Genomic DNA, 130,564 nt, shown 5'->3' with positions numbered 1-130,564 from the left:
CCCAAATGAAAACAAAGGTGACTTGAACCCACTCTGTCTGCAAGACGAAGCAAACTAGGCTCACTAAGAGGTCATCATAGAATGAATAATGGCGCACTCTGAGAAGTAAAGTATTCGAGGCCAGAGGAAACCAAAGATCAAACCCCACTCAAATTTCCTGGATTTGTATATTGATGCTTTGTTTTCTCTCGTTTGTAACCTGACAAGTCTTTATGGTGCTCTGCAAGGCACTTTATGACCACCCCAAGTCGATTCCTCCATTAATAACATTTCCTTTATTACTTGCTTGACAGACTGACAGACTGACTGATGAACCAGCCAGCCAGCCATTCACCCCAGCAGGTAACCAGCCAGCTGGTCACGCAACCAGCTAGTCAAAGAGGAGAACTGGAGTGTGTCCAAGGTGACTTGAGGAAATAAACTGTTCTTTGAGCACCCCCCCACACCCCCCACACCCCCACACCCCCCCAACCCCCACCCCACCCCAGAACAGAGCCAGATCTGGCTGAAATACTCGTGGGAGGAAACACAGCCAACCAGTCAGCCAGCCAGCGCTCATTAACAACAAGCATATTTCACTAATTATCTGTGGTCAAACACCCCGGTACTTCTTTTCATCCGCGGTCCAGTCCGCATTAAAGAATGCATGGTTTCCAGTTTGCCTTACGGAGACAAAGACGGATAATAAATAGAGAATTGCTGTCCTTGCAAGTTATCTTCAGCCCAGTAATTGGAAAGCAGTCATCCCATAGTGTGTGTGTGTGTGTGTGTGTGTGTGTGTGTGTGTGTGTGTGTGTGTGTGTGTGTGTGTGTGTGTGTGTGTGTGTGTGTGTGTGTGTGTGTAAGACAGACAGAGACAGACAGAAGGTAGTTATGGACTCCAGCTGTGTCAGCAGTGGTAGCATGTTTGTATGTGAGGATGTCACACACATCCCATTAAATGTGCCCCCCTCCCCCCATCTTCTGATGCATGTGCTGCACCGTACTTTCGCTTTATTTTGGTTTACGCGTTCCTTTCTTTGCTCACCATATTTTCTGCTGGTGCATAACTTTTTCTGCTCTTTCATATTTTGTCTGAGTAGAAAATCAGGGATTCAAGTTTGGGGTATTTGAACAGTTAGTCTGGGTAAACTGTCATCTCTGTGCACCCCCCCCCCCGCGCCATAAATTCTGTTTCAGGATTATCATGTGTACAAGGCAGTCTTGTACTTGGCCAAAAAAAAAAAATCATTCAAGGTTGATAAGCATGGAAAATATTAGATCAGGATGCAGGTATTACGTTTGGTTATTGGCCCTTTCTTATTCTTTAATGATAATTGGCAACGTTAAGGGGGAATTTTGCTGCTAATGATCTTGTATGTGCCGGTGGTCTGTCAGGTCTCATAAAACCCTACCTGCTTCACTGCAGTTCATTTTGACAGAGATATTACTGTTGTCCTGCCAAGAGAGCTGTTCGGCATTACCTACATGTACCAGTATGCATTGCACGGGAGTTTCTCAGTGGTGCAGATTAGAAAACGAATATCTCAGTAGTTTGTCAGCCATCCGCTGACGTCAATGGATGGTGAAAGTGAGCCAGGTTGCTCTAGCCGCCTATGGCAACACAGATAACCCTGGCATTGGTTGTGTGTGTTATAGACAGGCCACTGCTGGGCGTCTGGCTAGCGTAGCGGTTTATTCCGTTGCCTACCAACACAGGGGTTGCCGGTTTGAGTCCCCGTGTTATCTCCGGTTTGGTCGGACGTCCCTACAGACACAATTGGCGGTGTATGTGGGTGGGAAGCCGGATGTGGTATGTGTCCTGGCCACTGCACTAGCGCCCCCTCTGGTCGGTCGGGGCACCTGTTCGGGGGGGACTAGGGAGAATAGCGTGATCCTCCCACGCACTACGTCCCCCCGGCGAAACTCCACACTGTCAGGTGAAAAGAAGCGGCTGGTGACTCCACATGTATCAGAGGAGGCATGTGGTAGTCTGCAGCCCTCCCCGGATTGGCAGAGAGCAGGATAAGCGGATTGGATAATGAATGGACATAAATAAAGCTGAAAATCTGTAAAATTTCTCTTTAAATAAGCTGTTTGCAATCAGTGCAATACATTAAACTAATTCCAAAATTAGAAATGCACCTTTTTCCTGCATTTTTAGATTAGATGCAAGTAAGAATAAGAAAATTAATAAAATCAAACGAAAGTATAAGTATGAAAATGTTCTTTTTCTCACTTCGTCTTTGATGCTTTTTGCTTTAAGGTTTCGTCTCTATAATTTTTCTCAACCGCTCTGGACAGGGCTGGTTTTTGTCTAATCCTGAACTAGATGTTGTGTAACAGTTTTGACAGCCTCAACGTGAGGTTGTTCTCTGTCTATTGATCTGTTGAGAAAAACTGCCTTGCAATTAAAGTCAGTCACCGGCGGCCTGCTTTCACTCAGCTCCGCCTCCCAGTGCAGGGCTGAAATGGCCTGAATATGAGTAATGATATCAACACACAGCTCCTGCAGATATGGCCGCATCCCAGTGGCTTTCACAGCGCTCTGTGTGTGTGTGTGTGTGTGTGTGTGTGTGTGTGTGTGTGTGTGTGTGTGTGTGTGTGTGTGTGTGTGTGTGTGTGTGAAGACAGGGAGGGTCTCTATGGTCTCTAATCACAAGACTCAGTCTGCTGACAAATGTCAGTGGCAATCTTATTTGATTAATTGTCAGGTTTAACAAACTGTGAATGTCTTCTTTCGCGTAATGACTGCTTAATGGTTTATTGTAATAGAAACGGTTTGGTGTCCTGTTTTAGCTAACAAGCCTGGTGGCCTGTCCAGGGTGTCTCCCCACCTGCCGCCCAATGACTGCTGAGATAGGCTCCAGCTTCCCCGCGACCCTGAGAGCAGGATAAGCGGTTTGGATAATGGATGGATGGACACCAAACCTGGGAGAACCGTAGGTTCATGGGCTTGCTGTTTGGGGAAGGAAATGAATGTTGTCCTCATTCTGTTGAGTTCGTATTACACACATTGTTGTTGGTCTTGCTATGGGAACCCTACCTGGTACCCATCCTGGTCTCTGCAGGACAAAGGGAAACAGCATAGGCCACAGGAAAGTTGTCTTATTCAGCAATAAACATCGTTTGTATTTCACACACACCGTTTATTATGTGACCTCTTTGTTATTATATCTAACTAAGCTAATTCATATTCAAAGCCAAATTTCAAAGCTTCCAACAAAGCGGATTAAAGCCGTATTAACATCGGCGTTGTTTGTCTTACTTTATGATGGGGCAACTTGATGCGTCTGGGCCGGGATACAACCCAGAGAATCTGATAAGCTTCTAAGTAAACTTCCAGTATTGGATGCGCTTAAGGATGTAAATGAACGCTTTGGATATTACATTTTATTTTAATGCTTAACCTTTGTTTACCCAGGATAGTATGCTGAGCACGCGTGCTCTTTTTCAGCAACGCCCTGCTGCACATTCACGCCTGGGAGCTGCCCAGTGCAACCACAGTCCTCACTGGCGACCGCTGAGCAGCTCCACTGGAGCAGTTGGTGTGGAGGTTAAGTGCCTTGCTCAAGGGCACATCAGTCATGGGTATGGAGGGCGGGGACTGTGCTGTTCATTCACTCCCCCCCGTTGACATTTTTCTACTGGTCCGGGGATCAAACCGGCGACCTTCCTGTCACAAGCCCACTCTTCTAACCTTTCGGCCACGGCTGCCCAGGATAAAAAAAAAAACTAGAGCGAACTAGATCATGTACTTGATGTTCTCCCTTTGTTGTCATAATCTGTAAAGTTGATCAGAGTCTCCCTCCCCCCCTTTTTTTCTCTTTCCCCCAATTGTATCCGGCCAATTGCCCTATTTTCAGAGCCCTCCCAGTCGTTACTCCACCCCCTCAGCTGATCCGGGGAGGGCCACAGACTACCACATGCCTCCTCCGATACATGTGGAGTAGCCAGCCGCTTCTTTTCACCTGACAGTGAAGAGTTTCACCAGGGGGACGTAGCGCATGGGAGGATCCCGCTAATCCCCCCAGTTCCCTCTCCCCCCTAAACAGGCACCCCGACCGACCAGAGGAGGTTCTAGTGCAGCGACACATACCTGGCTTCCCACCCACAGACATGGCCAACTGTGTCTGTAGGGACGCCCGACAAAGCTGGAAGAAATATGAGGGCTCGAACCAGCGATCCCCTGTGTTGGTAGGCAACGGAATAGACCGCCACGCCACCCGGACGCCCTAAAGCAGAGTTATTTTTGACATCTGTCATTCGCGCTGCATCCAGGTCATCCCCTGCCCTGATGTGAGAGCAGCAGTAAACGGGGCAGGGCCCATCAACCAGTGGGACTTTGTGGAGCTGCTGAAACAGATGCTACAACTGGATGTGACCCGACGTGTTACACCTCGTCAGGTCCTGGTGCAACCATTTATTAGTTCGTATGCGGCACCATGAAGATCTCCTCCACCGCAGCGCTTGGTATGTGTGTGTTAAGGTGCTGAGTGTCTCCGTGGTACTGAGCCGGGTAAATTAACTTGAATGACTGTATTATTTGATCTCCCTCAGTGGCGAAACCAGCTCTCAGATGAAGGCCAGCATCATGAGGCGTAGCCCGGCTTCTCAGAGGATGGAGTGACATTTCTCCATCCACCCATCAGCTGTCCCATCGCTAAAGAGTCTCTTGCCAGCCTGGCCCAGCAGGGATTTGCTTTAGCAGGAAACCAGGAGCTGGAAACAAACGCACACCCTTTCCAGGTATTATGGACGGCTTTTAGCTAACAGCCATTACAGGTTAAGACAATACCAAGCTAACGTCTGTGAGGCTGCAATTTGTTTTTTTCATTTTCTTTGTGCTTAAAATATGTTGGTATTTCACCAGCATGATAACAATGATTTCCCTGGTGATACATAAAAAAACAATAATAACAAGGCCACATATTATGTGGCTGGTTTGAGGGATTAAATCCATGATATCTTTCTTCTGGGGTAAATAGGGCATTGCCCTTATGTGCTTATGCAATAGTGGGGCATCAAAAGCGTTGTGCTTTGTGTCTATGACACTCTGTATCCCTGTTTCTTTCCATTTCTGATGTGAGCAGTTATCTGCAGCAGCTGGGATTGCTGCGGAGCATGCCACAAACACTGGATGACCTGACGGACTCCAGTTGGGCTGACACGTCCATCTGTGACATGGCCAACAGAGAAGCAGCAGAGCTACAAGACTGTCAGGCTCCATCCTAACCCCCCGCCTTTAAACATTTGTTCAGGGAAAACAAATCTGGGGAAGCAGACCTAAAAACAGAGACGCTTCACCGTCATCCGGTAGTCAAACAAAAACGAGATCAAAAACTGTGAGATGAGTAATGCTGTTGAAACTGGAGAGAATAACATTGTCAAAGGTAATAACGTGAGTCCATTTGTTCAGATAAAACGTGGGTTTTGAGTTTGACAGTTCTCTAATTTTGATTGTAGATCAATTTTTTCACTTGTAATGTTGCAATACTTATAAAACCCTGCAACGCCCTCAATTTTTTTTTGCCACCATAATTTCTTTGCGTTTCAAAAAACCTACAAAATTTATTCTATAGTAAATCCTGAAGCGTCTTATGCAAGAAAAAACTTTGTGACCACTGTGAGGCTGACATAGTTATGCAGTCCTTTTGCCCCATCTAGCGAGGAATAGTGGAAACTACAACAAAAGGTCACCGCAAGGTCATCGTCACAAGGTGTGGCGCATGGCTACGGAGGACCCCAGCTATGAGAACAGCGCTGTCTGTTGGTGTATTTGTTTTGGACAGAAGCTCTCTCATATGCAAAGAGCACCACGAGCTACAGGCCATAATAACTCAGTGTTGAGAAGCAATCAGGCCAGATAATTATTCCACAGTCTGATGTTAATGCCAAAAAAAGTCAAATCTTTGACAGGATACTTCTGGCACTTGTGGATGCTATGCATGCATTTGGCGGTAATGGGCAAAAATATGTAATGTCTATCGGCTGAGATGCTTTATTCCGTTCAATGCACTTCATTGGCAGACCTGCAGAGAACAACATATCCAGCATATCGTTTTTGTGCCGTACTGCCCCCCCATCCCCCTTTCTATCAGTTTGTTCTTTTCACCCTCTTCATCTCTCTTTTCATTGCGCTCTCTTTCCCACCGTCTCTATTTTCTCTGTCTCTGTCTGTCACGGTCTCGCCTATCTATCTCTCTTTTAACTCTTTTTACCTCTATATCTCATCATTGTCTCTTTCACTGTCTGCCATTCTTTTTTTCAGAGATATACTCCCCCCCCCCCACTCTCTCTCTCAGTCTCTATCCCTGGCTCTCCCTCGGTAGACAATGGTAGTAATTATACACTCTGAGCTTGGTGAGTTGTTTGCCAATGGTACAGTACCACCATTAATACATTCTTGGCGTGTGTGTGTGTGTGTGGGGGGGGGGGTGCGGGTGTGTGTATGTTCACATTGTGTTCCTATATGTACATAAGCATGATTCAATTCAATTTATTGTTATTAAAAACACGAGTGTAAGCATCTTTATATGCACGTATCAGCGCAAACGTAAATGGGTGTGCAAGTGTGTGTGTGTGTGTGAGAGAGAGAGAGAGAGAGAGAGAGAGAGAGAGAGAGAGAGAGAGAGAGAGAGAGAGAGAGAGAGAGAGAGAGAGAGAGAGAGAGGGAGGGGATCAGTGGGACTCAGTGTACTCTACAGAGCCTGAATAGGACCCATTCTCATTCTCCACTGGTCTTTCTTCTTTTCCTCTGCCACCCCCTCTTTTCCCCTCCTCTCTGTTCTCGTTTCCTCTCATCACGCCATCCTGGCTGTTATGTAAGCTGGAAAGAGAGCTGCTTGTCTATCTCGTTGCTCCAACCTCTCAACTAAGCAACTGCAAATAAACTTTTAAGATCATACAGTCTTTTATCTTCTCTTTCTCTCTCTCTCTCTCTCTCTCTCTCTCTCTCTCTCTCTCTCTCTCTCTCTCTCTCTCTCTCTCTCTCTCTCTCTCTCTCTCTCTCTCTCTTGCTCTCTCTCTTGCTCTCTGTCACTCACGCTCATCTTTCTATAAACCCCTCTCTTTTGTTTTGTCTGCTCTATGTCTCTCTCTCTTTGCCCGTGTTAAGTCAAACACACACACACACACACACACACACACACACACACACACACACACACACACACACACACACACACAATGCTTTTGAACTGAGAGCCTAATTGTGACAAGGTCTCAGGAGACCATGTGTCTACTTTGTCTGCATCTCATGTCATGCCCTGCGCTCCTCTCCGTGAAGGCAGGCAGCTGTATCAACTGTGCCAATGACTGACAGGCTGTATTATTGATGACAGGGACAGATGCAGTCCAGCCAAGCTTATCTTTAATGAACAGGGTTTGAAATTGACTCTAGCTATCTAGTAAAAGGAATGGTAAATATTGGCTCCACTGTGAGAGCTTTGTTCCGAAATGAGCTATCAGCCATTTGAAGAAGTAATACCCACTCTTTCAAGATGACTAATAGTGCCACTTTTAAGCAATTCAGGCTTCTTTTTTCATGGTGAAACAGGAACTTTTATCATTGGAGAGTCTTATATGGGTGATACAGGAACTGTCTATAACATGGGGAGATCAGTCAAAAAGCTCCAGTCCTGAAGATTGTTGTTTTTGCTTTATTTCCTGACACCTATGGTGGTACAGGTAATTGTGCTAGTGTCTGACCCATTCAAATTCTAGAGATCCATTTCCAAATACTTAGTAAATACTTTGAAATAATACATTTAGGCTACTTTCATTCTTCTTCTGCATTTATCTGCTATAGTGAAAACCCACAACACTGTGTGACATTGCACAGCATTTTACTTGGGGAAATCCAACCTGACAGCAACCATTTACATTCATGATTTTTATATTTGTGGATCAGGCATTGCCTTATATAGGCTAGTGATAGAAAGTATCAAACAGGACATTTATTTGCATGTAAATCCTCAGGATTGTAGCTTTGCGTCAAGTTATACTTTCATAATCAATTTGTAGCAACTGATTTTTTTTTAAATTTACTGCTTGAATTTCCCAGATAGTAAGCAAAACAGCAGCAGTAGAGCAGCACTGCATGGGGCAGTTAGGGTAAAGTGCCTTGTACAAAGGACACAGTGGCAAACTGGATCCAGATACAAGCAACCCTTCAGTTGTCAACCCTGGAGAAACCAGGATTACCCAGCCAGTCAAAAGATTCAAACGACCCTGTTGCTGGCTTGCATTTCTTACTGCTTAGTCATTTGCTGCTCCTAAGGCTTAAGAAGTGATGTTTATTTTTTCAATACAGGCGTATGCATATAAACAAAAGACACCATGTGTTCTGTGGCCAATCTTCTCTCTTTCTCTTCTTTTTCTCTCTTTCTCCCTTCCTCTTGCTTCTCTCTCATTCCCATATTTTACAGTCATCATTATATACATTGACATCCTTTATGACCCCTTCTCATCATCATCAATCATCATCACCATCAATCATCACCATCATCATCATCTTCATCACTGATATGAAGCCCATTGAAATAATCTATTAACATAAAAAAGCAAGACTGATGTTGTTGGTGTTGTTAGAACATGGATTCTAGATATTTACTCACAATTATGAGTTGAACTACTTAAAGAGATAACAACTGGAATGCATGGAATTTAAAATAATCAGTTTTTGGTGGTTGATGGAGATTTGCTTCAGGTATTCACTCAGTTGGATATTGGCCTTAAAATTGTTCAAATTCATCTGGAGGTTACAACTCCGAACGAATTCATCATGGATATCATGACTCAAATTTTGACTGGCCTTTAATTAAAAAAATTGGGCTCTATATATAATATAAATTTGATAAGAAAAAAATTACAGTGTGATTTGGAAACAAGGGGGCTCTGCTTTTTAAAAACTTTACAGGGGATCCATTTTGCATTAGAAAAAAATGTATTGAAATCTACTCTTCTGGAATCATTATTCAATCACTGAAAAAAGCTGAACTTAATATGATAAGTTCAAAATGTGATGATTCAAAGTATGTAATTCACAGCATGCTTGTTTAACTGCTTGGGTTACAATTAGGTGTGAGATTTTACCTGTAGAAACACGCTTCTCCACGCCCTACCTGTCTACGTCTATTTGGATTGGTCGGTAAGCCTTCTCAACGAGATGCCATTGGCTTTCTTTCATGTCATTTATCCCGCCCCCTGCCAGCGACTTCCGCTTCTGTGTCAATCCATGGCTACACATCAACATTTGATCTTCTGTCTGGACTTGGCTAAACGTTCGTTTTACGCCGCTAAGGTAGGAATGTGATTTTCTAGAAAATATAGCATTTATTCCTGGCTACTGGTACTCCCCCCCCCAAATTTGTAAAATGGTTTTACATTTTGTATAGTAGGGAGCGCGCTAACTAGCTTTTCAGTTAGCCGTTTTTTTTGTTTTTTTGTTTTTTTAGCCTGCCCGCTAATGTTAGCTGTCAAAAGGCTCTGGGTATTAGTCAGATTTGAGACAATCGGCTTGTGTATTTATATTGTCAAACTATGGTTGAGGCAACCTTTATCTCATTAAAACTCCCGTTTCTAACATCAGGCATTGTAGTGGCTCTAGCTTACTTGCAAGACTTCTCTGTTATTAGTGTAACCATAGCTTCTCCGTCTGCGCTTCTAGGGGATGGGTGTTTGTCGTCGCCGGTACAGTATGTTAAAAATTAAGACGTGATTTTTAGCACACGACAAACTCTTAATCCATTTGTAACGAAGCGTACATTTCCCAGCGGTGTTAGTAACCAGACTCGTGGATATACACGTACTGGAGGTCTAGTTCATATGTATTTGAGCGTCTCGTTTTCATATTGATTCCAAATACAATCCGTGTTGACATGGTCTGCTTTCAAAGTAGAGAGGATGACACAAGCAAGGCGTTGCTGAAACGTACCGGCTGCGATTATCTAACTTTTCTCAGGTCAAATCGAAGGAGCCCCGGGCTACCATCAGTGTTGTTCCTCCGCCAAGGTTTAGGCTAATGTCATGTCCTGTAGTCCTCACCAATTGGATAATTGCGGAGAATGCACCCTTGTCTATCTTCTTCGTGCGTCCATTTACCCACGTCGGAAGATTTTTAAGAGTCTGAACAAGCCCGTCTTTAAAGGTTAGTGTAGGTCATTGACACAGAGCTTTGCAATTATTTTTTTTTGTTTTTTACAGCAACACTAGTCTATTCATCTTGTCTGGTTACGAGAGAGGACCACTAACGGGCATTTGATTGCTGCTGTAACAACTGACCTCATTGATGACGCCTGTCTGACATTTGTTGTTGCACCAGAAAAGACATAACAAGATTGTTGAGAACAAATCAGAATAAGTTTTATCATTCAAGGTTGCAGACAATTGGCAGAGGATTTGATTTGGTGGGTTGCTTGCATTGATTAGCTTAAACGTAACACCATATCATGAAATGGTGTACATTGGGTATTATTTGTTGTTTATATATCACATTACTGGCTCCAAAGTAACAGCTTGGCCTTGTCTTCCCTAGCATAGAACTGTCTCCCTGCAGTGAGTCTGATTAGATTCATACCAATATCCTGTTATTATGGATATGGAAAATATTTTTCACTCGAGTATGTAAACATCATATACTGGCTACTGTTCTACTGGATCAGCGCTTTGTCCAAATATGATCACTATGATAGCAAGACACCCAGACACTTTGTTATGAAAGAAAAATTAGCAAACAAAAACTCTAGCTATTCATCAGAAAAGCTGACATTTTTCCGACTAAAAAATATTCACGTGTTTTCCAGTATCTTTTTAAGGATTGCTTTGGTTCCTTGGGTTAAGACCATTTTTTCCAGACATAAGATAAAAAGTGCGCAGCTGACTAAAGAAGAAATAATATCCAGTTTAAACTTATGTGATTTTTCCCAGCACAGTGACGCAAAATGCCTGTTAGGTGTTGTATGTCTTCATGACAGAGAAGACCATTTTCTTTGGAAGAGTACTCCTGTAAATGTGACTTCCTCGCATGGTGACTTAATTACCCCCTCATAGTTAGTTGCCATGGCATCAGGCTCCAATGAAAGAGAAGTATCATGCTAAATTACCAAGAGATTTGTGTCATAACATCCCTCTGGAGAAGCAGGTGCTATTTAACCTTTAACAGGGCCCATTTAAGTGTCTTCATCTGTCCACTTTAAATAAGGGAAATATCAATTATTGACTTTATCTCCTTGGGTTAGATTAAGGAGTAGAATAAACAGTTCTCAGTGGGTCAAGAAAAGTGTTGTGTCTATTAGTCCATGGGCCAGACGATATTTCGGTACACTCAAGGGGGCAAAACTTACTTATAATTTTTGAAAGGATCCATGTCTGTAGATGATATTTTGGTATGATAACCATTCCTGAGTGGCAGCTGTATCACAGTTATCAGCTCATGAAGTTAACCACCCGCTAAACTAAATTGCATTTTAGACGCTGGTGCATATCCTGGTTTAGCCTCATGGTCAGGACATTTTTCAATGTTCTATAATATTGTCTTTGGTATCATTTTAAAGGGGACCTTCTTAGCTTTCATTCAAGCCCTGTTGTGGATATTTCTCACAAATATAGAGGTCACTTGAGCTCTTCAACCCGTCAATAACACACATCTTTCTGCAATGTTCGCCTAAACTATATACTTTCTTTTAGCCCTGTGGCATCTAGGAATATCAGGGACACAAAACACAAAAACTGGAATACTCACAGGACTGTAAAGATTCAGAAAATGTATAATATACCCATACTATTTCATTGTGTGAGGTGATTGTGAGCCTTAAATGAGAACTAGACCAAAGCCAGTTAGGTCACAAACTGGTCTCTATACATTTGTTTAAATACACAATCAAAATACATGATAAAAAGGAATACCATAGTGAGGTAATGAACTATTTTAATATTTTAAACAACATTGACATTTACATATACTTAGTCAATGATACATGTAATCCCATATCATTAGTGGGTATATGTAATGGTAATGGGTAGGGTAATGGGTATATGTGAATATGGTTACATTATTGTTATCAAGCTCTGGGTAACCAAGTCCAGAATCAACATCCTGTGCATCAATAGACTACTACCACAGTAATACCATCAGAATCATCACACTGTCATTCATCAAACTGCTCGTTTCTCTCATCATCTGACTCCCCAAGTTCAAAGTCCAGTTCTGGACCATCCTGCTGTTTTTGGTTACTGCAGGTCTGTAACCTGCACATGTCTGTGCATGGAAGTCCATTTGATAGGCACATGCAGCTTGGCATTTTGCATTAATGCACACACTTGCATGTTAGCATTTCCAAGACCACATCTGGTGCAGGTGGGGAGCGCATCCAGTAAATGGCCAGCTTGCCTTCATCGTCTGTCCATCCATACTCAGTAGGGCTTGGCACCACAGGGTTAGCCTGCAGACAGCACTTCCATATTGCTGCCTGATAGTTGGCTCGTTGAACATGCATAAAGAGACAGTCTCTACATGGTGGCAGCTGGCTGGACTCAACCTCTCCCCTTTTGGTGCAGAAGAGCTGGTAACGCAGTTTGTTCACCTCAGCAGTGCTGCTATTAGCAACATACATCCGACAGGTGAACTGCTCAATTTTCTGGAACAGCTCATCACTCACATTCCATGTCTGTCCCAGTTGACTAAAAGTCTCTTGGCAGGAAGTGTGCTTTCTCACTATCTTCAGGGCATTCAGCTTCCCTCGACCAGCGAATGCACTGACAGTGTCGCAGCCTGTGAAGGCATGTAAGCCAATTAGGCTGTCACAGATGCTGTCTCCAAGTGAACTTGCCAGTTTGGTGATGACGACAAACCGTGTGCGGTTCTGAGTCCCACACTTCTGGTAGATGGCACAGGTGATGTCCTTCTGGAAGCCAAGACAAAGCACCATGACATCAGTGTCCTCAGCTGTGATGATAACTGACTTTGAGCCCGCATTTGCTGCATGCAATGCATGCAGGAGCAGACGGGTGTCAGCTTCTTCATGTGTGGAGTGCAGTTCTGCTGCTTCCTCACACCCATCTTCTGTCAACTTGTAGCAGGTTTCCTCACAGGTCATGTACAACACCTTGCCATGCAGCATAGCTCTGTATCGTGGGAGTTTCCACTCTTCCACCAGAAACTTGATGAGACTGGTCTTGTTGGAGGAACTGCACAGAAATTTTCTCCACTGCTGGACGTGGTGTCCCCCTGCAAGATTCTTGTACTGGAGAGTGATGTCTCCACCCCGGTTCAGTCGTTCAGCATCTTTGATCGAAGTCTGGTGATAGACATCAAAAACAACATCAATCCTCCCACTCTGTGCTCCCTCATGGAGGACCTGGGTCAAGGCTGACTCTGCCACCTGTGCAAAGGTTTTGTTGTTGCCATTCATTTTTTGGACCAGGCTCATCCCATCAATGATGGAAGTAGATGGGATTGGGATGTCTTCTGCAGGAGATACATTCTTTTCAAGCTCTCTGGCAAGTGCAGCCTTGTTTGTTTTTCGTACGGACCCATCAGCATTTGCCAGTGCCATGGTAGTGGGGCCAATGGGTAGGCAAGGACATCCTTCAGATTCACCTTCCTGCTTTCAGCCACCAGGATCATGTGACTGAAAAGGTTTCTATCTGCCTTCAGAACCACATCCTGTACTTTCTTTCCATGAGCTTGTTTTGTGCTGACATTGGAGAATGTTTTCAGACTTTGCTTGGTCATCTTGTCGTGGAATTTCACAGGTGGTGGGTCTGCATCTAACCTTGTTTGCTGGAATGTTTGGTAGGCCTCTTCTCCTTTCTCAAGAGCTCTCAAGAGATCTATGGTCACATCAGGTGGAGCCATGTTGCCAGTGGAGAGGCTAACCAAATCAATCTCATCAGGGGACATAGGATTGAGCCAGTTATTCTCCATAAGGTCCATGAGAGACTGGACATCTGCTTCATCTCTCTTGATCCTTGGACTCTGTAGATCTGGATGAGACCATTTGCACCTGCCTTGACCTGTCAGGTCTCTCAGCTGTCTGAGGTACATGCTTCTATACTCAGTTGTGAGATAATATTTGGTCACAGCTCCTGGCTTCAAGCTGAATCCCTTTGTCCCTCCAGCTGTTTGGGTGTCTTTGTTCACCGTTTCTTCTATAGCTTGGTCAACAGGGATTCGGCCAAAGGGATTGGTGGAGCCCAGTTGGACTGAGAAGCCTCCTTCCATGAATTCTGTGTACACATCTGGGTGTGTGATGGGCAGCTCAGACATCTGGGCGTAGTAGTAGGGGAGGTAGCGTGCATAGTTCATCCTGTCATAAGCAAAGCACCATGGGATCATTGCTCGAATGCTAGCCAAGTGTAGCATCCAGTCTCCCTCTCTGGATGCTCGGATGAGCCCCAACAAGATTTCAACCATGTCCAAATAGGACATCCAGAAGTTCGAGAGGCTGCCGTTTCCACCTCTAAGGAACTCACGGTAGACTTCAAATAGATCCATGATGCGTGTACAAGAGCTGTTCTCGAGGACCTCCTTCAAAGCATGGTGTGAGACTTCTTTCCCAAGGCTGTCAATGGTCTTCAGTGTCTCATTCAGGTGAACCACGTCATTCCTGTGAGTTTCTTCCAACCAGGACAGGAAACCATTCAAGGTCAGTCGCATGAGAGCCTCATACAGGAGCTTGTGTAGTCGCACTGCCCTGTTGTACTTGCGGCCATCCATAACACCAGCAATTGAGCCTTCTGCAATCATGCCAGACTCAATGCAGAGGTCTTTGAGTCCAGCATCTTGGAAACGCTTTCCTATTATTGCCAGCAGTGTGCAGATGGTGTGGAATACCCCAAGCCTAACGATGATATCATGGAACTTGTCATGGTGTTTCCATGTGATCTCGACAGCCTTCGCATACAGGGCTTGGTCAAAGACACAGACACTCTTCCTCAGGCCTAAGCACTGCATGATGCTCAGTGACTGGTTAAGCACCTCTTTGACAGTAGACATTTGTGTCGCTGGAGCATTGATGGTAGGCAGATAGCCTATATTGACCGTCATCTCTCCTCGAGTCAGGATGTTGAAGCCTGTCCAGCTGCTGACTGACTGTTCTTCTTGTTGTGACATGCGTGCTAGGACCCAAAGAAGGTTTTTCTCTCTGGCAAGCTTAGTATTGGCTGCAGTATCGGCATCTGACTTTTTGCTTTGTGGTGGCCCTACCCGTTGTCCAGCATTGTAAGTTGGTAACATTGGTGGGGGTCCATCAATGCTTCTCTTCTTTGTTTTGGGAACAGTGGGCATGGGTTGGACAGGAAGTGGGTTGACTGGCTTTGCTTGCACAGCAATCCCATTGACTCTGTGAGATGTTCCCTCACCACTGACAGTTTCTTCAAGACGGTCGATATTGTCCCAGGCTAAAGTTGTGAATATGCCAGGATGGATGTTAGCTGGAAGGGCAATGCCACTCCCTGATGATGAGAGTTTCTGGAGACACAGGGCAGTGTTGATCTCTTCCATCTGTGAATAGGACACACTGTGACCAAGTCGGTTGAGGATGTTTATCAACTCTACATTTCCTGTCAACGATTTGACACTGAATGGCAGAACAATGTGCTTGGAAGGCTTGGTATTTCCACATGTCACTGCATATACTATGTCATGGCCAAATGACTGCAGAAGGCACTGCACTCTCTGGGATGCATGATCAGGATCATTTGAGCCTGTGAGTAGAGAGTACAGGAAGATAATGAGCGACTCTGGAATGGTAGGACATTCTGTTTCTGGTTTGACTTCAGGCGGCCAGGTTTGAGGAACATCTTGACTTTTAATGTCTGCTCTCAATTTGATGGCTGCTTTGGCTATAACATCTTGTGCACTGACACTTTTCAGGGTCTGCAGCTCCCTTTTGAGAGACTGATTTTCTTTGGCAAGTTCCCTCATGGACAAGTTATCGGGATAGAGGAGGAATTTTCCTTTCTCATCAGGGAATATCTGCAAGGCTCCAGCAAACTCACTCTCCAGGTTTCGCCTTATGTGCTTCTTGGTTGATTCCTTGACTTGGGCAATGCCTTGGGAGTTCATTGAAGCTACCAGTCTAGAAGAGAGATCAGTCATTGTCATCACTTGAGGATTGCCAAAAAGCTCCATCCTGATGAAGAGGAACAGCTCATTGTATGCCTTATTCACAGCAGCTTCATACTGGGCTGCAGCATCATCATCTTCATTGCTGGCAACCTCTCCTTTGGAAACCTCTTCTTTGGTGTAAAGTCTATAGCATGACCTGTGGTAGTGCCCTTCAGCTGCTACAAGGTCTCTACTCACAATGGCAAGGATTCTGCTGTCCCTTTTCTTTGTGGCTGCACTCCTGATCTTTGCATCAGCTCGCAGTTCTCGACACTGCACCAGTACTTCTCTCGTATTCTGTCTCTTGGAATATTTGCTGTTTTTCTGACAAAATATGCACTCTGCATCATAAGTCCTAGATGTACTTGGAGCATGTCGAGCTACTCTCTTAGATTGTTTCTCTTCAGCAGAGACACAACTTTTCTTTTCTTTTGCAAGGAGGCCATCAAGAATTTGCTTCATAGTGAAGATACTGCGACACTTTCTGTGGTAGTAGATTGCTGGAATCTGTCCCTCAGGAATGTCTTTTGCCAGTTTCAAAACTGGTGCATGAGTTCGTATCTGAGCTGCCCTGAGCAGAGTTCTCCATGAGTCGACACTTTGTAGTGAAACCAGCTTATCTGTATCATCAGAACAGTGGATAATGCACTCCACCCGTGGGCGCTTTGGTATTGGGTAAAAACTTGCTTGTTCACCAGTGGCCATATTCAGTCAGTTTTCCCCTGCCACATACAAACAAATACATGTAACTTAGGTGTATGAACACTACTAAAACAAAGTTTACTTTGCTTCACCAGCGTCATATTACCATTATTTATCTTACATAGCCACAAATAGATACATTACCTAGTTGCTATGCAACAGCTGTATTTTGTCCACATGAGGCCGCTAAAATCAACACAAGATGAAAGTTCCTCGTAGCCACTTTAACTAATCATATTAACATATACATTAAAAGAACATGCTAACATTATGGGAAATTAGCTTACAATCTTCTCCAGAGTGAGACAAGAAGATAGATACCAGTTTCCTCTATATGTGTTTAGTAGAAAGCTATCTGGCTGCACGTTAGCCTAGCTTAGCACAATGAATGGAAGTACACAGTACTGGTTATCCTTGGTTGTTGGCCAACTAAGAACTGTCCCAGAGTTTAAGCTAGGCTAATCAGTACCAGGGGTGTTGAAATGCTATATTTGTAAAAATCTGGGCAAATACACAATCGTGAGAGGCACAGAAACAGGTTTCCTGAAAGAAAAATGAAATAGCTGCTCATTTGGAAAGGTTATCATGTATTATTTTACTTCTGTTAGTGTACCAAATAAAATGGCACCAGTGAAGTTGTGTCACCTTGGGTGATATCGATATCTGGTCTGACCCATGGACTAACTGGCTTTGGTCTAGTTAGTTTCTTAGTAATAATGCCCTTCTAATTTAAGGTTCACAATCACCTCACACAATGAAATAGTATGGGTATATTATACATTTCCTGAATCTTTACAGTCCTGTGAGTATTCCAGTTTTTGTGTTTTGTGTCCCTGATATTCCTAGATGCCACAGGGCTAAAAGAAAGTATATAGTTCAGGCGAACATTGCAGAAAGATGTGTGTTATTGACGGGTTGAAGAGCTCAAGTGACCTCTATATTTGTGAGAAATATCCACAACAGGGCTTGAATGAAAGCTAAGAAGGTCCCCTTTAAAATGATACCAAAGACAATATTATAGAACATTGAAAAATGTCCTGACCATGAGGCTAAACCAGGATATGCACCAGCGTCTAAAATGCAATTTAGTTTAGGGGGTGGTTAACTTCATGAGCTGATAACTGTGATACAGCTGCCACTCAGGAATGGTTATCATTCCAAAATATCATCTACAGACATGGATCCTTTCAAAAATTATAAGTAAGTTTTGCCACCTTGAGTGTACCGAAATAGGAAATTTTGGGCTCTGGCCCATGGACTATATAAGACCGCATGTCCATGGAGCATGCAGTTGCTGCTGATATATTAAAACTCAACACATAGTAAAGCAAATTCAATGCTGGAGGTAAGGCTAAACTGAGTGGATGATCTTTGTAATTTATCATCTTTTGTTCTTTCACAAACTAAAGCGACAATCCACGGCTTTTCCCCATTAGTAGGTCATTATTTTGTTCAAGTTCAACTTCATTGTCAAGTGTATTAGAATACAATGAAATTCTTGTGCTCTTGCTCTCTCTGCCTTAGCATAAGGAACACAAGCACAAAGGACATAAGCACACGCCATCTCCCTCTCAAAAAAAAATAGACCACCACAGACCCACATAGACGATGTACAAAATTAATTCATAAATTATATACACAATATACAGTACATGATAACACAACAATGTAAGGTGCATCTGAGTGCATCAGTTGTTCAACAACCTGACTGCCTGTGAAAAGAAACTATTAGTGAGATGGGTGGTGTGTGATTTGATGCTCCGGTAATGTTTTTTAGATGGAAGGAGTGAGAACAGAACATGAGCGGGGTGGCTGGTGTTCTTAATGATGTTTTGGGCTTTCCTTTTGCAGCGAGTGGTGTAAATATTATGAAGTTGCGGTAGTTCCATACCAGTGATTTTTGTTGCCGTCTTTACAGTCCTGTGAAGCAGTCTGCAGTCTTGAGCAGTCAGGTTGCCAAACCACTCTCTGATGCAGCCTGTCAAGATACTCTTGATGGTTCTGCAATAAAAGTTCATAAGAGTTTTGTTACTCTTGAGACGCCTCAGAAAATACAGTGTCTGCTGTGCCTTCTTGAGGATGCCATTATTGTTGAGAGACCCTGTGAGGGTGTCTGAGATATCATGGCACCATAAGGTAAATCTTCCACTTCCCTCCTATAGGCCCTCTCATTACTGTCGCTTATTAATCCAATCACTGTGGTGTCATCTGCAAATTTAATGATGCTGTTGTTGTCATATTTTGTATTACAGACCTGTGTAAACAGACTGTACAATAGGGGACTGAGACAGCAGCCCTGAGGCACACCAGTCCTAAGAACTAATGTAGAGGAGTATGTTTTACCTACTCTCACAGTCTTGGGCCTGCCTGTCGGGAAATCAAATAGCCAATTACAGACAGAGTTACCAAGACCTCTGAGTTTCAACACCAGTTTGAATGGTACAATTGTACTAAAAGCAGAACTGTAATCAATAAACAATATTCTGACTCAGGTATTTTTCTTTTCAAGGTGTACTAGAGCAGTATGCAGAGCAAGTGAAATAGCGTCATCTGCAGATCTGTTGGAACAGTAGGCAAACTGTAATGGGTCAAGGGTAACTAACAGGAACGTTACATTTTATATATAACCAATCCTTCCAAGCTCATCATAATAACAGGTCAAAGCAACAGGTCAGTAATCATTAAGGTTAGAGACAGGTGTTTTCTTAAAACATGGTGAAACCACACACACACAGGGACAGGTTAAAAATGTCAATAAAAACGTTAGATAGCTGAGTGTAACATGCCTTGAGTACACGGGGAGGGATGCCGTCTGGGCCAGCAGCTTTACGAGCCTTAACCTTAAGTTTTACCCTGTCACCTGTAGATTGACTTCATCAGGTGAGTACTGTGCTGCTGTCACTGGGTCTAAGTTGTGAGCATGTTTCCATTTGAAACATGAAAACTATGTGGCTTTTCTGTTGGATGGGTAATCAGTATTAGTGAGAAATAGACTTGTTGCAACTGACTAGATGCAGGGGTGGGCAAGCTTATCCAGAAAGGGCCAGTGTGGGTGAAAGTTTTTGTTCCAACCAAGCAGTTACACACCTGATCCCACTAATCAACCAGTAGAGTTTTTGCTGAGGAACTTGATTAGGAAACACGGGTGTGTAATTGATTGGTTGGAACAAAAACCTTCACCCACACGGGCCCTTTCTGGATAAGATTGCCCACCCCTGTAAAAGACTACAAACAAGGTGCAGCGGTCATTGTTACTTGTGTTCCTTTGGTAGTAAACAGCTCCCACCTTTGTAAAAATGGAATCCATGGCAAAAAGCCAACGCAGTCAGTCTATTGTATCACAAACTTCCAACTATATCGCAACATTGTTCTACAGTAATATTTTCTGTCCACTGAAACATTGTCACATCCGCATCACGTTTTAATCTTTTTTTCCTGAGGTTGTTTCCATCACATACACGTTTGGCACTGCACCAGTGTTTGAGACCCGAGCAAAAGATTTCAGCGGCGGTATACAGAGACTGGAGAGTTGTACCATGGTAAAGATGCCAGCTAGTATCATATAACCTGACTCCATGGTGCAGAATGATTTACTGATTGGAGAAAAGTTGCAGATTTCAACTTTAATTAAATTATCTAAAGGTTCAAGTTGCCTGTAATTGAGAGCAATTCACCATTTCAGGGACATTTGCCTATAAAAATGGCAGCAATATAGACCATAGGCTTGTGATATTCAGGTCTAGACAAAGGTTTACTTGTGTAAAAAAAAGTTAAACTTGTGCAACATGTTTACACAATCAACAGTTCTTTTTGCTGAGCACATTGTGTTTTTTCAGCACCCACATGCTGCTGCCCAGCACCACCAGAGCCCTCTGCTTTTAGCCACTGGGAAATGCTCAGTACTGGCCATTAAACGTCACCATTTTAAAAATTAGGGGTTAACTCATGTGCTCAGGAGCACCATGTCTCTAGTCACTGTGGGAGGGGAGAAGGTACTACTAATTTATTGTCTCTGCCCACATTTTCTGGGCTCCAATAACGACCCTGCACCCCTACCAATGTGTGTGTGTGTGTGTGTGTGTGTGTGTGTGTGTGTGTGTGTGTGTGTGTCATGCGTGTCAAATGAGGATGAATAGTGGAAGTTTGAAGGCAGGATACCTGGCAGGTTTTCTGTTTATCAGTGTGTGTGTGTGTGTGTGTGTGTGTGTGTGTGTGTGTGTGTGTGTGTAAGAGAGATACAATCCTCCAAGTGCAGGTTTCATGTGTGGCGGGAATGTGCTGACTCATGCTGAATAGGTGTGTGATTCCATAGCTGTGTGTTGATTGTGTGTGCTTATTTATTCAACCTTTTTGTAAAGCATACAGTTACACCCAGTCACACCTGGGAGTTGCTTCAGTAGAATCTCGGTCTTCTACTGTTGGTTTCTGAGCCACCCCACTGAAACAGTATGGGGTTAGGTGCCTTGCTCCAAGGCCCCACAGCAGAAGGGGTAAAAAAGGAAATACTCCAGGTCGGCCCATTCCTTCTCCCTGACCATGTAGAAGTTAGTCTAGGGTTCAAACCAGAAAACTTCTTGAGTTCTAGGAGGAACAGAAAGGAGAAGGTAGAATCATCACATCATGGCCAATCAAACTGGTGCAAAATTGGTCTTTGCAAACTCAGTGGACTAATTCCCCAGTTATGTAGAAAACAGCAAGAAGAGTACTAGAGATTATTTTCCAAAGACAATGTTTATGTTTTGATGAAAAAATAATCAATAGCCTGAGTACTATAATCTAATTTCTACAAAACATGTTAATTCATTCTGTAAGCGTTGTCATGCTGTCAACCGAACCAAGAATTTATGTAGCACATAAATGGTGAAGATTTCATTTTGTAACAGCTTTTCACACTCATTTTGCTTTAAATCTAGGTTAGATTAGGGCTGGGACCTTTCTGTTGTTGCATGTTTGATTTTGAAAGTCACCAATTGAAAATTTTACACCTCTAAGTGGTTAACCTTAAATGGCGGTTAAGCTGTTGCTGCCATGTATTTGCATCTACAGTAATGGCATATTGGGTCTGAATGTGGACAGTCCAAAACCTGGGAGGATATCTTGACCACATTCCACGTGTCGAGAAGCAGCCAAAAGGGTTCATGCCCTCCTCTTGAAGTAAAGTCAAAAAGAAAAAAAAGTATAAAACATACTCGACATTTAAATTTCAAACTTTTAGAAACGGCCAAATTTGTGCATTTCCCTTACTGAGAGATCCACATCTACAGTGGATCATGCAAGCCTGGAGCCATAAAGCTGAAGCTTGTATTCATCTCTCGTTCTCTCTCATTTTCTTTAACTTTCTTCCTCTGCAATTTTCTCTCTCTCCGCTCTTTCCTTCCTCACAACTAGCAAACTCTGTACTTTAATTTAGCACTCATCCAAAAGCACTTTTTCAAAAACGGTAATACAATAGACAGCTTGTTGTTTGCTATAGAGGTATTGACGGCTCATCTGCCATTTTACATTATGGTTACTGAATACAGAATGATGTACAACAGATGTCCTTGGCTTTTCTTGACAACCATTCATCCGATCGACTTGACGCTTGGCGGCTGTATTGCTGTGAGGACCCAAGGAAGTGCAGTGTCGAGTGTGAAGTTGTTTGGATGAGCGGTTCTCGAAAGCGACAAAATTAATCATTAGTCATAAATTTGGAATTGCTGCTTCTGCCTCTTGACTTTCCGTGAAGTCGACGAGTGGAAACACGTACAGCACCATTCTGCCATTGCAATCCAGATTGTGGTCAGAGGTGGGCTTATACCTGTAGTCCGTCGATTTTTTTCGACAACCGTTGATCCGATCAAGTAAGTGGAATGTCCAGTGTGAAGTTTTGGATGCACGGTTCTCAAGAAAGCAGCACGCGGCAATACTGGTGGCCAAGCAGGTCGGCCCGTTCCGAACAGGCACGTTTTGATCAGGCACTGCACTAGTAGTACTAATGCATTGTTTCAATTTTTATGTGGTCCAGAGCCATTTTAGCACAAGAATTCCCTGCAGACTGGCAGGATTAGATTGTGTTGCCATCAGTACAAACTTTTCCTTCCACCCAGTCACCAAGTTTAGAAAGACAGCGTAAGGCCTTGTGATTGAGTTGATGGGATTTGCTTTCATGCTTTACTCACTCACACACACACACACACACACACACACACACACACACACACACACACACACACACACACACACACACACACACAAACTAATAACTCAGCCTCGGGCCTGCTCGCTGGCCAGATTTCCCGCATTAAGAATCTTGTGATATCTGCTTTCTTTAGCCCTCATGCCAAGCCAATTGGTTTTTCTACAGACACAGATTAGAGGAACACTTTATGACACGAAAGTGTGTGGTGCAGTACTGTAAAAAAGTATTTGCAACCAGAATAAGTATTTCTTTATGACCAAAACCATTTGGATTTGTACAGGTGAGGTTTGTGGTCGTCGGTTGTCTGTCATTTCATTGACCTCATCACTTTGAATTATTGGCTTGCCTTTAATGTTTTGTTCCTTCACTCATGTAGATGGGAATATAGCACCAGGATAACCATGCATGTGTGCATGCACGTACACACAGACACACACTATCTCTCTTCCTCTCTCATTGACACCCTCACTTTTATACATATCCAGGTCTTAACCTTTTTTAATTGCTATAGACCTCTGTGTATGTGGGAGAGTGATGGAGTAAGTGTCTGTGAGAAGCCACTATTCTAGCCTGACCAGATTCTATTCAAATGAGGCAGGAGCCCTAAGCTGTCAGAGACAAGCTACTCTTTAAGTGCAGCGTCAGTTTCAGTATTCATGTAATGACGTGTATATACATGTGGATGTGCGGGCATATTTTTTGATGCATGTTTTATGTTTCATTGGTCAGCCGAGGTGTGTCACTCAACTAGGCGTATACCTGTATCTGTGTTTGTCTCGGACACGGATAAAGAGAGGGGTGTGTGTGTGTGTGTGCTGTACTTTTGTTCAGTGCTTAACTCTTCCTCTCAAGGTAACAGCTTGATCGCTTTGTCTCTTCTCTCTCTTGCTGTCTGTTTTTACCTCCCCTATCTCTCGCTTTCTGTCTCATTCTTTGGCTGTTGTCAGCCCTCAGAGGACTGTACAGAGTGAGGTAACTGGACTAGAAACAACACGCTGGTCCACTGATTGGAACAATTTAATAGGTAGGTCTGGCTGGTGGTGATTTTGCAGTCCTAGTTTTCCTTACCATCTATTGTAGTTAGCAGAAAGGTTAAGGCTTGCTAACAAGCAATGATAACTCTGTTGCGAGAATGCTAACAAAGTCTTTTTGATGGTTTAGCATTTGCTAATACCGTAACATGGTCAGTAGATAAGGGTAGGCAAGCTAGAGGTCCACAGTGGTCATAATGGAAGAGTGTGTCTGTTAAGGTAAATGGGAATGAGCAGAACAGCAAAATATGCTTGAATGTTGTTTTGGCTTGGCACTATTAGCATGCTAAGAAGGTCCCATAGAAATGGTAGACTTGGCTAACATAAGATTCCTTGAAATGTTTAAACACGCAGTTGCTCTTGAGCTTTGAGTAGTGTCTGAAGGAATGAGATTGAGTTGAGGATAGTGGCAGGACTGACACTGTGATAGGAGTTCGGTGATATAGGAGGACCATGGAGTGGAGCTGCTGCTCCTCCACTTTGAGAGACGTCAACTGAGGTTGTTCGGCCAGCTGGTAAGGATTTCCATCGGGTACCTCCATTTGGCATCATACTGGACACGTCCAACTGGGAGGAGACCTCGTGGCCAACCCAGGGTATTCTGGAGGGCCAGCACAACTTCCAGCTGTCCTCAGAAGGCTGGGAAGTTGTTGGGGAAAGAGGTGTCTTATGCGCCGCTGCTTGTCTTGTTGCCACCACAGCTCTAATTGGGCAAGAAGGGAAAAAATGAATGAATGGATGAATGGACAGCCACTATCCTTGACACACTTTTGTAAATCATGGTAATCTTGTGTTATCTTGGTGGTTATAATGGTTAAAATACTAAGGACTGACATGGTTTCTTATTGTGGGTCCTCGCAGCGACCGATTTCAGATAATGTTCTGCTTTGTTGATAGTGTTTAGTCATGCTGCTAGCATGGTAGAGTAGGAAGTTGTGTTAGCAACAAGTGCCCCTCCCCCTTTTCAAAACAGTTGTCAATGGCTGCTTGACTCTAATGAAATAGAAATTAAAAATACAATTTAAGATGAAAAAAATAAAAAAAAAATAATGAAAAGTTTTGCTGTTGGGATTATTTTTCTTTTTTTTTCTTTGTATTGTTTTAAAAGGACAATCTGGCATAAAACTGAGATAAGGGGGTGTCTGGGTGGCGTGGCGGTCTATTCCATTGCCCACCAACATGGGGATCGGTGGTTTGAATCCCCATGTTACCTCCAGCTTGGTCGTGCGTCCGTACAGACACAATTGGCCGTGTCTATGTCCCCCCTGGCGAAACTCCTCACTGTCAGGTGAAAAGAAGGGGCTAGCGACTCCACATGTATCGGAGGAGGCATGTGGTAGTCTTCAGCCCTCCTCAGATTGGCAGAGGGGATGGAACAGAGATCAGGATGACTCGGAAGAGTGAGGTAATTGGCCGGATACAATTGGGGAGAAAAAGGGGCGGGGTCTGAGATAAGTGGCAGCAAAGTAATTTTAAAGGCCAGTGGCTTTTCCCCTTTGAGGTCCTGGGTGAAATAGGTCTCAAGAGCCTGTGATTTATGCTGATAGGTGATGATTTTGCCTGATGAAGGTCTAGCACCGAAACATCGCAAATAAATGTATGATTGTAAGTTAACAGTGTGCGGGAGTTTTGTTTGCAACTTTTGATTTGCTCGTCCTTCTCCTGCGCAACTGTCTCATGAAATACGTAGCTGTGTGAAGTGTTCAGTGATGAGTGATAATTTTTCCGTTAGAGCTTTACATTTTGTTTGGTTTAGAATAATTTGAAAATGAACATGATGGGCTTTGTGAAAAAGGACAAGCCTTAGTCAGCATATCTGAGTGTCTGGCATGTGAACGCTGTCATAAGCAAATAATTGGTATCATACTTCACCTTGAGGTGTAGCCCTACCTATGATCCTTTTTACACACACACACAGACATGGCCTTATTAATTAATTGGGATGGTATGGTGTTCCATCCTAGAATTTTACCCCAGAATAGTGCAACTCAGTTTGTGTGTGCTCGTGTGTGTACATGGCACATACCTATTTCTGTAGCATTACAGTCATGTTTATACACCTATAGAGAGTGTGTACCTGTGACTTTGCGACCTTCCAATTGAGAGAGATGAACTGCACTTTGTCCATGGAGATTTGTGTGTTGTGTGTTGCATCTATGGTACCATGTCTGTCGTATTGCATAATGGCGCGTGGGTACCTAGGCAAGTGCGAGCAATATGATCTGTGAGTCTACTGTAGCCAGTCGGGTGTGTGTGTGTGTAAGTATGTAAGTGTCTGTGTGTGTGTGCGCATGTAAAGGGTTTGGGAGCTAAGATTACACCTCAAGGTCAGGTACCAAATTGGGTATGATACCAAAAAAACTAGTTTTTTATTTATTTTTGGCACAGTGCTTGAAACAGAACTGAAGTTATTTAAAAATATCGTAATGAAACCAAAAATAGATGTTTGAAATGTCAACAGACAATACAAGTAAATTCAGTAGAGAAAATTAAATTATAACAGAAGTGTGTGTGTGTGTGTGTGTGTGTGTGTGTGTGTGTGTGTGTGTGTGTGTGTGTGTGTGTGTGTGTGTGTGAATCCTGCAAGGTCCATATCTGGATATGTTTACTGGGACAGACTTAATAAGATTGTTTTTTTAAGGCAAAAAATAACTTTGACGGGCATCTTTATACCAAGGGTACATTTCCCATTTTGTCAGCTCATAGACAGACTGAATAAAAAGTAAATGTAAAAAAATGTAGGGAAGGTTTCTTATGTGAGATTTTTCTCCATTTATATTCCAAAGTTCAAGGTGCAGGGAGGTAAATGTCAGGTCACCATTTTTCTTCCTTGACTAAAAACTTGTTTTCTGCAGATTAACTGATCTTCTGTGTGGAACCTTGTTTGAAACGCTTTACATGTAAATACCAGGGCGATGAGGTAACCGACATCATGGTGACCTACTGGTTAGAGACACCTTTCTTCCGTATGACCGTTGTTTAAGCCCCCGCCAGTCAGCAAGCATCTGCCCTACTGAAGTGTCCTTTAGCAAGATACTGCCAATTTCAGGGACACGAAAGTAGGACTAACAATACAGCTAAAATGATTAGCTTACCCTGCTCCCAGACTTTGCTGTGGATTGGAGATGGCAAAGCAGAAGTATTTTCTTCAGGCGTCCAGGTAGCGTATCAGTCTCTTCCGTTGCCTACCAACACGGGGATCGCCGGTTCGAATCCCCGTGTTACCTCCGGCTTGGTTGGGCGTCCCTACAGACACAGCTGGCTGTGTCTGCGGGTGGGAAGCCGGATGTGGGTATGTGTCCTGATTGCTACACTAGCGCCTCCTCTGGTTGTTCAGGCGCCTGTTCGGGGGGGAGGGGGAACTGGGGGGAATAGTGTGATCCTCCCACGTACTAAGTCTCCCTGGTGAAACTCCTCACTGTCAGGTGAAAAGAAGAGGCTGGCGACTCCACATGTATCAGAGGAGGCATGTGGTAGTCTGCAGCCCTCCCCGGATCAGCAGAGGGGGTGGAGCAGTGACCGGGACGGCTCGGAGAGTGGGGTAATTGGCCAAGTGCAATTGGGGAGAAAAGGGGGGGTATTTTCTTCAAATGAATGAATGCCACTGTTCTGCTGACCCAGAGCAAACATGCTGATTTGTCATGTTGTAACAAAGAATGGCAGGAATAATTGAAGCCATGCAAATCTTGTTTTTGATATAGTCAGGCTTGTTCTGTAGAGCCTCTTGTTGTACAATACTGCTATGATAAAGGCTGTATTAAGTTTTCCCAGCTCCTCACCTGTTGATGTTGTGGAGAATTTTTTCATTAGTAGCGTTCAAGAACAGGCAGTGCACTCTGGCATTCCTGGGCAGAAATATTAATTATAAGTCCCATGGCATGTAGGCTAGGCCAGGTATTGTTGCATAACCAGGCCAAATGCACCTTTTAGGAAAGTAGACAGGGGTTTGTTGAGCTCTTAAGTTGTATCCTGAAGCTGAAGATTCAGTAATAGAAGCTTTAGTTTAAAGTTGGTGGTTGGTATCTGTTTTCTCCTATCCCACTCACCAACTAATATTGGCTTAAAATTCAGATTTAAACCTTATGGAATGTGAAAAAGCTTGGGATGGGCCCGGTTCAGCACAAAGGATTTATCTATAAAGTTTGTCTTTATAGATTTCTATGCTAGGCTGATGAAAAGTGAACTGTGAGCATACCCAGAATACCAGCAAAGGTTGTTTGCGTCAAGGTCCTATTATAATTATTATAATAGGACCTTGATACAACACCATGTTAATGATCATTGTGTTGTGGTCATCAGGGGGTAAATCCACATTAATCAAGGATGAAACTCCTCACTCTTCTTTACTTCTGTTAAAAATATTTTGTTCAGAGACTGAATGTATAAAAGTCATGTTTTTCTTTTTAACTGAGCAGTGATATGATCAATATGGCAAAGTAGGCCTAAAACATGATAATTGTAGGAAAAAAATGAACAGCTAGTCATGGATCATGAAACCCTGGCAGGACACTAACACAGCTCCAACAATTTTTTTTGTCTATTTTAATTGACATTCACACAATTGACATTCACACAATGTGAGAATTGGCCTCTAGATTCAGTGATGTGAGGTGAGCTGCAGGATATGATCACTATAAAATCTTTTTAGGGTTGTGTTACATGTACTCGGATTTTTTTTTTTTTTTTACAAAATAGCACATTGTTGCCAAACTAGTAACCCAAGATACCTAATGTAACTTTTCTCAATAGAGGATTAACTAAGTTGGCTGATCTGTATAAAATAGAGCACTAAGATGATATTCATATAAACTACTAATTAATTAAAGAGGAAAGATTAATTGAAGAGGAAAGAAAATATAGTTGCACAAAAGCAACTTTGAAGGTGGGAACTTTCCAAAGTGACTTAGCAGAACAACATGTCTGCCTCTATTCAGCCTCCCCTTTATTGATTGTGGATGTTGAAGCCAAAGTCCAGTGGTGTATTTGGGGAGTTACTTCTCACTGAGAATGGTAAAGCTCCAGACACTCTGTCCAAAAAAGGAGAGCGAGAAGAAGGAAGGACAGGGATAGTTGGGCTTACTGATAGGACCTGTGTAGTTTGTGCAGTTTGCTGTGTTCTAAGAATTGGTGGGCAGCAAACGAATCGTCTTCCCTTGGGGGTCTTTGCCACAAGGAGCTGTGGTAAGGAAACATTGGATGAATTTGACTACCTCATGAAGCGTGTTATAATATGTTGTGTTCCTGATAAATAAAGCAAGGGTTCAATTTGAATTTTAGCCAGTATAAAATCAGAATAGATAAGGAGCATTTAATTGTCATGTCTACCTTGGGAAACATGGACAACTACTTTATTCCCTGGGATATTACTCTAGCATGAAGGTTGTACTCAGTGAACATGAAGCACTACCCCTGTATGGATTAAAGCCAAAAACACGCAAAGAGTACTGTAGGTTTAGGAAGTACTTTATGATTGTGACTTCATTAAAAATGATGACCCTGTGATTAAGCCACTTTTCCAGTAACTACCCTGCTGTAGCTACGTTTTAGGAAATCGGGTAGATAAGTGAACCTAATGAATCATTGTCCTTTTGGGATTCAAGCCAATATAAAAGAGAGTGCAAAGCTGAGCAAGTTGAATTGATTGGATTACCCTAGGAGTATACACCGTGGACTTTCTTTCATTATCGTTTTGTGGTTGCCCTTCTACATTGCCTGAGGCCTCTTGTTTGAACAATGAATAAAGTGTACCTGATAAACAACCAACCAATATAAAGCAAGAACTTCGCTTCATTTCGAACATAAAATACCCTCTGTTTGTCTTTTTGAACCTTCTTTCCTTATTTTGATCATCCTAGGATCACAGTAATACTGTGTTGTGATTACTGTTGTGCTGAGATTTTAACTGTCTCTCGATTGACAAGTAGCTACCTAATACTGGTAGTGTAGGAACTAAGGCTCGCTTGTTTTAGGCTGTTCAAGTTGGTTACAGCTCAGTGGATAAAAATGCAGACAAAGCCATTTGAATCACCTCGGAAGTTGTGAAGAGAGAGGGAACAATTGTAGCCTGTTTGCGGACTCATGCCAAGGACGACATGTAAACAGTGTTGTACGAGTTAGTGAAAATTAGTAATTGGTTAAATTTCAGTAATTGTAATTGCATTATTTAATTTGAAAAAGTAATTAGTTACATTACTTTTTCAGTAACGTGCACAAACTGTATGTCATCCTTGGCATGAGTCCGCCAATCAGCCCACCATTGTTTCCCTCTCTCTTCACAGCTTCTGAGGCGATTCAAATGGTCAAATTAGTAACATAGGACGGCACGGTGGTGCGGCTGTTAGTGCGGTCGCCTCACCCCTCAAGAGGGTCCTGGGTTCGAGCTCTGGGGTAGTCCAACTTTGGGAGTCATCCCGCATTGTCCTCTGTGTGGAGTTTGCATGTTCTCCCCGTGTCTGCGTGGGTTTCCTCTGGGTGCTCCAGTTTCCTCCCACAGTCCAAAGACATGTAGGTCTGGTGAATCAGCTGTACTAAAATTGTCCCTAGGTGTGTGTGTGTGTGTGTGTGTGTGTGTGTGTGTGTGTGTGTGTGTGTGTGTGTGTGAGCCCTGTGATGGTCCGGCGGCCTGTCCAGGGTGTCTCCCCACCTGCCGCCCAATGACTGCTGGGATAGGTGCCAACATCTCATGACCCCGAGTAAAGATAAGCGGTTTGGATAATGAATGAATGAATTGGTTACATTTCTAGTTACCACCAAAAGTAGTGGAATTACAGTAACACATTACTTCCAACACGGCATATAAAATATTTTGCATTGAGGTTGACAATTTGATTACAGTTTTGATAATTTGCATTCCCATTAGTGTTGACAGAAAAATGTACGTCCTTTAAAGTGTAAATAGACTAGGAAAAACTGTCTGCCCTAGGGGTTATTAAGCCCTGCTGGAGAAAACGCGAATCAAAATTCTGATAATGTTTGGCAAAGTTCCCCATTGTCCATTAAGAAGTGAAACACTAAACAGTGAACTTCCTGCTGTTATTTTGATTAAGTTATCAAAGAATATTGGTTTTAGCAGTACCTGGGATCAAAACAGGTACAGGCCTACATGATGACAAGTGTGGAAGCAACACAACTGTCCTTAATTGTCACAGCGCCACACATAACAGATGGCTGTAGTGGACTGTGGTATTGCAAAGAATGTCAACTAAGTTTCCTCATAGTGTTGCCTAGTATTTCTATGTGGATGATGGTAACAAATGACTTTGTAGATATGATGGGTGTTTGTGTGGGGTCAGCAGCTGATAATAAATATGATCTCTTTTGAGTATAACATAGTCTGTTGCAGTTAATTTTTCCTCGTGTTACCTTCGCTAGCTATATCTGGCTAAATGCTAAGTAGTCTAGTCACTGCCCCTTTAGTATGATAGTATTATTGTATGCACCAGGTCATGTCATCAGGGATGGAACGGGAATTCTGAAGCACTAGTTTGATGGTTTGAGTTGGCTACTATCTCTGTGGGGTGTCTGTTAGCATTAGGTTACATTACTCCATAAGCATTACAGTAATGGCTCACTCGTGGTGACAGTTTTGTCCCAGCCCAGATCCAGTGATGCTAGTCACATGAGCCACTTTTATCTTTTATAGCTTTCATCTTTAAGATTTGCCGATGGTGTGTTCACAGATGATGTGAAAGTCCCTTCTGTCTCATTACACCCTGCTTGTATAGAATGTTTAATTTTATTGTAGATTCTGGCATCTTTAACTGTACCGCAAAGTTGCCTATTGATTTCATTCCCTTCACGGACTGAAAGAAGCTTGCTTATTTTTTAGGTTGGTCCAATTTCTAGACTTTTTCATTTCAAATATCCTCATACTTTTGCTGTTTTACAAATCTCCCACTTTAGATGAATACCCTGCCATAAGCAAGTCACAGATACATTCCTTGTGATTGACTCACTTGCGCCTGTAAAAGCGTACATAATATTTATACATCAACTTTATAGCATTTATTTGAACTGTCATTGCTCAGAAATATTTCCATAAATTTTACTGAGTTTGAGTCGGGAATATCGATTCCGACTCGTGTTCATGCAAACTCAACATGTAAAATTGCTGTGTGATTTACATATTATATTAGGCTCATGTGTAAATGGGGTTATGGGCTATCCATAGACTTCACATTGGGCTAATATTATACCTTGAGTTTATTCTTCTGATACAGATTTTTAGGCACCCTAATGCTAAAACAAATTTAGGGATTAAGTTGCGAGCCGGGTTCTCACCAGACCTTGCGGTTCGAAGTGAGTGAATCAACCACAATGGATTGGTGTACTTTTTTCTGTTTTACATGGTAGCATATTTAAATGAGAATTTATAATGTATTAGTCTGGGATATGATAATCATAATTTGCAGTTTGAGGCTTTTAGGATTTTAGCACTGTGAATCCTCATTCTAGACAGACTCCCACATCGAACTAGGATGTCTATTAGAAGATTGTCCTACTTATGCAAGAGCTCGCCTAGATGGCTCTGTGTTTGGACTCAGTGGGCCATGATAAACAAGATTGTCACTCTGCCAGAGTTTCAGCCCAGCCCAGATCAAATGAGAATAACTGACTGTGGCATTTTTAATGTTTAATCGGTCCATGAGCTGTTAAACTGCATGTTTTAAGTTTTGTCCTCCGTAGCACAAATTTGTAAGGCTAAACTGCATGGAGTTGCACTTGTTGCCTGGTAATTTTAGTTTATTGACATTTCCTTAAGGAGTGCTGAGGATTATTGGGTCTTGAGTGTTCTCATTTGAACTTGATATTTCAATTCAAAACTTGTGATAAAACGTATGATAAAAATGTCAGCCAGACCCAGTCTTAAATTAAATGAACACACAAAGTGTGTGTTGCAGTTAAAATAGCCTGACTCTTAAATTATATTATTAATTTCTGGGCTTGTCTGTATTTTAGCACCAGTGAGCCATGATTTTGCAATTTAGATTTTAAAGTTAACTTAATTAAATTTTTAAGGATAAACTTTTACTGCCCCTTTGGTCAGGGCCCACTTGTGACTGTCATTGAGATGTCATACCAATTTAAATATAGTCACATATGCCTCTAACCATGTGAATAAAATAATTTCAATAGATTAGACCTGATGATCTTTGTTTTTCAACTGATTGGAAGTTGAATTTAGAGGTCTTTAACATACAAAGGCAGCATTCAGAGAAAAGCCTTACTGTCTAAAGTAGTTGACTTGGTATGATGTCGTTTATTGTTCTTTGTTTCCACTGGTCATGTGAATATTCTGCTTTTAACACTTGATTACAAAAACTCTTAATATCGTCTGTACATACAGTTTAGTAAACTATTTTTCTTTGTATGTAAGCCAAGGCGACAGGCCATTTCCAAAATGGACCTGTCATACCCACAAACTGAAAAGTCTTGTTGGTGTTTAAAAAAAGGGGACACAACTTCCCTATAATAGCTAGTTATGTGATATAGTTACAGGTAGAGCATACAAATTTGATAACCTAAGTCAAAAAATTGACCAGGATATGGGGCTTCCAGCTTCCTGCCTTGTATGGGGACGAAAAAAAAGATGATCTCTCTGACAAAGACATTAGAGAAGTTGTCTTGTGGCTAAGAATGTAACCAGACTAGCTTGGAATATCTTAATGGGGAAAGAGAGTGATCAGTACCCTCTCCTACTTCAAGTACTGCTGCCAATGTACCATTGTGCAAGGATATCAACCCCCCCCCCCCACTGCTTCAGTGTAATTGTATGTTAGAATATATATCAAAATTGAGCATCTTTCAGGTGTGTATGTGTGCAAATGTGAGAGTGAAACATTACTTTGTAGAAAGGTGGGTGTGCTTGCTCCATCAATTTTTTTCTGGATGAATAAAGGTTAATGAAAGATATATGTCCCACATAAGTTTTTAACATGTTCGGTCATTAAGGCCTGGTCTAAGCCTCACTGTCATGTTTTGTCAGCACCCAGAGATGTACATGTCATCATTTTAGTAAGCGTGTTTTTCTGAAACACTTAACTGGAGTTAAAGAAAGTTGAATCAGTTCATCTGGATACAGTTGAATCAGTTCTTTTGTATCCAGATGAACTGATTCAACTTTCTTTGATTTTCCTAGCTGGATTATTGTACAGAGACACTGGAGTGATTTTTGTTTTCTGCATAAATTCCCTTGACAACCCTGTCATGTTATTTATTTATTTTCAGGTCACCTCTTTGCATTGCTGAAGGAAACAAAAGAAACACAAATTACCAGCTGGCACTACAACAACTTTCCAGTGACTGTCCAGTAGCCCAATGGTGGATTTACCCTGACCAACATCCCATTGTGACGTTAGAGTGACGCTTGGTCAAATCTATTTATTTATATCCGTGGAACGCAGGGCTCAGGATTTTGGCGTTATAGGGACATCTCCATCGTTATTGAGGAAACTTTCCACTGCTGTTGTGGGGACGCACTAAAGGGACTTTAATTGAAGAGTCTCCCTCCAGGGGGACGGCGAGGGACTACCCACAAAAGGGAAGATGTTCTAGAGATTGGAGTTTTGTCCTAAACGAGCGCTCGGCCTTCACTGTTGAAGATGAGCAATGAGGATGAGTTCTACGATGCCGTCACAGGTGGGTCCCGGGAAGGTGGAGGTTAACATTTAACTTTTGGCTCCTTAGCCAATAGAAAAAGACAAATAATGTTCTGAAAACTACTTAGTGCACTGGTGCCCAATTATGTATCATGGAGGGCTGTGTATGTGAAGGTTTTCATTCCAATTCAGCACTACACCAGTTGATTTCACTGCTTAGTCCTCCCATGTCTGGTTGAGAGAGTGTTATTTAGTGAAATGTGAGTGAGTCAGAATGAAAACCTGCATACACATGGCTAGGGCTGTGCGATATGACCAAAATCTCATCTCACAATATAGGTCATTCATATCACGATAACGATACATATCACGATATAGCACATTTTCAATGAATAAATAGTTAATATAAAATGACCACATGGAAAGGCCTACTTCTTATTACATTTTGAATTATATACTCAACAAATAAAAGGTACTTACTCATATTTGATTATTTTTCTCCCTTTATTTAGAACCCTTGTGCAAATTTTCAATCAAGCATTAAGCTCTCATCTGTAGACTCTCTCCATACTGTTTGACATGATTCTTGCGTAGGTGGTGAAAGAGGCTAGTGGTGTTTGAGTCTGTTGTGGGGACCAGCGTCCAGCATATTTTGCAAAGTACGGTTTTCTGGTCCGTGTCAGACTTTTCATACTCAAACCACATCCATACAATAGAAGTAGCCCCTCTTTTAGGTACAAGCTCCTCATTTTGTCCTGGCTGGTCGGAGTCCTTCTGTTCGGAATGACCCCGTTCTGTGTTACTGTCCTCCATGTTTGTTTGTATTGCCTTCATACAATAGAAGTAGCCCCTCTTTTAGGTACAAGCTCCTCATTTTGTCCTGGCTGGTCGGAGTCCTTCTGTTCGGAATGACCCCGTTCTGTGTTACTGTCCTCCATGTTTGTTTGTATTGCCTTCATGCAAATTTTCTGCCTGTGTCTGTGCTGTGCAAAGAGTGGAAAGGTTTGTCCAAATGACAAAAAATATTGCCGTAAGTGATTTGCGACACAACAAAATAAACGATAGAGCTTAATATTGAAACGATGGACATTTTCTATTGTCATACGATATGTATCGTCATATCGCATAGCCCTACACACAGCCCTCCCTGGTTTAAGATTGCACACCTTTGACTATTGAGTAGTACTGTTATCTCAAAGCGACAGAGTCCTGGGTTTGTTTGTCTTTTCTGTGTGGAGTTTGCATGTTCTCCAAGAGTTCATGTGGGTTTCCTGTGGGAACTCTGGTGTCCTCCCACATTCTAACAAGCATGTTAGGTGAGTAGAGCTGATTTCATTAATTAGTCTGTTGTCTGGTTGTGTGCTAATTTCTGAAATCAGCTGGTGTAGTGTTGGTGCGAAATGAAAGTTGTGAGCCATAGTGGGCCATGTGTATGTAGTTGTGAGCCATAGTGGGCCATGTGTATGCAGTTGTGAGCCATGGTGGGCCATGTGTATGCAAGTTCGGTATCACTGGTATAAGTGGAGTGTGATTGGCAGGCAGATCTGCTGTGCCGCCGACACCATGCTTCTCCCAGTTTGGGCGGCAAAATGGCAGTATACAGGCAGCAAAATGACAAATTTCCACTCTAGCAAATGGGTCAATTAATATACATGGAGATAGATAGTGGTTTCAGTCAAGAAGCTGATGTTTCAATGGGACACACGTTGGTTAACTTTTAATCACACAAACTAACACCCCCAACGACCGTCGCTGCTAAACAGATGCAAATCAATAGCTCCAATGGCGACGGGCATCAGAGCACAGGAGAGCCACGCATATCAATAGTTCCGATAATGACGGGCGCGGCCATAACATCGGTACACAAAAGAGCCACTCATATCTATGGCTCTGTTAGCGAAGGGCGTTGGTAAACATCGGGACACAAAGAGCCATGGACATCTATAGCTCTGACAACGACTCCAAAGAGGATAAATTCTGAGTCTCATCACCAGCCAGTCAGACTAGCTTGGTCTAGTCAGAAAGGCACGAACTGAGGAAGCCTTTTGGATGAGAGGCGAAACGTCTTCACAGATATATACCAAGTCCAGTTGCACTTGATTCAACTACTTTGGATAATCACACATTATAATTTTGATTTTAAGTTAGGTTATTTCAAAGTGGTTCTGAATTTGGCAGTGAGATGGCATGCCATACTTGGTGTCAAAGTGTGTGTGCGCAACTGACAAACTTGAATTCTTGGTATATTCTTAAAATAAAGATTGTGATAGAGTGTAGAGAGAGACTGACCTTGAAGGGTAGGCCTGGGTTCAACATTCAAGTCCATCTGACAGTAAGTGTCTCGACTACAGAAGTGTCTCTAACAAGGACAGTGAATACCTACCAGCTACTCTACAACAGACCCTGATCTCCGAGCCTCCTGTGGAGGTTGGCACAAAAGAAAAACCTTAAGTCCCCGTTTTTGACACACTCATACAGACACAAAACATCAGCTGTTATAAGATTTTAAATATTAACACGTGGATTTAAAGGCAGTATTTTTGGTTATCGTTTGTCTAAAGTACTTAATGGTAATTTCTCAACTGAAACTGATAATTTTTTTCCGTCAATTTTAAATTTTTCCTCATTGTGTCATCAAAGGTCGTGACCTTAAGGTTGAGAAACCCTGTACCACAGATAATGGCTGTCAGTTCTGCCATCATGGAGGTATAATACCTTCATGTGGAACCCAACCTTCTTTGGTCAGATTATTATCTCAATAATTCAATGGCCAATTATTCTATCCCCATCATGATCTGTTATGCGCGTGTGTGTGTGTGTGTGAGTGTGAGAGAGAGAGAGAGAGTATTTAGGAACAAAATAATGGCCACCTGCTGAACTCTATATGTGTGTCTACATGTGTGACATGGGCCGTGACGTGCCCCAGTCTTGTCTCTATCATTATCATGATTGTTTTGGTAACCTGATACAGTTGGGGATAATATGTTTTAGGTTGAGAGAGAAGACTGCTTTATTATTAATCGTCAGACGCTAGCAGGTTGCAGGGCTCATCTACCATCAGGTGTGAGTCAGGCTTCATTCTGCATCCAATAGGGTAGTCCATCATCTCTGTGTACACTCTATGGCCTAGTCTGTCTAACCTACTGGCTCTTTGTAGAATTAATCTCATTTTACATTTTTCCTCTTTCTCTCCCAATTTGGCATGTCCAGTTCCACGTTCTTTAAAGATCCATTGCATGACCAAAGTGGTTGGGGAGTGCTGAGAATACCATGTCTTCCCTCTGATAAATGCTGGGCTAGCCGGCCACCTCTTTTCACTTGCCAGCTGCAGGTTTCTCAGGGGAAACAATGGCGTGTAAAGGCCCATGCTATTTCCCCAGATCTCTCCTCAGATGTACAGGCATCCCACCACCGGCAGGGATTGTTCTAGCAATAGTGGGACACATTAACCCTCCTCGCCCCCATCCCCACTGCCAAGAGGGCTGCCAGTTATTTTTCCTATTACTCTCTGTATGTATTAGTGTCTGTTAGTCCACTGTGGCACCTGAGCACCAGATTTACAGTTAATCAAAGACAAACTTTTCTCTCCTCTCCTTAAACATCACTTTAAGAGAAGCCTAGCTTCTAGACTAAATGCAGGGTTACCTTCACCTACAGAAGGAGTGGGTACTTGCTGAGTGTGTACTTTCTGATATTAAACAGTTTGTCTATTTTAAGCTGTTGCCACATCTGCACCTTCCAGCTCAACTCAACTCCAACAGGCAGTAGTAAGAGTTCACAGTGTGTAAGCTATTGATCCACCTACTCTCTACAATACAGCACAATACCGACATGTGCCCTGATAGGTCTGCTTCCATTAGAATAAAGTATGTTCAGACTGCACCCTTAATCTGACCCAATTCAGAATTTTTGCTGACAAATTTTACAGATTGGATTTTTTTAGACCAATGTGAACACGAAAAACCATGGATAATTTCATTTCCGATTTGGACCACTTATGTGGTCCTAGATTAGGTAAGCATTCATGTGACTAAAGCCTGTATAGTGAAGTTGATATTCATGTGCCTTTTATGTCACTCTCCATGGCACAGATTGGCTTGCTTGTCTTTTGCTGACCAATAATTTTCTTGCCTTGCCAAAACCAAGATCCATTGGGATCAGAGAAACTATCTGTTAAACACATGGTAGTGGTAATGACAGAAGCTGGAAGCCAGTGGAACGATGTTAAGGTTACAGAGTTTAGATTTATTTTGAGAAATGCATATTTTAATCAAATCTGAAGGAACAAATTGTAATCAACCGGTGTTTAAAGAAAAAAAAGCAGACATGGCCAATTATGTCTGTAGGGACACCTGACCAAGCCGGAGGTAAGACGGGGATTCAAACCGGCGATCCCTGTGTTGGTAGGCAATAGAATAGACTGCCGTGCCACCCAGATGCCCCCTGACCCTGAATTTATTGAAATTCAGAAAGCATAAACTAGAGTCCTGCATTTTAACAAAAGTTGATACAAACTCTACCCATGGCTTCACTACAGTCTCCCCTACAGAAGGGTAGATTAGAGCCTATGTAATAACGCCATTCAAAATATAACATATTTAGTAACATTTAGAATAGAACCAAGACTCTGTGATGTATTGCTTTAATTGTTGTCCCCATCAGATCTCTACTGTAGTTTATTTATAAAATTAACCATATTATAACCTCTGGTTTACCTCCCTCCTACACATTCCAACCCACCCATGTTTCCCTACCAACTTTCAAGTCAAACTTACGCCCTTGGCCTGTACGCTGGGATGTGTTCTGGCAACTGGGTCAGGAGGCATGTCCTTCTAGTGTCATTCACCTGAGGGGGCCAACTTTGAATGTTGTGTTTACAAACCTCAGCCGACAAATTCTACTCGTTCTACCTTTAAGACCTACTTTCTTTACTTATTTATCCATCCATCCATTATCCAAACTGCATATCCTACTCAGGGTCACAGGGATGCTGGAGCCCATCCCAGCAGTCATTGGATGGCAGGCAGGGAGACACCCTGGACAAGCCGCCAGTCCATCACAGGACTGACGCATTCACACCTAAGGACTATTTAGTATGGCCGATTCACCTGACCCACATATCTTTGCACTGTGGGAGGAAACTGGAGCACCCGGAGGAAACCCACGCAGACACGCAAACTCCACACAAGAGGACAGCCTGGGATGACCACCAAGGTTGGCCAACCCTGGGGCGCGAACCCAGGACCTTCTTGCTGTGAGGCGACTGTGCCAACCACTGCGCCACCTTGCAGCTATTTATTTGTTTATTTATTTACATTTTGAACATTCAGTCTTGCACTTGTTGCAATTTCTATGATAGCTTTCTTTTCTATTGTTGTGTCTCTTGTCAATAAAGAGCACTGATCCTGTCCACTGTGTCTTGCAATGTATGGATCAGTCAGTCAGATTTTATTCAGATAGTAGATAGGGAATGAAAAGAAACGTGCCATTTAAAATCAAAAAGTGCAGCGAAAAAGGACATCAAATATGCTGTGTTGTTTTTAACATGTGACTAAAATGATGATGATGTTGATTTTTATGGTTTTGGATTGGAATAGAGTTGTATTACAATTCTTTACCCAAAACAAACTCCATTAGCCTTGACTGTGTTGGCATTAAAACGTTTGAATTTCTTGTTTGAACCAGAACCAGTTATGTGCCTATGTTCACAGCATATATAACCTGTAGCTAAAATAACCAAACTAAATCCCTCATTATCTCAGTATCTGAAAGGTTTTCAGCTTTATTTATTGCGTCACTGTAGGCGTGTCTTCCTATTGTGAATGAGGGCTTGAATGGAATGAAATCTTGTCAATCTTGAAAGGTGACAACATGACCACGCTCCTAAGTCATCCCTGCATTCTTCTTGTCAGCCCCATGCCATGTCTACCGACTCTACACTAGCACAAACAAATTTGAAAATGTATCTTTTTTTCTGAGTTTCAGCACTCCATTCACACTAGACTGGCATTTTTGACTACTGAAACTGTATGTTTTCGAAAACACTCCGAATTGAATAAATTTGAAAATGTTGGTCTCATGTTGTAATGGGGATGATGAAAATGGAACTTTTTGAAAACACTGACATATGATTGTAATGCGATCAGTTTAAAATCTCAAGTGGCCTGTGCATGCCCAATAAAAAAGTCAAAGCACTGGGCGTCCGGGTAGCGTAGTGGTCTATTCCGTTGCCTACCAACATGAGGATCGTGAGTTCGAATCCCCGTGTTACCTCTGGCTTGGTCGGGCGTCCCTACAGACACGATTGGCCGTGTCTGTGGGTGGGAAGCCGGATGTGGGTATGTGTCCTGGTCACTGCACTGGCGCCTCCTCTGGTCGGTCAGGGCGCCTGTTCAGGGGTGGAGGGCGAACTGGGGGTAATAGCGTGATCCTCCCACGCGCTACGTCCCCCCGGCGAAAATGCTGACTCTCACTCTCAGTTGAAAAGAAGCGGCTGGCGACTCCACATGTATCGGCGGAGGCATGTGGTAGTCTGCAGCCCTCCCCGGATCGGCAGATGGGGTGGACCAGATACTGGGATGGCTTGGAAGAGTGGGGTAATTGGCCGGATACAATTGTGGAGAAAAAGGGGGGAAATCCCCCCCCCAAAAAAAAATCGACGCAGTTTTCTATTATTTTGGTGTGTAGGTGTGGACAAGCTTTTCAAAAGCGATCTTGAAACATGAGCTTGGATAGAAAACTTGTGGCCCATCTTCGATATGAAAATGTTGTTTTCAGATGTCTCTGCATTAGTGTAGACCAGCGGTTCCCCAAACCTTTTAGACAATGCACCCACTTCTACATCCCGACCAGGTTGATACATCCCCAATCCCCCACACCTTCCAAAAAAACCCACAACATAGCCTCTTTATAGCTGTATTAAAGGCATCAAGTTTAATCATACACAAATCAGAACACAGACACAACATATTCAAGAGAAGGGTGACTGTCCAGGTAGCGGGTAGTCTGTTCCGTTGCCTACCGACATGGGGATTGCTGTTCGAATCCCCGTGTTACCTCCGGCTTGGTCGGGCAGACACAATTGGCTTGTGTCTGCGGGTGGGAAGCCGGATGTGGGTATGTGTCCTTGTTGCTGTACTAGCGCCTCCTCTGGTCGGTCGGGGCACCTGTTCAGGGAGGAGGAGGAACTGCGGGGAATAGTGTGATCCTCCCACAACTGTGGCCCCCTGGAGAAACTCCTGACTGTCAGGTGAAAAGAAGCAGCTGGCGACTCCACATTTATCAAAGGGGGCATGTGGTTGTGGTAGTCTGCAGCCCTCCCCGGATCAGCAGAGGGGGTAGAGCAGTGACATGGACGGCTCAGAGGTGTGGGGTAATTGGCCAGGTACAATTGGGGATAAAAAAGGAGGGAAAAAATTTAAAAAAAATATTTAAGAGATAGCAACAATGCTCTCACATTCTAATGACGCTGAAACTATACTGCAACAAAGTTTCAATAAATTGCAACAAACTTACGCACGAGCCGTCACATTTAAAGAGCAAAGAGGATGGGGGAGGGTAAGGACACATGCATAGGCTCAGAGGCAGGTAGGCCCATCAGGAGAGAAATGGTGAAAAATGCTTTCATATTTTCAGCTGCAGTAAAGAAAATATGAAATTTAAATTACAATTAAGCACACATAACATACCGGTTGAATCAAATTGCAATAAAGTTAACACACAATTTGTCTGTGAATGTTCTCATTCATCCAGGTCCTGGTTATCCAAAGGAGTTGAATCAAGTGCAACTGGACTTGGTATATATCCGTGAAGACGTTTCGCCTCTCGTCCAAGAGGCTTCCTCAGTTCGTGCCTTTCTGACTAGACCAAGCTAGTCTGACTGGCTGGTGATGAAACTCAGATGATACTCACCAGCCAGTCAGTCTAGCTTGGTCTAGTCAGAAAGGCACGAACTGAGGAAGCCTCTTGGAGGAGAGGTGAAACGTCTTCATGGATATATACCAAGTCCAGTTGCACTTGATTCAACTCCTTTGGTTAACACACAATCCACCGTTTATCACACCATTAGACCACCATTACATTTTTCCTCTTGTGCACCCCCTAGAGGCAGCTAAGAGCACCCCAAGGGGTGCACGCATCACACTTTGGGAATCCCTTGTGTAGACATATAGTCTCAGCGCTTGTGTCAGTGATGTTTGCCTTCTTTGCACTTGCGATAATCTATATGTGTGTATAGTCTTTCATTGATAACCTTTATTTAAATCCTCAAGACGCAGAATGAAGTTCAGTGTGTTTTCCACCACAAAGTAAAATACCTCACTAACCAACTAAAATCAAACTTAAAAAAAAAAAACAGCCAGAAAAGAAATTACAATTAAACCCATTAAGATTTATAATCAGGTCTTCAAATTGCATCAGCTGTAACAATGAGTTCATCTTCAGGGTGCTTTGTATGCGTTCCAGATATTTCCACCACAAAAGTGAAATGCAACCTTTCCTAATTCAGAATTAACAATGTGAACCTGACGTGTGAGCCAGGTCTGTGAATAGGTGGGGTGAGTGCTAACGTTCCAGTTCAAGATTATAAGATGGTAGTTTTTTATAAACCGAGGTACCTGTGTTGATCCTGCCTCTAAGAGGGAAGGCCAGCCAACCCTTTCATATAGGAGATGGTGATAAATCTTGGTGCAGAAATGTAGATGTATGTCATGTTTTAAGGGTGGTACTAGCTGTTCGTCCAGAAAATATATCACTATAATCCAAAAAAGAAGACAGATTTTAACAATTCATCTGTAGAACATAGGAAAGCATGAAATTTAGAATGAGCTTCAATGAAGGCTGCTATAATAGTTTCCTTTCTCTTGAGGTCAGCATCCATTTTATCTTCACAGAATGACGTAAAACTAACTTGGACTAATTTAACTAAGGTTATTTTTTTATGGAGAGCATTAAATAAAAGTTGCAGATTCTCAATGGCAGATTGTTTCAGTATTCAGTGAAGAAACGACGTTAATAATATAATTTTTTTTTGTCCACGATAAAAACTGCGGCCAAAACTGTCCCTAGGACTGAGCGTTGGGGGACAACTTTAGTACCACACAAGAGCTCAGAATGTATACCACCTACTTTAACATACTGGTACTGAAGGATAATTTTGAAACCTGATGATATTGAATGGTGCGGTTGTCGTCTGCACCTATGATAAAAATATAAAAAGTTTACTGTAGCACAAAAACAAACAAGGTCTTTATCTTACAGTATTACACTACGCAGTATTCACACTGAAGCATATAGCACTAAAGTGTGTGTTTTGTATATTTTGACATTTGTATATTCTGCACTAACACCTGTTGATATGCCTATTTATTTTCTGTATTTGTACTTTTATGATTGAGTTCCAATTGTATTGTCATTTTATGTAAAGCACATTGTGTTGCCCTGTGTATGAGATGTGCTATATAAATAAAGTTTGACTTGACTTAACTAAAGGAAAGAAATATTAACAAGAACATATGACAGATTAATGCCTACGGGCAATGTTTCCATAAATTCAAATTAGACTAGAATAAGAGGTAAAAATGATGAAAACACAGGTTTGTTAAGCCCGTAGCTGATGCTCCTGTCTAGAATAATGACTGAACCAGTGTCTTACTGAAGGACACCTTGCTAGCAAGAGAGAGGGTATGGAACCTCCAGCCTTTTTTTTTTCTCCAAATGTTTTCATGCATGTATTTCAGGCCTGGACTCAGACGAGTCGTATGAGGGCGTGTCAGAGGCCAGTTTTAAAGATGCCGTGCTGTATGATGGTGGCTCTCAGGGGAACAGCGCCTCAGTGCCACAGGAGAATGGAATCAAGAAACACAGGTACTGTGACTCCACTTACTCCGCCACATTCCCTCTATGCATGTGGCATGGTGTGTGCATGTGTTGTGATGTGCGTGATTGAATAATGTATTTGGGGTGTATATAGGATGTTTGTGTGTTTATATATGTGTTGTGCATATGCATATTGGACGTCAGGATGCATGTGTAGGTCTGTTTGTGTTTGTAAGTTAATTGTTTTCAGAGTCATGAATGAAAGTTTAGCTGTGGTCTGTAAGTTTGTTCATTATGAACATGTAGCCAACCATAGCTTCATACTGTACTGCCCCTGTGAGTGCACATATACAGCAGATATAAACAGTCTATACACTACTACTACTACTTTTGGCTGCTCCCGTTAGGGGTTGCCACAGCAGATCATCCGTTCATAAAAAGTCTACACACTCCTGTTAAAATGACAAGTTTTTGATGTGAAAAAATGAAACCAAGATACAGAACTTTTTCCACTTTTTTTAAAATTGCAATGTATAAAAAATAAAGTGAACAACAATCAGAAACATTTTACGGAACAAAGAAAAAAAATCTTATAATAAACCCGTTGCATAAGCGTGCACACCCAAAAACTAATACTTTGTTCAATTTTATTACAGCACTCAGTCTTTCTAGGTAAGAATATCAGTCTGGCACATCTTGACTTGGCAATATTTTTCCACTCTTCCTTGCAAAAACGTTCTATATTCATCCAATTGTGAGGGTGTCTCCTGTGCACAGCCCTCTTCAGGTCACCCCAGAGATTTTCAATTGGATTCAGGTCTGGCCTCTGGCTGGGCCATTCCAAAGCATTGATCTTCTTTAGGTGAAATAATTCCTCCGTTGATTTGGATGTAAACTTTGAGTCATTGTCATGCTGAAAGGTGAAATTCCTCTTCATACTCAGCTTTTTAGCAGACGCCTGAAGGTTTTGCACCAAAATCTACAGGTATTGGGAGCTATTCATGATTCCCTCCACCTTGACTAAAGCCCCAGCTCTGGCTGAAGAAAAGCATGATGCTGCCACCACCATGCTTCACCATGGCTATGGTGTTCTTTTGGTGATATTCTGTGTTGTTTTTGTGCCAAATATACCTTTTGGAATTATGGCCAAAGAGTTCAACCTTGGTCGTATCAGTCCATAGCACTTTTTTCCACATGGTTTTGGGAGACTGGATGTATCTTTTAGCAAAATGTACCCGGGCTTGGATGTTTTTTTTGTGTTTTTTTTTTTTTCATGTGAAAAGGCTTCCATCTTGCCACCCTACCCCATAGCCCAGAGATATGACAAATACGGGAGATTGTCACATGTAGGGAACAACCAGTACTGGGCAGAAATTCCTGCAGCTCCTTTAATGTTGCCGTAGGTCTCTTGGCAGCCTCCCTGACCAGTTTTCTCTTTGTCTTCTCATCAATTTTGGAGGGACGTCCTGTTCTTGTTAATGTCACTGTTGTGCCATATTTTCTCCGTTGATGATGGTCTTCACTGTGTTCCATGGAATATATCTAGAGCCTGGAAGCGGGTGGGCAGAATCAGCACAGACCCCCCCACACCCAGGACGCAGTCTGTTTGAACTGCTACCCTCTGGCAAGCGCTACAGAGCAACGTGCACAAAAACCACCAGACACAGGAACAGTTTTTCCCACAGGCCGTCTCTCTCATGAGCACTTAACAGCATGGTGCAATAATGGACACTTATTATGTAAATATGACACTTTGTAAATAGCCCCCTGTGGTCAAGATATCTCATTGATATCTACAATGCCCACTACTTCTTTAAACCAGATGTGCAATACAAATGTACAATTGTAAATACACGTACAACTGCTCTATAGTGATTACAAATTTTCACTGTTATTGTTGTGGTTGTAAAATAGGCATATACTATATAGTATGTAGTGGTGTGTTGGATGGACGGTGACTAGATGTATACTTTTGGTATTAGGGATGGGTACCAAAACCCGGTATTAAATGGGCACTGGTGCTAAATTATTAAAGACCATAGTATTGATAAGCTCCTTGATAAGGCAGTGGCTTGATGATAAGGCAGAGCTGGAGGTGGCAGAGTTGAAGATGCTAAGATTCTCATTGGGAGTGATGAAAAAGGACAGGATTAGGAATGAGTATATTAGAGGGACAGCTCAGGTTTGACGGTTTGGAGACAAAGCAAGAGAGGCAAGATTGAGATGGTTTGGACATGCCTGGAGGAGAGATTTTGGGTATATTGGGAGAAGGATGCTGAATATGGAGCTGCCAGGGAAGAGGAAAAGAGGAAGGCCCAAGAGAAGGTTTATGGATGTGGTGAGAGATGACATGCAGGTAGGTGGCTGGTGTGACAGAGGAAAATGCAGAGAACAGGAAGAAATGGAAATGGATGATCCACTGTGACGGGAGCAGCCGAAAGTAGTCGTAGTAGTAGTAGTATTGATAAGCTCCTACATTAAAGGTATTGCTGTCAGTATTGGAGAAATTAAGAAAATTTCTTATATAGTTAGGCTACACGAATGTTATCTTGCACCTTTTATCTCACCAACTCCATTTGTAATTTGCAATAAGGTTAAAATTCATGAGCACTTAACAGTTCTGTCCTTTGGATAGAATTTGCTTGTAAAAGGTAACACTTGGGGGCGGCACGGTGGCGCAGTGGTTAGCACGGTCGCCTCACAGCAAAGAGGTCCTGGGTTTGAGCCCCTTGGTAGTCCAACCTTGGGGGTCATCCCAGGTCATCCTCTGTGTGGAGTTTGCGTCATGTTTTCCCTGTGTCTGCGTGGGTTTCCTCCGGGTGCTCCGGTTTCCTCCCACAGTCCAAAAATATGTAGGTCAGGTGAATCGGCCATGCCAAATTGTCCCGAGGTGTGAATGTGTTTGTGTGTGTGTGTGTCGGCCCTGTGATGGACTGGTGGCCTGTTCAGGGTGTCTCCCCACCTGTCACCCAATGACTGCTGGAATAGGCTCCCAGCATCCCCACGACCCTGAGCAGGATAAGCAGTTTGGATAATGGATGGATCCAGAAGAGAGATCTCTCTTGGAGCCTATCGTATGTGCCGAGGGGTGGGGCCAGCTTTCTTCCTCTCTCTCTCTCTCTCTCTCTCTCTCTCTCTCTCAGACGCGTGCACACACACACACACGCGCGCACACAGACACACACACATACACACACACACTGCTCTTAGTGACAAGTCTGGTTATACTTCACTATAGTCGATGCTGACAATGGTCTTTGCCACGAGTGCAACAAGGTTTGCACGTAGGGTGGAAACAAGCAATCTTTCAAAACATTTCGCTAAAGTGCATCAAATGAAGACGGCGAAATAGTTTTTGACTGCCTAGCTCATAGTTAATCTCTTCTTGGCCCATCCACCTCAGGTATTTTTATGTATGCTAGCAGCCTCGAGTCTACACGGAGTTAACTAAATTATACACACATGGGTAAGTGATTAAAAGTAACGCTCTGTCCAGACATGAGAAAACAAAGCAACGTCAATTCTGTTCTGAATTTGTTTTGTTTCTTTCTCTTGAGAAAATAACAAGTCAAGTATATTTTATTTGTCCCCACAGGGGCAATTGTTGTGTAGCAGCGGCAACATTTAAACACACAAACACTTCACATAACACATAAGGCAAATAAATATAAATAAATACAACATGCAGTGAGGAGAACAAAGCCAACGAGAAGCAATGCAACAGTAAACAGTGTTAATGGTGTTTATCAAGGTGGAGCTGGTATTACCTCTTACTGTTGGAGTTTAGCAGTGAAATGGTTGAGGGAATGAAGGAGTTTTTGGATCTATTGGTTTTGACTACTGGGTATTTGAGGCAGGAACCAGAAGGCAGTGTGAAACACTAGGTGCAAGGGGTGGGTGTTGTCAGACAGGATGGATTCTGCTTTCCTTAACATCCACCTGTTATATAAATCAGACAGACTTTGCTTTGGGTACCTGTGCAGACCTACTGCAGACCTTGATCACCTTTGTTAGTGCATTTTTCTGTTTAAGATTGAGAGAGGCATACCAACCCATAAAAGAAAAAGTAATAACCGACTCAACTCAAGATCTGTAGAACAAAGTCATCAGGGACCTGTTGACACTGAACTTAGTCAGCCTCCTCAGACAAAAAAGGTGCTGCTGGCTTTTTTTTTGCATAGCAAATTGGCATTACTATCAAAGTTCAGCTTGTTATCAATTATAGTGCCCAAGTACTTGTATGACTCAACAGTTTCAACCTCCTGACTATTAATCTTAGCGTTGACCAGGTTGGAGGTATTATGTCCAAAGCCAATACACATGTCTTTGGTCTTAGTCACATTTAATTCCAAAAACACTCCCTGACAAAAAGAACCGATAAGAGTACGGTTAAAGTACTGGATCGATAAGTACCATCAGTAAGAGTTGTGGTTCCATTCCTGCATAGGCACACTTGGCCAGTAAAGTTGATTCTGATATCGAATGGTTTAGAAATTATTTTGTTCCTCTTTCCTGATTGATACCTTTCAGGAAAGAGATCCCGATCATGCTTTGTAAGGTCTTTGTGGACCATGGCTTTTGCAGTTGGATGCAACCAAGAAGATGTCAGGAAAATCCTACAGAACCAGCTGAACTTTATTGGGGGTTAATCACAGTCACTTTAATTGATGGCGGGTGTATACTAACTACTATTAAACATGAGTTTGAATGTGATTGGTTAATTCTGAACACAGCCACATCCCCAGTTATAAAAGGGTGTGTACACTTATGCAACCAGACTATTGTACGCTTTTCTTTTTTTCCCCCCTTAAATGTTTCTGATTGTGTTTCACTTTATTTTTATAGGTTGCAATTTCACATTAAGGGTGGAAAAAGTTTTGACATGATTTATCTTGGTTTCATTTTTCACATCACAAAAACCTGACATTTTTACAGGGATGTGTAGACTTATATCCACTCACAGTAAGCAGTTAACCTTTTGACGAGGCGAGAAAGGCTTTCCCGACACAGTAGTTAGACCGTGTGGCACTAGAACTTTCCTCTGAAACCAACCCTGAATACCAACCCATACTAAATTCCTCTGGTATTTAGTATGGGTTGGTATTTAGGGTGGCAACTCCTTTAAGGTGGGTCTTTCAGCAGTGCAGTGTCCTCGAATTGTTTTTGCTTGACTTGATTACTTGTTTCACCCTGAAGACAGCAACATGCCATTTGATGGAGGAGACTTTTTTGAGATATATAGAGCCATCCATGATAATATTTTGAGTATTTACACTAGAGCAGGCTCTACCCATTGTGCTATGCAAGGACTGCTTTCATGTTCTAGTACTTTGCAATCTTTTTTTTTTTCAAGTAAACAGACTAGGCAGTCCACATGCCCATCTTATCTGCTGCTTTGTACCCGTCTCTTTATCTCTCATTTTCTCTGTCTCCGTCTTTTCTCACTCTCCCAGCTTGGTTCTCGTTCTGTGTGATGACCCAGCCCGTCTTATCAAACACTGTTTGAAATATGTATTAGTGATAATCAAGACTGGAAAGGCAGCAGAAAAGGTTTCATTTGTGTGTTTGTGTGTGTTTGTGCGCTTTCCACCATTTGTTGATATTCTCAGTTGGATGAACAAGGCCTCTGAAATGACATTTAGGTCTTTTTGCTCCAAAACTATCATGTAGACCCTGATACCAAACTCATTACTCATTGAAAATGTCTGCGTACAATTCTTTGAAGCAGATGTCTGGGTAGTGTAGCGGTTGATTCCGTTGCCTACCAACACAAGGATCGCCGGTTCGAATCCTCGTGTACCGTCGGATTGGTTGGACGTCCCTACAGACACAATTGGCCATGTCTGCGGGTGGGAAGCTGGATGTTAGTGTCCTGGTCACTTCACTAGCTCCTCCTCTGGTCGGTCGGGGTGCCTGTTTAGGGGCGAGGAGGAACTGGGGGGAATAGCGTGAGCCTCCCACGCGCTACGTCCCCCTGGCAAAACTCCTCACTGTCAGGTGAAAAGAAGCGGCTGGCGACTCCGCATGTATCGAAGGAGGCATTTGGTAGTCTGCAGCCCTCCCTGGATCAGCAGAGGGGGGTGGAGCAGCGACCGGGACGACTCAGAAGAGTGGGGTAATTGAACGGGTAAAATTGGGGAGAAAAAAAAGGGGGGGGGTTCTTTAAGGCAGAGTGGCAAATCAGTGCATTTTTGATTTTTTTTTTTTCTCTTTTCAGGACGTCGTTACCTGCCCCCATGTTCTCCAGAAACACTATCAGTGTCTGGAGCATCCTGAAGAAGTGCATCGGGCTGGTAAGGACACAAGAATTTCCGGAGACATTATACACATGACTCTCTTACATAATGACTCATCCAGAAAAGAAGTTAAATATTCAGGATATTTCACATGCTGTACGGCAGGGCGACAAAGAAAACTAACAGAACGTACCAGTGTATGAAAGTTATTTGGTCCAGAACTAATGTTTACACTGTATCTCAATCAACCTATTAGCCTAGTAGCATGATTTTGAGTGCTCATCATAAGTCAGTAAGTGCTTGTAGATTCTAGCAAAAGTTGACCTTGCTTCAAATGGTTTGATTGTCTTATACTAATGGTGGGAGCTGAGATCCCTGGCCAACCACCACCAGTTCAGAAATAAATAAATGATGAACAAAGTGATTGATGAAATGAGCAGGGATGCACTCTATGGTCAGAAGGTTTTTGAACAGATACTCCAGATAAGCCTTGAACTGAAGATCGCTAACCCAGTAGTGTTCACCTTCTTAGGAACTGTCCAAGATCACGATGCCCATTGTCTTCAACGAGCCTCTGAGTTTCCTGCAGAGGATCACAGAATACATGGAACACACATACCTCATCAACAAGGCCTGCTCACTGTCTGACTCCATAGAGCGCATGCAGGTCAGAGGAGCACACACACACACACACACACACACACACACACACACACACACACACACACACACACACACATACATTAATAAAGCCTGTTGACTCTAGTATGTTGTAGTTATTGACTGTGTTTGTGCATTGTGTGTGTTGTTTCAGGCAGTTGCTGCCTTTGCTGTGTCAGCAGTGGCATCCCAGTGGGACAGAACTGGAAAGCCCTTCAACCCTCTGCTGGGAGAGACTTACGAACTTATGGGGTACACACACACACACACACACACACACACACACACACACACACACACACACACACACACACACACACACACACACACACCAAGGGGCGTCCATTAACCAGCTTCTACTAGGGTTTTTCCATTGGTGTGATTTACCCGTGGCATGCCGTGTCATGAGCAGCCGTGATCAGCATGTGAGCACGGCTCCAGCCATTTTCCATAGGACAGAAACAGCAAGGGAGAGGGCATTGCTTACCTTGATCACATTGGAGGTTTGAGGTGTCGATGTAAAACGTAAGCGGTACATTGCTGTGTTTGATTATCAGCATGGTGCCTGTGATGCTTTGTGGGTTTTTTTTTTTCTGTATATAAACGAGACATGGAGCTGAACAACGAAATGGTGTCAGATGAGCAGTTCACAAAACTATGGCATGCCGGGTGTCCGGGTAGCGTAGCAGTCTATTCCAATGCCTACCATCATGGGGATCGGCGGTTTGAATCCCCGTGTTACCTCCGGCTTGGTCGGCGTCCTTACAGACACAATTGGCCGTGTCTGCGGGTGGTAAGCTGGATGTGGGTATGTGTCCTGGTCGCTGCACTAGCACCTCTTTGGTCGGTTGGGGCACCTGTTTGGGGGGGAGGGAAAACTGGAGGGAATAGCGTGATCCTCCCATGCACTACGTCCCCCTGGCAAAACTCCTCACTGTCAGGTGAAAAGAAGCGGCTGGCGACTCTGCATGTATCGGAGGAGGCGTGTGGTAGTCTGCGGCCCTCCCCGGCTCGGCAGAGGGGATGGAGCAGTGACTGGGATGGCTCAGAAGCATGGGGTAATTGGCCGGGTACAACTTGGGGGGAAAAGGGGGGGAAATCCAGGACAAAAAAACTATGGCATGCTGAATGCAGCAGTGTCCTTTTTGCTTCCTTTCACTTGAGTGACAACACATCATGAAGTTGTCACAGCTCATTTGAGGGCAGGCATTATCACATTTTGGCCCTGCTCACAAGCAGGACATAAACAGCATGAGTTGACGCAGGTGGGCGTGGAGAGTACTAATGGATAAACCCTAGTAGGTGCCCCAGGATTCAGTTTCCTTCCCACTTTTCGCTCCCTCCCCCCTCATCATCTCTATCTTCCCTGTTATTTCCTCTTGTCTCTTCTCACCTCATCTTTTGTCCTTTTCTTTCCTGCCCCTCCATTTCCCCCTCTCTCTTCTTTCCCAATCTCCTTGACCTCTATTTTGTTCTCCTCTTGCTCATCTCATTACATAGGGTGGTACCAACAAATTACTAAGGTGTAATGGTTACAAGTAGGTGTCGGTTAAAAGTACAAAACAAAATATGTACAAGGGCAGGGTGGTCACAAGTCTTCCCGTAGAACATTGTGGTGTAATCTTCTCTTCTCTTCTCTTCTCTTCTCTTCTCTTCTCTTCTCTTCTCTTCTCTTCTCTTCTCTTCTCTTCTCCTCTCCTCTCCACAGAGAGGAGCAGGGTTTCAGGCTAGTATCAGAACAGGTGTCCCATCACCCACCGGTCAGTGCCTTCCATGCTGAGAGCCTGGGCGGGGACTTTGTCTTCCATGGATCCATCTATCCCAAACTCAAGTTCTGGGGAAAGAGTGTGGAGGCGGAGCCCAAAGGGACCATCACACTAGAACTACTCAAGTGAGCACAGAAAAAGATGTATACGTGTGTGTGTGTGTGTGTGTTAGTGTGTAGTTGGGATGAGTGTTTTTGTGTGTTGATTTGTGCACAGTAATAAATCATGCATAATAGCAATGCTAGATTGATGGAGATGATGCTTGCAGGCTTTCTGAATTGATTGAAGAACCAACAATTGAGAAACACTCAATCTTACTGTGGCAGGTCTGTTGCCACGAGCGGGTTCCAAAATGGAGGACAGGCACAGGTTTGGGGGAAACACAGGCTTCTTTTATTCACACAGTTTAATTTACAGAGTTCAATGTCCTCACGCTGCATGGGCTTGTGCTCAGCTGTGCTGTAGACTTTATTTCTTCTCTCCGTCTTTCTTTGTCTCCGCTCTCCTGTTCTTGCTCTCTGCTGGTGTTCTCTTGCCGTGCCTGTCAGTGTCAGTCCAGGACCCATCTTTACTGCAGAATTTAAAGAGCAGGTTGTTGGTCTCGCACACCTGAGGCTGATCATCAATCAGGCTCGCTATCACATCTGCTCCCCTGCGACCCAAGGCCCCTCTCTCTCTCCCCCCGCTTGCAGCCCAGGCTAAACCACACCCCACTACCACACTCATCATTCTGCTTCTCTTCTTTTCTCCTATTTTCCATCCACCTGTGTCTTCTCTTCTGCCTTTCTCCCCTCCTTTCTCCTCTCCTATCCTTCAGGCACAATGAGGCGTACACGTGGAGTAACCCTTACTGCTGTGTTCACAATGTGATCCTGGGCAAACTGTGGATAGAACAGTACGGGACAGTGGAAATAGTCAATCACAGGTATGCTCACATGGGAATTGTACTCTTCAATGTGATTTGCTATCCGTCCAGCACGATTTGCTCCTTGAAAACTGTGGACTAAATGGACCCGTAGACTGTAACCATAACTAGTGCATAGACAATGGAAATATTTGAACTCATTGAAAAATGCAGGATAGTTTTAATCTTCAGTGCTTTTTATTGTTTAAGTCAGAGAGGTACAACTATATGACATGCCGAGCCATAGAAATTAAAGAAAACAATAAGCTTGATGATTTATCAAGTTTGGTCACTTGAATTTTATCAGGGTTGATGCATTATTATTCTACGTCCATTAGTGTAGACCTGCTTTGTAGTTCTTTATCAAAAACTCCAGACGAGCAAGCTGGAAGGCTTTCGGTGCTTGGCTCCAGGACACCTTGGCATAGTACGGATTGGTCGTGCAGCCTTTCAATTCAGAGATGGGCACTTAAAACATAAGCCTACCCTGCCTCTCCTACCTGTCCCAACTGTCTCCTGTGCTCACTTTTCAAATCAAAACATAGGGACAGTCAGCCAAACATAAATCACAAACATTCACAGCAGTGGTTCCTGTTTTGATTTCCTCTGGTCACAGACCCGTTGGGTGCTCCCGGATGATGTCTGCATGCTTTTATACGCTCTCTTTCTCTGTAGGCATGTGTCATTATGGCCACCTTGTTTATTCACTTAATGGCTCTCACTTCACAAACAGAATCACGGGATTGCTTGATCTAATCTTTATTGATCTTGAGAAGGTTGACATAGCTAAGCCTTTCCAAGGAGATTATGGGTTTGCCCTTGTCTGTTGGTCTGTTTGCCTGCCAGCAAGGTATCTCAGAAATGGATGGATGGATTCTTATAATGTTTTGTGAGCGGATGATCCTAGGTCAGAGGAACAATCAGTTAGATTTTGGTGGTGAAATTTTATATGAATTGAGATTTTTAAAAAATTGCAACACGTCCCCATAGAATGAGTCACGGGATGTTTGGAATCTCCTAGAATGGAGAGGACCGAAGGCATCACAGTTCAAGTCAGCACCAATCTAATCCACTGTGAACACCTTGCCAACACCTTCAGCTAGCCCACACATTTTCTCCAAGAAATTAACTTTCTTGTTATTATAAGAAGGGCGTTAGAGGTGTCAAGGCCTTGGCAGAAGTTTGCTGTCCAGGTGCTTCAATTTGCTTCACTAGTAAATATTGTGGTAGCGGAGGATACTCTTGATGTTTTCCAGGTGGACTGCATTTATTTAACCTGTCAACCCTATCTTCATTAGCTTGCGTCTTGGGATTCGGTTGCTTTGCTCTGTTGTTCTGGTCTTAGAGACGTTTAATCTTTGACTGTTAAGTACCTGACTTCTCTGTCTGAATAATATGCAAAGTATGTATGTACTTTTCAAAACGGTGTAATAAAGTTTCCTGCAGACTGTACAGGTAATGCATTGTATTTTTTCCTCTCTACCCTGTCGTCTTTTCTCCTCCTGCAGTACTGGGGATAAGTGTGTGTTGAGCTTCAAGCCCTGTGGAATGTTTGGGAAGGAACTTCACAAAGTTGAGGGTTACATTCAGGATAAGAGGTATGACGACCGACTCCTCTGTCTGGTTCCATCACTAGTTAATCATTGGTTGACCCCTGGCGTTACTCATGGCTTGTTTTTTGATAAAGGATAAGGAGGATGAAATGTGTCTTTGTCATATACAATTTAATGAATATGTGAAAATGCTTGTTTTTTTCCTTTCACATTAGAGCACCTAGTCTCCGTTAAAGTAGTGGTACGCAAATATAGTTATTCCTCCTAATCACCCTCCCTCTGTTTCTAGAGCTCTGTTTACTGTCATCTTTCTTATGATTATTTTCTCCTTATTTCTACTTTCCAACTCTTCGTCTCTTTTTCTTCTCTAACTCCACTTCTCACTCCTCCTTTCTTCCTATCTATCTTCCTCTACCTCTCCCTTTTCTCTGCTTCCTTCATCTCGCTTCTCTTAATCTTCTTCACTCTCCTTCTCTCCCTCCTCTACATCAATGTCACCACCACCTTCATCGTCATCCAACTGTCTCTCTGTGTTCTCTCTGTGTGCGCCCAGTAAAAAGAAGCGCTGTGTGATCTATGGGAAGTGGACAGAGTGTGTTTGGAGTGTGGACCCTCAGGTCTATGAAGCCAACAAGAAGGCCGACAAAAGAGGAGATAACAAAAAGCACAAACAGGTGAGACCTCTCTCTTTCACTCACTCACTCACTCATTCACTCACTCACACACACAGATCTCAGGGCCTTACACTGATGTAGTTATTGTTTCAAGAAGTAAAAGCAACAAACCTGAAGCCCATTGTTTTCATTTAGTGATACTTTTGGTGATCTTTCTGACTGCATTGGTGTTTGACTGTTCCAAATCCTGGGGGGGAGGTTCAACCCGAGTTGTTGTAATTTGTTGATAAAGGTCTTCTATGAACTTATTTGGTAATACCAACTTGTTAGCCACAACAACTTAGTTGCTTGTCAAATTTGACATTGCCTGCTCTTTTTCTGCATTTTGCTGCAAGGGTGAAGGCATGAAAAACTGTGTACTGTTTCAGATTATTTCAGCAAATTCAGGAGGCATGGTGGTGCAGTGGTTTGCACTGTTTTCTTGCAAGAAAGAGGTTACGGGTTTGAGTCCCAGTCCAAGTGTTGCCTGCGTGGAGGTTGTTCTCTCCATGTTCGTGTGGGTTTCCTCAGGGTACTGTGGTTTCCTCCCCCATCCAAAGACATGCATTGTGTTAAGTGTTAGGTATCAGGTACTGCAGTTAGGGTACTGGCCTCCGAACTTGGGAGTTGATCCTCGAGTACCGCATGGTAGCTGCCCACTGCTCATCATAGTAGGATGGATCAAATGCAGGGAATAAATCTCCCCACGTGGGTTAATAAAGATTTCCTTTCTTCCTTTAAAGTACCCAACAGTAATGATGAAGACGAGCGACTACAAAAGCATTTATGAATTGGACTAATGTTGGAAATTGTTTGTATTTCATCAATATGATTCTGATTCAGTTTCTGATTCCATGTAGTAATCTTTTTTTTTTTTTCAAATCTTGGTTCAGATTTTTTTTTTTTTTGTGGAAGAAACCAAAATGTTTCAAAAGCAAAACTCAAATAGATAGTATTATGGGTTAGGACGTTGGTCATCTCTGTGCGAAATTACACTCGAATTACTTCAACTACATACTGTAATTCTTTAGAATTCTAATTCTGGGGCACCCTGGTGGCTCACCTGGTAGAGTGCATACCACATAATGGCTGAGTCCTTATCACAGCAGCCTGGGTTCAAATCCGGCCCGGGCCCTTTGCTGCATGTCATCCCCTGCCTTTCCTGTCTCTCTCTACTGTGGCTATCAAATAAAAGCAGAAAATGTCGAAAAAAAAAAAGATCTTTAAAAAAAAACATTTCTAATTCTAATTTCACTATCATAAAATAAAGGCCATCTGTACGTGCAGTCAATTTTACAGGCATTTTGGCTACCTAAATGAAGGAGACGCAACAGTTGAGATGAAATGTTACCCCTTCACAACAAATGGTTTGTGACCATGTGTCTACTGCACAGCTAGTCAGCACATCCCATGTTCTATTGTTATTGTAGTATTTACTAAAGTTTTTCTGTTAGGATTTTCATATTGTGCTTGTCGAATGAATTCTCCGCGGCTGTCTTTCCCCCTTTGAATTATGTTTTGCTGTTTTCAAGCGTTGTGAGGTATTGTCAAGGTAAACCACCAGGCTTGCATAGGTTGCTTTTGCCTCAGTCTCTAGATGTTGTCTTATCCAGAGAAGGCCGGTGTGGGTGCAGGCTCTTGTTCTAACTAAGCGGTTACACACCTGATTCTGCTAATCAACCAGCAGAGTCTTTGCTAAGAACCTTGATTAGTAGAATCAGGAGTTTAACTGCTTGGTTGGAACAACAGCCTGCACCCACACCGGCCCACTATAGATAAGATCCCCCACCCCTGTACTAGAGCCCACCTGCTTGGTTCCATGTAGTAAAGCAGAATCGCTGGAAATCATATTGTATTTAGTGATATGTTTAGACTACGTGTACGTGTGTAGGTGTATTAAGGTTGTATTTCCTGTGTTTAGATCATTGTTCATACATGTAAATAATATATCTCTGATGAGGCTTTAATTCAAACCACATACTGTATTGACAAAGCACACATTCACCTGACTGCTAAGATATGTAAAATAAGGCAGAGGGGCCAGAGATGATGGTCTAAATAACATAATTAGATGCCTGTATGTGTGTGGCTTAGTACCTTCAAGTCATGGAAGACATAAAACTTGTCAAATTATCAAAGCCTCACATCAAGAAGGTCCTAAGTTCGAGCCCCAGGGTAGTCCAACCTTGGGGCTTGTCCCGGGTTGTCCTCTGTGTGAAGTTTGCATGTTCTCCCCGTGTCTGCGTGGGTTTCCTCCGGGTGCTCCGTTGTCCTCCCACAGTCCAAAGACATGTAGGTCAGGTGAATCGGCCGTACTAAATTAATTGTCCCTAGGTGTGAATGTGTGTGTGTGTGGGGGGGCTGGGTGTCTCCCCTCCTGCCGCCCAATGACTGCTGGGATAGGCTCCAGCATCCCCGTGACCCTGAGAGCAGGATAAGCGGTTTGGATAATGGATGTATGGATGGATTATCAAAGCTCTTGTCGAAGGTCTTTTTTACTGATGAATATTAAAACCTTTACAGGTTTACAGATGTTGAGGTTTCTTGATGGGGTGTTTCTTAACGGTTAGAAGTCAGCAGAGTGTCAAGTTTCTGTGTAAGCAGTCATCCATCCAGTTAAAGCGTCCTTTAGCAAGACACTAATCCCCAACCGCTGGGAGTGCTGTACTGTAGCTGACTCTCGCCTCCCTGTGGAGGAAAGTGTCAGAGAGCTTTTTACCAACAGTATATTTCATGAGGTCATAATTTGATTTCATTTAAGTAACAATCATTTAATAATCAATGAAAAGGTTATTGTTTTTACAAATATTGTAGGTCATAAGAAAAAAAAATAGAAAGGAGTTCGTCAGTGTCCCTGGGAGCTATGATAACATTGGTCCTGAGGAGTAATTAACAGCCGTGGGTGTTAATTCTACTATAATCTTGGCTGTGACAGACAGTGTAACTGTACTGATATGATACTGTGTGTGGCTATTCTCAGGAAGAGCCTGAGAGAACAGAGAATGACGATGCAGATGACATGCCAGTGGTCCAGGAGACAGTGTCGGTCATACCAGGAAGTACCCTGCTGTGGAGGATAGCATCTAGACCTGTGCATTCCTCCACGGTACATATCACACATATACAGATCTAGATTTGCACATTCTTTCTAACTGTTCATATGCACACAAATACACATACTACATTTAAACCTGCACATTCCTCTATGTTAAATGTCACACAAGAAAGTCACAATTTCACTCTTCTTTCCCCAGAAATAGAACCACATTTTCTGTACTTAATCACTTAATGTACATACATACCAGGGATGGACTGGTGCTAAAAAAGTGGCCCTGGACTTTTTTACCCAGACCAGCCCAGCACAACCAGCCCACAGATACTCCACCACCCCCACCCCATCGACGCATATACAAACACACCAGTCCTTAATACCACCACTTATAGGTATAATGGATGGATGCTCTAGGGTACTGTAACAATAATACAGAACTATTTAAGAATAAGCCAAGTCAAGTCAGTTTTATTTGTATAGCCCAATATCACAAATTTGCCTCGAGAGGCTTTACAGCAACACAACATTCTGTCCTTAGACCCACACATTGGATAAGGAACAACTCCCTAAAAAAAACCCTTTAACAGGGAGAAAAAATAGGAAAGAAAGAAACCTAGGAAGAAATAAGGGAAAGGTTTGTCACCAGCAGGCCACACACACACACACACACACACACACACACACACACACACACACACACACACACGTAGCATAGGCAGAAATCACAGTGTGGGTGGGCACAGAGAAAATCAGGCGGGCCTAGCCTGTCCAAGACCAATCATACTTAATCGGTTCTGAAGCACATATGTTAATCAAAATTGGCCATTACAACGATACTTGCTACAGTTTTATCACGCAAGCCTTATTCATCATCAGAGGTGACGTTACAGGCACCAAGACGAACGTTAACAGCGTTGCATAGCCTGGCACGGCAGCAACATATTCACCCACACACAGCTGACAGATGCAACAGCATCATTAATCATCATTTATCAAGTGTATGGATAGAGGTATACCAGTGCCAACATGCTCAGTAATGTTAAAGATGAAACATGCGCACACACACACACACGTAGTGTAGGCAGAAATCACAGTGTGGGTGGGCACAGAGAAAATCAGGTGGGCCTAGCCTGTCTAAGACCAATCATACTTAATAGGTTCTGAAGTGCTTATGTTAATCAAAATTGTCCATTACAACTATACTTGCCTGAATGCACCACAGTTTACTCATACAAGGCTTATACATCATCAGAGGTGATTTTATAGGCACCAAGATGAACATTAACAGCATCACATAGCCTGGCACGGTGGCCACATATTAACACACACACACACACACACACCTGACAGACGCAACAGCATCATTAATCAAGTGTATAGATAGAGGTACACCGGCGCCAACATGTTCAGTAAATTTAAAGATGAGATGCACACATTCACGCGCATGTGCACACATACACACACACAACGGCAGACGCAGCAAGAGCAGCATAAAATCCATTTGTACACCAAACAAAAACTATACCCAGTAAACAATAATGAAATAGGCATTAGGCTACTACAGTCTGAAATTGTAAATTAGCTTACTTTTGATGATTACAGAAGGAAACAACAGGGCTTGGTGTTAAACACTAAAATTATTTAATTATAATCCAATGATTCAGTCAGTTCTCATTCAAAGGAGGACAGGGACAAAGAGTTTGGTCTGTATGTCATCATTGATGCCCTGATACCAATTTTTATTTGACTGACAGTTGAAAAGTCTTTCAACAGTACAGCTGCTGATGGGGAAAAGCGCTGAATTAGCAGCCACATATGTGCTTTTACTACGTGGCACTTGAGGAGAAACTGGCGCAGGAGTAGGTTTCTGGGTTGAGAATGATGGCTGAACTTGAACTGAATTCTCTTCCTCCTGCTCCTCACGTCTTTTTGTGACAAACTTAAGCAAACTGCTTTGTTTCGCCATGATTTTCATCTTAATCTACATTAATAGAAGCTAGCTAGTGGAAAGCAGGCTTCTGTTCCTCTGTGCAATAGGCGGGCAGTACAAAGAGGAGGGCCTGCTCGCAATCTGGCATTTGCAAAATGCACTGCCGATCAAAAAATCTGACCTATCATCATCATCATATGGTAAACAAGAAGCAAGAAACAAGACTTGTTTTATTATTACTGGTCGCATAGTCAGATTATTGAAACGGTATTCATTGACTACTATTCACTGGATCAGCAAAAAAATTGAAGTCTTCTCATTGGAAGGGCCTGAGAGCCAAGTGGGTGGGGCCAGGCCCGCCTAGGCCAACTCACACAGTGAAGTGGTAGTGGGGGGTGTTGAGGAGGAAGATGTGGGTTGGTGCATAATCAAAGTGGGCCAGTGATACATCTCTCGCTCTTGTTTTTATATAATGGACTGCTCAAGAAAAGAAAAAAAAAGGCTGCTCAAGCAGCCCACAAAGTGACCGGCCCACCGGGAGAATCCCGTTGGTCCTGATGGCCGGTCCGACTATGATACACACACATTCACACACACCTTCTGTTAATGCTTCTTTTCTTTCTCCAGATGTATAATTTTACTAGCTTCGCTATGTCTCTAAATGAGCTACAACCTGGCATGGAAGCCATTTTGGCACCCACCGACTGCCGCCTTAGGCCTGACATTAGAGCCATGGAGAACGGCAACATGGGTAATGGAGATCCTTCTATCAGCAGTGTAGTAATGTAGCTATTTTTTTCTTTTCAACACATAAGCATTTCCAGAAAACTTAGTACTCTAGAGAAATAATTGCTTAGTAAGAAATACCTTCAGTGATACAAGGTTTCTGCTGTGAAGTGATGGTTCTTGTTACTAAAATAGAGCTACACTGACTCACAGTAGCACAGGAGTAATACACAATGAGACAATGCTGCCATCCATGAGTAGATAGAGAAAATGTGCCCCTTCCTGCTTCGTTCCATTAATAATCCAAGAGGTTTACTTGTTATTGAGTCATTTAGGTGGAACGAAGATTTATTTTATTAGTGAGAGGATGAATTAATGTAGGTATTACATAGTTAAACAGGAAGAAATGTGGCTATATGTTGCATAAACTGATTCAGAAAGTACCAAAGGTTAGCTTACAAAGAGAGTTCCCAAAAATCCTGTTGCATTGGTCTTGAATGGAATTCTAAACTGTGTGAAAAGGTGGTATAAAGTCTTGCATTTTAGCTTGCTGCTACCTGTAAACATCCTGACTGTTTATTCCTGCAGAAGAGGCCAGCCGGGAGAAGGAGAGACTGGAGGAGAAGCAGAGAGCTGCCAGGAAGGACAGGGCAAAGCATGATGAGGAATGGTCTACTAGGTCTGACACAGAACATGTTTATGTGCAAAGAAAAATACACAATAAGAAACAGTCATATAAACTGCTTTATTCGTTAAAATTTGAATTCTAGTTTCAGCACTTTGATTTTTGCTCTTATCTTTTTAACACATGTGAACAGCATTGTCAGTTTATAATCATCTTGTTGAAGCTATGCAGTGAACTGGATGTTTTTTTTTTCAAATGATAGAAACATAGTGAGATGCCCTAAGTGAGAGCGTTGGAGGAAGAGAAATGTGCTTAGAAGTTGTGAAGATTTTATTTATATGTTTTTCAGTTGGAAACCCTTGTAGACCACTTTTCTACCCGTTTACTGATTAACTTTGTATATGTGTGTATTTCTCTGTCTATCTCTTTCCATATCCCCTCCCCCCATCTATCAGTGTTATCCATTTATTTGTATATCTATTAATCTATTTATTTTGCTCCCAGGTGGTTCCAGCAGGGTACCAACCCATACACGGGCTCTCAGGACTGGCTCTACACTGGGGGCTACTTTGATAGGAACTACACAGGGCTGCCTGACATCTACTGATAGCCACCTAGCCTTCACCCCCCCTCTTTCTCCTCCCCTTCTTTTGCAGTCTGCAGTGACATATCCTGACCTGAACTCAAGTGACGTAGAAATGATCCATATGCTTGCTTTCCCTTCAATCTTCCTCATCCTTCTCCTATTGCACCACAGCAGCCTGCTACTGGCACACTGCTAGCCTTCGTCATCATCTTACTCCTCTTAAAAATGCAGCAGTGTGTCCACCATGGATTGGAGAGCTGTATGTTTGATTCCAATGGACTCTCCCTCCTCCTCCACTGAAAACTGATGCAGTCAGCCTGATGTCAGTTTGGAGAGACGTATGAATTTCCATAAAACCGTGACTCCAGTCTTATCCCTCTTCTCCCTCATCATCACCAGGAGTCATGAACTTCATCTCTGCTACAGCAACCCACAGAATCTCATCATTTTCATAAATTATAATGCTCATTGAAGGACAGACTCTGACTTGTTGAGTGTCAAACAACTCTTGTTTTGTGTCGCTGAGAATCTCCATCCTTTTGTCTTTGTATCACATGGAAGGTCCCTGGCTATCTCAACCTTCATCGTTTAGAGCACAATAATCCTTACACAACCCCCTTAACACATCTCTCACAAGCAAATAATCATATTATTTTGAACTCATTGCTGTAATCTTTTTCCCTTTTATTCATTCGTCTCGCTCTTATTTGATAGTAGTGTTTCTGGGCTCTGACGCAACTGCCTTTTACATTTACTCTCCTGAATTCACCAGCTGCTGGATCACCGCCTTAATCGGGAATAATTCAAACAAAGCCCATCCAGTTCCTTATAAGTTGCAATGACAACAGGTGTTCAAATGTGGATGACTGTGGTCTTTGAGGGACATGATTTTGAGGGCAAATGAAAAAAAAAAATCTAACTTGGGCTATAGGTTAGTACTGCCGATTGGTTGGCCTTAGTGTCACAACCTTGGACACAAGACATGGAGCTTCCCATCTTCTCTCACTGGTCTGGCACCATCATCATTGTAGTGCTACTTGAGGTTTTTAAACCAAACTAGGGAACATAACTATGTCTAAAAAAAAAAAACTAAAAAAAAAACGGTGTACCTGATGGCTGTAGCTTGACAAGCAGAGAGCCAGGGGAACAGAGCAATTTATGCTGAATGGGGAGAACATAACTCACTTGGAAAAAACACAAGGAAGACAAGTTTTTATGGATGCAGAAGGAAACGAAGCAGGACAGCGGTTGAATTTAAGTAAAACTCAAATGCTCAGATCATTAAACTCTTCACCACCTCTAAACTTGACCATTAAAAACAGTTGGCCTTCAGCCACCGAAGAAATGTATCAATGCGTTTACCTATAGACACTATTTTTCATCCGGGACATATCTTTGCTCAACAATCCCCATTGTTTACTCCTGAACTGAATTCACTGTTTCAGGGCTTGTTAAACCTTTGGAACCCAACTGATGAATTTATTTTTATCTTGGGAGCCCTGGGCTCTCAAAACACTCTCTTCTAGACTCTTCCTATGGTGGCCCACAAAGGGTAGGCCCGACACTGTGGGGTCCTGACCCACTGTTATGTGAATGTTGAACTGTTTGTTTGCTGGGCTGCGTGGCTAACTGGGTAAATGTGCTAGCTGCTAATTATTATCTTGGTAGGCGTTCATTCCCCAGCTACTTAAGTTTACCTATGTAAAGAAACCCCAGAATGGATCCAAACAAGGGCAGTAAGTAAGCTGATTTTTTTAAAAGTGAATTAATATTGAATAATAACAATAAATAAACTAAATGATCGGATTATTTTCAAGGCTGATGAAATGGATAAATAGCGTTTTTCATTTTGTTCATCAATTCGGGGAAATGCTCGCTTTCCTGTCTCGCACAGAACAGCTTTGCCCCCCAAGAAACACCCCGGTTTGGTAATCAGGAATAATGCATGTGCCAGAGAAAGATCAGGTCATTCCCACACAGTGAAAACTCGAAATTTTGTGCCCATTTAAATCTGGACACGAGGCTGGATTCGCTCAAAAAGGGTCGAGTCAAATCCTGCACAAATATGCTGGTTGGCTATCCCATTAGAAGATGACATTAAAGTCCAGGACTCTGTGCTTATGTAAGGCTTTTGCATTTTACGTTCGTTATCGCTGAATATTAATGATTTGTGTGAATGAGTGCAGAAATGTGTACAGACAATTAAAGCCATATTAACTTTGTGTAGACGCCAGGTTGTGGATGTATGACAGGAGAGGCCAGACATGCCTTGTGAATGAACTGAACTTGAGAATGTGAACTGTTGAATTTACCAATATTGTCACTATAGCATGATTCATGTCAGTGTAAAATATCATAACCTTGTTTATTTAGGTACCCTCGTCTCCATCTGGAGTGGAGTTCAGAATTTATTCAGAGATTAAAGTTGGAACTCGGTGACGGATGGACTTAACTCGCATCATCACCTTTTCTTACCGTAGTGGCTGATTGTAGTGCAAAGGAGACATTCTTTAAAAAGTACATGTCAAGAGTTTGGGTTCAAAATGAGATGTTATTGTCATTTTAAGGAAAAACAAAATCATAGCAAAAAGGTTACACCATTACTCTCGTGATTGTGAGCACAACATTATGATAGTGGTACTTTTTAAAGGATGCAAAGTGACTGAAGTCCTTTGTTGCCTAAGGATGATGCTTTTAGGGGCTATTCTCCACATATTAGGTAAATGAAATGAATATAGACGCTGTTATTAAATTGAATTCTTCATGTATAGTAACCCATAATTCAACAGATATCATGCGAATACTATTTTCCTCCTAGCACCTCCAAATGTTTTGGTCTTGTGCCAGAAAATCATATTAAGCCTACCATAATAGTTTACGCTCAATGGGTCTAATGACCCAGAATATTATCTTTAATAAGACAGATGTTTATCATTCCATATTTAGCTCCGTATGAATAGTAAAACCCATGAAACTATGTAGTTCATATAAAGTTAGTGTTTCCAAACAGACATTTGCCTTTCTTTTGGGTCCAGTAGGACCTAATGCGGCCATTTTTACATTGTGAACCAAAATCGAACCGCAGGAAGAAAACATGTCTAAATTGTGTTTGGACTGGACACCAAGCCACGCTGGTGTAAATGCAGCCAAGGGCCAATACAAACACCAGAATTGGCGAGTGACTTTCATTTATGGAGGTGTAATAGTGCTACATCTGGGTTGACACCATCTAGATTAAAAGTGGCTTGGCAGTGCTTCAGATTATGAAATTACAAATCCCTTATTTTTGATATCTCTGTTAGCGCTCTCTCTCTCTCTCTCTCTCTCTCTCTCTCTCTCTCTCTCTCTCTCTCTCTCTCTCTCTCTCTCTCTCTCTCTCCCCCCCCATATATATATATATATATATATATAGTCTGAAAAACTCCTTCATAAAGCACAAGTACCCCTAAGAAGGTAGACTACCAAACGCAGTCATCTTGACCGCAGACCCTATTTGCAGCAGTAGATACATTAGCAGTTGTAGCAATTGTGTCCCTTTACATCTGATTTCAAAGGCTGCTCCAGCCAAAGATGCTTTTAAGAGGGGTTTTTCTTCTTGAAAGGTTATTTTATACAGTTTCTCTCACTGTTCATTAATGGGAAGTTCCAGGAAATATTGGAGAGAAGACATGACGAAACCAAAGTCAGTCCAGTAAGTAGACAAGTAAGCCTGTCAAAAGCAGATTATGGGAGTTGGACAGAGAATCTCACGTTACCTGATCTGAAATCATGACAACAGGAACAAATCAAGATTTGAGCTAAGGGGGGTTGAAGTTTTCAAACTTCAGCCTTAGACGTAAATAGTCATCTAAGCTGAAAAATGGAAGATGACAATTAATCAAATCCTCCACTGTTGATATGGTAAAAGTACATCACCCTCCCTGGAGCGCCCATTGAACTCAGATGTAAATAGGGAACAGGCATGTTTTCATCAGTATATCAATGGGATGTCATGCGTCTCACAGAAATAGACTATCTATGCAACTGACCATTAACTCTGCGGTGTCAGTGATCTGTCTCTGCCTTTTGCCACTGTGTATAGCAGTCCTGTTTATAGATGCTGGGTTTCTATTCGCCCTCACCTGTATATCTTAAAAACTGAGCGGGCAGCCAACTGCGACTGTTCATTGAGCTCTGTTGACTAAGAAATTACTGATTCAGGGTGGCAACGATTCATTTTCCAGTTCCACTGAGGGCAATGGAAGGGCAATGTCTTGAAAATAAAGTCTCTGCCTTCTTTGTGAGTGCCCCATGGGATGATGGGTGGTATCCCTGGTGACAGGGAATACCACGGTGTGCACCATATATACTGGTATACCCAGCAGGACAATAGACTTGTAATTACATTTTACTTTCTGTCTCACACTTTGTGTCCTGTCTCACACTTAGTGCCTGGGTCAGTGTCACCAAATTTTCTCCCCCCCCTGTTTTTATTGACCTTTGTTTTATTTAACGATTTTTTTAGGTTTGATGAGAGAAATGCTTTGTCAAATGTTGTTTTGGTTACTTAGCCGATCCAAATAGCACTTAATGTTTGTTTCACTCTTGACAACCTGCTAAACATTCATAGAGGATGAGCGGCTCCAGGGCTTGACCTTAACGTTAGCTACTGACGTATTTGTACAATCAAACACATCAGTTGTACTAGCTACCATGGAGCTAATCCATGTCCAGTCAGCCTTCTCTATTCTAGAATGCTACATAGTCTGCTAAAAGTAAAACCAGTGATCTACAATCCATTATCAGTGAATGGTTAGTTTCAGGCCCTGTGTGCCTACTTTTTAATCATCATCATTATTATTAATCAACTGCACAAACACTACTTGTAATATTAATCATACAATCACAATTAGTCAGGACCAAATAAGAGCAGGTTGAGGCTGCGGCCTGTAAGTTTGCATTCTCCATTGGCCACTGTGACAATAAACTGACTGTTGCTCGAAAGCAGTTCTCATTCCTGGAGGTCATTTATGATTGGGTTGGTTGAAAACGTGGTTTGTAAATTACATGATAGTCGCCAGGTTTGGTGGACAAACAGGTTCACTTTGATGCCCTGGCCAGAATGCTACTGTGGATCCACTCCATTTGCAAGACTAATGCTCTGTCACGTTGAAAATAGTGAGGTTTTATGTTGCTTTGAGTGTTGGCTATATTACAATGCCTCACGTTTAATTTTACCGTTTGTTGAGTTTATTGTGGCTATTGATGTTATCTTTGTACAAGTGTTGCACAGAGCTAATCACAAGCAAAATGGCATATTTTGTGCAATTGATTTATTTTTATAGTATTTAAGCACAGTTTTTTTTTTGGGTGAGAACATTGTTCAGGATGTTTTATTTTGAGGTGGGGGACTGTAAGAGGTAGTACCAATAGCTGGATAGACTAATGAATGGGGATTAAGGAATAAATGTTGACTAATAAATTCCTAATTTCAGTCTTGGAATAAGTCTCTCTCTTTTTGGAAAAAAAAAGTGAATTAAAGAATATGTTGCTTATGACTGAGTCCTCTATAAGACCTCAACAACAAACTCCAATATATGTCTTTGGGGTGAGTACTCACAGGTGAAAGAGTAACACAATACCATGAGTATATGTATACTGATCACCCAAAACGTTAAAACCGCTGACAGGTAAGTGAATAACATTGATTATCACGTTACAATGGCACCTGTCAAGGGGTGGGATATATTAGGCAGCAAGTGAACAGTCAGTTCTTGATGATGTGTTGGAAGCAGGAAAAATGGACAAGCGTAAGGATCTAAGCGACTTTGACCAGGGCCAAATTGTGATGGCTAGACGACTGGGTCAGAGCATCTCCAAAACGGCAGGTCTTGTGGGGTGTTCCCGGTATGCAGTGGTCAGTACCTAAAAAAAAATGTGGTCCAACGAAGGATAACCAGTGAACTGGCAACAGGGTCATAGACACCCAAAGTTCACTGATGCGCATGGGGAGTGAAGGCTAGCCTGTCTGGCCCAATCCCACAGAAGAGCTACTGTAGCTTAAATTGCTGAAAAAGTTAATGCTGGCTATGATAGACAGGTGTTAGAACACACAGTGCCTCGCAGCTTACTGCGGATGGGGCTGTGCAGCCGCAGACCAGTCAGCATGCCCTTGATGACCCCTGTCCACCGCCGAAAGCCTCTACAATGGGCATGTGAGCATCAGAACTGGACCATGGAGCAATGGAAGAAGGTGGCCTGGTCTGGTGTATCATGGTTTTTCTTTACATCATGTGGATAGCCAGGTGCATCGTTTATCTGGGGAAGAGATGGCACCAGGATGCACTATGGGAAGAAGGCAAGCCGGCGGAGGCAGTGTGATACTCTGGGCAATGTTCTGCTGGGAAACCCCATGTCCTGGCATTCATGTGGATGTTACTTTGACACGTACCCCCTACCTGAAGATTGTTGTAGACCCAAGGCTAGATTAGTAGCCCCAGGGGCCCCTGGGCACTGAAGCTCATACCCCCCCCACACACACACCACACCCCAGCCATTAAACCCCACCTTAAATATTTTGAGCTTCCAGTCAAGGTGACATGTAAAATCCACCAGACCATAATCAAACACCTATTGGTCAAAGGCTGAATACCAAGTCCAGCTGAGCAGGTATGCCTATACAGTTCAATAGACCAAGTATTACAATTTCACTCACAAATCACAAGACAAGGAAACAGCGGATTAGACTTGGCAATATTTGTGTTCATGGAAAACCACCCAAGCAGACAGCACACCAGTTATTAATGACACATAATAGTGTGACTGACTAGGAATAGGCTTACAACAATGCCACTCTAAAGTAATCACACAGCACAGCTGAATGCAGGTTTCAAAATAAGGCTCAAACTAGGCAACTTCACACAAAACCGTCCTTCAAGGTATTCAGTGAATACCCAAGAAAAAAATATTGAAAGAATTTTTGTACTCCTAATAAATATTTATTAATTATTTTTATTCACTGAAATAATAGTGATAATTTCTAGATAATCGTTATAAACTTGGACTAATATGTCTTGGCAAACAGTGGGTTAATATAATGGAACGGGAACTGGACCAATCACAAATTTTCTTCTGATGGTATCTGGGTGAATCAGCGGCTCCCCCGTCTGGGTGAATCAGCGGCTCCCTCGTGCCAGGACCTTCGGTAGCCGTAACCGACTAATTTGATTTTGACAGTTGTCTTAGCCAATCATATTTTGTTGAGTTTTGGGCGGGACAGTAACCCGACGTCTTCCGGGTATTCGCCAATTTGATAAGCCACCAGCGAAGGTAATCAGTGACAGTGAGTCAGCAAGGTGAAAAAGAGACGACAGAACCACAACGAAGGATTTCGAGAGTAGCGAAATGATGGAAGCTAGTGAAGAAGACCATGTGGCTGAATTAATAGAAACGTCATTTTCTAGATTGCCTTCTCAGGAAAAACTAGAAATAATCCAGAAAGGTCGACCATCAACCACCTTGCCAGGATTGGTGCAAGCTACCAAGAGCTATCAGAGGCATTTTCAGACGAGCAGCTACAGTTGCTAGCCGTGGCTAACGGGCAGCCTGCGCACCAATATGCTGTACTGCTGGGCATATACTAGGAGCTGGATTATAAGATTTTCTAGAATCACCGGTGAGTGTTGTGAAGCCAGTTAGGGCAAAGAAACCTTTAATATGCTGAACTTCCATGTGACGTGGCTCTGGCTATTTTTTTGCTATGTTTGATTTTTTTTTAAATTATTGCCACATGTGGTCCTACTGAAGGCCCAGGGCCACGGTTCGCCGCTGGCAAAAACCAATTTATAATGAACTTGATAAACTGAGTCTAATACAATATAGCCGCATCACACCACAGTGATGCAATACACATGCAAATAGCATATCAAATAAACCCATCCACAAAATAAACAGCAGCACACAATCACAACAGATAATACTGCTCAGTGCACAAACAACATAATCAAATGGTTCTTACCTTTAGAAGTTCTTCTTTCTTGACTTTTTCTTTGCAAATTCTGTGATCAAGTCCTCGATCCTGCCACTGCAAATGAGCTTGAAGGAAGGTTACTTTCGAAACACTGTTTGGTCATCCCAGTATCAGAGTCACCGCCATGATTGAGACAGGAGTTAAGCCCTACATACCACCACGATGTCTTTCCCAAAATGTCTATGCACACACAGCAGAGTGAGTTCTTACCAGCATCAGAGCACCAGACACTCCCGCCTCAGCACCCCAGCTCACATCCTCACTCCTCCTATAAGGTCTATCGGGCAGGGCTCCACTTCATTCATTCAGAATTTGTATGCACTAATTTGCTCTTTTTCTACATCAATTTATTGTGGAAATGTCTTATTTATGTAAAAGAAAAACAACTTTCAGATAGGCTAGCCTATAGTGACACAAAAAGGAAAATAATGAAGTAGACTGTCATTATGTATTTCAAATGTTTATTCTCCTTCAGCTATTGTTCACAAACAGTTGGACTCACAAAAATAACAAAACTTCACTTTGTATTTAACATAAAGATTAGTCCAATAATCACTATACAATGTCTGTTGCAAAAAAGGAAAATAAAAAAAATCTGATAGTGACCTCAAGGTGATCATTATGGGTCCAGCAGCATGAAATAACTTTTTAATAGTAACTAAATCTAAATAGTTCACCATTTGAACAAATCCAAACATTCACAATTTGAACAATTAAAGTTATCTTAGCTTGTGTGACAACCACAGAAAATAGCGTAACAGGAAAAATAATCTGTAAACTTAAACTAGTAACCGTTAGCTGTTAGTAGAACTAGCTAGGTTCTTCTAGGTAATTCTCTCGTCTTACTCTTTTTTTTTTGCACCAAAAAAGCACCGGATATCTTCTGTTACTTTCCTCTTGCTCATGTTGACTCTGTGAATGAAAGTAGTAGATGCATTTGAACTAATACAATACCCTTGGCACAAATTGGTTTGTAGATGTTGTGGAGTTAGAAAACAACGAGACAGGAGACGTGAGAGTAGACGTAGTCGAGGTAGTTTACTAGCTCCAACTTTGCATGTCATACATTCGACAACGACACTGAACTCTGTACCGGAAGCGGAAGTGCATTATCTCTTAGGTGAATGTCTCTAGTTATATAGATGTGGGTCACCACACAGGCCCCCCCAGAATTCACCTACACAAAACAATGCAAAACAGTAAAAGCGCAAGTCATGAACATAAAAATAGACTCTACAACAGAACAGTCAATGACATAGTGCAAAGTCACGGGGAAAACAAGTGACGAGTCGGGGGGGGGGGGACCCTGCGGCCATAACGGCTGCGCTTCACAGGAGAGGAAACAGATGGGGCCGAAACCCGGGCCATAGGCGGGGCTGAAGCAGGAACAGGGGCAGGTGCCGGGGCCGACCTAGGAGGGCTCCCCTGCCGCGGGGGTAGGGCCAATTGCATTGGCTCCCCAATGTCCAAGTGAGCGGGCTTGAGACGGTCTATAGCGACCCGCTCCGGCCTGCCCCCCATGTCCACCACAAAGTTCTTATCCCCCGCCTCCAGGACGCGGAAGGGCCCGTCGTATGGGGGCTGCAGCGGGGACCGATGGCTGTCGTGCCTAATGAAGACGTACCTCGCCGATGGCAGATCCTTGGGGACGTAGGACCGGGGGAGGCAGTGTTGAGACATCGGAACGGGAGCGAAGGCACCGGCAGCGCTCCGGGACGCACTGAGGTGAGAGGCGGCCGACCAGGGAGCCGTAGCATCCGGAAGAAACTCCCCCGGAACTCGCAGGGGCTGGCCATACACCAGCTCAGCGGAGGAGGTCTGGAGGTCTTCCTTCGGGGCCGAACGCAGGCCGAGCATGACCCATGGGAGCCGGTCCATCCAGTCGCAGCCAGTGAGGCTTGCCCGCAGAGCGGCTTTCATGTCCCGATGGAACCGCTCACAAAGTCCGTTGCTCTGCGGGTTGTACGCCGTAGTGCGGTGGATCTTCATCCCCAGGTGCTCAGCGACCGCCGTCCAGAGCTCCGAGGTAAACTGGGAGCCCCGGTCGCTCGTGATGTCACCGGTGTGCCGAAACGGGCCACCCAGCAGCCGATGAACGCCCGTGCTACCTCTGCTGCCGTCGTGGAGGACAAGGGAATAGCCTCTGGCCACCTGGTGGCCCTGTCCACAATAGTGAGGAGGAACGTATAACCACGGGAGGGGGGCAGGGGACCCACCAGGTCAACATTGACGTGGTCAAACCGCCTCTCTGGAACCACAAACGGCGCCAAAGGGGCCTTGGTATGGCGGTGCACCTTGGCGCGTTGGCACGCCACACACGAGCCGGCCCAGGCTCTAACATCCTTACGGAGCCCAGGCCAAACAAACTTGACGCTCACCAGCTTGGTCGAGGCCTTCACTCCCGGGTGGGAAAGGCCGTGGACGGTGTCGAAAACTCGGCGCCGCCAGGAAGTAGGCACCAGGGGGCGCGGTTGACCGGTGGAGATGTCACAGAGGAGGGTGGTGTTGGCCGCGTTGAACGTCACGTCCTCCAGCCGTAGCGCCGTAGGGGTCGACCGGTAGTCTTGAACGGTCGCGTCCTTGGCTTGGTCCGCTGCCATAGCGGCGTAGTCGAGTCCCAAGTGAATGGCGTTAACAACCGCCCGTGAAAGGCAGTCGGCGACGGAGTTATCCTTGCCCGACACGTGTTGTATGTCCGTGGTAAACTCGGAAACCGCCGCGAGATGGCGCTGCTGACGCCCAGACCACGGTTCTGAGGTTTTGGCCTTACAGAACGTCAGCGGTTTGTGGTCCACGAAAGCGGTGAACTGTCGGCCCTCCAATAGGAACCTAAAGTGTCTGGTTGCGAGGAAGAGACCCAGTAGTTCCCTATCAAAGGTGCTGTATTTGCGCTCGCTCTCACGGAGTTGTTTACTGAAGAACGCCAACGGCTGCCAGCCCCCCCCCACCCACTGCTCACACACGGCCCCCACGGCGTAGTCGGAGGCATCCGTTGTAAGGGCTATGGGGGCGGCAGGCGACGGGTGAGCTAGCAGCGCAGCGTTGGCCAGCGCGGTCTTGGCAGCCACAAAAGCCTCGTCCATCCCCGAAGACCAGTCCAGCTCGTCCTTAGACTTCTTACCCCGCAGGGCCTCATACAGGGGACGCATGATGTGGGCGGCACGGGGCAGGAAACGGTTATAAAAGTTCACCATGCCCAGGAATTCCTGCAGCGACTGTACAGTGCGGGGGCGGGGGAACATGGTGACAGCCTCAACCCTGGCAGGGAGGGGAACGGCCCCCTGTGGAGTGATGTGGTGCCAGAGGAAGGTGAAGGACGACTCCCCGAACTGACACTTAGCTGGGTTGATGATGAGGCCGTGTTCGCTGAGCCTGTCAAACAGCTGTCTGAGGTGCGTCATGTGTTCCTCCGCCGACGCGCTGGCCACGAGGATGTCGTCTAAGTACACAAACAAAAATGGCATGTCGCGGAGCACAGAATCCATAAGGCGCTGAAATGTCTGCGCCGCCCCTTTAAGGCCGAAAGGCATACGTAAAAACTCAAAGAGCCCAAAGGGTGTGATGACAGCCGTTTTTGGGACATCCAGTGGGTGGACCGGCACTTGGTGATACCCCCGCACTAAGTCGATTTTGGAATAGATGGCAGCGCCCGCCAGGTGGGTAGAGAAATCTTGTATGTGCGGTATGGGGTACCGGTCGGGGTTCGTGGCATTGTTTAGGCGACGGTAGTCCCTGCACGGGCGCCAATCCCCGTTGGCCTTAGTAACCATGTGAAGAGGGGAAGCCCACGGGCTGTCAGAACAGCGGACAATGCCGAGGCGCTCCATAGTCGAAAACTCCTCCCTGGCTATTGCGAGCTTGGCCGAGTCGAGGCGTCGGGCCCGGGCGTAAACTGGGGGGCCCACTGTGGTGATATGATGTTCCACGCCGTGCTTGGCCACCGCCGAGGAGAAGGTGGGTGTGGTGAGCTCGGGGAAATTTGCGAGCAGGCGTTGGTATGGATCCCCGGTGGAGAGTGTGTTAGCGAGGCACAGCGCTCCAGCGCCCCCAAGCGTGCAGGGGTATGATGCAAAAGAGACGGCATCAATCACGCGACAGTTTTTAACATCCACCAGCAGGTTGAAAGCACAGAGGAAATCCGCACCTAGGAGCGGGGTGGATACAGCAGCCATCACAAAGTCCCAGCCGAAACGTCGGCCGCCAAAACACACGTCCACATGTCTGATACCGTACGTCCGAATGGACGTGCCGTTGGCGGCGTCCATCTGGGGGCCGTGACTGTCGGTCATCGTGTCCACAGCTTGTGCTGGTAGTATGCTGCGTTGAGCGCCAGAGTCAACCAGCAGCCGCCGGCCCGACAAGGAGTCTCTGATGAACAACAGCTTGCAGTCACGGCCGGCGCCCATAGCCGTTAACGAGCGCCGGCCTTGGCGTTTCCCTGAACCCTGTAACTGCAGGGTTTGCGACACCGTTTTGCTTTTGCCCCAAACCTGGCATGGTAATAACAGAGCCCGTCGTCAGGTTGGCGGCGTGCTGTCACCGCAGCCGCGGTGTCCATATAGTCGTACACAGGTGGTGGTGGGGCGGTCTGGTGGGGTAGCAGGGCATGCACAAACTGTTGCCGGTTGGCCAGGAAAACCCTGTCTGCTTCAGCAGCCAGAGAACGGTAGTCCTTGGAGGCGGCGAGAGGAGAACTGGCCAGTGCTGTGCGTACAGGTGCGGGGAGCTGCCTCAGAAAAATGTGTGTGAAAAGAAAGGCCGGATCAGCCGATCCCAGCACAGACAGCATTTTTTCCATTAACTCAGACGGTGTGCCGTCGCCGAGGCCATTCGGGGACAGTAAACGGTCTGCCTTCTCCAGCTCCGACAGTTCAAATAGTTTCAGGAGGAATGTCTTTATAGCATCGTACTTGCCAGCAGCTGGCGGAGCTTCCAACAGTGTCATTGCTCGCGCCGTTGTCGATGCGTCTAACGCCGCCACTACGTGGAAGTACTGCGTTGCATCCTGCGTTATCCCTCTCAGCTGGAACTGGGCTTCCACATGTTGAAACCACGGCCGTGGATTATTCTGCCAAAAGTCGGGTAGCTTCACAGTAGCGGTGTAAATGCTAGCGTTAGCAATAGCCATGTTGTTAGCACCGGCGTCGTCGTTGTCAGACATACTCGTATTAGTAGCTCGATCACGTCGGGGTCACCAATGTGGAGTTAGAAAACAACGAGACAGGAGACGTGAGAGTAGACGTAGTCGAGGTAGTTTACTAGCTCCAACTTTGCATGTCATACATTCGACAACGACACTGAACTCTGTACCGGAAGCGGAAGTGCATTATCTCTTAGGTGAATGTCTCTAGTTATATAGATGTGGGTCACCACAATGTACCTATTATGTTATTTCATGTGCCCGAAATTATCAATTCAAGTTAATTTAAGCTAACATAAACGTCTAGGGGCTACTGTTAGCAAGCGCTAGCTAGCTAGTTCGTGAGGGGGTCTGAACTGATAACCCCAAACACAAGTTATAAACTAGATAAGGCTATAATTTATCTGGAAATACGTAAGAAAATCTAACTCAGAAACCCCAAAGGTAAGAAAGGGTGGTGTACTGGGCTAGACAAGCAAGCTGGCTAGCTACGTTACTTACACTTGCTTACACGATCATTCATGCTCCGGTCTCCTGGTTGTCAGGAGCAACTGCAAGACAGCAACGAGGTCGGCAATCCCAGTGGCAAGGTTAAAATGGTATGGTCCAAGCATAGGGGTGTATGAAATCGTTGGAAAACAAGTATGAATGACATTTTAAGTAGTTCGACTGTCTGTGTTGTCACTTTACCTTTTTTGGCAAGGGAGTTAACATCATTCATGATATATTTTTTTGGGGGGACAAATTCACCTCTTCTAAATATTGAGGGGGACATGTCCCCCCTGACCCCCCATAAGTTACACCCATGGGTACAAGTTTTTCCAAGAGGACAACGAGAACACTCAGTCAAGATGTACGCTATCCTTGACGACCAGAGCAATCGCTCGCTGGCCAGATCCGAGTTTTTCCAGCTATTTGGCATCCATAGTAGCCTTTCACCTTACCTGATGAGGACCTGTGCTGGCACCACTAAAATGACGGGAAGGAAGGCAGCCGGCTTCCAGATAGAAGCAATGAACGGTGAAGTGTGTTTAGACTTACCTCCACTCATTGAATGCAATGAGATCATGAGCAGGAGATCAGAAATCCCCTCACCAGGGTTAGGGTGAAGTTTTATTGTGACAGCAAAGTCGTCCTCGGCTATATACACAATGACTCAAAGCAATTCTTTGTATACGTGCATAACCGTGTTCACCGTATACGCCGGACAACTTCTCCTCAACAGTGGCACTATGTGCCTACGGATCAAAATCTAGCTGATCTGGCCACCAGGTCTGTGCCGGCATCACAGCTCACCGACACCATGTAGTTGACAGGACTAGAGTTCCTTCACAAGTCACTTCAGTCTGAAACGCGCAAGTCTTTTGAGCTTGTGGATCCTGAAACAGACGTAGATGTGAGACCTCAGCTGACCACCCTTGCTACTCACATAAGCGAAGGTAAACTTACCTCAGAACAATTCCAGCGCTTCTCCACTTGGGAGTCTTTGCTGAAAGCAGCTTCCTTCTTGATTCACCAAATTTGTTCATACAGGTCAAACTTGTCGGTGCAACCAAACACGTACTCCAGAGGAGCTAGCCACAGCAAGGCTGGTCATATTCAAGTCTGTTCAAAGGGATGCTTATCCAGAAGAGTATGCTGCACTACAAGAGAACAGAGCGATCTCAAGTTCTAGTGCAATCCTGGATCTGGATCCTTTCATGTGTGATGGTCTCTTACGGACTGGCGGACGTTTGAGACATACGTCTATTGATCCTGAGGTGAAAAATGCAATCACCTCGCAACGAGTGGCCTATGGCTCTGGTCACTTCCACCCGTCCAAGCAGGGATGGGAAGGTCTGCAAAATCGAGGTCCGGATGACATCGCAAGGCAAAGTAAAGACATTCTTAAGGCCTCCCTCTGAGGTTGTCTTGCACCTGCCAAAAGAAAGTCAGAGGTCAAGTTATCACAGTTAAGTCTTAAGTGGCATCGGTAAATGCCAGACTTGGAGTGTTCTGCCCCGAATATGCCTGTGTGCTGAAGAGACATTCAGTTGGCTGTTCAAGTATGTTTTGTACTGTTATATGCACAAATGCTTGGGGAACTTTTATTTTGAAAGTAGAGCCTTTATTTTTGAACCCGCACAATAGAGGAAAAACAGGAAGTAGGAAGTAGCTGTAAACTGTGAAAGGGCATGGTCGAATCGTCATGGTTTTTCCAAGTGTAATCAAAAGGAATCTGCTGTGAATATCCTTCAGAAAGCAATGGCGTTTTACTCTAATTCACTGTGCCATCTTGACTTACCTGATGTACGAAGTCAATAAAGGAGCAAGGACGCTCGCTCTCCTGACTCTTGGAAAGGAGTTTGGCTGGCTGTTTATTTATGTTAACACTTTGGAAGTTTAACACATAAAGAGAACAGTACAGGCTCCAGTTGACTGTTTTCCTCACATACAAATCAGTCAGAGAAAACAGACAACCTTTCATGAAGGTTCTGTTATGTCTGCACACATCGACAGTGCTGCATTTGATTTGGTGCTGTTCTATTGTGCTGGGATCGATTGGTGATGCCTGCGGGCTCTGGGTTGTTTGATCGGGTCTGCCTTTGATGCTGTGTCAGTCTAAATAAAGAATGCCACGTTGAGGTTGTGTCGAGCGACAGCGCTGTGTCCTGAAGTGATTTAAAAATACAATAGGTTCCTGTTCTCGTGATGTTTTTTTGTTTTGTTTTACCCTTAATCCAATTCTTGGACCAAAAAATGCCCAAATTGTCCGTGCCCTGGGTCTTCAATACATAGTCAAGCACAGCAATGCTGAAATCCAGTAGAAGTGAATGGGTGGTGATGTTAGCTGTGCCTTCCAGTTTATTCTCCAGTGCTTTTCACTGATATCCTTTTGTCTACTTTAAAACATTTCATTCATGGCGTTTAGGTTGCTCACCCAACAAATACTCTTGGTATGTAAACTTACCCGGCTCTCTGAGTTAGTCACCCACTAAAATCCTGCCTGTACTAAAAAACATGAAGAAAAATACATTTAAAAAAAAGATAGAAATAGGCAAGTATTATTTTTATGTCTTTTATTTTCTTTTTTTCCTGATTGAGATGTTTTGTAAGGTCATAATTGTTCATTCATCACATTACATGGCATGATGCACCAGGTCTACTACACCCATTTACAGGAAGATTAACACAGAAACATACACAAGGTTTTACAATGGGGAAACAGGAAATTCAGCTCATTGCACTTACAACAGTGAATGGAAAACTGTAGTCATTTTTAGGGTTTCAGCCATTTTTAATGCCTTCTTTTCACCCTCTTTTCTTCATTCTATTACTTTTTCCCTGCAATTTTTCTTTGTTTTGGAATTTTTTTTAGACATCTCCAACGTCCAATTCGTCTTACATCTCGTTCTCTCTCTCTCTCTCCCCCCCTGCCCCCCCAAACCGATCATCGTCCACCCCAAAAATTACATGGAAGCCAGGATATTTGTTTTTGAGGAAGTTTTTTTATCCCCCCCCCCATTTTTTCTGTTTTTGATACCGTTATCTCATTTTACAAACACAACATGTATAGAAACTCTACACAGACCAATACGTTTTTTTGTTTTCATTTTTTATCCGATTACAACTTTTTATGAATTTTTTTAAACAGTCCGCACGAGCCAGCCACATACATACACAATGCAATTTTTGTCATTTATTTATTATGAAAATCAACAACTGCTCTTCTTTGTTATAGTTTTTTTGTAGGTTTTATACACAAAAGCACAAGTTTGGGCAAGAAGGGGGTCCGGCGTGACACACGCCTGGGTTTCCGTCTGGGTTCGAGGCCTCTCCCGTGCCCGTGATGGTGGTCTGTGTATGCTATGGTGTGTTAGCAGGTCATGACATTTGACATGTTCCACAGAACACGTCATCTGATGGCATTTACATGTCGTTTGTTGGTTTGTTCGGAACGGGCTGTGATTGGCTTCCTGTCTGGTATTTACACTGAAAAGGATGGCTGTCTTGTGGGGGGTGAAAGTTCAAAAGTTGAAGTCGAAAGGGGTCTGGGGTTGGGCAGGGTGACGGGGGGTCGGGGGGGAGGAGAGGGGACTTCAAATAGTTCATGCACTTGTAACTTTTATTCATTGACTACTCATTACAGGTGAACAATGATAAAACACTCCCTGATGGTTATTTACGGTGAAAGATGGACTTTGTAGCTTTTTCTTTGTTGTTTTGCTCGTTTGTCTCAGTGTTCGCTTTTCTTCTCTGAACCTCTCACCTACGAAAACTTCCCTTTTTCAAATGATCTCTTTCTGTTCCTGCTTTACACTGACTGGTAGAACGACCAGCAGCGAGAACAGCAGCTACTATCCTAAGTGAAGTACAATAACTGTTTGGTTAAAACAGACACGCAGGCCAGTTTCCCAAAAGCATCGTGAGCTCGTTCCCCATATCTCAAGTCTCAACTCTTTGTGGCACGGATCTGGTGTTGTTCGGTTTTTAAACGGCAAGGAAAAGAAAAGGGCTCTGCAGGAATGCCCTTAAAACGTGTTGAAAAATCAACTGTACCAAAGAGGGTTACAGGTAATTTTATGTAAATGTATAATTTTTACCCCTATGATGCAGATCTCGATTGGAAACGACTTTGATAGAGTTCAATTGGCTGAATGTCGTTGACACCTGCCTTGTGTGTCCATCCATCCATTATCAAAATCGCGTATCCTGCCCTCAGGGTCGCGGGGATGCTGGAGCCTATCCCTGCAGTCATTGGACAGCAGGTGGGGACACACCCTGGACAGGCAGCCAGGCCATCACAGGGCCCACACACACACAGAGTCAATTTAGTATGGCCGATCCACCTTACCTACATGTCTTTGGGAGGAAATTCACGCAGACACAGGGAGAACATGCAAAGTCCACACAGAGGACGACCCGGGGCGATCCCCAAAGTTGGACTACCCCGGGGCTCGAACCCAGGACCTTTTTGCTGTGAGGCGACCGCACTAACCACTGCGCCACGGTGTGTTCGATCATAGATCAACAGAACAAAGGGCTCCCTTAGAGAAGGAGTTTTAAAGAGAAACTCGGCAATGCGGGGGATCGCGGTGTAAAATAAAAGATGGTCCAGACATCACAACTGTTGCAGGCCTTGCCGATGCCAATCTCTCACACGTGTCCCCACGGTGAGTTTCCCGCCAGCGACTATTCATAGGAGCAGGTGTCGTTTCTAAAGGTCGACATTTAACTTTGGAACAAAGCTCTTCGTATTTTATCATTGTGCTACAATGCCTCTGAGAAACCAGGCCATGAATTGTTAATTTTTGCCCTCTCACAATTGCTGTGGCCCGAAGTGAAGTCCGTGCTAGTCCGGGTCTGGGCAGACCAGGAGGACAGACGGGGAGCACGACTGGCTAGCGGGCAGTAACAGAATGGCTTTCGTCTTTGACCAGTATAGTAGTGTATAAGCCCTTACTGCTATGCATATTTAAGTCACCTCCGGAGGCAGCATTTACATAAGAACAGAAAATCCCATTTTCAAACAATGTGGCGCAGAGCAATTTATCCATGTTCTCACTGGACTCATGCAAGCCCTCCCGAATATAGACGGGCCGGAGAGGCGGCAGCTGCGCCACAGCGCGCTGAAAACCAGATCTCTTGTGCCTGTGGAAACCTCTTCCGTCCTAAATCCTCTACTGACTCTTTTTTTTTTAAAACATCCTCAATGCAATGCTGCATTTAGTGTGTGCTTTCCTGAGGCAAAAAGTGATTGAGAAACCTTTTGTTTTTGTACAAACTTCAAAAAAACATACAACACAGAACAGAGGAAGTATATTAATTTGGGTAAGATAAACTTTAAACGTTGTTTTTTTCTTCTTCTTTTTTCCCCTTTAATCTTTATCGCTATCATCTAAATCGTTTTGTTTTCTAGTCGTAGTGAAGTCACTGGTCGGGTGGCAGTGTACCGGTGCTCTCTATGTAGACAGTAACAGAGAAACCAGATTCCCATCTGTGGTGACAACCCCGCAGGAATGTCGCCCCCTGGTGCACAGATGCTCGCCTTGTTCTGAAGGGACTGAACCACGTGGACCCGAGGGCTTGTTTATCTGCGCCGCAAAGTTTCACAAACTTCTGATTTGCAAATGTAGACTGAATGAACCGGATGTGTTTCCCCCTCCATCGAGACCTGTAGTGGAAACACTCAGGTCTAGATTATGTGGAACTCTGATAAATCCGGTCCGGTCTAAATCCGGGTTTTGGAAACGTCCGTCGAACATGCACGCTTTTATCTCTCTGCCGTATGTTTCAAATCTCTCTCTCTCTCTCTCTCTCTCTCTCTCTCTCTCTCTCTCTCTCTCTCTCTCTCTCTCTCTCTCTCTCTCTCTCTCTCTCTCTCTCTCTCTCTCTCTCTCTCTCTCTCACTCTCTCTCACTCTCTCTCTCTCTCTCTCTCTCTCTCTCCCTGCTCCATTCACTTAATATGATAAAATAATATATCTTAATAGGTTATCTCGTTAGACGCTTCACTGAAAAAAATATATATGTCAAATTCCTTTACACACTTTAAATGACTTATTAGGTCATACTCAAACAAAAATAGCATAAATTGCACAGGAGGAGTTGGGGGTTAAGGATACATAATACTCTCCTAACAAGGCTTTTCACAACCTTTATCTTCATATAAATCTTCTTTGTAATTGCTTATCTGTCCTGCAGTGCTTCCAAGCTGGCGACTCATAGTTAACTGCAAAGTACTCTTATGTGAAGTGACTACTCTGCAGCTATTACTGTTTCAAAGATTACATTTACAGTTCATTTTTGAGTTGATTTTTGTTCCACAGTGTATTTGCCAACTGTTATGAGTCTTCAGATGAACTAACCCAGTGCTAATATTATCTTTCACACACACACACACACACACACACACACACACACACACACACACACACACACACACACACCAGCTAAATGAGTTTAGGAATGCTTTGAATAAGAAATGGTGTATAACTAGACGCCTATAACAGTAGAGTGGCTTATTAAATATCTATAATCAAATATATTCTATATATCATATAGTGCTATCTGTAATATAAACGTCTGTCTAAATTGGCTTTGTATTATATTTACTGTACATTCTTCAATAGCTTCATTCTCTCCAAAAGAACTTGGAGTACACAATCAGGTCATAGTCTTTCAAAAAAAAATAAAAAAAAATAAAAGGAGCTCTTCATCTTTTTCACCCCTGAGCAAAAACATAAATCAAAACCATGAAAGAGAATATATCATTAGGGTGTTTTCCTATACGTTATTACCTCTATATAATCTGTGTATCAGACCCTGGATGAGGCCTTTCACTGTAACCAGCTGGCCATGCTTGCAGTGAAGCAAAACAAGATGGTGGACAGCTTTTAGGACATGTTCAAGAGAACCGGGAAGGGTTCGCCCTATGGGGAGGAGGGTGACGTCATCAATGGCTGAAGTGGGCTGTGCAAATCTTGACCTTGTTCAGGTTTCAAGACAGAAACCCTAACCTCAAACTCACTCGGTGAGTTTTTTTTACTCAATGAAATGCTTTCATGGAAACTTTTCTTTGCCCTGTTGTTGGCGCCATTGCTTTTGCTGATGTTGCTTTCACTGCCTGATTTCCCATTTGGTATTCCCAGTCAACAGGACCATCTGATTACATAAAGGTTACGAAAGGGGGTCTTGTTTTCTGATAATTTGGTGTATCCCAGTAACTATATTGACTCCATTCTTTGTAACAACACTTTCCTCCCCGAAAACATCCCAAACATCTGAATTCCCGGTTTTCTTGAATGCACATTTAACGCGTGACCCTTTGGCCACAGAGGTCCTGGTGTAGAAGGTGAGAGGACCAGGCATCTGCCAGCTTAAAAATAACACAAACCTAACAAGAAAATCCTCTTCTACATTAGCTGTCTATAACATAGACAAACAAATTCACAAAATCTCCCAGTCGTGATCTATCAGGAATGTCAAAACAAAGAGTGTGTAATTTCTTTTCATGTGTGATCAACAAGTGATTCCCCCCCCTTGTTTGCGTGTCCCTCTTTCCTTTTTCATCTGTAAATTTCCTCGAATGTGGATACATTGCATAGAACGTTGGAGATGAGAGGCTGTCTCTGCTGCCCACCGTGTTTTTGTGATTAAACTTGTTTTGTTGTTGGTTTTTTCCCCCTTTAGATATTGGATGATGGTAGTTCGATACAAGCATACAGAACCCCCACACACATACATACATACGTACGTACAAACAAACAGGAACAGAACGATATAGAGGTGATTTTGAGGTTTCCTGCGCTGGGGGGCATGCGAAGGTTCCCAGTGCGAGCGATCACACACAGACAATATACAGCAGAAGTTGGTTGGTTTGCGTTAAAGGCCTTGCACACATTGGCCCGACAGAGTATGCTTTGAATACCGGACCGAATATCCCACATTGCACTGCAGGAACAACAGCAGGGAGAACACTGACCTGAGAGAAGTTTCCACGACAATTTGACTGTCTGAGAGTGGTCGGGGTCAGGTGGCAAGTCTGGACGCCGCCATGATAGAAAATGAAAATTAAAAAAAGGCGAGTGACGTCTGACACAACCAAGTGTGTGTGTGTGTGTGATTCCATGTTCCTCATTCACATGAGTAGTGGATTTCCGTCTTTGACACCATTCAGAGTGTGCTTACACATGCAACTGTGCACCTTTGACCGAGTGAAGACACATGCTGATGTGTAAGGAGTTTCAGCTGCGCCTTGCAGCCTCCAACAAATGTCCATCTTAGAAGGTCAGAAGAAGTCCTAATCGTGAGACCCAGACCCCGCCAGAGTTGACAGTGTCGAGTCCATTTCTGCAGAGATGTGAGACTGGTCTGCTTTTCAGTGCCTCTCTGTTGTCCTGCAGTGCTTTCAGATTGCACCCCAGATGACTGACACAAGCTGCATATTGACTCCATTCAACTGATTGGCTGACGTTAGTCACCGACGTCTCACCATTGGCTGGAGGGGGGGGGGGATCTGGGCGGTACCAAACTCTGCACAGGTGAGACCCTGTTCTGATGTTCTGTTGGTACAGCGATGGTACAAGATCGCAGTAAAGTTTCGTTGTACGTTTCAGTGGAATAGGAGCTGTACATCAGCGGTGAGATAAGACGAACAGAGGCAACATTCCCGAACCACTAACTCTGAAAATGACACAAGATTGTGCTCTTTACTCTACCGAACTCTTTCAACTATTGCTTTGATAATTATTGATAACCAATACCCGGACCGGTAGTAAACTGACAGAAGATTGATGATGGTAACAAAACATAAAAAAAACAGGCATAAATAAAAAATAAATAATACAATAAATAATTACAAACGTAAAGCGAATCCAAAAATATAAATCAATCTCATTGTGGCCAGTGTTTCAGCCGATATGGTTATTACATAAAAAAGGGCACAACAAAAGTATGCTTTATCGTGAGTAAAATACGGTGTAATAAAATAAATATCACTTTTACTTCAAATCAAAATTAAAAATGACTAAAGGATTAAGGCAGTATAGCTAACCCGTAACAGAAAAAAAAAATCAGGCAAATTCCAAACAAACAGTTTGTAAAAAATAATGAACAAATGACCAACCACCACAAAAAATAAATATCTGAGACCCAAATGTTGTGGAGGAAGATGAGGACTCATCATCACCACATGCATTGTGGATAGATGTTGTCTTAATGGCTTTGTAATGGCTGAAAAGTAAGCTGGCCACTGACGGCTTCTTTCCAACTGACAACAAATCAAAACTTCTTCAGAACACCTTGTCTCCTTCTCTTCCTGTGGCCAGATTTCTGTTGTCACCTCCTCTTTCTCTTTCCTAGAAAAGACTTTATTGACTCCTTCTTTATTACTCATTTCATCTACTCGTATGCCTCCAGGTGTCTTTATGGCCTCTGTTACGTAACGATGAACAGTGTGAGGTCTTGGATATAAAGTTTCATGCATTCCAAACCACTGGAACTTTTCCACTATACAGGTCCTTGAAGACACGGCAAGAAGGTTAAGGAAACAGGAACAGAGACAAAAAAAAAAAAAATGAAGTCAGCATTCGAAATCGGAGTCAACATTCGAAATGCAAAGGGAGGCCAGGAGGAGGAGGAGGAGGGAGGCTTGAAACAGTTCCATTCTGGAATGTAGATAGAAACAGAGCAAACTGTGGAAAGCGACACGTCCACACCTCCGATTTGGTGTTTCGGTCACGTTGCTTATCATTGTCTCATTCATTACTGTGTTTTTCCATCGTTGAATTCTGTCTTGTTCGGCGATGAAACGAGATGTCTTCAGTACCAGAAAAACCCACGAAGCACGTCAAAGTGGTCGTTTTTTCATTCTTCTTTTTCTTTGAGAGGAGAGAGTAATGAGGGAGAGAGTCGGGGTTGCTGTTCTTCCTAATCTTAGCACAGAAACAGGGGACCAAGGATCCTTGCACACCACCCAACCTTAGGTAGGGTTGATGATAGCCTTGTAAACAAGTAGCAATAAAGTGGTTATGAATAAAGGAATCATCAGCGTGATGAACCAGCGCGGTATTGCTCGTTTACGTCCTTCCTTTGCGGCTACAGTAGTAATCCAATGGGTGCAGGTCAGGTTGCACGTAAGCCCCCGAGTAACTCTGCTGTTCTGTGGCGGTTGAGCCGAAGTCCATAAATCACTAGAGAAGCTCCTGCCAGAGACATGGAGGCAGAACAGCAACGGACGAGATAGGCAGGCGACTTCTGTCATTTAATTGTCGTTTCCTGTGGTTGTTCCTTCGCTAAGGGCGGAAAGAGGTGAAGGTGTATCCCACAGCATCAGGCTGGGTTTGAGGGCTATCAGTCAGGGTAGGGGTGGTAGATGTTCGTTTGGCTGGCTGGAGAGTCTACACCAGAAGACAGACAGCAGGAACAGGATTTCTTGAAATGATCTGTGAGAAAAGAATCACATTGATAAGGTCAAATATTGCATACAGTCTCGTATACCAATACCAGACGTAATATGTTCTGCATGTGCATTCATTTATGTTCAAAGAAGGTTGAGTCAGTTCATCTGAACACAACGTTTATTGGCAGAGACGTTTCATCACTCATCTAAGTGACCTCTTCAGTCTAAATGATTGAGCATGCATAAAGTTATCTTTATGCTTAAAGACATCTTTATGCATGCTCAATAATCTAGGTCAGAAAATCAAAGAAAGGTGAGTCAGTTCATCTGGATACAAAGTTTATTGAGAGACACATGTCTCATCACTCATTTAAGTGACCTCTTCAGTCTAAACTGACTGCAGGTATCCCCACCCTGATAAACAATACAGTGGCATAACGACCGAAACCAATGACCGGTTTCATATGCAAATAGGCATGACCATTAACTAGAGTTTCAATGACTATGTGTACTATTCACAGAGGATTTGGGAATGTTTGCAATTACAGCATTGTAAGATGGCGACAGATGTACTCTTAGCCCCCCGGTTCAGGGATGGTCATTCCCTCTTCACATAGATGGCCCCTTTTTTAATTGGGGGGGGGGGGTCAAAGAGTACATCTGTCACCATCTTACAATGCTGTGTTTGCAAACCCTCTGTGAATAGTACACATGGCCATTGTAACTCTAGTTAGTGGTCACAGCGGTTATATGAAACCGGTCGTTGGTTTCAGTCATTATGCAGCTGTATTGATTATAAGGGGTGGGGATACCTGCAGTCAGTTTTGATTGAATGAATTTTGGTCACTTAGGTGAGTGATGAAACGTATCTGTCAATAAACATTGTATCCAGTTGAACTGATTCATCCTTGATTTTCTTTGACATGCATAAAGACTTTTATCTATGTTCCTGTTTCTCTCATCACATCTGTGCCTTGCTGAACAGAACATACGAGAGAGAGCAACAGGAGAGATGAAAGAGAGCGTGAATGGCAGAAAGTAATTTGTCACAGAAGGTCATCGCCCCCAATTATATTTTGGACCTCTGCATAAACAAAGATCACTAATTGTTTCAAATGTTGAATAAATGTTTATATGTTGTATATCATGTTGAAAATAAGACAAACCAGATGTTATGCCTTACATGCGCATATTGAGGTTTGGTGGATAACAAGTTACACACTCTAAGAAGAGTGTGACTGTTCCATAACAGAACAGTCACATCTATATATCTGGCCACTAGATGGCATACCATATCTACCATGAGAGACGGTACCATAAGACCTCCCAGTACCAAAGCCAGGTTATCTTTCAGTCGATTGGTACAAGTGTAACAAGGGAACATTTAGAAACACAGGAAAGGAAGGAAATAATCCGTCTTAATTCCTTCTTTTGCACAAAGGCATGATTTCATTTGTACTAACACTTGTCAAAAATCCTACCCTGCTCCATCAACCCACCGAGGAAAATTAGACCAACACGTGCTGTTCATCCAGTAGTAACAACTGGCTCCACAGTCATAGTCTAGTGCCTTTATCTTCTCAGCAGCACCACTGCTCAGAGGAACTCAAGCAGTACTTGTTGAGAGCAGGGAGAGTTGTACTTGTATGTTTACCATGAGTAGATTTTCATATATAGGTTGAAATCTGAACTACAGATAGACCATTGTCTAACCTGCTGTTTTTACCCTTATGTTTTAGGTTTCGCATAGAGAGCACAGTAAATTTGCACATAATAGGTGTTTTAGTGGCATGCTTGAAATAAAAACGCAAGGACATAGATCATTTAAAGAAGAAAAAAATGCAGTGTTTAAGAATTATGTCACTTATGCTCCGGAGTCATCCCTTCTGTATGGTTTAGATATGCCATCTGTTGTTCTATGTCCATTACATAGATCAAGTAAATACAACCTACTAAGTACTGTAATGTAATGTCATGTTTTGTATTGGCTGGGACTAAAATAGCATGAGTAGCATGCTGCTGAGTCACTGAAGTGATTATGTGGTTGTTTTTTTCTGAAGTGCAGCACTTTGCTGTACGGATAGAGTGTTCCTATACATAAATGAGAAATCTGGGATTTATGTCATACATTATTGTAAGTGATATGGAGGTATTCAGGAAGTGTCTACATGTGTACCTGTGAGGAGTGTATTCTTTAAGCACATGTGTGTATTCACGTTGGTGCACGTCTGTCGCATACATGTGAATACGAATGTGAACATGGCTCAAGCTAAATAGGAAAACTGTGTTGGAAATATGGACCTCAGCAGTAGAGAATCTGTAGAAAACTCGTCAAATCCTTGACAATTCTTGTAGCGTTATGTTACAGTGTGTGTGTACTTATTTCCTTTAGTTAGAAACACATTCCTCTTCACGGAACAACAGCAGCTCAGCAGAAAAGGAGTCGCAACATAAAATGTGGCACTATTAACTGGGAGCTGAAGACTTTCAATCCAAAATGAGATACCCATCTTTAAAAGAAATGAACTTCTACTCCCACAGGATCACATGGTTGTAGACACAGAAGTAAATAGTCGACATGCGATTTCATGTATTTTCTCTCTTTGTCTTAGTATGGCTTTAGTCTGTCTTATAGTATATCCAGAACTGGTTAAAAGTCACATTAAGGTAAGACGAGAAACAGTTGGTATACAATTCACTTATATACAATATGAGAGCAAAGGGTCAAATGTGTGGGATATCTGACAGTGTTGGCAAGGCAGTGAGGCAGTTGCAAGAAACCTCCAAACAGCCTGTCAATGGCAGCTGATGATACAAAAATCTCCTTGCATGAGTTCACAATCTGCCATTAATTTTTATGGCAAAAATATGAAAAAATTAGATAATGTTAATAAAGTAGACAGAATTGAACACACTCACATTTATCTCGTAAAATAGCTGCAGGCTTTTAAGCTTGAACCCAGTTGCTCGGTTGAAGTACATTGTTGTTGTTCGCTTTAAGACCAGTTAAGAGTCCCAAATTGTCGGAGAATATTATAATAAAAATTGCAAAAATATCCTTTCGCTAGAGTAGCCATTTGCGAGCCTCTTTTTTATTTTATTTTTCTCCCCAATTGAATTTGGCCAATTACGCCACTCTTCTGAGCTGTCCCAGTCGCTGCTCCACCCCCTCTGCTGATCCGAGGAGGGCTGCAGACTACCACATGCCTCCTCTGATACATGTAGAGTCGCCAGCCGCTTCTTTTCACCTGACAGTGAGGAGTTTCGCTAGGGGGGACGTAGCACGTGGGAGGATCAGACTATTCCCCCCAGTTCCCCCTCCGCCCTGAACAGGTGCCCCAACCGACCACAGGAGGTGCTAGTTCAGCAACCAGGACACATACCCATATCTGGCTTCTCACCCGCAGACACGGCTAATTGTGTCTGTAGGGACACCCGACCAAGCTGGAGGTAACATGGGGATTCGAACCGATGAGCCCCGTGTTGGTAGGCAACGGAATAGAACGCTGTACTACCCGGATGCCCTGAGCCTCTTTTTTGATGAAGTTCTAGCATCTATAATTATTATTATTAAAGTTGAGATTCATCTCAAAGGTGTGCTACGTCTCCTAAATATATTATCCCCCCGTTCATCCATGTAGTCCAGGACCGGCTGCTCCTCTGCCATATTTTGCACTTCTGTGACATTTAGCATTAATGTCTACAAGAGGTGGGATGTTCTCTGGCCAAAGGGGAGGACCCAGTGAAAGTACTTTTAGTTAATAATTTAGGATGACAAAAGAAACAAAGTGTGAAATGGGTAGATTTGAAATAAAGTACATCGCTGCACCACATCTTTGTCCTTCAGAGAGGACGGCAGGCTGGTTTTCACTCGCTAAGAGCTATGCTTTTAAAATAATGTTATCCATATTTAGGGATACAGACTCATTACTGCTTTTAAAGTGTCGAGTAGTACATTTCAGCAAGCAATTTTTTTTCTGCCAAAGGTATTTCTACCACTTTGGAACGAGACTGTTGTTGTTTTTTTTCAAACATGGTCTGTCCAGTTTGCTGGAGTGAGACTGGCTGCTCCAAACATCCTTACTGTGCAGTGTTTTTTAGGAAACCTAGCACCAGACTCAGTCTGTGCCAGTGAACATGGAGCCCAAAGGCAGGGCTGACATGGGACACACACACACAATTCGGGACAAGATGGCATGTGCACATAGGGTGGAGAATGCGAGATGGAGGGAGGAAAGGAGACAAAACGAGTGAGCAAGACCGAATGAAAGCTTTAGATGAATGACTGGGAGACAGTGAGACAGTGAGACTGTATTTGCACAGGAAAAAGTGAGTGAAAGAGAGCGAGAGTATGTTTGTGTTTGTGTTTGTGTGTGGGTGTGTGTGTGTGTGTGGGGGGGGGGGCTTCCAGTGAGACTGCACAGTCAGGAGGCAAAAACGGGAAAAGGGCGAGAGATGCTTGACAGAAGGAATAATGTAGAGAGACAGAGAGAAAGTGTTTGGGGAAGAGGGGGAGATGCATAACAGAGGGAGTGAAGTGCAGTTGCAGTGAGGGAGGCAGTAACAATGAGATGGGAAAGGGAGGGAAAGAAGCGAGAGAGAGCGGGTGCTCTGCAGCAGTCACGTGAGGCGGTTAGTCAGCACATGGCTGCACAGTGCAGAGGAACACAGAGAGAGCAGACTGTACTGAACCCATCCTCCGTCACAGTACACATATGCAACAGCAATGTCTCCCTTACTCATCCCGTTAATCTTCCCCTCGGGCCAACAAAACGCTTTCAACATCCCATTGTTCAAATACGAAGATACACCATCATTAAATGGAAATCTGGCATCTGTTTTCGAGCAATGTAAAGCGAAGAATAATGTTTCTTACATCACAGTCTTTGTTTTCAACATCCCACTTTTTACTTGCAGCAGGGAGATGTGAAGTTTACTCCCCTCATAAGCGGTTAAGATAATGGATGGATGGTAGCAGTCTAAGCATCGGCTTTGTGTCGATGCAGTTGCCCACTGGGGACCGGGGTTCGCGCCCCAGTCTCGTCAGATCCGACTATGGCCGTACTCGATGAAGCAGCAATCATTGGCAACGCTGTCTAAGGGAGGGGGGCGGAGTCGGCTTGTGTTCGTCACGTGAATGCGTCTCTGTGTGTGTCGGAAAAAAACAGTGGTTCGGCCTGGAGTCGCCTTGTCACGAAAGTGGGGAGGGGGTCTCCTTCGAGACTGCCGGCCGGAGAGATGCAGTTGGCGAACGTATGCAGTACAAGGGTGGGTGTTTGAATTAAAATAGGGATCGATTGGCCACTAAATTGGGAGAAAAAAGGGAAAAGTCAGAAAGAAAAAAAAAGGAAAAAAAAGATAATGGATGGATGGATGGAAGTCATTTCATAAAGCCAATTAAAATCACTGTAACAACCTTTCAACACATAATTTCTCCAGGAAATTAATGTTCTTTGGGGGGGAGTTCACCCTTTTTCTCCCCAATTGTATCCGGCCAATTACCCCACTCTTCCAAGCCATCCCGGTCGCTGCTCCACCCCCTCTGCTGATCCGGGGAGGGCTGCAGACCACCACATGCCTCCTCCGATACATGTGGAGTCGCCAGCCGCTTCTTGTCACCTGACAGTGAGGAGTTTCGCAAGGAGGATGTAGCATGTGGGAGGATTATTTTATTCCCCCCAGTTCCCCCTTCCCCCTGAACAGGTGCCCTGACCGACCAGAAGAGGCGCTAGTGCAGCGACCAGGACACATACCCACAGCCGGCTTCCCACCCGCAGACACGGCCAATTGTGTCTATAGGGATGCCCGACCAAGACGGAGGTAACATGGGGATTCGAACTGGCGAGCCCCATGTTGGTAGGCAACGGAATAGACGGCTACGCTACCCGGACATTGAGCTTTTTTTTATTATAAGTAGAAAGCATGTGTGTGATATGTTACAGGGGGAACTATGCAGCCTTGGTCGAGGTTCTTGTTTCTACGTGTTATCATGTAGAAATATGGGCGGCATGGTGGCACAGTGGTTAGCACTGTCGCCTCACAGCAAGAAGGTCCTAGGTTCGAACCCCGGGGTTGTCTAACCTCGGGGGGGTCATCCATCCTTGGGGGGTCACCCCAGATCCTTTGTGTGGAGTTAGCATGTTCTCCCCGTGTTTGCGTGGGTTTTTCTCCAGGTGATCCGGTTTCCTCCACCATCAAAAAGACATGTATAATACTGGTGAATACTCCTGTCTGTGCCCCTGACCGAAGCATGGCAAGAAGAACTCGAGTTGGTCCCCGGGCGCTGCACGGCAGCTGCCCACTGCTCCTAGCTACACAGCTAGGATGGGTTAAATGTAGAGGAAGATTTTCCCCATGGGGATCAATAAAGTAATAAAATAAAAATAAAAATAATCATTGCCACTGGACACAGCTGCTTTTTCCCCATTAATCCTGTGAGTGGTTTTGGTTTAAACAAGGGCTAGCCACCTTTTGTCTTCTGACCTTGCCAAAATAATTCTCTCTTTTCTGTCTTTTGTACAGTTACAAAATAATAATAATAAAAAAAAACATCCTGAAATAAATGCAGAAATGCGAGGCCCTGAGCATTTCAATTTAAGCGCAACCCGAAATCGACTGCTTAACGGTGGAGACAAACCAGAGGGTTTTGGAAAGCGTCTCAGTTCACTGGGGCTTGTTTGCCCCTGCATTAAAAAGAACAGAGCCCGTTCCTATTGCTGTCTGCCCCTTCTTTGTTCTTCATACTCTGTAGAATCAAAAAAGCCAAAACACTTCTTATTAGCTAGCTAAGACGATCTCCAACGCCTTCGTTACTAACCAGAGTTAATGACCACCAGTCACCTCCAAAGTGTCACTGCCTCACAACAACACGACATTTTCTAGACAAGGCCTGTCTCACATGACTCTGACATTAACACCTTTACAGACAGTGTGACAGAGCTAAATCCTCTCATACATGCCATCCGGGAGTTCTGTCAATCAAATGGTTCGTAGAGAACATTTTTATCGATCTACAAATGTATTATTTATTTAAAGTTTGAAACCCTAAATGTGTCATCGGCTGATTCCTGTTGTTTCAAACAGTGGCATGTAGAGATGAAGAGTAGTGATATGACGTCATGAAATCGAGTACTGGGATTACTCTAAAATTCATCTTCAAGCCCGATGTTTAAAAGCAACACTACTGACAGAAAATATTCCACCCCGGAGTTAAACCCGAACAGTTGAATTGACAGAGAATCGGTGTTTGGTGAGAGTTCTCCTTCCATTTCCCACAAGTATTCATCCCAGTTTACTCAGAGGAGCTCAGACTTGCTTGTTACAGACATTCCTCTCAGTGACTTCCTGCTGCGTGATGACACACATTTGCGCCTGGGAAACCATCCTAGGGAATCACAGAACTCGGCTTCAGCTGACACCATCAGGAGCCGAATGCCTTGCTCAAAGGCACATAAATGGCTGTCGCCGAGGATGGGCAGCACGCAAAAAGATGTATGCCAAAGTCACTCTTCGCTGCCAATTGTTACCGTCATCCTGTTCTTTTACGTCTCCGATTGGTGTTCAATCACACAACTCCTTGATAGTAAATTTCACTGCGCGTCCCATTTATATGCAAAAAGCAAAAGATTGTGTCTCAGAGGGATTTCCCAGGCTTGAGTAAATTGATAAATGCTGTGGGTTTGATATATCTGGCCTGTCAGAGAGAGCGGGGAATTCTCTGTGGCGGTGCGTGCTCAGGCCCAGGGCATGCAGTGTCCTCAGGGGGGATTCAAGTCCTCGCTGGCTGCACGAGGAAGAGAAATCGTAGGGGACACATTTGAAATGCATCTGTGTATATATGGAGCCTCGCAGGATTGTGGTGATGAGGAAGGAGCAGAGCCACACAGCAAAAGCCCTTAATCCATACAAGATTTATTGTCCACTGAGTAAGTTGTCGTTAACCAGGAACGTGGCGTTGTGCAATGTTCACATAAATGACACGGGAGACAGCACAACGCGCCGCTGTTGTAAAAACAAGGCTGAGGACATTCACATAACTGTATCGCAGGACGGTTTTTTAAAGGTCAGTCTTCATCCTAGCCATCTTTTATGGTAACAAACTCTGGGCAATGACTGACAGGGGATGACGAGGGAAAGATCTCACTGCAACACCCCTGGTATACGCATGAGGACAGGTAGATGAATGGACTTGCATATATATTGAGTTAAAATGTCCTCTTAACCAATCAAAAGGCAGGGTGGAGTCTACCTAACTTAGATGTTGTGCTAAAAAGGGAGATTCAAAGTCCCTCACCCTGCCTGAGATTATCTTCCATTCAATATACTTTGGAAAACAATGGACCGGCTAGTGCTCAAAAGGTTGACGAATGCTGATGCCAACATTGCGTGATAACGATATTGCACTTGCAAGCACATTTAATCCCCATGTATTTACAAAACTACTCAGGGCATCCGGGTAGTGTAGCAGTCTATTCCGTTGCCTACCAACATGGAGATTGCCTGGTCGATTCCCCGTGTTACTTCCGGCTTGGGCGGGCGTCCCTACAGACACAATTGGCCATGTCTGCAGGTGGGAAGCCGGATGTGGTTATGTGCCCTGGTCGCTGCACTAGTGCCTCTCCTGGTCGGTTGGTGCGTCTGTTCAGGGGAGAGGGGGAACTGGGGGGAATAGTGTGAGCCTCCCTGGTGAAACGCCTCACCGTCAGGGGAAAAGAAGCAGCTGGCAACTCCACATGCATCAGAGGAGGCGTGTGGTGGTCTGCAGCCCTCCCCGAATCGGCAGAGGGGGTGGAGCAGTGACCAGGACACCACGGAAGAGTGGGGTAATTGACCAAGAACAATTTGGGAGAAAAATTAGGGGAAAAAAATCCCCCCAAAAAAATATTGTCAGTTCAAACGCTGATGCCCACATTGCGTGATAATGATATTGCACTTGCAAGCACACTTAATCCTTATGTATTCACAAAACTATACTATAGTGTTAGCTAATTACTGCAATACAACGAATGGACAAAATGTTACTGAAATTGGGACTTTCATTAATCAACCACACGCATACAGTCCTCGACCATTACCTCATGTGGGCAGTGACACACCACACTGAGAAAAAGAAGACGAGTACTGTCATTTCAGGTTGTCCTAAAACCTTATTTTCATCTGTTGGATGACAGCTAAAACTATCATACTATCCAACTTGTTTCTTATGACCTTCAGTTTTTGTTATGGGGATAACGAGGCATTTATCTTCTATAAGGTTTCATCACAGGCTCAGAAAATTCTCCTGAGTTAAGAAAAATAATGAACTGAGTTGAAATGAATGAAATAATTTCAGTTTTTGACATTTTCTACTGTACACGGTTTAAGGCAGGAGTGTCGGTACTCACCAGTATGCTCAAGTCAACTCTGCTGTTCTCTCTCTTTCATTCCTTCCCCTCTCTACTCTCTCTTTTTCTTTTCATAAAACAAAATCGGTGGGGGGGGGGATTTCATAGGTTGTTCTGGTACAAGGCCTCGTGGCTTCCTCCATAAACAGTAACATACACCTGGAAACACATGGATAGAAACACAAGGATTCCAGTTATGTTTACATCTTTACACATCTGCCCTCCGTTTCGATTAATGAGAAAAAAAGTGACATAGTCATTCATATTTTCTAATTACATATAAGAAAGCATGACAAAGCAGCGCCAGCAGGGGACCATATCTTCTCTCTATTCATGCCTTTGGAGCGTCCCCTGAATACAGTTTTTCACAATTTCCAAGACATTTCTTGAAACCTTTCACCCTTTTCTCAGAACTGGAAAACCCAACCTTCAAACTACACTCACAAAACCTCTGACAATTCTGGCCAAATCAAACAATCACCTCAAAACCATTTTATCTGTGCTCACAACCAAATAGTGCTTTCAGATCATACACACTGAGCATTCATTACACACTACATCAGAAAAGGAAAACACAGTGTTCAGGGCATGTAGCTGCAGAGAAAAAAAGTTTATTGTGTATAAAACACATTTTGCATGTTCATAAAAAAAGTATATTCACAGCTTAGTATGGTTAACATATTGTATACTGTAAGTACTGCCATTAATACAGTATTGACTGTCTGCAGTATTCAGCATTTGCATGAAAGTACAGTACTGCAAAAGGCCGTAGGACAAAGACAGACATTTAAATGAAAAGCGCACTATGGGCGTCCTGGTAGTGTGGTGGTCTATTCCATTGCCGACCAACATGGGGATCACTGTTCGAATCCCGTAGTACCTCCTACAGACACAATTGGCCGTGTCTGCGAAGCCAAATGTGGGTATGTGTCCTGGTCGCTGCACTAGCGCCTCCTCTGGTCGGTCGGGGTGCCTGTTCGGGGGGGAGGAGGAACTAGGGGGAACAGCGTGATCCTCACACACTCTACGTCCCCCTTGCGAAACTCCTCACTGTCAGGTGAAAAGAAGCGGCTGGCAACGCCACATGTATCGGAAGAGGCATGTGGTAGTCTGCAGCCCTCCCCGGATCAGCAGAGGAGGTAGAGCAGTGACCCGAATGGCTTGGAAGAGTGGGATAATTGGGCGGATACAATTGGGGAGAAAAAGGGGGAAAACCCCCCCCCCAAAAAAAGAAAGAAAAGCACACTGGAAAATGTTGTGCAAGTGCAAAATCAAAGTCAACGAGCGATTCATTCTGCCTCATATCACATCTTTGTGTTGGGTCAGGCCAAAGGACTTTGTCTACATCACAAGCAACGTTCTCCCTTGCCAGGTAATGGGGGAAAAATCCTCCGGTGTGCCGGAACCAGCCTTGACAAGACTCCACACCTGTCACCACAGGCCAAGTCCATTGCCTGTTGGGAGATTTTCCCTGGTATATGGGTTTCAGTCATAGACCTTCCACCGGCATACAGAGAAAAACTCTTCTATTGGGTTGAGGGAAGGGGAGTATGGTGGAAGGCAAAAATTAATTATGACTCGCTGGTTGATGTTGAGCCACTCCTGTATCCAGACACCACGGGGAAAACTGACGTTGTCCCAAACTGTGACATAGACAGGATGCACTGCCTGCTCACAATACTGCTGCTCACGCTCAAACAAAACATCCTGAAGACCAGCCAGAAATGTAAGAAGATGTTCGGCATCATATGGCCCCAAGATGGCATGACGGTGGAGAACTCCGTGATTACTTATGGCTGCACAAAGGGTCACGTTGCCACCACGCTGACCAGGGACTTCCTCAATGGCACGTTGGTCAATTATGTTCCTGCCTCTTCTCCTCATCCACGATCTCTTACACATACTTGTCCTCCTCTGCCTCTCAAATTGTTTCCATCCATTGTTGGTGTCAATATTCAACTCACCTGTGCCACCTGTGCACTCTGAACTGGCTTATATTCTCTTCAGTTGGTTTAATGGCATTATTACAAAAAAGTGTGACAAATTTTGAGTCGTTGTGTGTAAACGATGACAAGCTGTATTGGAGTTGTGTTTAACTTCTGCCATCCATGCTTACTATTTTGCAACACAAGTGCATCACAGTACAAAATATGTTTTAGTGATTGAGAATGTGTTTAGAGTTTTGCAAAAAGAGTGAATGAGATCTGCAAATTGTGTCTAATTAGGTGAACAGTGTTTAAGGTTTTGCCAAACGAGAGACTGATTCAATAAATGGGTTTAGACCACTGAGCATCTGGTTCAGAGAATGGGGTTTTGTGTTTTAGCAACTGTGAAAAACTGTGGCTCAATGCAAGTGGACCATGCCCACATATTTTGGTTGTGTCCACAGATTCAACCTTTTTGGGAAAAAGTGGGACATTTGATATATAGGATCCTGGGGCCTCATGTATCAGTCATTACTATGGGCCAATTTGTGCGTACACCCATGGGATTTTTTAGCCCCGACGTTTGTCTCAGAGACCAGTGTAGAACCTGGGTAACCCCTGAATTTAGACACCGACTGGCTAACACTGATGTCTTGGCGGGCCTGGGTGATTGCTCATTGCGAGAGGTAGACAACAAATGTTAGGAGGAAGGAATTACAAATAACCATCATGCTTTGCTGCTGACTGTCAGACAATCTTGAGGGCTAAAAAGTTTCATGGGTGTGTACGCACAAATTTGCCTATAGCAACAACTGATACATGCGGCCCCTGGGCTTTAATATTGATGTGTCTTTTTCCTCTCTGTTTCTTGGAGTTCCCCCTAAAAACTCATGTAAAGGTGATGCCTATCTCCTGAAAAGGTTTTGGTAGCATCTAAAGAAGCTGTCACCAAATGTTGGCTGCAGAGAAATCCTCCATATATGGACCTTTTTACTGGAATTGTCAGTTATGTATGCTCCATGGAAATGATGACTTTTGCCCTTCGTCTACAGAGAGACAAAGGGGAAAATACCGGAAAAGTGGGATTGTTATTTAAAGGAAACTTGTTGATTTTCCCCCTCTCTTTTTCCTCACTAGGATACACTGCTGAAATCCCTGTGTGATGACCTGTACCTGTATATCTGTCTTTGGTGTTTGATGATAACAAGCAAGATGTCTTGTTCTGTGCTTTATTTATTTGTATTTCAAATTTGAAATGCTGTTAAAAATAAAAAGTGAAAAACTGTTAAAGAATCGCTGAAATGGTTCTTGTGAAAGAGAGTAAACCATCAATTCCCCTCCCGTACACCCTTAAAATTACAGGCCATTCTTCAAAATCTGTTCCTAATCAAACAATGACCTTACTTTCTCTGAGTTAATATTCCAGTAATGAGATATTCCATACTTTCATCTTATTTTGCTGCCTCCAGTTTCGACAGAGTAAATGGAAAGTAACTATGTAAAATCTTTTACTCCTAACAGACAATTTTTGTTTTAAACTCCTAATAGACAAATCGACTTCCTTGATGTGAAGTGATGATGTCAATTTGAGCCCTTCAGAGTTCATCTGCATCTATTTGGTTCGTCTTCATTGCAAAGTAATACTTTTAGATCCACTTTGGTAATTGTTCCATTCTTAGTAAAATACGTTGATTATAAGTAAAATGACAAATAGCACCACCATATGTTTTTTTTTATTAAAGGATTTTTCCCCCCTCTTCTTCTCTCCAATTGTACTTGGCCAATTACCCCACTCTTCCGAGTCATCCTGGTTGCTGCTCTGCCCCCTCTGCCGATCCGGGGAGAGTTGCAGACTACCACATGTCTCCTCCAATACATGTGGAGTTGCCAGCCGTTTCTTTTCACCTGACAGCGAGGAGTTTCGCCAGGGGGATGTAGCGCATGGGAGGATCACGCTATTCCCCTCAGTCCCCCCCAAACAGGTGCCCCCACTGACCAGAGGAGGGACTAGTGCAGTGACCATGACACATATCCGACCATGCCGAAGATAACATGGGGATTCGAACTGGCGATCCCCGTGTTGGTAGGCAACAGAATAGACCACCACACTACCTGGATGCCCCCCAGATCTATACCTTGGAAGTATTTATGTTGTACCGTTGTAAATTTCAACACACGTACACAGAGCTCTCCACAGAATGAAAAACCGGACACACACACACGTGCGCGCGTGTGCGTGCGTGCAAACTACATACAGGTCTAAAAACTCAGTCTACTCTGACTTAAGGACTTTTAAGCCACCCACTCTCTGCCTGTGAGTAGAGTCAACAAGCTGAAGCTCGCTGTCTTATCGGCCTGGCAGACTTAGAAACATTTTCATACACAGTGGTTTAGGTGCTCTGGATTCAGTCATGATGATATAAAAGGAAAATACTTCTACACAACCGTACACCTGAACTGTTGATGATCAGTGGCCAAGAATGGCTGCTCTCTTAGTCCAACTCTGTGTACGACTATGATGTAGTTTTGTTGAGCACCACAACTCACATTTCAAACTTTAAATGTTGGACACCTGTCTGACACTTAATTCAGTGACCTATAAAGAGTTAAGTAGCTTAATAAGTTTAAATTCATAGATTGCTAACAATTAAAATACAAGCAACTGGTTGTCTTTTCAGTCTTTTTAAGTACAAAAGCCTCACACAATAACAAAACCCTGTTTACTCAGGCAAGTTGACTGAGACTGTTTTCTTAGCTTCCTAAGGTCTACATACAATTTAAAAGGAAAACAGATAACAAACAAATACCTTGATCTCAGCACCTCAGAAGAAAGAGGTGAACTTCTTGCCAAAACCGGAGATGGCTACAAGAAAGTGGATGAGAGAAGGAGATGTTAGCTTGAATTAAGTAACCGAGAAAAGCGAAAATGAGGGGGGGGGGGTAGGGAAAGTAGAAAAGACAAGAAAAAGAGGTGGAGGAAGAGCATTACACAATATAGTGAAGCTGAATAGAATACAGTTGTATAGAGTTGCTGTCACTAGTTACTAGCTATGTTTGTATCAAGCTAGTTTTATAAAAAAAATATTGTAAATTAGAAGAGCTGAATGGAGACAATAAATAAAAACGAAAAGCACCTGAATATCGAGGAAAAATATTTGATTCACATGGAAAATTCAATGTCAGTAATGACAATAAGCAAAAAAGATCAACAGAAACAAGAATTTTGATAATTTCTTCAATGACAACTAACTCTGGTACCTCTTCCTCCAGTTTTCCCTTCAGTGCTTTTGATGACATTGTCTCATCATGGCCCACATACATTCTTAACATTTGGATGGAAACATGGCGGGTTTGACACATCCAAACATTGGGACTTCAGTGGTTGTAGCAGACAGTTAGTTTTCAAAGACTGCAATAATGCAAATGGTACCTTCTCCCAGTTTGCCAGCCGATTCTGCGGCTCCTCCCGGCAGGATCTTTGAGAGCATACTGTCTCCCTCCATACCGGGCTGACCTACTGCTGCACTGCCAATACCTCCTGGTCTAGGAGCTGCCTTGGAGCCTGGGTAGAAAAACAAGGAGAGAAGAAGTGGAGGAGGAAGAGGAGGAGGAGAAGGAGAAGGAGATGTCGGGAAAAAAGAGAAAGATGGAGGGAAGAAGAAGGGGGAGGTTAGAAGAGAGGAAATAGAGGAAATGGTGTGAGATGGGGAGGGGAGAAGAAGATGGGGTACCAGTAAAAACACAATCCAAACACTGAATATTGTACCTACTAACAATGCTCTGTGTACCAACATATAGCAGTAAACATTTTGGGATGGTTGTCCATTGTGCATGTTCAGAGGAGTACATATGCAGAAAACGGGCTTGGCTGTTACAGAGAAGGGTGAAATGGTAAATGGACTGCATTTATATAGCGCTTTTCTAGTCTACCGACCACTCAAAGCGCTTTACAGTGTATTCACCCATTCACACACACATTCATACACTGATGGCGGAGGCTGCCATGCAAGGTCCCAACCTGCTCATCAGGAGTAGTCAAGGGTTCAGCGTCTTGCTCAAGGACACTTCGACACTCTCTGGAGGAGCCAAGGGTCAAACCAGTGACCTTACGATTACTAGACCCTCTCTACCTCCTGAGCCATGCTGCCCTGGGTGGTGGGTGGGAGCCAGTATGTCACGGTGGTGACTAATTGGGACTGTCCATCACAGATGTTCTATCATCTATCCCTGAACCAAAAACCCTTTGAACAATTGCCTAACTAGTTAAATAACTACCTAACTAGTGGAGTAACTGACTGACTAACTACTGAGCACTAGATCCAATTTCAACATGGGGGCTAAGTGCTACCTCTCAGGTAGCTCAGATCATATCCAGCTAAATGTAGCCAACATTTAAACCGAACAGCAACCACTCATTACACACACACACACACACACACACACACACACACACACAGTGGGAGCGGTGGACGTACAGGGAGAATGTGTTTGTGTTATGTGTTTGTGTCTGCGATAGTGTGAATTCACTAGCAAGGACCACACCATCAACAAGATGAGTTTAGATGATTTATTAAAGAAAAATTACTGATGTGCATAGTTCTTCCTAGTTCTTCTGCGAGCTGACTGCATTGTGAGGAAGCTTTGTAGGGAGTCTACTGTTGCATCCAGGCAATGACAGACCCCCAAAACCTACAGTTACTTTGGATAAGAGTGAGCGGATCGGAGACCTTTGAGAGCTGAACGGATGTAGCGATGATACGTTTGAAAGGACCATGTGTTGTATGAAGTGTTCTGGGATGCCATTGCGGGAGGCTGAAGTGGTGGTTCCAATCCTGAAGAAATGTCTAGAGTAACGAACAGGAGAAATACCAGACAAGGAGCATATGTGGTGGAAGTGATGGTGGAACCAGAATTAAGTAGCCACTTGTCCGTGTTCAGTGATGAAAAGAGAGTCTGTCAACGTTATGCTGTGAGATTTCTGGAATGGCAAGTAGTTTGCAAGGGTCTCAAAAGATTTTCAGTGGTGACTGGGCTTTGAAGTAAAAGACAGGTGTAGGCTGACTGGATTGATTGGTTTTTGTTCGCTTTAAGTGGATACTCTGGTGTCATCTGAGAAATAAGTCTGTAATGGAAAGTGTGGTAGCATGGGTCGAAGTGAATGGTTGAGGTGGTGAATTCAGAGTATCCGAGGAAACCAAAAAAAAGAAGAAGCAAGAACATGGCTTCTAGAGTTCAAACAATGTGAGGAGTGCTATATCCAGAGAAGATGGTGTGGATGCAGACTGACAGCAAGTCGGCAATAAGAGGAAGGCAGTGAGTTTTAGCTGGCTCTTGACGTAGGAGTCCTTTGAGGAGTGAAGTTATGTGAGGATGGCTGGAGGCCATGCCCAGAGTGCCGGTTCTGAGTTTTGAGAAGAGACTGATGGCGCTGAGATAAACTTTGATGGTTTGAGTTTTAATTGGCATTATGGAATAGGCATAGGTAATGAAATAAGTCAAGGTGATGAGATTGAATGACGGGAAGATTATGTTATACTGGTCATGAAATTAATGGAAACTTTTCCAGCTGTCAAGTAGGATGAGAGGGTTGAGGGTGGTAGGTTGTTGTTAATTGAGTTCTGGGGGTTGACAATCAGGGGTATTAGGGGAGGATTTACAAGTTGAATGTCAGTGCTGAATATGGAAGAACCAGTTTTGGGAGGGTATCTGCATGAGGGGCCAAACTTTTAAAACAAAAAACGTGACAGTGAGTGATTGTGTTGGGGTGACCGGCAACATGAGGTGCACAGAGAACATATCGGTGTGTGACGAAATGCCAGATTAGGCGGTGCATGAAAGGCATAATGGATGGGGAGTTGGAGCATTCTTTGTTATATCTATGACTGCGAGGTTGTCTGAGTATATAAGGAGGGCCTTGCGGGACCATTCATGGCCCCACAGAATAGCTGTGGCTATTATGGGGGTAGATATTGAAGAGAGTGGAGGAAGCGACCTGGCATTCATTTGCGAGCTCTGGGGATCATTCTGCTGCAAATGATCTTCCATTGTCGAAAACCCCAAAACCGGCAGAAGGAATGGCATCAGTGTACAGCTGGATGTCATCTGGGTGAGTCAGTTGGTCATCGTAGAAGAAGGTGATTCTGTTGCAATTGGCAAGAAGGTTGAGCCACAGACAGAATTTGGCACAGCTTGAAATGTTCAGGGTGATGGAAGTCAAGAGTGATGGGACAGAAGACGTGATAGATAGCAAATGAGAGATAAAGGATTGCCCTTGGGGAATGATGCATAGGATGAAGTTGAGATGGCCTAGGAGGGAGGGAAGTTGGTGTTTGGTGTGGCATGGGGCGAGGAGTAAATTGGAGATCAGAGGGCTGATTCGGTTGAGCTTTTCGACTGGGAGTGAAGCCTGAAACAGATTTGTGTCAAGACGGATTGCAAGGAATTCGAGGGATGTGGATGGGCTCTATGTTTTCTCTGCAGACAGTGGAACCCCGAGGTTGGTGAAAACTGAAGTCAGAGTGACCAGACTGGAAGCAGGTGACAGAGAGAGGAAATGATGAGGAGATCATCCAAGAGATAAACGAGGAATGAAATCTTATTGTTGTTAGACAGGATCCAGCAGAGGGCTTCTGACAGGGTATCAAAGAGTAAAGGGCTGCTTGCAACCAAAAGTGAGCCTAACAGCAAAGTAACATGCAGCTCGCCAGCAGACGCCAAAGAATCACCAGGAGTCAGGGTGGATAGAGAACTTTGAAAGCACTGGTGATGTCCGCTTTTGAGAGCTGCGACCCATGCCCCAGCGAGTTTGATGAGGGAAATGATATGGTTAATGGTGGCGTAGTGAAGGGAGAAGTCTTCACTCGGAATCAAAGAAGACGGGAAATGAAAGAGGTACACTGACGAACGAGAGGATTAGTTGTAGACAAGGTGAAGTTGATGGTTGCCTGCTGGGCCACAATGGGTTGAGAGGGAAGACCGGAGTTAAGTATGGAAGGAACTTACTGCTGCAAGAGCTGTGGAGGAAAGCTGGGTGCCGGCATCCTGGTGCCGATGGCTCCAGGGACTAGTGGATATACACTCACCGGCCACTTTATTAGGCACACCTGTCCAACTGCTCGTTAACGCAAATTTCTAATCAGCCAATCACATGGCAGCAACTCAATGCATTTAGGCATGTAGACATGGTCAAGACGATCTGCTGCAGTTCAAACCGAGCATCAGAATGGGGAAGAAAGGTGATTTAAGTGACTTTGAACGTGGCATGGTTGTTGGTGCCAGACGGCTGGTCTGAGTATTTCAGAAACTGCTGATCTACTGGGATTTTCACGCACAACCATCTCTAGGGTTTACAGAGAATGGTCCGAAAAAGAGAAAATATCCAGTGAGCGGCAGTTCTGTGGGCGAAAATGCCTTGTTGATGCCAGAGGTCAGAGGAGAATGGCCAGACTGATTCGAGCTGATAGAAAGGCAACAGTAACTCAAATAACCACTCATTACAACCGAAGTATGCAGAAGAGCATCTCTGAACGCACAACACGTCGAACCTTGAGGCAGATGGGCTACAGCAGCAGAAGACCACACCGGGTGCCACTCCTGTCAGCTAAGAACAGGAAACTGAGGCTACAATTCGCACAGGCTCACCAAAATTGGACAATAGAAGATTGGAAAAACGTTGCCTGGTCTGATGAGTCTCGATTTCTGCTGCGACATTCGGATGGTAGGGTCAGAATTTGGCGTCAACAACATGAAAGCATGGATCCATCCTGCCTTGTATCAACGGTTCAGGCTGGTGGTGGTGGTGTAATGGTGTGGGGGATATTTTCTTGGCACACTTTGGGCCCCTTAGTACCAATTGAGCATTGTGTCAAAGCCACAGCCCACCTGAGTATTGTTACTGACCATGTCCATCTCTTTATGACCACAGTGTTCCCATCTTCTGATGGCTACTTCCAGCAGGATAACGCGCCATATCATGAAGCTCGAATCATCTCAGACTGGTTTCTTGAAGATGACAATGAGTTCACTGTACTCAAATGGCCTCCACAGTCACCAGATCTCAATCCAATAGAGCACCTTTGGGATGTGGTGGACCAGGAGATTCGCATCATGGATGTGCAGCCGGCAAATCTGCAACAACTGCGTGATGCTATCATGTCAATATGGACCAAACTCTCTGAGGAATGTTTCGAGTACCTTGTTGAATCTATGCCACGAAGGATTAAGGCAGTTCTGAAGGCAAAAGGGGGTCCAACCCGGTACTAGCAAGGTGTACCTAATAAAATGGCCGGTGAGTGTATATGTATATATATATATAAACTTAGCACAAAAAGTAAGGAAATTTGTGTTTGGTAGATTATTTCTTTGCTGTAACAATGCTTCTTGGCAACAAATATTATCTCAGGCAGCTGATTGTCAGCACCTGGGGTACCAGAAGCTCAAAACAAGAGTCAATAGCAGCAGCAAAATAAGCTGTTTGGCATTGGCAGAGAAGATTTGGCAAATTTTTCATGGGACACAACCCACATACTCAGCTCTGCTGCTCATCCCACAAATGCATGTTCCTTACAAATGTGGCACCATTTAAAAGGGAAATAAACAGGCTTTCCAACAGTATCCAACAGATTTATTGCCAAGAAGCATTGTTACAACAAAGAAATAATCTACCAAACACAATTTCCTTACTTTTTGTGCAAAGTATATACTATATCCATCCATCCATTATCTGAACTGCTTATCCTGCTCTCATGGTCGCAGGGAGGCTGGAGCCTATCCCAGCAGTCATTGGGCGGCAGGCGGGGAAACACCCTGGACAGGCCGCCAGGCCATCACAGGGCCGACACACACACACACATTCATACCTAGGTAAATTTAGTACGGCTGATTCACCTGACCTACATGACTTTGGGAGGAAACCGGAGCCCCCAGAGGAAACCCACACAGACACGGGGAGAACATGCAAACTCCACACAGGACGATCTGGGACGACCCACCAAGGTTGGACTACCCCGGGGCTCGAACCCAGGACCTTCTTGCTGTGAGGTGACCGCACTAACCACTGCGCCACTATGCCGTGTGTGTGTGTGTATATATATATATATATCTATACACACACACACACACACACACACACACACACACACACACACACACACACACACACACACTATATACCCTAGGCCTGTATAATAATGTAGATATGAGACAGACAGATAGAGACAGACACAGACAGACGGACAGACAGACAGAAAGGTGTTTATGTGTACCTATGCCTGTGAGTGGAGGTTGGGGAGTCTTTGTAGCAGTCATGGGTGCTGCCTTGGCTCCAATGGCTGTAACTGGCGGTGTGTCGAGCTTGGCCTGCTAAGAGAGAGAGAGAGAGGGGAAAGAGAATGAGAGAAAGGACAAAATGAAAGAGAGACAGGGAGAGACAGAAGAAGGGAGGGAGAGCAGGGGAGAGAGAGGCAGGGTAAGAGGTGAATGAGCGAGACAGAAAGCAGAAGCGAGAGGGAGCAACACGATACAAAGGGAATGGGAGAGAGAGAGGGAGTGAGCGGGAGAGAAGGGGGGCACAGATTTATTTAGAAAGAAATTTATCTTCTTGTTAGAGTGAAACTGTTGGTAACTGAAGACAGCGGGGGTGAAATAGCTGTCATATACACACTGCTATAGAGACAGGCATGAGACAGATACAGCTTACACTCAAAAGAGAGTCCAGATACAAAAGTCCAAATATCTTTTGCTCTCCTACTGTGCATGACAGAGCGTGGGCGAGGAAGAAGGACACAAAGAAAGGGAGAGAAGGAGCCAGTGAAAGTGAAAGGAGAGGAGGAGAAAATGAAAAGTGGAACAACAGAGAGGGCAACAGAGTGACAGATACAGCTGTTCTGCTATGTTTTCTGCTGTGACTGTTCACTAAACAATATGATGGGCTTCTAATTTGTTGAACACTAGTCAGTCTGTCACACAGCGACAGCACACATATGGCCAGGAAATTCAGGTTCAACTTTAAAAATCCATCCATTCATGCATCCGTACCATCATCCATATCAGAAGTGAATTATGATTATTTAAAAGATTTTTACCATTGATTAAATTCTGGGTTGATGAAATTTGGAATATTACCCAATTAATACATTTTCTTTCCAAAGCTGAAGGACACTTAAAGTGGCAAAAATGCAGCAAAACAAAATCAAAAAGAGGCGAACTGAAGAATCTGATGGAGGCATAAAGCAAAAACAACTTGATAAAACCAATATTGGTCACAAGACTGGAAAAAAAAAGTTTACAGACTTTTGGTAATTAAGTGCATTTCAGGGAACAACATGATAAAATGGTCAGCCACAACATTACACCTGCTCAGTTCTCTCGCAGCATTTAGGACACAGCAGGCAGTAGTGGGGGTTGCAGCACTAGTGCAGGGCAACCGCAGGACAGATGCATGATGGGACATTTCCGACAGCCGTCGCTATGACCAGCTAATTACCAAACAAACACAGGGGTGATGCCAACAAACACAACAGCTGTGTTTATATGACAGGCCAAATAAAGTTCATATATCTAAATGTGTTGGGACTCTCGATCCCATTTAAACGTCTCTTCAGCGTGTGCTGGCAATTTTGTTTTTTCTGTAAACCACTTTTCAAAATGGTGTTTGCTAAAGTACTCTGTAAATAAACTCGAGTCGATTAACTTTGATGAGAGACTGGACTGAAGCCAAATACTCGTGCTTTATATTTGCTCCCCATTGACTATATGACTTGGATTTTGCTGCAGCAAAACAGGCGTGATATGTTATATCCGATTTATATTGAGCATTGAATCATTCACCGCCAGTTAATCAATGTTTTTAATTACACAATGGACCCGACATGAGGGTTAAAGTGAATGAGGATGCAGACTGAGCAGTCATTCACCATCCACTATATTTACTGCTGTTGGCTCAGTGCTATTCCTCAGCAGAACTTTGCAAATTATTTCCCAGACCAAGGCCTGTGTAATTTGGCACCAGATGTGATGAGATATTTAACACTCTCCTGGAATTGCACGGTGTCATTGTCAGCAGGTGGAATGACAATGCAGCAGTACAAAAAACCATGAATATTTTTGGTGGTGATCTTGCATTGGAACTTCTTTCGGATATTCATGACAAACCTGCCGAAATGGGTGTCTCTGAAAATGTATGGTGTGAAGAGAATGAATTCAGCAATGTACAACTGGATTCAAAAATAAAAATTCAATGGCAAACACATTTGCATGGATAACAATATGTACGAAGGCATAAATGCAGGGGTGCAGGATGAGAACATTTCTTTTGGAAGACATTTAGGGTACTTATCTGGGCTTCATCTCTAACTACCAGACAGTGAATCAGCTACACACATTTATCAGCTGCCACTGTGCTAATCACAGTGCCCGATAAGGCCTGTCGACATGGGCGTAGGAGAATTTCAAATAAGCCACTTGAATAGGGAAAAAGATGTACCCAAAGGCTGTTATCTCTGGGAGAGAAGTAGTGTGTGTGTGTGTGTGTGTGTGTGTGTGTGTGTGTGTGTGTGTGTGTGTGTGTGTGTGTGTGTGTGTGTGTGTGTGTGTGTGTGTGTGTGTGTGTGTGTGTGTGTGTGTGTGTGTGTGTGTGGAGGGGTTGGTTGGTAGATGGACTGAAAAGTTAAAGAACAGAAAGGACCGTTTTTGCCAGAGAAATGAGGTGACGAGGAGAGGAGAGGATGGCAGAGGGAGAGGAGAATGGAGGCAGGTGGCAGGAGTCAAAACTGAGTTAGCAGAAAGTATATGCGATGAAAAGTCCCTGAAAACTGTGGTGTGATGATTGTGTTTACACAATATAACCAGTCTTCATCAGTGAACGGTTGGCATATGAGAATTGTTTTCGTGTTTTGTGTGTCCCTTTTCTCTCATTGCAGTGACCTCAGGAAGTAAATTTCCATATCTGTGACTCAATATTTCCTCATATCCAATCATATCAATTCATACTGTACTGTTTTGTAGTGCACTGTGTGGTGGTTTTTATCAGGGTTCTCCAATCAGTTTTCCCCAAAGCTCATCATGCAGGTCGCACACCCTCTCCAACACACGGCCTTTGCTCAGCCAGCGAACATCATTATGCAGCAAAAGAGCCTTGAGTTCTGCTGACATTTGCTCCAGCAATGCTCTGAAAAGGCGATGTTGCAGACTAGAACTCTCGCTAACGAAATTTACCAGTCTCGCCACAGTATCCACCGCCTCTTTCATTTCCCCACACAGTTTAGTGCACAACACTGATTTGTGAATAATGCATGAAATGCTATGAGCGCTGGGTTAATAGTGGCAAGCTTGCTTACCAAGCCCTTGTGTTTTTACTGTTTATATGGCAGTTTATAAGGTTTTTACTTCATGAAACCACCATTTACAGAGTCCCATCAGTGACAACTGTGTTAATTCATTAAAGATGATTTCCCCAGTTGTGCACCCAGGCAGAGGAAGCAAACAAAGTAGCACTCCCCCAAAGGTCTTCCCATCAAAAAATCTTGTGAACACAGATAACTGTACCATATAGGCTCAGTCACAGGACAAGTCTATGGCTAGTGATATGGCTTCTGCTTTCTCCAAATCGGTGAGTGGAAAAACACTCCTCTGCTAAAAGTTTCTACTCTTTTTGTTGTCATGTTAGCCGACAATGGCACCTGCTTTAATAGCTCCACAACCGTTTTCTTGATTTTCTCATCACAATCTAAAACTTCACCTACCATATCAGTTGCACATGTTTTAATGAACTCAGCACCAGTGAATGGCTTCTCAGCTTCAGCAAGGCTCCATGAAACATGTTATGATGCAGCTGTTGCACTCTCATGTGCCAGTGTTGATTTTACAGATAGTAGAAACACAGTAGTTGTATGATGTTGCTATTTTTTGTTTGCAGTGATCTGATTTTGTAGGGTAGTGGGCATTAAAACTGGCAGCATGCATAGTGTTGAAGTGCTAGTTGAGATTACCCGCTGTGCAGACACTACAGTCTGCATGCATATCAAGCATGTCGGTTTGGCATTGGTGTGGTCCGGTAAAATAAAACAATGCTGATCAATCAGATCTGAACTGATGGTTTTCCTGGACAACTTTGCGCTTTTTCACACAGGCCATGTTCTCGGTTTAGGACAGTTATTGATTATCTGTGACTGAGCTGGTGAGTGGCTCTGTCTAGTCAAGAACTGTAGAGAGCGTGGAGTACGTCTTATGTCTACAAGCACTCTACGGCATAGGTCAAGTGTACGGTGTGGGGTGAGGTCAAAATAAAATAGAGCAGCACACACTTTATTTCATGTGTTATGACAGGTGCATTAGTGCCAATGGGGCGGCGCGGGCCAGACATTTGGCTCTCGCGGGCTAGGCCTGGCCCACGGGCCACTTATTGAAATTCAGGGGTTTATAATGTGGAATTACTCTCCAGCACATCAGCTGGCAAAGAACTGCATCAAAACTTGATGTATTGATTTGATGTAATAGCCTAATGTGTCAAAAAAAGTTTTCTCTTTGTTTTTTTCTTTCAATTTTAAGAAAATAATTAATGCTCTATGGCTATACTCCTCATGACAACCACCCAGATGAAATAAACATAATTTTTTTTCTCCATTCATTGAACTCTTCACTGACTGTGTGTGTACTTACCGTGGTAGCTGGTGTGGGGCCCGTCTGACCCGCTGGCCTCCCCTGCCCCATGGCACCTCCAGCTGGTCCCATCTGTCCTGGTTTGCCTTGCGCCGGCCCTATACCCATGCCTTGACCTTGGGCTGGGGGCTGCTGCTGTGGGCCAATGGTCCCTGCCGACCCAGTTTGCCCCGGCCTGGCTGCTGACGTCTGGGCCTGCTGTTGGAGCTGGGTCCTCTGCCCCATAGTTCCGTCTGTCTGAGAACTGGGACCCCCCTGTCGGCCTGAGCCTGGGGGACCGCTGGCAGAGCCCTGTCCCCGGGCTGAGCCACTACCAGATCTGGAGGAGCCTGGTTGGATGGATGATAGGTAAAAAAACATGTAAACCATGGTCAACATGTAAGTCATGCGTAAGTCACATTGTGAGATTAATGTCCATGTACTGCAGTGTTTTGTGATCGAATGTTTCAGTGTACTGTGTTTATGAGTTGCCTACTGCCAGCTATATATGCTTTGTGCCATCTCTGTGTACCGTCAATGACAACTTGTCCTTTGGTCATGTGTATGTTCTCAGTTATAATACAGCATAATACTATACCTCCGCACTAGATACTGATGCACTTATTATGTTTAGGATATTAAAGAGTAGCTAAGCCCTCGTTATCTCTGCCCATCCATATTTAGAAAAAAGATAAAAAAGGGGTGTAGCAGTAGAAGACAGTGATGGTGGTGTGGGTTAGACTGAAGGTGGCAGTGTTGTAGTAGAACATCCTGTCCCAGCCTCTAACAAGTCTGCCTATAGATTTAAAAAAAAATGTTGGTTAACATCAATGTGTCGCCTTTCTACTCGCCTCATATTTTGTTGGTCTAATACACAGGACCCCGCATGTATTGCCTACATCACATTAGTCTTAGTGTCTTTGACGCCCCCATATTAAGTCGGCAAATCAAAGGGGGTTGATGGTAATGTGCATTTAACCAAAGATGGCAGAGAAAACAGGTTTTCTCACTCACAGCGTCCATGTGATGTGTTGCATTCTTGTTGAATTTATTATTGTATATTTGTTGTCAGTTTAAACTCTTGTTATGTGAGAAGAGTAGAGACAGAGGTGTGGGGGGGGGGGACAAAGTGAAGAGGGTCTTCAGTGTTCAAATGTCTTTTTCATGCCCGAGCCTACATGGGGTGTGTAATCAGGTTTAGGCACCATGATGCCCCCTGAAAACTTATTTTAAGGCCGATTAATGTTATATATATATATATATATATGCTATTTTTGATGGTGTACAAAGGACCGTGATGACAAAGGGAATAAAAGACGGGAAAACTTCCAGCAAATGTCAAAGGAATGGAGATCAAACTTCTGATTTAATGAATACAAGGTGCACACTGAGCCAACAAGCCACCCATGGGGGAACCATTTCATTGGAAAAGTTTCGGTTGACATACTTAATTAAAAACTGTTGATCCCTGAGGGGCTGGCTGATTGTGAAAGGACAGCAAACAAACTCTGAACAACTGGGATTATTAAGACCCTCTCACCACATGAGACATTTTGCCCATCACCCATGAATCCAGGCTCAGTCGATATTTGACTGCTTCTCCTGTCATTCAGTAGAACACCGGAACGAGGGCTCATTTTCAAAGGCTGGACAAAAACGTGGGGTCATATTGAGTCTAACATTTTTAAATCTGAAGTTGGGTGTAGTCTGTTGCTTGTTATATTTCTTTTTTTTATGAAGTATTTTGCTGCTGCTTTCTACTGTTAAGATTGAGTAGAACAAAACAACCAGCTTCATGTCTTGGACTGCTGACATATCTTGCAACCAACAGTGGTGAGGTCAAAGGTTAGAGCATGGGTCTCAAACTCGCGGCCCGCGGGCCAATTCCGCGGGACGTTATTTTGTGGCCCCCTACTTGACATCAAAGTTTAGTGTTAGTGCGGCCCACGCTTGCCCTGGGCTTTTATTTTTCACTTATGAGCTACCATAGCGCAGGGTCATGACAGCTTCCGGTGTCGCGTTTGTTGTCAAGTCATGGTGCGTTCCCGTTACGTTGGAAGTTGTAAATTGGAACGACTCGAATTTCAGACTTCCGGTTGAAATGTCCAACTCGGAGCTCAGAAAGTCTGACTTCAGAGCACTACTTGAACGCACCATAATGGGCAGCGCGAATTAGCAGCAACGGTTGAAACTTGGTTGAAACTTGATTCCGGAGCGACGCCAAGTGGAAGGAAAATATATCCTGTCAGCAAGCCCCAGTTATGTCTTTCTCAAAACCTGCCGTGAAGAGAAAAGTTGGTGACGAGCACAGACAATTTCAGGAAAAGTGGGAGACGGCATATTGTTTTGTTGAGCACAGAGGCAGCCCGACGTGTCTTAATATGCACCGAGAAAGTTACGGAGCACAAGGAATACAACATCAGACGTCATTACTCGACTAGACATGCTGCTGATGAGTATACAAAATACCAGGGAGATGAGAGAAACGGGTCGCCAATCTTAAAACATGTTTACTGAAGCGACAAGATTTCTTCAAGAAAGCTAGCAAAGATAATGATGCAGCAGTAGTCGAAGCTGGCCACGTGGTGAGTGAGATGCTTTCTAAGTCGGGAAAGCCATTCAAAGAAGGGGAGTTTGTTAAAAAAGTGCATGTTACAGGCTGCAAGTATAGTCTGTCCGGAAAAGAAGGGTCAGTTTAGCAACATCGGCCTTGCAGCCAACACAGTGGCAGAGCGCATTTCTGACCTGTCAGGTAACATATATGATCAACTGCGTGAGAAAGCCAAACGTTTCTGTGCACACTCAGTCGCTCTTGATGAGAGCACAGACATCATTGACACTGCGGGTCCGCGGTGGCGTAGCGGTCTAAGCATCGGCTTGGTATCGATGCAGTTGCCCACTGGGGACTGGGGTTCGCGCCCCGGTCTCGTCAGATCCGACTATGGCCGGACTCGATGAAGCAGCAATCATTGGCAACGCTGTCTTCGGGAGGGGGGCGGAGTCGGCTTGTGTTCGTCATGTGAATGCGTCTCTGTGTGTGTCGGAATAACAGTGGTTCGACTTGGATTCGCCTTGTCACGAAAGTGGGGAGGCGTCTCCTTCGAGACTGCCGGCCGGAGAGATGCAGTTGGCGAACGCATGCAATACGAGGGTGGGTGTTTGAATTAAAATAGGGATCAATTGGCCACTAAATTGGGAGAAAAAAAGGGAAAAATCAGAAATAAATTTTAAAAAAAATCATTGACACTGCGCAGCTCGCAATCTATGTCCGTGGTGTTGACGACAGTTGTGAAGTGATGGAGGAGTTGCTCACAGTGATTCCAATGCATGGCCAGACCACCGCTCAGGAGATATTCCGCCAGCTGTGTGATGCCATTGTGGATGCGGGTTTGCCATGGAAGAGGTTTGCTGGAATAACAACCGACGGAGCGCTATCAATGACAGGGAGGAGAAATGGAGTGGTGGCACTTGTTCAAAAAAAACTGGAAGAGGAGGGTGTGGAGGAGGCCATTGCTCTGCACTGCATTATCCATCAGCAGGCCCTTTGCAGCAAATGCCTGAAGTTTGACAATGTGATGTCTGTCGTTGTGAAATGCATCAACCATATCAGATCCAGGGGTTTAAAGCACCGGGAGTTCCGCGCCTTTTTGGAGGAAATAGAGTCAGCATATGAGGATGTGCTCTACTTCACTGAGGTACGTTGGCTCAGCAGGGGAAACGTCTTGAAGAGGTTTTTTGAGTTGAGAGCAGAAGTGAAAGCCTTCATGGAGAAGGCTGGGATGGCTGTTCCTGTGCTAAGTGATCCCAAATGGCTCATAGACTTAGCTTTCCTTGTTGACATCACACATGAGCTGAATGTACTGAACAAGAAATTACAAAACCAGGGGCAGCTTGTCAGTGCTGCCTATGACAACGTGAGATCATTCTCCACAAAACTTGTGTTATGGAAAGCCCAGCTCTCTCAGACAAACCTCTGCCATTTCCCAGCATGCAAGGCACTCATGGATGCAGGCACACCATTCAGTGGTGAGAAGTATGCTGATGCCATTGAGAAGCTACAGGAGCAATTTGATCATAGGGTTGCAGAGTTCAAGACACACAGAGCCACTTTTCAAATTTTTGCTGACCCCTTCTCCTTTGATGTGCAAGATGCCCCTCCTGTGCTTCAAATGGAGCTCATTGACCTGCACTGCAGGTCAATGAGCTTATTTGATAGCTCGTTTGTTTTTGTTGTTTTGTTTTGTTTTTTTTTAGCTTATTAGCTTATTAGTATTCCATCTTGTCATAACAGAACCTGGTGTCCCCTTTTTGTCTCACACTGTTCGTTTTTGTTCCTGCACTTGTACTGTTACCTGTCTTGTTTTGATCACCTGTATGTATATATATATATATATATATATATATATATATATATATATATATATATATATATATATATATATACGTATATATATATATATATATATATATATAAAAAGATTGAGAACATTGGCTCGGTTGTACTTTTTTTTTTTGAATACTTGCGGCCCAGCCTCACCCAAACTCTACCTCCAGCGGCCCCCAGGTAAGTTGAGTTTGAGACCCCTGGGTTAGAGCCTTTGTGCTAGGACCAGATTTCTGTGACCATGTAACAGAGACATGTCTTGAAATGTGCCTTACCAAATAATATATAAATAAAAGTTAGTTGATTAAGTCATCTTTTATAGTCCCAGATAGGAGTGTTTATAAATGTACAGAGATTGATACACAGCATCGCCACACGGAGGTGGACGTCCCTTCTAATGAGTGGGTTTGGCTATTTCAGCCACACCCATTGCTAACAGGTGCATAAAATCAAGAATACAGCCATGCAACCTCCATAGACAAACAATGGCAGTGGAATGAGTCATACTGAAGAGCTCAGTGACTTTCAACGTGGCACTGTCATAGGATGCCACCTTTCCAACCCTGCTAGATCTGCCCTGGCCAACTGCAAGTGCTGTTGTTATGACGTGAAAACGTCTAGGAGTAACAACAGCTTAGCCGCAAAGCAGTAGAACACAGAAGCCCACAGAACCGGGCCGCCAAGTGCTTGAAGCACGTAAAAATTGTCTGTCCTTGGTTGTAACACTCACTACCGATTTCCAATCTGCCTCTGGAAGCAACGTCAGCACAAGAACTGTTAGTCAGGAGCTTCATGAAATGGGTTTCAATCATAGGCAGAGTTTGACATTTGCGCTGGGGGGGCAAATATTCTTTAACTGACGTTAGTTAGTACACAGTCTAATTATTGCGTTGCGTGTTACATATACATAGAGTAGCACAGGTTGTGGGTGGGGCTAATGGGCCTGGGTCTGCCCACTTGAACAATTGTCCACCCTAAATGACTGGGAGAACATATATTTTCTTAACTTTATTTTTAATTATTAAAATTAACATTTAAAAACACAATAAATACTAAACAAAGTTTCCCTTTCTAAAATAGTAAAAGACAACATTTATTAGGCTACTGTAAATGGTGAAGTCAAGAGCTAATCACAACAGGCCATTTTACGTTGGCCCAGGCCTGTTAAACCTGCACATGCACATAATGGTACAGAGGCTGCTCAGCAGCAGATGATGGCCCAAAAACTTGTTTGAAAAATCTATCTAAAATTCCTACCTGACTTGATTGTCTCTATTAAATTGAAAGCATGGATCGTTTCTGTCGAGACAAGCTTGTGAATTGACAGCGCACTGCACAGCTCTCTTTCTTGATAAGATTCAATCTAGCTCACCCAGCAGTTGGTCTCTTGCCCCCCCCCCCTGCAATCAACTTAATACTGCCAGATCATCCAAACAAGATGGTATTTCGTGTTGATGCATGTAATAATCCAGGTAAGGAAATCCCAGAAAGTTGAATCAGTTCATCTGGACACAACGTTTAGTGAGACAAAGTACAAAGTATAAAGACAGATGCACTGTTTTATTAAACCAGACAGACTGTCATGAGAAAGTTATGACATTACTCGGCAACATAAATATTTATGAGCCCCTGAAATGAAATCCAAACAGTGGCTACAAGAAAGAGATGATAGATAGATTGTCTGAAGCTGTTAGAACAGGACAGAATTTGGTACTATAGATTGTACCCAGGGGAAGCTGCACCTAGTAATAATAATAATAATCATCATTACATTTATATAGCACTTTTCTAGACACCCAAAACGTTTCACATTGAAGGGGTAACTCAGTTAAGCCACCACCAATGTGTAGCACCCACCTGGGTGATACACGGCAGCCATTTTGCACCAGAACACTGACTACACATCAGCTTGAGGTGGAGAGAGAGGGAATCATGGAGCCAATTACATGGGGCAGGATTAGGTGGCCAGATGGAGAGACCAGGTTGGGAATTTTGCCAAGACATCAGGGAAACCCCTACTCTTTGCGATAAGTGCCATGGGATCTTTAATGACCACAGTGAGTCAGGACCTCAGTTTAACGTCTCATCCGAAGGACGGCATCTCCTACAGCACAGTGTCCCCATCACTGCACTGGGATTTTGATATTTGCCGTTTTTATTAGGACCAGAGGGAAGACTGCCCCCTACTGACCCACCAACACCACTTCTGCCAGCAACTCAGTTTTCCCAGGAGGTCTCCCATCCAAGTACTAGCCAAGCCCATACCTGCTTAGCTTCCGTCATTTGGCAAAGCCAGGGTACATGTTGGTATGGCTGCTGGTCATACCATAGTCTGTACGACTTACCTGAGATACATAAACAGGATGTGCCATTACAGCCTAATCTTAGTACGATTAACTCAGTGACCTATAATGTCTCTAAGTTTCTGGAATCTATTCTTAATCCGTTGGTTGGCTCATCTGGTGTTCAACCGTCCTAAATTCTCCCACACAACTCCCCTTCTCAGGTCCCTACACTGGCTCCCAATAGCCCCTCGCATCCAGTCTAAGACTGTGGTGCTAGCCTACAGGGCAGTGAAAGGAACAGCTCCTTCCTATCTCCATGCCATGGTCAAGCCCTACACCCCTGCCTGACCACTTCGCTCTGCTGCCTCAGGACGCCTGGTTGCCCCGTCGCTCAGAGGCCCTTGCTGTCGATCGACCTGGTCATGGCTTCTTTCTGTCCTGGCCCCACAGTGGTGGAATGAACTCCCCACTGATGTCAGGACAGCAGGTCGCTGCCCATCTTTCGGTGCAGGTTGAAAACTCACCTCTTCAAGAACTACTACCCTGTTACTTGTTCTTAGCACTTATTGTATTCACTCATTTAAAAAACAAAAAAATATTTTTCTTGCGCTTTTACTTTAGCATTGGTTTTGCTCTTAGATGCTTGTTTAGATGCACTTATGACCTCTGATGACTAGTAGTTCTCCTGATTTCCTATGTTAAATGCACTTATTGTAAGTCGCTTTGGATAAAAGCGTCGGCTAAACGACTGTAATGTAATGTAATGTAATGAACATCAGGTTCAGAACAGCGGATTTTGTGGATAAGGTGAGGGACATCATTATGGAGGCGGATGAAACAGTGGTCGCTGATGATGTTACGTCTCTCGTCGTGTGTTCCTATTGATGAAACAGTTGAGGTAATCCGTATGAAATTACAGGACAACCCCACCCTTAGTAATAGGACCACCCTTAACACCGACCAAGTGTGTCTGCTCCTGATGCTGTGTCTTCAGTCCATGTACTTCACATACAGGGGGCAGTACTATAGGCTGAAGCATGCGTGTGCTGTGGGTTCCTTAGTTTCACCTATAGTGGCCAACTTGTATATGGAGGAAGTGGTAAAGAGGGCAATGATGTCCTATACAGGGACACTACCTAGCCATTGGTTCAGATTTGTCAATGACACCTGGGTTCAAATTAGATCTCAGGACATAAAATATTTCAACAACCACATTCATTCTGTAGACAACCACATCAACTTCACCAGGGAGGATGTGAAAAATGACAGGTTAACCTTCATTGACTGTGAAATTGCAATTGGTGATTGGGGACATTTAATTGTTTATGTTTACCGTAAACTAGCACATACTGTCAGTACTTAAGGTTTGACTCTCATCATCCAACGGAGCACAAACTAGGAGTCATCAGGATGCTGTATCACCGAGCTGACAACGTCCCCACCAACACAGCGGCTGGGGAAGGCCGAAATACCACATTAAAGTGGCTCTGGTTAAGTGTGGTTATCCTAACTGGGTGTTTGTCAATGCCAGGAAGACGCCCAAACAGTGCACCAGCCAACTGAAGAAAAGGACGGACAACAGCAGTCTAAGCGCAAACCAGTGGTGATTCTGTATGTGGCGGGATTGTCAGAACAGTTGAGATGCATATTTTCCAGCTACCGGATCTCGGTTGCTTTCAAACCCCAAAACACACTGCGCCAGAAATTGTTCCACCCCAATGATCAGGTCCCTCGGCACAAACAGAGCAATACAGTGAACACTGTTAAGTGCCGGGAGGATTGCCATGAATTGTACATTGGGAAAACCAAACAGATGTTGGTGAAGAGGATGGCACAATACAGAAGAGCCACCTCATGAGGCCAGGACTCCGCTGTCTACACCCATATAAAGGCCAGTGGCAATTCTTTCAAGGATGAGGATGTGAACATCCTTGATAGGGAGGAACGCTTTTTTGAGCCAGGAGTCAAAGAGGGAACAACCATCTCTGAACTGGTAGCGGGGGTTGTGTTAAGAGTACATCTGTCACCATCTTACAATGCAGTGATTAGAACTTTTCCTCAATCCTCTGTGAATAGTACACATTGGCATTGAAACTCTAGTTAATGGTCACAGCAATTTGCATATGAAACTGATCGTTGGTTTCGGTCATTATCTAACTGTGCTGTTTATAAGGCTGGGGATACCTGCAGTCAGCTGAGACTAACGAAGTCACTTAGATGAGTAATGAAATGTTTCTCCCACTAAACTTTGTGTCCAGATGGGAAGATGGTATTTCCTCAAAAAGAATTAAAATGTCAGTGGTCTAAATGAATGGTCGTATTGGTCTACACAATCCACAGCAAAAAATAAACATGATAGGCAGGACAATATTATGTTTAATTTTTGCATGATTTACGCAATATAGCCATGTGTACCGCTTGTAATAAATAAAAACTGTTGCGGGTACATAAGCTAGCTCAGCACTGAAAATGTTTCAGAAAAAAGTTTAAAAAGTGTCATAATCAACCAGATGTGCTATTCGCCTTCCACAGCATGATATTAGTCATTTCTGTTTTAGTGAGACTACCAGTTGGAAACTGTCAAAGGGAGGCAAACAGTATTAACTTCTGTAATTAAAAGGCCCAGCCAAAATTACTTTGGTTCATCCAAAATTGAAATCCTGGCACTGTGCCAGACAAAAGTGTCAAGCTTGCCATAAGGCCAAACAATGCAGTGTATCAAATTAGTTTCTGATCGCTTTGTACTATATTATACATAGGCCATAGGCTTGGTTAGGGTATTTCTTTCACACATGAGCGCACACAACTGAAGCACACTGGCAACCATGTTAAAAGTAAAAAAAAAAAAATTATACTGTTAGGCTTTCATTTTCCATGTACCCTTTTAAAACATTTAGTGTACATATGCAATAATTTTGTGTTAAACTGAAAGCTATAAATATGTATACTCACTCATATCAAACTTATAGCGTGCGCACACATGCATATAATAAGAAAATATTTTTATTAGACCTATTTTAGAGTCAGTGTAGTGACATGTTTCGGTGTCTCCACCCCCCCTTCCCCCCCATGATTTTTTGTTTGGCAGTGGGGAAGGTGCTGAAACACAGCAATGGTAACTATTACATTTCATATGGATCCCAAGGATTTAGAGTGGTCAAGCACCACTGTGATTAACAGTAATTTTAACAAAACACTCTTCAGGATGTAACTTTAAGGTTAAAAATGTGTCTACCATACATAAGGTCATAGAAGTAAGGCCTGTTTGAAGTGGGGACAATTTCACGCTTCTTCTCTTTGGGCAAAGGACCAATGGTAGTCAAGTCGAGTCAAATTTATTTATAGAGCACATTTAAAAACAACCTACATTGACCAAAGTACTGTACAGACCAGAGCAGTTGGCTAAAACACAAATACAAGAACCATGGCATAGACAACAAGGCACATACGTAGCTCTTGGGTACAAATAAACGACACACAGACATAGGCACAAGCCAGAAATCAGCCACATCAGGAGGATTCAAATGCTAGTGACTATAAGTAAGTTTTGCGATGGGACTTAAAAGAGTTGATGGAGGGGGCAAATCTTATAGGGAGGGGAATGCTGTTCCACAGTCTAGGGACTGCAACTGCAAAGGCGCAGTCACCCCTGATTTTAAGTTTAGATCTCGGGACAGCCAGAAGTCCCAAGTCAGCCGACCTGAGGGACCAGGAGGTTGAATAGAGGGTTAAAAGGTCTGCGATACAGGAAGGGGCCAGCCCATTTAGGGCTTCATAAACAAACAGGGGAAGCTTAAAATCAATTCTAAACCACACAGGCAGCCAGTGGAGAAAGGCCAGTATAGGGGTAATATGGTCTCTCTTCTGGGTACCTGTCAGGAACCTGGCTGCCCATTCTGGACCAGTTGCAGGCAGGACAGGGACAACTGACTAATCCCTATATACGTGGAGTAGCAGTAGTCCAAGTGGGGGGATATCAAAGTGTGGATGAATTTCTTGAGATCTTTAAGAGAGAAACAGCTTGATTTTGGCAATAGTATCAAGCTGGAAAATACTGGCTTTCAGTACTGCATTAACTTGCTTGTCAAACTTGTAGGCGGAATCCAATATCACACCAAGGTTTTTGACATGATGTTTGACAAGGGTGGACAGGTTGCCAAGACTGTTGGTAATCACTTTAACAGAGTCAGGGGGGCCACATAGGACAACTTCAGATTTGCCTTCATTCAGCTTTAGGAGGTTTTGTGCCATCAAGCACTTAATGTCCATAAGGCAGTTCAAGAGGCTGACTAGATTGGACTGATCATTTGGTTTCAGGGTGAGATAAAGCTGAGTGTCATCAGCATAACAGTAGAAGGAAATATATTTTTGAATGATTCGACCAACGGGAAGCATTTATATAGAGAAAAGAATGGGACCTAGGATAGAACCTTGTGGGACCCTGCAGGAGAGACTAGCTAGGGGAGAGGAAATATTGCCTATGTTAATGGAGAAGCTTCTATTTTTGAGGTAGGACGTGAACCATTTCAAGGCAGAGCCATCAACACCAACCCCGTACTGGAGTCAGTCTATTAAAATGTCATGAACCACAGTGTTGAACGCCGTGCTGAGGTCAAGACAAATTAGATAGCACAGTCATTGAAATCGGCAGAGAGGAGGAGGTCATTGTACACTTTCAGCAAGGCAGACTCTGTGCTATGATAAGCCTTAAAACCTTATCGAAATCTTTCCAAGATGTTGTTTTGGTGTAGGTAGGGCAGCTATTGACTGAGAATAACCTTTACAAGATCCTTTGACAGGAATTGAAGTTTAGAAATGGGTCTGTAGTTACTAGGTAAGGTAGGGTCTAAATTTTTTTTTTCAGGAGGAGCTGGACCACTGCATGCTTGAAACAGGTTGGAATGGTACCAGTGGCCCGGAAGCTGCTGATAATGGAGAGGATGCTGGGCCTGGCTACATCAAAGACAAAGGGCAGTAGGGACAATGTCATGGGGGGCAGGTTTCATGATGGAAACAATATTTGTAAGAGTCAGTAGCATGACAAGTTGGAAGCAGTCCAATTTAGAAGAACTGATTAGTGAGACAGCCAAGTCATGGGTGGGGGTGTTCATTCTTATATCCTCAATTTTGTTAATGAAATTTTTTTTAAATTCTTCACACTCAGCAGGGAACACATCTAAGCTGGTACTGGGGGCGGGGTAGATGACAGAATTTATGGTACTGAATAAAAACTTGGGATTATGAGAGTTGTTGGAAATTAGGTCAGAAAAGTATTTTGTTCTCACAGCCTTAACTGCTTCTTGATATTTGTGAAGATTGTTTCGCAAAATTTCAAAAGAAAATTGAAGCTTGTCATTCTTTCACTTTCGTTCAGATATTCTGCACTCCCTCCTCAGAGACTAGGTTGAGTGTATGACCTAGTTTGTGACTAGGACCACTGGTAAGCACAGCAAGACTAAAAGACCCAATCAGATGTATAACATCATTTAAAAAGAGAGGCTCAGCGGGACAGCAAACATGAATATTAAAATCACCACTCCATCAAAGGGGGGCATAGTGTTTGAAAGGAAGTCTGCAAATTGAGTGATAAAGTCTTTATGTATTTTTGTTGGACGATACACATGAGCAATTAAGAGGGGATTGACCAGGTCCACTTTAATTAATTGCACCTTAAAGCTGGGGTAATAATTAAGAGTTCAGTAGGTGGCAATTAAAATGTTTTTTAAACAAAACTGCTAGACCCCCACCACACCCAGAGGGTCTAGGCATGCTAAAAAAACTTACAGTCATCTGGATGGAGTTCAATAAGTGGAGCAAGCTCACCAATGTTCAGCCAGGTTTCTGTCACCAGTGGGAAATTCAGTCCATGGGCGGTGAAAAAATCATTCAGAATAAAAATCTTATTGGATAATGATCTCACGTTTAACAGAGCCACGTTGACCGGGATAGCGGTATAATCTGACAACAGCTTCCATGCCAGAGGGCGGAGATTCTGGAGAACTACACCATCACAGTTAGCCTGGCGGGTAGCCCACAGGGCAGCAGTCCAGTGTCCAGGTCTGTGTCTGGGATAATCAGTTGGAGAAAGGCATACCCGGGCGCCGAGGAATGAAGCGTCGTGGTCAACCAGGTCCAACATTGTAGAGCTGAAAAAGGTCGACCGGTGCCAAGCAACAGTGGGCAGGATTCCTAAGATTAACTGAGGTGCCTGCATGTTTACTCTGTCTCCTAGCTCATTTCCTACAGTGGTAGTAACAGGGCCGAGCACATATATCTTCTGGTAGTTGGGAAAATAGACAGCAGTAAAAGCTTCTTTGTCCAGGATCCTGAGCATATAAGTCCACGACAGGGGCCCGTCTGAATATTGAGTAGTGTTTGATGATCGCAGACAATAGTGGTTTGCACATCATCCATACACAGGGACACAAACAGAACTAGGACAAACAAGAGCGGCAACAGGCAATGAAAAACAGCCAAACACAGCGCGTGGCCATTTTTCCCATGTGACATAGACATAGTGCAACCAGTCCCAGGTTTATGCTAGCCGAAATTTAAATTGGGGTGTAATAATAAAATCTAATTGCAACCTGGGTGAATAAATAGATTAACATAATTTGGCTAACATATTTTTTCTCCATTAAGACATTCAAAATACACAAACTGATGGATGGATTGGATGGTTTACCTGACCTTGTAAGTTTTTAATGTCATAAAGAAATTCAAACTGAGGGAATAAAAGAATCGATCTATCAATCAATGAAAAAACTTTGGATATGGAATCACTCTATGCATTAAAAACATCACAAATAGAATAATGAATTAATCATTATCCGAAAGGCCATGACAGCATAAATTAGTTACCGTACAATCAATAAGTTACCTGGGGGCTGACCTTGGAGGTCTCCAGGCTGTTGGGACTTGCTGCGAGAGGATCTGTGGGGGTCTCCTTGCCGGGAGGAGCGCTGGCCATGGTGGTGCCCAGATGGGTCCCGAGAATATTCGGAGGAGTGGTATCCTCCGGACCTTGATTCTCCACGCCTTCCCGAGGATGATGAACGCCCTGAGGGGTCATGGCGCATCGACGGGTCCTTGGGGTGACCCTTGGATGACCTGGAGGACCTCGGCTCATCTGAGTGACGGGACGAGGACGAGTGCCTTCCAGAGCTGCCGTGGTGACGGTGATCACGGGATGAGGAATGTCGCCCGCTGTGGCCATAGTCATCCTGTGGCCACAGATCCTCTTCAGGAGGTTCGTCATAGTCGTGGTAGGTGTGCTTGACACCATGTCGGCTCCGCCCAGTGGAGTGGCTGCTGCTGTAGTGTCGAGAGCTGGAGCGCGGCTTCTCGAACCAGTCGGTCTCCTCCTGGCCCAGATGGTAGGCTTTGGAAACCGAGAGCAGATCACAGTCAATCTCCATGTCGTTGGGAGACAGCGGCATGCAGGCTGAGTGAAGGAAGGAAGGAAGGCAGAAAGAAAGAACAAAGGAAAGAAGACCAACCACATGCAAAAGAAAAAGGAAAGGGAAGGAGAAGAAACAGAAAGAAAGGCAGAAAACAAAATAAAAGATTGACATCCATGCAGAGTAGACTCACACCACCATCACACATTACAAGACAACTTAATAAAGGATAATCATACACTGCAAAAGTGTCCACCTTGTTAAGGTTTTCAAATTATCTTAAAGAGTTCCTTTTTTTTTTCAAAGTAGAACAGTGGAATCTTTGGACTGGCAGACCTTTTCGAAATCTGAAAATATCACATTGTGAAAATTTACTTGAAACAAGTGTTGAGACTAGCATATACATTTCATTTTTTTAAACATATTCTAAAATCAATATTTTCTGCCAATTCAGTCAGATAATTTAACCAATCTAAACTGAAAAAAAAATAACGCGCAAATGGTCTTTCATGATGGATAGTTTTGCAGCAGAAGCAAATGAATTAAAAACTTCCAAAACAGAACATTTAAACAAGACATCATAGAAAATATGATCCTGTGAACAAAAACAATGCATCCGTTAACGATTAAAGAAAAAATCTGATGACGTGAATCAGTGTCACCGAAGAAAAAACAATTAACCCATATGATCATGCGAGTATCTGACAGACAGACGGCCAGATAAACAGACGGACGAACAAACGGACAGGCAGGCAGAAAGACAGACAGCAGTCCACTGATCCGAGAGCTCCAAGTGACTCTCAAGAAGATCACACTAGCATGCAACAGCTAACTCTCTATCTCTCTTTCTCGTTCTCTCTCCGTCTTCTCTCTAAGCCTAGCCTCTGGGTGGGTGGGGGACATTCAGATAACGGTGGGGGGCAGAGGAAGGTAGTGAGACCGTGAGGACATTCAGCTCCCACAATTACCTTCGCTGTCTGAAACAGCACAATGATAATCGTCTATAATGTACGTATCATCCGGTTTGTAGACATGGGTCCGGGGTAGGTCCCGTATATGGTCTTGCACATCTGGCAGTGAGTGGCTGGAGCCATAATGGCCATAATAATAGTGATATCTACTGCTGCGACTGTCATATGGGTCGGGGCCTAAGCTTGATGACCGCCCAGAACCCATAAACCTCCCCAGGGGACTGAGTGGGCTCTCCTCTTCGGAGTACTGCCGGGTCGGGTGGCGCCCACGGCTGTAGCCAGAGCGGTAAAGGCAGTCGTCCCTTTCATAGGACCGACTGCGGTAACCAGAGTAATCCCTAGCTGAAATCTTGTCCATGCCATAGCCAGTGGAACGAGAGCGGCCGGTGGAGGTGTAGTATATCCGGTCGTCGTCATCCACCATCATGCCATAGTACCGGCTACCATGGGAGGTGCTGCTGGCATTGCTGCCCTCGTAAGTGTTCCTCTTGAAGCCATAGTCCTCGATCAGCTGACGGCCTCGGATGCGGGAGGATGACGAGTAATCTCCCCCAGCCGCTGAGGTGTAGGAAGCTAGGTCTGCCTCCACATCCCGAGCCTCCTCGATGGGGGAGAACTTGGAGATTTTCTGCTCCATAGTCCCCTGTTTCCTGTGCTTGCTGCGCTTCGAGGACATGACAGCGGGAGCCAGGAGGCCTCTGGAAGAGGACGAAGGCTTCTGCGTTCCAGAGCGTATGCTGCCATGTTTGTAGTCGTAGTCATAGTAACAGGAGGATCCCCCACCCATGCTAGTGCACACGCTGCTGCTGCTGCCCCCTAGAGTTCCGTGCCTGTAGCTGCTCTTACCCCTGCCGTGGTGGTCGTACAGCTCTTCCTGCATCGCCGCCTCCTCCTCTGCTGCCCTGCCGTATGAGGAGCCGCTCGTCCCGCCGCGCGCTGAGCTGCCGTGGCCATGGACATCCCCTGGGTAACGCCCGCTGCCGCCATGGTGCATCATGTCCCCAGTTGTCGTGCCCAGCCCATCTTTTGCTGTCAACTCACTGACATCATCGATCATCATGTAGTTGCGAGGGATGTTTTGCTCAAGTCCAGGTGCACTGTACATACCATCGGCCGTGCCATAGGTGGAGGGGCTGTCTACAGAATGCCCATAGGCATTGGAGACAGTCGAGGTGTATTGGCCATAAGAGCTAGCTGTAGTAGTGGTGTAGCCGTAAGTATTAGCTGTGGTTGTGGTGTACTGGCCATACGTGCTAGCTGGAGTTGAAGTGTATTGACCGTAAGTACTGGCCGGTGTGGAGGAATAGCCACCATAGCTGCTGGATACTGGTGCTGAGCCATAGGGCCCATAGGAGCTGGCCATGGTTGTAGTACCAGTGTACTGACCATAAGAGGGTGCTGCACTGGAATAGGTGGCATCTTGAGCCGTGGTGGTAACCACTACCGTTGGGTTGCTGATCGTCTCATAGTTGGTGGGCATCTTGTGCTCCAGATCGGCAAGTGATGTCTGCCGGGGCCTTCCTGGGTGCACTGTTAGAATGTCGGCTTGGGCCTGCCCAGGGTAAGGAGTGGTCTGATTGGGGTAGGAAGACACAGCACTTGGGTAGGGTGAGCTGTGGGTGGGGTATGGGGGCTGGCCGGGTGGTGCGGGTCCAAAGCCGGTGTGGCCTGGTTGGGGCTGTGGCTGAGGTGCAGCTGGTAACCCGATTTCTGTCTGGGGATAAGGGGGCTGAGACTGGGGGTAGGTGTGGGAGGGGTAGGAGGTTTGAGACTGGTAGGAGGGTGCTGGAGGGGGCACATGGCTCTGCAGAGGTGTGGGCTGCGGCAGCGCCTGGGACTGAGACACCGTTGGATAAGGGGGCTGGTTGAACGTTGAAGACTGGTAGGGTGCACTCGATGGCTGAGTTGGTGCTGCTGGCTGGCTCTGCGGGTACTGATATGAGAGGAAGGATGAGGTGGGTGGGTACTGCGCTGCAGTGTTGACATCACCGGTGAACTGGCTGAGTGGAGCAGTGCTCGGCCTCGTTGTCAGCAGGCCGTTGCTCTCATATGACGCTGCGGCTGTTGCCAGACGTAGGTTATTCAATTCGCTATCAGACATATAGTCCCTGGTGTCACCCATGCATCTCAGGTAGGCAATATCCCTCCTCTCCCTTTCCTTGACCAGTGTCTCTTTCCTCTGGTGGATCCCCAGCTCTAAGTATCTCAACTTGGCATCGATCTCTTTCTCTTCCTCTTCCAGCTCGGCTTGCTGCTTTCTTAACTTTGTTGACTCTTGCTCCACGGCCTTTAGCTCGTGAGTAAGGTCTTTAAGGAGGCTGGCTTTGGCGGCGAGGCCAGGCCGAGAGCCAGGCTTGAGGCTGGGCACGGAGGGCAGGTAGACCTGAGGGAGGGCGGGTGCCATCATGGGCAGGTGTGCCGTGGCACTGGTCTCCTCAGGCGGCGGGCTAGGCAGGGTCCGCTTTACTTTGCGGAGCAGGGAGCTCTGCTGCAGGGCTGCCAACTGTAGAGGGAGAGAGAGAGAGAGAGAGAGAGAGAGAGAGAGAGAGAGAGAGAGAGAGAGAGAGAGAGAGAGAGAGAGAGAGAGAGAGAGAGAGAGAGAGAAGAAAAGAGAGCGAGATGGTAGAGAGACACAAAGAGAGAGAGGAGGAAACGGATGTGTGGACAGGGGTAGGGGAGAGTGCGAGATGGGAGACACAGTAATGGGATATGGAGTTAGGACAGAGGAGAGAGTGAAAGATGGCAGACAAGAATGAGCAAAAGAGAGGGCAGAATGAACAGGAGAGGAGGGAGCCAACAGGAGAGGGGAGAAAAACGGGAGACCACCAGATAGAGCCGGAGAGAGAAAGAGCGAGTGAGTGAGGAGTGAGGAGCAGAAAAACAGGATGTTGAGGATAGGCAGAGAGACATGGGGGAAAGAATTATCAAGGAAAGACGTGAAAGGAGGAGTGCAATGGGAGAGGAACGAGGGAGACAGAGAGACAAGTTGGAGGGAGTGAAAGGGAGAAGAGGCAAAGAGGGAGGAGAGGGAAGACAAAAAACAGAGCAAGAGAGAGAGAGACGAGGTGTGAGGAGAAAGAAGATGGAAACAGTAGAAGAGAGGAAAGGAGGTGTAGGGGGAAAGGAAGGGAGACAAAACAGCAAGGCAGAGGGGCAGGTAGTAAAGAGGAGGAGGAGGAGAAGATGAGTTGTGGAAAACAAGAGAGGTGTACAATGGTTGGAGATCAGAAGGAAGCGGGTACGCGGAAGAAGAGGAGGGGGAGGATGAGGAGGAAAAAGATGGGATGAGTAGAATGGAGGGTCAGAATATGGGTAGGGCAGATGTGAAGGAGGAATGATGGAGGGGCAACAGGGACAGTGAGAGGACAACAACAGGAACATACAAGGGAAACAAACACACAGAGACAAGGGACAGCAGGACAACAAGAGTGCAGTTTGTGTTA

The 130,564-nt window shown here is 44.0% G+C and overlaps 2 protein-coding genes across 2 annotated transcripts in view; one reads left to right on the top strand and one right to left on the bottom strand.

Moving 5' to 3' along the window:
- The first annotated feature begins 29,044 nt into the window (after positions 1-29,044).
- LOC130106795 (oxysterol-binding protein-related protein 2-like) lies at positions 29,045-66,407 on the top strand. The gene is made up of 14 exons (XM_056273052.1): positions 29,045-29,185; positions 34,232-34,642; positions 44,340-44,466; positions 50,636-50,711; positions 51,187-51,321; positions 51,469-51,566; positions 53,023-53,205; positions 53,898-54,005; positions 55,493-55,582; positions 56,091-56,211; positions 59,171-59,296; positions 61,800-61,923; positions 62,487-62,577; positions 63,028-66,407. The coding sequence occupies exons 2-14, from the start codon at positions 34,606-34,608 to the stop codon at positions 63,128-63,130; spliced, it is 1,419 nt and encodes a 472-aa protein (XP_056129027.1). The 5' UTR covers positions 29,045-29,185; positions 34,232-34,605; the 3' UTR covers positions 63,131-66,407.
- A 56,348-nt stretch (positions 66,408-122,755) lies between these two features.
- The window catches only part of bsna (bassoon presynaptic cytomatrix protein a), a 166,787-nt gene continuing 158,978 nt past the window's right edge, over positions 122,756-130,564 (bottom strand). Inside the window, exons 11-13 of the mRNA XM_056299542.1 lie at positions 127,119-129,624; positions 125,631-126,194; positions 122,756-122,925 (exon numbers count right to left, since the gene is read on the bottom strand). Of these exons, the coding sequence (XP_056155517.1) occupies positions 122,756-122,925; positions 125,631-126,194; positions 127,119-129,624 (3,240 nt within the window). The remainder of the gene's footprint in view (positions 122,926-125,630; positions 126,195-127,118; positions 129,625-130,564) is intronic.

This window comes from Lampris incognitus, chromosome 2 (genome assembly GCF_029633865.1).
Source record: "Lampris incognitus isolate fLamInc1 chromosome 2, fLamInc1.hap2, whole genome shotgun sequence".
In the NCBI taxonomy this organism is placed as follows: domain Eukaryota; kingdom Metazoa; phylum Chordata; class Actinopteri; order Lampriformes; family Lampridae; genus Lampris; species Lampris incognitus.
Note: the sequence above shows the minus strand (reverse complement) of the source record. Positions and strands in the feature narration are given on the sequence as shown.

Bases quoted from the DNA above. Each gene is read 5' to 3' on its own strand.
- LOC130106795 (XM_056273052.1), top strand. From the start codon at position 34,606: ATGAGCAATGAGGATGAGTTCTACGATGCCGTCACAG. The intron at 55,583-56,090 runs GTATGACGACCG...GTGTGCGCCCAG, and splicing joins GGTTACATTCAGGATAAGAG to TAAAAAGAAGCGCTGTGTGA. The intron at 56,212-59,170 runs GTGAGACCTCTC...GGCTATTCTCAG, and splicing joins ATAACAAAAAGCACAAACAG to GAAGAGCCTGAGAGAACAGA.